Source organism: Cervus elaphus, chromosome 18, assembly GCF_910594005.1.
Source record: "Cervus elaphus chromosome 18, mCerEla1.1, whole genome shotgun sequence".
Lineage (NCBI taxonomy): Eukaryota > Metazoa > Chordata > Mammalia > Artiodactyla > Cervidae > Cervus > Cervus elaphus.
The window spans coordinates 5,319,172-5,463,350 of record NC_057832.1 but is presented as its reverse complement, the minus strand read 5'-3'; positions in this window follow the sequence as shown (position 1 = coordinate 5,463,350).

Here is a 144,179-nt window from a genome sequence, read left to right as displayed (position 1 = left end):
CAAGTGGAATGGACACCGCGATGCCCTGACGCGAAATAAGGCTGGATATCCCTGCAGTGACTTGAATGCAGGCTCGTCTTGCATCTCCCAAGATGAAAGGATGTCTGAATCCCCTGTGGAGACCACAGAGAAAGACCTAGTTCCCCACCTCATCGCGACCGGAGGCCTCACATCCTTTGGAAACTCCAGAGGTACGCGGAGATCAGTGCCTCCAAAGGAGACGATGCCTGACTCCTCGTGAAACTTGATAGGAGTCCCAGGATTCCTGTGGCACGTGGAAAGGGACCCTTGGTCTCCCGCCTCAGCTGGAGAGGCGTCCCAATTGCCTTGCCAAGCCTCGAGGAGAATCCCGAGTTGTGTCTCGCAACTAGGCAAGAGTCCTGACGTGGCTGAACAAACACGTGTGTGGAAGGGCCATCCCCGTCGTAACTCGAGAATATACCCCAGGTTCCCGCCGCAACTCGAGAAAAACCATGAGACTTCCCCCTCGCCGCGAGATGAGGCCCGATTCCCCTGCACTGCGTGCAGAGCAATTCCGTGTTGCACATGACACATGAAAGGAGCCTTGATTTCCTTTATGGCACTCCAGAGAAACCCCAAGAACACTGTTTCAAGGCTAGAGGGATCCTGAGGTCACTGTAGCAACACGAAAGAGCTCCGTGGACCAAAAATCAACTCGAGATGAGAGGTTAGTCCCTGGCTTCGACTCCAGAGGAATACCACCTTACCACAAGCACCTCAAGAGGAGGCTTCTCTCAGCTCTAGGTATGTGAGAGGGACCCTGGGTTTGCGGCCTCAAGTGGAATGGACACCGCGATACCCTGACTCGAAATAAGGCCGGATATCCCTGCAGTGACTGGAATGCAGGCTCGTCTTGCATCTCCCAAGACGAAAGGGTGTCTGAATCCCCTGTGGAGACCACAGAGAAAGACCTAGTTCCCCACCTCATCACGACAGGAGGCCTCAAATCCTTTGAAAACTCCAGAGGTATGCGGAGATCAGTGCCTCCAAAGGAGACGATGCCTGACTCCTCGTGAAACTTGATAGGAGACCCAGGATTCCTCTGGCACGTGGAAAGGGACCCTTGGTCTCCCGTCTCAGGTGGAGAGGCGTCCCAATTGCCCTGCAAAGCCTCGAGGAGAATCGCGAGTTGTCCCTCACAACTAGGCAGGAGTCCTGACATGGCTGAACACACACGTGTGTGGAAGGGCCATCCCCGTCGTAACTCGAGAATATACCCCAGGTTCCCGCCGCAACTCGAGAAAAACCATGAGACTTCCCCCTCGCCGCGAGATGAGGCCCGATTCCCCTGAACTGCGTGCAGAGCAATTCCGTGTTGCACATCACACATGAAAGGAGCCTTGATTTCCTTGATGGCACTCCAGAGAAACCCCAAGAACACTGTTTCAAGGCTAGAGGGATCCTGAGGTCACTGTAGCAACACGAAAAAGCTCCGTGGACCAAGAATCAACACGAGATGAGAGGTTAGTCCCTGGCTTCGACTCCTGAGGAATACCACCTTACCACAAGCACCTCAAGAGGAGGCTTCTCTCAGCTCTAGGTATGTGAGAGGGACCCTGAGTTTCCGGCCTCAAGTGGAATGGACACCGCGATGCCCTGACGCGAAATAAGGCTGGATATCCCTGCAGTGACTTGAATGCAGGCTCGTCTTGCATCTCCCAAGATGAAAGGATGTCTGAATCCCCTGTGGAGACCACAGAGAAAGACCTAGTTCCCCACCTCATCGCGACCGGAGGCCTCACATCCTTTGAAAACTCCAGAGGTACGCGGAGATCAGTGCCTCCAAAGGAGACGATGCCTGACTCCTCGTGAAACTTGATTGGAGTCCCAGGATTCCTGTGGCACGTGGAAAGGGACCCTTGGTCTCCCGCCTCAGCTGGAGAGGCGTCCCAATTGCCTTGCCAAGCCTCGAGGAGAATCCCGAGTTGTGTCTCGCAACTAGGCAAGAGTCCTGACGTGGCTGAACAAACACGTGTGTGGAAGGGCCATCCCCGTCGTAACTCGAGAATATACCCCAGGTTCCCGCTGCAACTCGAGAAAAACCATGAGACTTCCCCCTCGCCGCGAGACGAGGCCCGATTCCCCTGCACTGCGTGCAGAGCAATTCCGTGTTGCACATCACACATGAAAGGAGCCTTGATTTCCTTCATGGCACTCCAGAGAAACCCCAAGAACACTGTTTCAAGGCTAGAGGGATCCTGAGGTCACTGTAGCAACACGAAAGAGCTCCGTGGACCAAAAATCAACTCGAGATGAGAGGTTAGTCCCTGGCTTCGACTCCAGAGGAATACCACCTTACCACAAGCACCTCAAGAGGAGGCTTCTCTCAGCTCTAGGTATGTGAGAGGGACCCTGAGTTTGCGGCCTCAAGTGGAATGGACACCGCGATGCCCTGACTCGAAATAAGGCCGGATATCCCTGCAGTGACTGGAATGCAGGCTCGTCTTGCATCTCCCAAGACGAAAGAGTGTCTGAATCCCCTGTGGAGACCACAGAGAAAGACATAGTTCCCCACCTCATCGCGACAGGAGGCCTCAAATCTTTGAAAACTCCAGAGGTATGCGGAGATCAGTGCCTCCAAAGGAGACGATGCCTGACTCCTCGTGAAACTTGATAGGAGACCCAGGATTCCTCTGGCACGTGGAAAGGGACCCTTGGTCTCCCGTCTCAGCTGGAGAGGCGTCCCAATTGCCCTGCAAAGCCTCGAGGAGAATCCAGAGTTGTCCCTCACAACTAGGCAGGAGTCCTGACATGGCTGAACACACACGTGTGTGGAAGGGCCATCCCCGTCGTAACTCGAGAATATACCCCAGGTTCCCGCCGCAACTCGAGAAAAACCATGAGACTTCCCCCTCGCCGCGAGATGAGGCCCGATTCCCCTGAACTGCGTGCAGAGCAATTCCGTGTTGCACATCACACATGAAAGGAGCCTTGATTTCCTTGATGGCACTCAAGAGAAACCCCAAGAACACTGTTTCAAGGCTAGAGGGATCCTGAGGTCACTGTAGCAACACGAAAGAGCTCCGTGGACCAAGAATCAACACGAGATGAGAGGTTAGTCCCTGGCTTCGACTCCTGAGGAATACCACCTTACCACAAGCACCTCAAGAGGAGGCTTCTCTCAGCTCTAGGTATGTGAGAGGGACCCTGAGTTTGCGGCCTCAAGTGGAATGGACACCGCGATGCCCTGACTTGAAATAAGGCCGGATATCCCTGCAGTGACTGGAATGCAGGCTAGTCTTGCATCTCCCAAGACGAAAGGGTGTCTGAATCCCCTGTGGAGACCACAGAGAAAGACCTAGTTCCCCACCTCATCACGACAGGAGGCCTCAAATCCTTTGAAAACTCCAGAGGTATGCGGAGATCAGTGCCTCCAAAGGAGACGATGCCTGACTCCTCGTGAAACTTGATAGGAGACCCAGGATTCCTGTGGCACGTGGAAAGGGACCCTTGGTCTCCCGTCTCAGCTGGAGAGGCGTCCCAATTGCCCTGCAAAGCCTCGAGGAGAATCCCGAGTTGTCCCTCACAACTAGGCAGGAGTCCTGACATGGCTGAACACACACGTGTGTGGAAGGGCCATCCCCGTCGTAACTCGAGAATATACCCCAGGTTCCCGCCGCAACTCGAGAAAAACCATGAGACTTCCCCCTCGCCGCGAGATGAGGCCCGATTCCCCTGAACTGCGTGCAGAGAAATTCCGTGTTGCACATCACACATGAAAGGAGCCTTGATTTCCTTGACGGCACTCCAGAGAAACCCCAAGAACACTGTTTCAAGGCTAGAGGGATCCTGAGGTCACTGTAGCAACACGAAAGAGCTCCGTGGACCAAGAATCAACACGAGATGAGAGGTTAGTCCCTGGCTTCGACTCCTGAGGAATACCACCTTACCACAAGCACCTCAAGAGGAGGCTTCTCTCAGCTCTAGGTATGTGAGAGGGACCCTGAGTTTGCGGCCTCAAGTGGAATGGACACCGCGATGCCCTGACGCGAAATAAGGCTGGATATCCCTGCAGTGACTTGAATGCAGGCTCGTCTTTCATCTCCCAAGATGAAAGGATGTCTGAATCCCCTGTGGAGACCACAGAGAAAGACCTAGTTCCCCACCTCATCGCGACAGGAGGCCTCACATCCTTTGGAAACTCCAGAGGTACGCGGAGATCAGTGCCTCCAAAGGAGACGATGCCTGACTCCTCGTGAAACTTGATAGGAGTCCCAGGATTCCTGTGGCACGTGGAAAGGGACCCTTGGTCTCCCGCCTCAGCTGGAGAGGCGTCCCAATTGCCTTGCCAAGCCTCGAGGAGAATCCCGAGTTGTGTCTCGCAACTAGGCAAGAGTCCTGACGTGGCTGAACAAACACGTGTGTGGAAGGGCCATCCCCGTCGTAACTCGAGAATATACCCCAGGTTCCCGCCGCAACTCGAGAAAAACCATGAGACTTCCCCCTCGCCGCGATATGAGGCCCGATTCCCCTGCACTGCGTGCAGAGCAATTCCGTGTTGCACATGACACATGAAAGGAGCCTTGATTTCCTTCATGGCACTCCAGAGAAACCCCAAGAACACTGTTTCAAGGCTAGAGGGATCCTGAGGTCACTGTAGCAACACGAAAGAGCTCCGTGGACCAAAAATCAACTCGAGATGAGAGGTTAGTCCCTGGCTTCGACTCTAGAGGAATACCACCTTACCACAAGCACCTCAAGAGGAGGCTTCTCTCAGCTCTAGGTATGTGAGAGGGACCCTGAGTTTCCGGCCTCAAGTGGAATGGACACCGCGATGCCCTGACGCGAAATAAGGCTGGATATCCCTGCAGTGACTTGAATGCAGGCTCGTCTTGCATCTCCCAAGATGAAAGGATGTCTGAATCCCCTGTGGAGACCACAGAGAAAGACCTAGTTCCCCACCTCATCGCGACCGGAGGCCTCACATCCTTTGAAAACTCCAGAGGTACGCGGAGATCAGTGCCTCCAAAGGAGACGATGCCTGACTCCTCGTGAAACTTGATTGGAGTCCCAGGATTCCTGTGGCACGTGGAAAGGGACCCTTGGTCTCCCGCCTCAGCTGGAGAGGCGTCCCAATTGCCTTGCCAAGCCTCGAGGAGAATCCCGAGTTGTGTCTCGCAACTAGGCAAGAGTCCTGACGTGGCTGAACAAACACGTGTGTGGAAGGGCCATCCCCGTCTTAACTCGAGAATATACCCCAGGTTCCCGCTGCAACTCGAGAAAAACCATGAGACTTCCCCCTCGCCGCGAGATGAGGCCCGATTCCCCTGCACTGCGTGCAGAGCAATTCCGTGTTGCACATCACACATGAAAGGAGCCTTGATTTCCTTCATGGCACTCCAGAGAAACCCCAAGAACACTGTTTCAAGGATAGAGGGATCCTGAGGTCACTGTAGCAACACGAAAGAGCTCCGTGGACCAAAAATCAACTCGAGATGAGAGGTTAGTCCCTGGCTTCGACTCCAGAGGAATACCACCTTACCACAAGCACCTCAAGAGGAGGCTTCTCTCAGCTCTAGGTATGTGAGAGGGACCCTGAGTTTGCGGCCTCAAGTGGAATGGACACCGCGATGCCCTGACTCGAAATAAGGCCGGATATCCCTGCAGTGACTGGAATGCAGGCTCGTCTTGCATCTCCCAAGACGAAAGGGTGTCTGAATCCCCTGTGGAGACCACAGAGAAAGACATAGTTCCCCACCTCATCGCGACAGGAGGCCTCAAATCTTTGAAAACTCCAGAGGTATGCGGAGATCAGTGCCTCCAAAAGAGACGATGCCTGACTCCTCGTGAAACTTGATAGGAGTCCCAGGATTCCTGTGGCACGTGGAAAGGGACCCTTGGTCTCCCGTCTCAGCTGGAGAGGCGTCCCAATTGCCCTGCAAAGCCTCGAGGAGAATCCCGAGTTGTCCCTCACAACTAGGCAGGAGTCCTGACATGGCTGAACACACACGTGTGTGGAAGGGCCATCCCCGTCGTAACTCGAGAATATACCCCAGGTTCCCGCCGCAACTCGAGAAAAACCATGAGACTTCCCCCTCGCCGCGAGATGAGGCCCGATTCCCCTGAACTGCGTGCAGAGCAATTCCGTGTTGCACATCACACATGAAAGGAGCCTTGATTTCCTTGATGGCACTCCAGAGAAACCCCAAGAACACTGTTTCAAGGCTAGAGGGATCCTGAGGTCACTGTAGCAACACGAAAGAGCTCCGTGGACCAAGAATCAACACGAGATGAGAGGTTAGTCCCTGGCTTCGACTCCTGAGGAATACCACCTTACCACAAGCACCTCAAGAGGAGGCTTCTCTCAGCTCTAGGTATGTGAGAGGGACCCTGAGTTTGCGGCCTCAAGTGGAATGGACACCGCGATGCCCTGACGCGAAATAAGGCTGGATATCCCTGCAGTGACTTGAATGCAGGCTCGTCTTGCATCTCCCAAGATGAAAGGATGTCTGAATCCCCTGTGGAGACCACAGAGAAAGACCTAGTTCCCCACCTCATCGCGACCGGAGGCCTCACATCCTTTGAAAACTCCAGAGGTACGCGGAGATCAGTGCCTCCAAAGGAGACGATGCCTGACTCCTCGTGAAACTTGATAGGAGTCCCAGGATTCCTGTGGCACGTGGAAAGGGACCCTTGGTCTCCCGCCTCAGCTGGAGAGGCGTCCCAATTGCCTTGCCAAGCCTCGAGGAGAATCCCGAGTTGTGTCTCGCAACTAGGCAAGAGTCCTGACGTGGCTGAACAAACACGTGTGTGGAAGGGCCATCCCCGTCGTAACTCGAGAATATACCCCAGGTTCCCGCCGCAACTCGAGAAAAACCATGAGACTTCCCCCTCGCCGCGAGATGAGGCCCGATTCCCCTGAACTGCGTGCAGAGCAATTCCGTGTTGCACATCACACATGAAAGGAGCCTTGATTTCCTTGATGGCACTCCAGAGAAACCCCAAGAACACTGTTTCAAGGCTAGAGGGATCCTGCGGTCACTGTAGCAACACGAAAGAGCTCCGTGGACCAAAAATCAACTCGAGATGAGAGGTTAGTCCCTGGCTTTGACTCCAGAGGAATACCACCTTACCACAAGCACCTCAAGAGGAGGCTTCTCTCAGCTCTAGGTATGTGAGAGGGACCCTGAGTTTGCGGCCTCAAGTGGAATGGACACCGCGATGCCCTGACTCGAAATAAGGCCGGATATCCATGCAGTGACTGGAATGCAGGCTCGTCTTGCATCTCCCAAGACGAAAGGGTGTCTGAATCCCCTGTGGAGACCACAGAGAAAGACCTAGTTCCCCACCTCATCGCGACAAGATGCCTCAAATCCTTTGAAAACTCCAGAGGTATGCGGAGATCAGTGCCTCCAAAGGAGACGATGCCTGACTCCTCGTGAAACTTGATAGGAGTCCCAGGATTCTTGTGGCACGTGGAAAGGGACCCTTGGTCTCCCGCCTCAGCTGGAGAGGCGTTCCAATTGCCCTGCCAAGCCTCGAGGAGAATCCCGAGTTGCCCCTCGCAACTAGGCAGGAGTCCTGACGTGACTGAACAAACACGTGGGTGGAAGGGCCATCCCCGTTGTAACTCGAGAATATACCCCAGGTTCCCGCCGCAACTCGAGAAAAACCATGAGACTTCCCCCTCGATGCGAGATGAGGCCCGATTCCCCTGTACTGTGTGCAGAGCAATTCCGTCTAGCACATCACACATGAAAGGAGCCTTGATTTCCTTAATGGCACTCCAGAGAAACCCCAAGAACACTGTTTCAAGGATAGAGGGATCCTGAGGTCACTGTAGCAACACGAAAGAACTCTGTGGACAAAAAATCAACTCGAAAAGAGAGGTTAGTCCCTGGATTCGTCTCCAGAGGAATACCACCTTACCACAAGCACCTCAAGAGGAGGCTTCTCTCAGCTCTAGGTATGTGAGAGGGACCCTGAGTTTGCGGCCTCAAGTGGAATGGACACCGCGATGCCCTGACTCGAAATAAGGCCGGATATCCCTGCAGTGACTTCAATGCAGGCTCGTCTTGCATCTCCCAGGACGAAAGGATGTCTGAATCCCCTGTGGAAAGCACAGAGAAAGACTTAGTTCCCCACCTCATCGCGACCGATAGCCTCACATCCTTTGAAAACTCCAGAGGTATGCGGAGATCAGTGCCTCCAAAGGAGACGATGCTTGACTCCTCGTGAAACTTGATAGGAGTCCCAGGATTCCTGTGGCACTTGGAAAGGGACACTTGGTCTCCCGCCTCAGCTGGAGAGGCGTCCCAATTGCCCTGCCAAGCCTCGAGGAGAATCCAGAGTTGTCCCTCGCAACTAGGCAGGAGTCCTGACGTCGCTGAAGAAACACGTGGGTGGAAGGGCCATCCCCGTCGTAACTCGAGAATATACCCCAGGTTCCCGCCGCAACTCGAGAAAAACCATGAGACTTCCCCCTCGCCGCGAGATGAGGCCCGATTCCCCTGCACTGCGTGCAGAGCAATTCCGTGTTGCACATCACACATGAAAGGAGCCTTGATTTCCTTGATGGCACTCCAGAGAAACCCCAAGAACACTGTTTCAAGGCTAGAGGGATCCTGAGGTCACTGTAGCAACACGAAAGAGCTCCGTGGGCCAAAAATCAACTCGAGATGCGAGGTTAGTCCCTGGCTTCGACTCCAGAGGAATACCACCTTACCACAAGCACCTCAAGAGGAGGCTTCTCTCAGCTCTAGGTATGTGAGAGGGACCCTGAGTTTGCGGCCTCAAGTTGAATGGACACCGCGATGCCCTGACGCGAAATAAGGCTGGATATCCCTGCAGTGACTTGAATGCAGGCTCGTCTTGCATCTCCCAAGATGAAAGGATGTCTGAATCCCCTGTGGAGACCACAGAGAAAGACCTAGTTCCCCACCTCATCGCGACCGGAGGCCTCACATCCTTTGAAAACTCCAGAGGTACGCGGAGATCAGTGCCTCCAAAGGAGACGATGCCTGACTCCTCGTGAAACTTGATAGGAGTCCCAGGATACCTGTGGCACGTGTAAAGGGACCCTTGGTCTCCCGCCTCAGCTGGAGAGGCGTCCCAATTGCCCTGCAAAGCCTCGAGGAGAATCCCGAGTTGTCCCTCACAACTAGGCAGGAGTCCTCACATGGCTGAACAAACACGTGAGTGGAAGGGCCATCCCCGTCGTAACTCGAGAATATACCCCAGGTTCCCGCCGCAACTCGAGAAAAACCATGAGACTTCCCCCTCGCTGCGAGATGAGGCCCGATTCCCCTGCACTGCGTGCAGAGCAATTCCGTGTTGCACATCACACATGAAAGGAGCCTTGATTTCCTTGATGGCACTCCAGAGAAACCCCAAGAACACTGTTTCAAGGCTAGAGGGATCCTGAGGTCACTGTAGCAACACGAAAGAGCTCCGTGGACCAAAAATCAAATCGAGATGAGAGGTTAGTCCCTGGCTTCGACTCCAGAGGAATACCACCTTACCACAAACACCGCAAGAGGAGGCTTCTCTCAGCTCTAGGTATGTGAGAGGGACCCTGAGTTTGCGGCCTCAAGTGGAATGGACACCGCGATGCCCTGACTCGAAATAAGGCCGGATATCCCTGCAGTGACTTCAATGCAGGCTCGTCTTGCATCTCCCAAGACGAAAGGGTGTCTGAATCCCCTGTGGAGACAACAGAGAAAGACATAGTTCCCCACCTCATCGCGACCGGAGGCCTCATATCCTTTGAAAACTCCAGAGGTACGCGGAGATCAGTGCCTCCAAAGGAGACGATGCCTGACTCCTCGTGAAACTTGATAGGAGTCCCAGGATTCCTGTGGCACGTGGAAAGGGACCCTTGGTCTCCCGCCTCAGCTGGAGAGGCGTCCCAATTGCCTTGCCAAGCCTCGAGGAGAATCCCGAGTTGTGTCTCGCAACTAGGCAAGAGTCCTGCCGTGGCTGAACAAACACGTGTGTGGAAGGGCCATCCCCGTTGTAACTCGAGAATATACCCCAGGTTCCCGCCGCAACTCGAGAAAAACCATGAGACTTCCCCCTCGCCGCGAGGTGAGGCCCGATTCCCCTGCACTGCGTGCAGAGCAATTCCGTGTTGCACATCACACATGAAAGGAGCCTTGATTTCCTTGATGGCACTCCAGAGAAACCCCAAGAACACTGTTTCAAGGCTAGAGGGATCCTGAGGTCACTGTAGCAACACGAAAGAGCTCCGTGGACCAAAAATCAACTCGAGATGAGAGGTTAGTCCCTGGCTTCGACTCCAGAGGAATACCACCTTACCACAAGCACCTCAAGAGGAGGCTTCTCTCAGCTCTAGGTATGTGAGAGGGACCCTGAGTTTGCGGCCTCAAGTGGAATGGACACCGCGATGCCCTGACTCGAAATAAGGCCGGATATCCCTGCAGTGACTGGAATGCAGGCTCGTCTTGCATCTCCCAAGACGAAAGGGTGTCTGAATCCCCTGTGGAGACCACAGAGAAAGACCTAGTTCCCCACCTCATCGCGACAAGAGGCCTCAAATCCTTTGAAAACTCCAGAGGTATGCGGAGATCAGTGCCTCCAAAGGAGACGATGCCTGACTCCTCCTGAAACTTGATAGGAGACCCAGGATTCCTGTGGCACGTGGAAAGGGACCCTTGGTCTCCCGTCTCAGCTGGAGAGGCGTCCCAATTGCCCTGCAAAGCCTCGAGGAGAATCCCGAGTGGTCCCTCACAACTAGGCAGGAGTCCTGACATGGCTGAACACACACGTGTGTGGAAGGGCCATCCCCGTCGTAACTCGAGAATATACCCCAGGTTCCCGCCGCAACTCGAGAAAAACCATGAGACTTCCCCCTCGCCACGAGATGAAGCCCGATTCCCCTGCACTGCGTGCAGAGCAATTCCGTGTTGCACATCACACATGAAAGGAGCCTTGATTTCCTTGATGGCACCCCAGAGAAACCCCAAGAACACTGTTTCAAGGCTAGAGGGATCCTGAGGTCACTGTAGCAACACGAAAGAGCTCCGTGGACCAAGAATCAACACGAGATGAGAGGTTAGTCCCTGGCTTCGACTCCTGAGGAATACCACCTTACCAAGAGCACCTCAAAAGGAGGCTTCTCTCAGCTCTAGGTATGTGAGAGGGATCCTGATTTTGCGGCCTCAAGTGGAATGGACACCGTGATGCCCTGACTCGAAATAAGGCCGGATATCCCTGCAGTGACTGGAATGCAGGCTCGTCTTGCATCTCCCAAGAAGAAAGGATGTCTGAATCCCCTGTGGAGACCACAGAGAAACACCTAGTTCCCCACCTCATCGCGACCGGAGGCCTCACATCCTTTGAAAACTCCAGAGGTACGCGGAGATCAGTGCCTCCAAAGGAGACGATGCCTGACTCCTCGTGAAACTTGATAGGAGACCCAGGATTCCTGTGGCATGTGGAAAGGGACCCTTGGTCTCCCGTCTCAGCTGGAGAGGCGTCCCAATTGCCCTGCAAAGCCTCGAGGAGAATCCCGAGTTGTCCCTCACAACTAGGCAGGAGTCCTGACATGGCTGAACACACACGTGTGTGGAAGGGCCATCCCCGTCGTAACTCGAGAATATACCCCAGGTTCCCGCCGCAACTCGAGAAAAACCATGAGACTTCCCCCTCGCCGCGAGATGAGGCCCGATTCCCCTGCACTGCGTGCAGAGCAATTCCGTGTTGCACATCACACATGAAAGGAGCCTTGATTTCCTTGATGGCACTCCAGAGAAACCCCAAGAACACTGTTTCAAGGCTAGAGGGATCCTGAGGTCACTGTAGCAACACGAAAGAGCTCCGTGGACCAAGAATCAACACGAGATGAGAGGTTAGTCCCTGGGTTCGACTCCAGAGGAATACCACCTTACCACAAGCACCTCAAGAGGAGGCTTCTCTCAGCTCTAGGTATGTGAGAGGGACCCTGAGTTTGCGGCCTCAAGTGGAATGGACACCGCGATGCCCTGACGCGAAATAAGGCTGGATATCCCTGCAGTGACTTGAATGCAGGCTCGTCTTGCATCTCCCAAGATGAAAGGATGTCTGAATCCCCGGTGGAGACCACAGAGAAAGACCTAGTTCCCCACCTCATCGCGACAGGAGGCCTCACATCCTTTGAAAACTCCAGAGGTACGTGGAGATCAGTGCCTCCAAAGGAGACGATGCCTGACTCCTCGTGAAACTTGATAGGAGTCCCAGGATTCCTGTGGCACGTGGAAAGGGACCCTTGGTCTCCCGCCTCAGCTGGAGAGGCGTCCCAATTGCCCTGCAAAGCCTCGAGGAGAATCCCGAGTTGTCCCTCGCAAGTAGGCAGGAGTCCTGACGTCGCTGAAGAAACACGTGGGTGGAAGGGCCATCCCCGTCGGAACTCGAGAATATACCCCATGTTCCCGCCGCAACTCGAGAAAAACCATGAGACTTCCCCCTCGCCGCGAGATGAGGCCCGATTCCCCTGCACTGCGTGCAGAGCAATTCCGTGTTGCACATCACACATGAAAGGAGCCTTGATTTCCTTGATGGCACTCCAGAGAAACCCCAAGAACACTGTTTCAAGGCTTGAGGGATCCTGAGGTCACTGTAGCAACACGAAAGAGCTCCGTGGACCAAGAATCAACACGAGATGAGAGGTTAGTCCCTGGCGTCGACTCCTGAGGAATACGACCTTACCACAAGCACCTCAAGAGGAGGCTTCTCTCAGCTCTAGGTATGTGAGAGGGACCCTGAGTTTGCGGCCTCAAGTGGAATGGACACCGCGATGCCCTGACTCGAAATAAGGCCGGATATCCCTGCAGTGACTTGAATGCAGGCTCGTCTTGCATCTCCCAAGAAGAAAGGATGTCTGAATCCCCTGTGGAGACCACAGAGAAAGACCTAGTTCCCCACCTCATCGCGACCGGAGGCCTCACATCCTTTGAAAACTCCAGAGGTACGCGGAGATCAGTGCCTCCAAAGGAGACGATGCCTGACTCCTCGTGAAACTTGATAGGAGTCCCAGGATTCTTGTGGCACTTGGAAAGGGACCCTTGGTCTCCCGCCTCAGCTGGAGAGGCGTCCCAATTGCCCTGCCAAGCCTCGAGGAGAATCCCGAGTTGTCCCTCGCAACTAGGCAGGAGTCCTGACGTGGCTGAACAAACACGTGGGTGGAAGGGCCATCCCCGTCGTAACTCGAGAATATACCCCAGGTTCCCGCCGCAACTCGAGAAAAACCATGAGACTTCCCCCTCGATGCGAGATGAGGCCCGATTCCCCTGTACTGCGTGCAGAGCAATTCCGTCTTGCATATCACACATGAAAGGAGCTTTGATTTCCTTGATGGCACTCCAGAGAAACCCCAAGAACACTGTTTCAAAGATAGAGGGATCCTGAGGTCACTGTAGCAACACGAAAGAACTCTGTGGACCAAAAATCAACTCGAAAAGAGAGGTTAGTCCCTGGATTCGTCTCCAGAGGAATACCACCTTACCACAAGCACCTCAAGAGGAGGCTTCTCTCAGCTCTAGGTATGTGAGAGGGACCCTGAGTTTGCGGCCTCAAGTGGAATGGACACCGCGATGCACTGACTCGAAATAAGGCAGAATATCCCTGCAGTGACTTCAACGCAGGCTCGTCTTGCATCTCCCAAGACGAAAGGATGTCTGAATCCCCTGTGGAAAGCACAGAGAAAGACTTAGTTCCCCACCTCATCGCGACCGATAGCCTCACATCCTTTGAAAACTCCAGAGGTACGCGGAGATCAGTGCCTCCAAAGGAGACGATGCCTGACTCCTCGTGAAACTTGATAGGAGTCCCAGGATTCCTGTGGCACTTGGAAAGGGACACTTGGTCTCCCGCCTCAGCTGGAGAGGCGTCCCAATTGCCCTGCCAAGCCTCGAGGAGAATCCAGAGTTGTCCCTCGCAACTAGGCAGGAGTCCTGACGTGGCTGAAAAAACACGTGTGTGGAAGGGCCATCCCCGTCGTAACTCGAGAATATACCCCAGGTTCCCGCCGCAACTCGAGAAAAACCATGAGACTTCCCCCTCGCCGCGAGATGAGGCCCGATTCCCCTGCACTGCGTGCAGAGCAATTCTGTGTTGCACATCACACTTGAAAGGAGCCTTGATTTCCTTGATGGCACTCCAGAGAAACCCCAAGAACACTGTTTCAAGGATAGAGGGATCCTGAGGTCACTGTAGCAACACGAAAGAGCTCCGTGGGCTAAAAATCAACTCGAGATGAGAGGTTAGTCCCTGGCTTCGACTCCAGAGGAATACCACCTTACCACAAGCACCTCAAGAGGAGGCTTCTCTCAGCTCTAGGTATGTGAGAGGGACCCTGAGTTTGCGGCCTCAAGTGGAATGGACACCGCGATGCCCTGACTCGAAATAAGGCCGGATATCCCTGCAGTGACTGGAATGCAGGCTCGTCTTGCATCTCCCAAGACGAAAGGGTGTCTGAATCCCCTGTGGAGACCACAGAGAAAGACCTAGTTCCCCACCTCATCGCGACAGGAGGCCTCAAATCCTTTGAAAACTCCAGAGGTATGCGGAGATCAGTGCCTCCAAAGGAGACGATGCCTGTCTCCTCGTGAAACTTGATAGGAGACCCAGGATTCCTGTGGCACGTGGAAAGGGACCCTTGGTCTCCCGTCTCAGCTGGAGAGGCGTCCCAATTGCCCTGCCAAGCCTCGAGGAGAATCCCGAGTTGTCCCTCGCAACTAGGCAGGAGTCCTGACATGGCTGAACACACACGTGTGTGGAAGGGCCATCCCCGTCGTAACTCGAGAATATACCCCAGGTTCCCGCCGCAACTCGAGAAAAACCATGAGACTTCCCCCTCGCCACGAGATGAAGCCCGATTCCCCTGCACTGCGTGCAGAGCAATTCCGTGTTGCACATCACACATGAAAGGAGCCTTGATTTCCTTGATGGCACCCCAGAGAAACCCCAAGAACACTGTTTCAAGGCTAGAGGGATCCTGAGGTCACTGTAGCAACACGAAAGAGCTCCGTGGACCAAGAATCAACACGAGATGAGAGGTTAGTCCCTGGCTTCGACTCCTGAGGAATACCACCTTACCAAGAGCACCTCAAGAGGAGGCTTCTCTCAGCTCTAGGTATGTGAGAGGGATCCTGATTTTGCGGCCTCAAGTGGAATGGACACCGTGATGCCCTGACTCGAAATAAGGCCGGATATCCCTGCAGTGACTGGAATGCAGGCTCGTCTTGCATCTCCCAAGAAGAAAGGATGTCTGAATCCCCTGTGGAGACCACAGAGAAACACCTAGTTCCCCACCTCATCGCGACCGGAGGCCTCACATCCTTTGAAAACTCCAGAGGTACGCGGAGATCAGTGCCTCCAAAGGAGACGATGCCTGACTCCTCGTGAAACTTGATAGGAGACCCAGGATTCCTGTGGCATGTGGAAAGGGACCCTTGGTCTCCCGTCTCAGCTGGAGAGGCGTCCCAATTGCCCTGCAAAGCCTCGAGGAGAATCCCGAGTTGTCCCTCACAACTAGGCAGGAGTCCTGACATGGCTGAACACACACGTGTGTGGAAGGGCCATCCCCGTCGTAACTCGAGAATATACCCCAGGTTCCCGCCGCAACTCGAGAAAAACCATGAGACTTCCCCCTCGCCGCGAGATGAGGCCCGATTCCCCTGCACTGCGTGCAGAGCAATTCCGTGTTGCACATCACACATGAAAGGAGCCTTGATTTCCTTGATGGCACTCCAGAGAAACCCCAAGAACACTGTTTCAAGGCTAGAGGGATCCTGAGGTCACTGTAGCAACACGAAAGAGCTCCGTGGACCAAGAATCAACACGAGATGAGAGGTTAGTCCCTGGGTTCGACTCCAGAGGAATACCACCTTACCACAAGCACCTCAAGAGGAGGCTTCTCTCAGCTCTAGGTATGTGAGAGGGACCCTGAGTTTGCGGCCTCAAGTGGAATGGACACCGCGATGCCCTGACGCGAAATAAGGCTGGATATCCCTGCAGTGACTTGAATGCAGGCTCGTCTTGCATCTCCCAAGATGAAAGGATGTCTGAATCCCCGGTGGAGACCACAGAGAAAGACCTAGTTCCCCACCTCATCGCGACAGGAGGCCTCACATCCTTTGAAAACTCCAGAGGTACGTGGAGATCAGTGCCTCCAAAGGAGACGATGCCTGACTCCTCGTGAAACTTGATAGGAGTCCCAGGATTCCTGTGGCACGTGGAAAGGGACCCTTGGTCTCCCGCCTCAGCTGGAGAGGCGTCCCAATTGCCCTGCAAAGCCTCGAGGAGAATCCCGAGTTGTCCCTCGCAAGTAGGCAGGAGTCCTGACGTCGCTGAAGAAACACGTGGGTGGAAGGGCCATCCCCGTCGGAACTCGAGAATATACCCCATGTTCCCGCCGCAACTCGAGAAAAACCATGAGACTTCCCCCTCGCCGCGAGATGAGGCCCGATTCCCCTGCACTGCGTGCAGAGCAATTCCGTGTTGCACATCACACATGAAAGGAGCCTTGATTTCCTTGATGGCACTCCAGAGAAACCCCAAGAACACTGTTTCAAGGCTTGAGGGATCCTGAGGTCACTGTAGCAACACGAAAGAGCTCCGTGGACCAAGAATCAACACGAGATGAGAGGTTAGTCCCTGGCGTCGACTCCTGAGGAATACGACCTTACCACAAGCACCTCAAGAGGAGGCTTCTCTCAGCTCTAGGTATGTGAGAGGGACCCTGAGTTTGCGGCCTCAAGTGGAATGGACACCGCGATGCCCTGACTCGAAATAAGGCCGGATATCCCTGCAGTGACTTGAATGCAGGCTCGTCTTGCATCTCCCAAGAAGAAAGGATGTCTGAATCCCCTGTGGAGACCACAGAGAAAGACCTAGTTCCCCACCTCATCGCGACCGGAGGCCTCACATCCTTTGAAAACTCCAGAGGTACGCGGAGATCAGTGCCTCCAAAGGAGACGATGCCTGACTCCTCGTGAAACTTGATAGGAGTCCCAGGATTCTTGTGGCACTTGGAAAGGGACCCTTGGTCTCCCGCCTCAGCTGGAGAGGCGTCCCAATTGCCCTGCCAAGCCTCGAGGAGAATCCCGAGTTGTCCCTCGCAACTAGGCAGGAGTCCTGACGTGGCTGAACAAACACGTGGGTGGAAGGGCCATCCCCGTCGTAACTCGAGAATATACCCCAGGTTCCCGCCGCAACTCGAGAAAAACCATGAGACTTCCCCCTCGATGCGAGATGAGGCCCGATTCCCCTGTACTGCGTGCAGAGCAATTCCGTCTTGCATATCACACATGAAAGGAGCCTTGATTTCCTTGATGGCACTCCAGAGAAACCCCAAGAACACTGTTTCAAAGATAGAGGGATCCTGAGGTCACTGTAGCAACACGAAAGAACTCTGTGGACCAAAAATCAACTCGAAAAGAGAGGTTAGTCCCTGTATTCGTCTCCAGAGGAATACCACCTTACCACAAGCACCTCAAGAGGAGGCTTCTCTCAGCTCTAGGTATGTGAGAGGGACCCTGAGTTTGCGGCCTCAAGTGGAATGGACACCGCGATGCACTGACTCGAAATAAGGCTGGATATCCCTGCAGTGACTTCAACGCAGGCTCGTCTTGCATCTCCCAAGACGAAAGGATGTCTGAATCCCCTGTGGAAAGCACAGAGAAAGACTTAGTTCCCCACCTCATCGCGACCGATAGCCTCACATCCTTTGAAAACTCCAGAGGTACGCGGAGATCAGTGCCTCCAAAGGAGACGATGCCTGACTCCTCGTGAAACTTGATAGGAGTCCCAGGATTCCTGTGGCATTTGGAAAGGGACACTTGGTCTCCCGCCTCAGCTGGAGAGGCGTCCCAATTGCCCTGCCAAGCCTCGAGGAGAATCCCGAGTTGTCCCTCGCAACTAGGCAGGAGTCCTGACGTCGGTGAAGAAACACGTGGGTGGAAGGGCCATCCCCGTCGTAACTGGAGAATATACCCCAGGTTCCCGCCGCAACTCGAGAAAAACCATGAGACTTCCCCCTCGCTGCGAGATGAGGCCCGATTCCCCTGCACTGCGTGCAGAGCAATTCCGTGTTGCACATCACACATGAAAGGAGCCTTGATTTCCTTGATGGCACTCCAGAGAAACCCCAAGAACACTGTTTCAAGGCTAGAGGGATCCTGAGGTCACTGTAGCAACACGAAAGAGCTCCGTGGGCCAAAAATCAACTCGAGATGAGAGGTTAGTCCCTGGCTTCGACTCCTGAGGAATACCACCTTACTACAAGCACCTCAAGAGGAGGCTTCTCTCAGCTCTAGGTATGTGAGAGGGACCCTGAGTTTGCGGCCTCAAGTGGAATGGACACCGCGATGCCCTGACGCGAAATAAGGCTGGATATCCCTGCAGTGACTTCAATGCAGGCTCGTCTTGCATCTCCCAAGATGAAAGGATGTCTGAATCCCCTGTGGAGACCACAGAGAAAGACCTAGTTCCCCACCTCATCGCGACCGGAGGCCTCACATCCTTTGAAAACTCCAGAGGTACGCGGAGATCAGTGCCTCCAAAGGAGACGATGCCTGACTCCTCGTGAAACTTGATAGGAGACCCAGGATTCCTGTGGCACGTGGAAAGGGACCCTTGGTCTCCCGCCTCAGCTGGAGAGGCGTCCCAATTGCCTTGCCAAGCCTCGAGGAGAATCCCGAGTTGTGTCTCGCAACTAGGCAAGAGTCCTGACGTGGCTGAAAAAACACGTGTGTGGAAGGGCCATCCCCGTCGTAACTCGAGAATATACCCCAGGTTCCCGCCGCAACTCGAGAAAAACCATGAGACTTCCCCCTCGCCGCGAGATGAGGCCCGATTCCCCTGCACTGCGTGCAGAGCAATTCTGTGTTGCACATCACACATGAAAGGAGCCTTGATTTCCTTGATGGCACTCCAGAGAAACCCCAAGAACACTGTTTCAAGGCTAGAGGGATCCTGAGGTGACTGTAGCAACAGGAAAGAGCTCCGTGGACCAAAAATCAACTCGAGATGAGAGGTTAGTCCCTGGCTTCGACTCCAGAGGAATACCACCTTACCACAAGCACCTCAAGAGGAGGCTTCTCTCAGCTCTAGGTATGTGAGAGGGACCCTGAGTTTGTGGCCTCAAGTGGAATGGACACCGCGTTGCCCTGACTCGAAATAAGGCCGGATATCCCTGCAGTGACTGGAATGCAGGCTCGTCTTGCATCTCCCAAGACGAAAGGGTGTCTGAATCCCCTGTGGAGACCACAGAGAAAGACCTAGTTCACCACCTCATCGCGACAGGAGGCCTCAAATCCTTTGAAAACTCCAGAGGTATGCGGAGATCAGTGCCTCCAAAGGAGACGATGCCTGACTCCTCGTGAAACTTGATAGGAGTCCCAGGATTCTTGTGGCACGTGGAAAGGGACCCTTGGTCTCCCGCCTCAGCTGGAGAGGCGTTCCAATTGCCCTGCCAAGCCTCGAGGAGAATCCCGAGTTGTCCCTCGCAACTAGGCAGGAGTCCTGACGTGGCTGAACAAACACGTGGGTGGAAGGGCCATCCCCGTCGTAACTCGAGAATATACCCCAGGTTCCCGCCGCAACTCGCGAAAAACCATGAGACTTCCCCCTCGATGCGAGATGAGGCCCGATTCCCCTGTACTCCGGGCAGAGCAATTCCGTGTTGCACATCACACATGAAAGGAGCCTTGATTTCCATGATGGCACTCCAGAGAAACCCCAAGAACACTGTTTCAAGGATAGAGGGATCCTGAGGTCACTGTAGCAACACGAAAGAACTCTGTGGACCACAAATCAACTTGAAAAGAGAGGTTAGTCCCTGGATTCGTCTCCAGAGGAATACCACCTTACCACAAGCACCTCAAGAGGAGGCTTCTCTCAGCTCTAGGTATGTGAGAGGGACCCTGAGTTTGCGGCCTCAAGTGGAATGGACACCGCGATGCCCTGACGCGAAATAAGGCTGGATATCCCTGCAGTGACTTGAATGCAGGCTCGTCTTGCATCTCCCAAGATGAAAGGATGTCTGAATCCCCTGTGGAAAGCACAGAGAAAGACTTAGTTCCCCACCTCATCGCGACCGATAGCCTCACATCCTTTGAAAACTCCAGAGGTACGCGGAGATCAGTGCCTCCAAAGGAGACGATGCCTGACTTCTCGTGAAATTTGATAGGAGTCCCAGGATTCCTGTGGCACTTGGAAAGGGACACTTGGTCTCCCGCCTCAGCTGGAGAGGCGTCCCAATTGCCCTGCCAAGCCTCGAGGAGAATCCCGAGTTGTTCCTCGCAACTAGGCAGGAGTCCTGACGTGGCTGAAGAAACACGTGGGTGGAAGGGCCATCCCCGTCGTAACTCGAGAATATACCCCAGGTTCCCGCCGCAACTCGAGAAAAACCATGAGACTTCCCCCTCGCCGCGAGATGAGGCCCGATTCCCCTGTACTGCGTGCAGAGCAATTCCGTCTTGCACATCACACATGAAAGGAGCCTTGATTTCCTTGATGGCACTCCAGAGAAACCCCAAGAACACTGTTTCAAGGATAGAGGGATCCTGAGGTCACTGTAGCAACACGAAAGAACCCTGTGGACCAAAAATCAACTCGAAAAGAGAGGTTAGTCCCTGGATTCGTCTCCAGAGGAATACCACCTTACCACAAGCACCTCAAGAGGAGGCTTCTCTCAGCTCTAGGTATGTGAGAGGGATCCTGAGTTTGCGGCCTCAAGTGGAATGGACACCGCGATGCCCTGACTCGAAATAAGGCCGGATATCCCTGCAGTGACTGGAATGCAGGCTCGTCTTGCATCTCCCAGGACGAAAGGATGTCTGAATCCCCTGTGGAAAGCACAGAGAAAGACTTAGTTCACCACCTCATCGCGACCGATAGCCTCACATCCTTTGAAAACTCCAGAGGTACGCGGAGATCAGTGCCTCCAAAGGAGACGATGCCTGACTTCTCGTGAAACTTGATAGGAGTCCCAGGATTCCTGTGGCATTTGGAAAGGGACACTTGGTCTCCCGCCTCAGCTGGAGAGGCGTCCCAATTGCCCTGCCAAGCCTCGAGGAGAATCCCGAGTTGTCCCTCGCAACTAGGCAGGAGTCCTGACGTCGGTGAAGAAACACGTGGGTGGAAGGGCCATCCCCGTCGTAACTGGAGAATATACCCCAGGTTCCCGCCGCAACTCGAGAAAAACCATGAGACTTCCCCCTCGCTGCGAGATGAGGCCCGATTCCCCTGCACTGCGTGCAGAGCAATTCCGTGTTGCACATCACACATGAAAGGAGCCTTGATTTCCTTCATGGCACTCCAGAGAAACCCCAAGAACACTGTTTCAAGGCTAGAGGGATCCTGAGGTCACTGTAGCAACACGAAAGAGCTCCGTGGGCCAAAAATCAACTCGAGATGAGAGGTTAGTCCCTGGCTTCGACTCCTGAGGAATATCACCTTACCACAAGCACCTCAAGAGGAGGCTTCTCTCAGCTCTAGGTATGTGAGAGGGACCCTGAGTTTGCGGCCTCAAGTGGAATGGACACCACGATGCCCTGACGCGAAATAAGGCTGGATATCCCTGCAGTGACTTGAATGCAGGCTCGTCTTGCATCTCCCAAGATGAAAGGATGTTTGAATCCCCTGTGGAGACCACAGAGAAAGACCTAGTTCCCCACCTCATCGCGACCGGAGGCCTCACATCCTTTGAAAACTCCAGAGGTACGCGGAGATCAGTGCCTCCAAAGGAGACGATGCCTAACTCCTCGTGAAACTTGATAGGAGACCCAGGATTCCTGTGGCACGTGGAAAGGGACCCTTGGTCTCCCGCCTCAGCTGGAGAGGCGTCCCAATTGCCTTGCCAAGCCTCGAGGAGAATCCCGAGTTGTGTCTCGCAACTAGGCAAGAGTCCTGACGTGGCTGAACAAACACGTGTGTGGAAGGGCCATCCCCGTCGTAACTCGAGAATATACAGCAGGTTCCCGCCGCAACTCGAGAAAAACCATGAGACTTCCCCCTCGCCGCGAGATGAGGCCCGATTCCCCTGCACTGCGTGCAGAGCAATTCTGTGTTGCACATCACACATGAAAGGAGCCTTGATTTCCTTGATGGCACTCCAGAGAAACCCCAAGAACACTGTTTCAAGGCTAGAGGGATGCTGAGGTCACTGTAGCAACACGAAAGAGCTCTGTGGACCAAAAATCAACTCGAAAAGAGAGGTTAGTCCCTGGCTTCGACTCCAGAGGAATACCACCTTACCACAAGCACCTCAAGAGGAGGCTTCTCTCAGCTCTAGGTATGTGAGACGGACCCTGAGTTTGTGGCCTCAAGTGGAATGGACACCGCGATGCCCTGACTCGAAATAAGGCCGGATATCCCTGCAGTGACTGGAATGCAGGCTCGTCTTGCATCTCCCAAGACGAAAGGGTGTCTGAATCCCCTGTGGAGACCACAGAGAAAGACCTAGTTCCCCACCTCATCGCGACAGGAGACCTCAAATCCTTTGAAAGCTCCAGAGGTATGCGGAGATCAGTGCCTCCAAAGGAGACGATGCCTGACTCCTCGTGAAACTTGATAGGAGTCCCAGGATTCTTGTGGCACGTGGAAAGGGACCCTTGGTCTCCCGCCTCAGCTTTAGGGGCGTTCCAATTGCCCTGCCAAGCCTCGAGGAGAATCCCGAGTTGTCCCTCGCAACTAGGCAGGAGTCCTGACGTGGCTGAACAAACACGTGGGTGGAAGGGCCATCCCCGTCGTAACTCGAGAATATACCCCAGGTTCCCGCCGCAACTCGAGAAAAACCATGAGACTTCCCCCTCGATGCGAGATGAGGCCAGATTCCCCTGTACTCCGGGCAGAGCAATTCCGTGTTGCACATCACACATGAAAGGAGCCTTGATTTCCTTGATGGCACTCCAGAGAAACCCCAAGAACACTGTTTCAAGGATAGAGGGATCCTGAGGTCACTGTAGCAACACGAAAGAACTCTGTGGACCACAAATCAACTTGAAAAGAGAGGTTAGTCCCTGGATTCGTCTCCAGAGGAATACCACCTTACCACAAGCACCTCAAGAGGAGGCTCCTCTCAGCTCTAGGTATGTGAGAGGGACCCTGAGTTTGCGGCCTCAAGTGGAATGGACACCGCGATGCCCTGACGCGAAATAAGGCTGGATATCCCTGCAGTGACTTGAATGCAGGCTCTTCTTGCATCTCCCAAGATGAAAGGATGTCTGAATCCCCTGTGGAGACCACAGAGAAACACCTAGTTCCCCACCTAATCGCGACCGGAGGCCTCACATCCTTTGAAAACTCCAGAGGTACGGGGAGATCAGTGCCTCCAAAGGAGACGATGCCTGACTCCTCGTGAAACTTGATAGGAGTCCCAGGATTCCTGTGGCACGTGGAAAGGGACCCTTGGTCTCCCGCCTCAGCTGGAGAGGCGTTCCAATTGCCCTGCCAAGCCTCGAGGAGAATCCCGAGTTGTCCCTCACAACTAGGCAGCAGTCCTGACGTGGCTGAACAAACACGTGGGTGGAAGGGCCATCCCCGTCGTAACTCGAGAATATACCCCAGGTTCCCGCCGCAACTCGAGAAAAACCATGAGACTTCCCCCTCGATGCGAGATGAGGCCCGATTCCCCTGTACTGCGTGCAGAGCAATTCCGTCTTGCACATCACACATGAAAGGAGCCTTAATTTCCTTGATGGCACTCCAGAGAAACCCCAAGAACACTGTTTCAAGGATAGAGGGATCCTGAGGTCACTGTAGCAACACGAAAGAAATCTGTGGACCAAAAATCAACTCGAAAAGAGAGGTTAGTCCCTGGATTCGTCTCCAGAGGAATACCACCTTACCACAAGCACCTCAAGAGGAGGCTTCTCTCAGCTCTAGGTATGTGAGAGGGACCCTGAGTTTGCTGCCTCAAGTGGAATGGACACCGCGATGCCCTGACTCGAAATAAGGCCGGATATCCCTGCAGTGACTTCAATTCAGGCTCGTCTTGCATCTCCCAGGACGAAAGGATGTCTCAATCCCCTTTGGAAAGCACAGAGAAAGACTTAGTTCCCCACCTCATCGCGACCGATAGCCTCACATCCTTTGAAAACTCCAGAGGTACGCGGAGATCAGTGCCTCCAAAGGAGACGATGCCTGACTTCTCGTGAAACTTGATAGGAGTCCCAGGATTCCTGTGGCACTTGGAAAGGGACACTTGGTCTCCCGCCTCAGCTGGAGAGGCGTCCCAATTGCCCTGCCAAGCCTCGAGGAGAATCCAGAGTTGTCCCTCGCAACTAGGCAGGAGTCCTGACGTCGCTGAAGAAACACGTGGGTGGAAGGGCCATCCCCGTCGTAACTCGAGAATATACCCCAGGTTCCCGCCGCAACTCGAGAAAAACCATGAGACTTCCCCCTCGCCGCGAGATGAGGCCCGATTCCCCTGCACTGCGTGCAGAGCAATTCCGTGTTGCACATCACACATGAAAGGAGCCTTGATTTCCTTCATGGCACTCCAGAGAAACCCCAAGAACACTGTTTCAAGGCTAGAGGGATCCTGAGGTCACTGTAGCAACACGAAAGAGCTCCGTGGACCAAAAATCAACTCGAGATTAGAGGTTAGTCCCTGGCTTCGACTCCTGAGGAATACCACCTTACCACAAGCACCTCAAGAGGAGGCTTCTCTCAGCTCTAGGTATGTGAGAGGGACCCTGAGTTTGCGGCCTCAAGTGGAATGGACACCGCGATGACCTGACGCGAAATAAGGCTGGATATCCCTGCAGTGACTTGAATGCAGGCTCGTCTTGCATCTCCCAAGATGAAAGGATGTCTGAATCCCCTGTGGAGACCACAGAGAAAGACCTAGTTCCCCACCTCATCGCGACCGGAGGCCTCACATCCTTTGAAAACTCCAGAGGTATGCGGAGATCAGTGCCTCCAAAGGAGAAGATGCCTGACTCCTCGTGAAACTTGATAGGAGTCCCAGGATTCTTGTGGCACGTGGAAAGGGACCCTTGGTCTCCCGCCTCAGCTGGAGAGGCGTTCCAATTGCCCTGCCAAGCCTCGAGGAGAATCCCGAGTTGTCCCTCGCAACTAGGCAGGAGTCCTGACGTGGCTGAACAAACACTTGGGTGGAAGGGCCATCCCCGTCGTAACTCGAGAATATACCCCAGGTTCCCGCCGCAACTCGAGAAAAACCATGAGACTTCCCCCTCGATGCGAGATGAGGCCCGATTCCCCTGTACTCCGGGCAGAGCAATTCCGTGTTGCACATCACACATGAAAGGAGCCTTGATTTCCTTGATGGCACTCCAGAGAAACCCCAAGAACACTGTTTCAAGGATAGAGGGATCCTGAGGTCACTGTAGCAACACGAAAGAACTCTGTGGACCACAAATCAACTTGAAAAGAGAGGTTAGTCACTGGATTCGTCTCCAGAGGAATACCACCTTACCACAAGCACCTCAAGAGGAGGCTCCTCTCAGCTCTAGGTATGTGAGAGGGACCCTGAGTTTGCGGCCTCAAGTGGAATGGACACCGCGATGCCCTGACTCGAAATAAGGCCGGATATCCCTGCAGTGACTTCAATGCAGGCTCGTCTTGCATCTCCCAAGACGAAAGGATGTCTGAATCCCCGGTGGAAAGCACAGAGAAAGACTTAGTTCCCCACCTCATCGCGACCGATAGCCTCACATCCTTTGAAAACTCCAGAGGTACGCGGAGATCAGTGCCTCCAAAGGAGACGATGCCTGACTTCTCGTGAAACTTGATAGGAGTCCCAGGATTCCTGTGGCACTTGGAAAGGGACACTTGGTCTCCCGCCTCAGCTGGAGAGGCGTCCCAATTGCCCTGCCAAGCCTCGAGGAGAATCCAGAGTTGTCCCTCGCAGCTAGGCAGGAGTCCTGACGTCGCTGAAGAAACACGTGGGTGGAAGGGCCATCCCCGTCGTAACTCGAGAATATACCCCAGGTTCCCGCCGCAACTCGAGAAAAACCATGAGACTTCCCCCTCGCTGCGAGATGAGGCCCGATTCCCCTGCACTGCGTGCAGAGCAATTCCGTGTTGCACATCACACATGAAAGGAGCCTTGATTTCCTTGATGGCACTCCAGAGAAACCCCAAGAACACTGTTTCAAGGCTAGAGGGATCCTGAGGTCACTGTAGCAACACGAAAGAGCTCCGTGGGCCAAAAATCAACTCGAGATGAGAGGTTAGTCCCTGGCTTCGACTCCTGAGGAATACCACCTTACCACAAGCACCTCAAGAGGAGGCTTCTCTCAGCTCTAGGTATGTGAGAGGGACCCTGAGTTTGCGGCCTCAAGTGGAATGGACACCGCGATGCCCTGACGCGAAATAAGGCTGGATATCCCTGCAGTGACTTGAATGCAGGCTCGTCTTGCATCTCCCAAGATGAAAGGATGTCTGAATCCCCTGTGGAGACCACAGAGAAAGACCTAGTTCCCCACCTCATCGCGACCGGAGGCCTCACATCCTTTGAAAACTCCAGAGGTATGCGGAGATCAGTGCCTCCAAAGGAGACGATGCCTGACTCCTCGTGAAACTTGATAGGAGTCCCAGGATTCTTGTGGCACGTGGAAAGGGACCCTTGGTCTCCCGCCTCAGCTGGAGAGGCGTTCCAATTGCCCTGCCAAGCCTCGAGGAGAATCCCGAGTTGTCCCTCGCAACTAGGCAGGAGTCCTGACGTGGCTGAACAAACACGTGGGTGGAAGGGCCATCCCCGTCGTAACTCGAGAATATACCCCAGGTTCCCGCCGCAACTCGAGAAAAACCATGAGACTTCCCCCTCGATGCGAGATGAGGCCCGATTCCCCTGTACTCCGGGCAGAGCAATTCCGTGTTGCACATCACACATGAAAGGAGCCTTGATTTCCTTGATGGCACTCCAGAGAAACCCCAAGAACACTGTTTCAAGGATAGAGGGATCCTGAGGTCACTGTAGCAACACGAAAGAACTCTGTGGACCACAAATCAACTTGAAAAGAGAGGTTAGTCCCTGGATTCGTCTCCAGAGGAATACCACCTTACCACAAGCACCTCAAGAGGAGGCTTCTCTCAGCTCTAGGTATGTGAGAGGGACCCTGAGTTTGCGGCCTCAAGTGGAATGGACACCGCGATGCCCTGACTCGAAAAAAGGCCGGATATCCCTGCAGTGACTTCAATGCAGGCTCGTCTTGCATCTTCCAAGACGAAAGGATGTCTGAATCCCCTGTGGAAAGCACAGAGAAAGACTTAGTTCCCCACCTCATCGCGACCGATAGCCTCACATCCTTTGAAAACTCCAGAGGTACGCGGAGATCATAGCCTCCAAAGGAGACGATGCCTGACTTCTCGTGAAACTTGATAGGAGTCCCAGGATTCCTGTGGCACTTGGAAAGGGACACTTGGTCTCCCGCCTCAGCTGGAGAGGCGTCCCAATTGCCCTGCCAAGCCTCGAGGAGAATCCCGAGTTGTCCCTCGCAACTAGGCAGGAGTCCTGACGTCGCTGAAGAAACGCGTGGGTGGAAGGGCCATCCCCGTCGTAACTCGAGAATATACCCCAGGTTCCCGCCGCAACTCGAGAAAAACCATGAGACTTCCCCCTCGCTGCGAGATGAGGCCCGATTCCCCTGCACTGCGTGCAGAGCAATTCCGTGTTGCACATCACACATGAAAGGAGCCTTGATTTCCTTGATGGCACTCCAGAGAAACCCCAAGAACACTGTTTCAAGGCTAGAGGGATCCTGATGTCACTGTAGCAACACGAAAGAGCTCCGTGGGCCAAAAATCAACTCGAGATGAGAGGTTAGTCCCTGGCTTCGACTCCAGGGGAATACCACCTAACCACAAGCACCTCAAGAGGAGGCTTCTCTCAGCTCTAGGTATGTGAGAGGGACCCTGAGTTTGCTGCCTCAAGTGGAATGGACACCGCGATGCCCTGACTCGAAATAAGGCCGGATATCCCTGCAGTGACTTCAATGCAGGCTCGTCTTGCATCTCCCAGGACGAAAGGATGTCTCAATCCCCTTTGGAAAGCACAGAGAAAGACTTAGTTCCCCACCTCATCGCGACCGATAGCCTCACATCCTTTGAAAACTCCAGAGGTACGCGGAGATCAGTGCCTCCAAAGGAGACGATGCCTGACTTCTCGTGAAACTTGATAGGAGTCCCAGGATTCCTGTGGCACTTGGAAAGGGACACTTGGTCTCCCGCCTCAGCTGGAGAGGCGTCCCAATTGCCCTGCCAAGCCTCGAGGAGAATCCAGAGTTGTCCCTCGCAACTAGGCAGGAGTCCTGACGTTGCTGAAGAAACACGTGGGTGGAAGGGCCATCCCCGTCGTAACTCGAGAATATACCCCAGGTTCCCGCCGCAACTCGAGAAAAACCATGAGACTTCCCCCTCGCTGCGAGATGAGGCCCGATTCCCCTGCACTGCGTGCAGAGCAATTCCGTGTTGCACATCACACATGAAAGGAGCCTTGATTTCCTTCATGGCACTCCAGAGAAACGCCAAGAACACTGTTTCAAGGCTAGAGGGATCCTGAGGTCACTGTAGCAACACGAAAGAGCTCCGTGGGCCAAAAATCAACTCGAGATGAGAGGTTAGTCCCTGGCTTCGACTCCCGAGGAATACCACCTTACCACAAGCACCTCAAGAGGAGGCTTCTCTCAGCTCTAGGTATGTGAGAGGGACCCTGAGTTTGCGGCCTCAAGTGGAATGGACACCGCGATGACCTGACGCGAAATAAGGCTGGATATCCCTGCAGTGACTTGAATGCAGGCTCGTCTTGCATCTCCCAAGATGAAAGGATGTCTGAATCCCCTGTGGAGACCACAGAGAAAGACCTAGTTCCCCACCTCATCGCGACCGGAGGCCTCACATCCTTTGAAAACTCCAGAGGTACGCGGAGATCAGTGCCTCCAAAGGAGACGATGCCTGACTCCTCGTGAAACTTGATAGGAGTCCCAGGATTCCTGTGGCACGTGGAAAGGGACCCTTGGTCTCCCGCCTCAGCTGGAGAGGCGTCCCAATTGCCTTGCCAAGCCTCGAGGAGAATCCCGAGTTGTGTCTCGCATCTAGGCAAGAGTCCTGATGTGGCTAAACAAACACGTGTGTGGAAGGGCCATCCCCTTCGTAACTCGAGAATATACCCCAGGTTCCCCCCGCAATTCGAGAAAAACCATGAGACTTCCCCCTCGCCGCGAGATGAGGCTCGATTCCACTGCACTGCGTGCAGAGCAATTCTGTGTTGCACATCACACATGAAAGGAGCCTTGATTTCCTTCATGGCACTCCAGAGAATCCCCAAAAACACTGTTTCAAGGCTAGAGGGATCCTGAGGTCACTGTAGCAACACGAAAGAGCTCGGTGGACCAAAAATCAACTCGAGATGAGAGGTTAGTCCCTGGCTTCGACTCCAGAGGAATACCACCTTACCACAAGTACCTCAAGAGGAGGCTTCTCTCAGCTCTAGGTATGTGAGAGGGACCCTGAGTTTGCGGCCTCAAGTGGAATGGACACCGCGATGCCCTGACTCGAAATAAGGCCGGATATCCCTGCAGTGACTGGAATGCAGGCTCGTCTTGCATCTCCCAAGACGAAAGGGTGTCTGAATCCCCTGTGGAGACCACAGAGAAAGACCTAGTTCCCCACCTCATCGCGACAGGAGGCCTCAAATCCTTTGAAAACTCCAGAGGTATGCGGAGATCAGTGCCTCCAAAGGAGACGATGCCTGACTCCTCGTGAAACTTGATAGGAGACCCAGGATTCCTGTGGCACGTGGAAAGGGACCCTTGGTCTCCCGTCTCAGCGGGAGAGGCGTCCCAATTGCCCTGCAAAGCCTCGAGGAGAATCCCGAGTTGTCCCTCGCAACTAGGCAGGAGTCCTGACATGGCTGAACACACACGTGTGTGGAAGGGCCATCCCCGTCGTAACTCGAGAATATACCCCAGGTTCCCGCCGCACCTCGAGAAAAACCATGAGACTTCCCCCTCGATGCGAGATGAGGCCCGATTCCCCTGTACTCCGGGCAGAGCAATTCCTTGTTGCACATCACACATGAAAGGAGCCTTGATTTCCTTGATGGCATTCCAGAGAAACCCCAAGAACACTGTTTCAAGGATAGAGGGATCCTGAGGTCACTGTAGCAACACGAAAGAACTCTGTGGACCACAAATCAACTTGAAAAGAGAGGTTAGTCCCTGGATTCGTCTCCAGAGGAATACCACCTTACCACAAGCACCTCAAGAGGAGGCTTCTCTCAGCTCTAGGTATGTGAGAGGGACCCTGAGTTTGCGGCCTCAAGTGGAATGGACACCGCGATGCCCTGTCGCGAAATAAGGCCGGATATCCCTGCAGTGACTTCAATGCAGGCTCGTCTTGCATCTCCCAAGACGAAAGGATGTCTGAATCCCCTGTGGAAAGCACAGAGAAAGACTTAGTTCCCCACTTCATCGCGACCGATAGCCTCACATCCTTTGAAAACTCCAGAGGTACGCGGAGATCATAGCCTCCAAAGGAGACGATGCCTGACTTCTCGTGAAACTTGATAGGAGTCCCAGGATTCCTGTGGCACTTGGAAAGGGACACTTGGTCTCCCGCCTCAGCTGGAGAGGCGTCCCAATTGCCCTGCCAAGCCTCGAGGAGAATCCCGAGTTGTCCCTCGCAACTAGGCAGGAGTCCTGACGTCGCTGAAGAAACACGTGGGTGGAAGGGCCATCCCAGTCGTAACTCGAGAATATACCCCAGGTTCCCGCCGCAACTCGAGAAAAACCATGAGACTTCCCCCTCGCTGCGAGATGAGGCCCGATTCCCCTGCACTGCGTGCAGAGCAATTCCGTGTTGCACATCACACATGAAAGGAGCCTTGATTTCCTTGATGGCACTCCAGAGAAACCCCAAGAACACTGTTTCAAGGCTAGAGGGATCCTGAGGTCACTGTAGCAACACGAAAGAGCTCCGTGGGCCAAAAATCAACTCGAGATGAGAGGTTAGTCCCTGGCTTCGACTCCAGAGGAATACCACCTTACCACAAGCACCTCAAGAGGAGGCTTCTCTCAGCTCTAGTTATGTGAGAGGGACCCTGAGTTTGCGGCCTCAAGTGGAATGGACACCGCGATGCCCTGACTCGAAATAAGGCCGGATATCCCTGCAGTGACTGGAATGCAGGCTCGTCTTGCATCTCCCAAGACGAAAGGGTGTCTGAATCCCCTGTGGAGACCACAGAGAAAGACCTAGTTCCCCACCTCATCGCGACAGGAGGCCTCAAATCCTTTGAAAACTCCAGAGGTATGCGGAGATCAGTGCCTCCAAAGGAGACGATGCCTGACTCCTCGAGAAACTTGATAGGAGTCCCAGGATTCCTGTGGCACGTGGAAAGGGACCCTTGGTCTCCCGTCTCAGCTGGAGAGGCGTCCCAATTGCCCTGCAAAGCCTCGAGGAGAATCCCGAGTTTTCCCTCGCAACTAGGCAGGAGTCCTGACGTCGCTGAAGAAACACGTGGGTGGAAGGGCCATCCCCGTCGTAACTCGAGAATATACCCCAGGTTCCCGCCACACTCGAGAAAAACCATGAGACTTCCCCCTCGCTGCGAGATGAGGCCCGATTCCCCTGCACTGCGTGCAGAGCAATTCCGTGTTGCACATCACACATGAAAGGAGCCTTGATTTCCTTGATGGCACTCCAGAGAAACCCCAAGAACACTGTTTCAAGGCTAGAGGGATCCTGAGGTCACTGTAGCAACACGAAAGAGCTCCGCGGGCCAAAAATCAACTCGAGATGAGAGGTTAGTCCCTGGCTTCGACTCCAGGGGAATATCACCTAACCACAAACACCTCAAGAGGAGGCTTCTCTCAGCTCTAGGTATGTGAGAGGGACCCTGAGTTTGCGGCCTCAAGTGGAATGGACACCGCTATGCCCTGACGCGAAATAAGGCTGGATATCCCTGCAGTGACTTGAATGCAGGCTCGTCTTGCATCTCCCAAGATGAAAGGATGTCTGAATCCCCTGTGGAGACCACAGAGAAAGACCTAGTTCCCCACCTCCTCGCGACCGGAGGCCTCACATCCTTTGAAAACTCCAGAGGTACACGGAGATCAGTGCCTCCAAAGGAGACGATGCCTGATTCCTCGTGAAACTTGATAGGACACCCAGGATTCCTGTGGCACGTGGAAAGGGACACCTGGTCTCCCGTCTCAGCTGGAGAGGCGTTCCAATTGCCCTGCCAAGCCTCGAGGAGAATCCCGAGTTGTCCCTCGCAACTAGGCAGGAGTCCTGACGAGGCTGAACAAACACGTGGGTGGAAGGGCCATCCCCGTCGTAACTCGAGAATATACCCCAGGTTCCCGCCGCAACTCGAGAAAAACCATGAGACTTCCGCCTCGATGCGAGACGGGGCCCGATTCCCCTGTACTGCGTGCAGAGCAAATCCGTCTTGCACATCACACATGAAAGGAGCCTTGATTTCCTTGATGGCACTCCAGAGAAACCCCAAGAACACTGTTTCAAGGATAGAGGGATCCTGAGGTCACTGTAGCAACACGAAAGAACTCTGTGGACCAAAAATCAACTCGAAAAGAGAGGTTAGTCCCTGGATTCGTCTCCAGAGGAATACCACCTTACCACAAGCACCTCAAGAGGAGGCTTCTCTCAGCTCTAGGTATGTGAGAGGGACCCTGAGTTTGCGGCCTCAAGTGGAATGGACACCGCGATGCCCTGACTCGAAATAAGGCCGGATATCCCTGCAGTGACTTCAATGCAGGCTCGTCTTGCATCTCCCAGGACGAAAGGATGTCTGAATCCCCTGTGGAAAGCACAGAGAAAGACTTAGTTCCCCACCTCATCGCGACCGATAGCCTCACATCCTTTGAAAACTCCAGAGGTACGCGGAGATCAGTGCCTCCAAAGGAGACGATGCCTGACTTCTCGTGAAACTTGATAGGAGTCCCAGGATTCCTGTGGCACTTGGAAAGGGACACTTGGTCTTCCGTCTCAGCTGGAGAGGCGTCCCAATTGCCCTGCCAAGCCTCGAGGAGAATCCCGAGTTGTCCCTCGCAACTAGGCAAGAGTCCTGACGTCGCTGAAGAAACACGTGGGTGGAAGGGCCATCCCCGTCGTAACTCGAGAATATACCCCAGGTTCCCGCCGCAACTCGAGAAAAACCATGAGACTTCCCCCTCGCTGCGAGATGAGGCCCGATTCCCCTGCACTGCGTGCAGAGCAATTCCGTGTTGCACATCACACATGAAAGGAGCCTTGATTTCCTTGATGGCACTCCAGAGAAACCCCAAGAACACTGTTTCAAGGCTAGAGGGATCCTGAGGTCACTGTAGCAACACGAAAGAGCTCCGCGGGCCAAAAATCAACTCGAGATGAGAGGTTAGTCCCTGGCTTCGACTCCAGAGGAATACCACCTTACCACAAGCACCTCAAGAGGAGGCTTCTCTCAGCTCTAGGTATGTGAGAGGGACCCTGAGTTTGCGGCCTCAAGTGGAATGGACACCGCGATGCCCTGACGCGAAATAAGGCTGGATATCCCTGCAGTGACTTGAATGCAGGCTCGTCTTGCATCTCCCAAGATGAAAGGATGTCTGAATCCTCTGTGGAGACCACAGAGAAAGACCTAGTTCCCCACCTCATCGCGACCGGAGGCCTCACATCCTTTGAAAACTCCAGAGGTACGCGGAGATCAGTGCCTCCAAAGGAGACGATGCCTGACTCCTCGTGAAACTTGATAGGAGTCCCAGGATTCTTGTGGCACGTGGAAAGGGACCCTTGGTCTCCCGCCTCAGCTGGAGAGGCGTCCCAATTGCCTTGCCAAGCCTCGAAGAGAATCCCGAGTTGTGTCTCGCAACTAGGCAAGAGTCCTGACGTGGCTGAACAAACACGTGTGTGGAAGGGCCATCCCCGTCGTAACTCGAGAATATACCCCAGGTTCCCGCCGCAACTCGAGAAAAACCATGAGACTTCCCCCTCGCCGCGAGATGAGGCCCGATTCCCCTGCACTGCGTGCAGAGCAATTCCGTCTTGCACTTCACACATGAAAGGAGCCTTGATTTCCTTGATGGCACTCCAGAGAAACCCCAAGAACACTGTTTCAAGGATAGAGGGATCCTGAGGTCACTGTAGCAACACGAAAGAACTCTGTGGACCAAAAGTCAACTCGAATAGAGAGGTTAGTCCCTGGATTCGTCTCCAGAGGAATACCACCTTACCAAAAGCACCTCAAGAGGAGGCTTCTCTCAGCTCTAGGTATGTGAGAGGGACCCTGAGTTTGCGGCCTCAAGTGGAATGGACACCGCGATGCCCTGACTCGAAATAAGGCTGGATATCCCTGCAGTGACTTCAACGCAGGCTCGTCTTGCATCTCCCAAGACGAAAGGATGTCTGAATCCCCTGTGGAAAGCACAGAGAAAGACTTAGTTCCCCACCTCATCGCGACCGATAGCCTCACATCCTTTGAAAACTCCAGAGGTACGCGGAGATCAGTGCCTCCAAAGGAGACGATGCCTGACTTCTCGTGAAACTTGATAGGAGTCCCAGGATTCCTGTGGCACTTGGAAAGGGACACTTGGTCTCCCGTCTCAGCTGGAGAGGCGTCCCAATTGCCCTGCCAAGCCTCGAGGAGAATCCCGAGTTGTCCCTCGCAACTAGGCAAGAGTCCTGACGTCGCTGAAGAAACACGTGGGTGGAAGGGCCATCCCCGTCGTAACTCGAGAATATACCCCAGGTTCCCGCCGCAACTCGAGAAAAACCATGAGACTTCCCCCTCGCTGCGAGATGAGGCCCGATTCCCCTGCACTGCGTGCAGAGCAATTCCGTGTTGCACATCACACATGAAAGGAGCCTTGATTTCCTTGATGGCACTCCAGAGAAACCCCAAGAACACTGTTTCAAGGCTAGAGGGATCCTGAGGTCACTGTAGCAACACGAAAGAGCTCCGCGGGCCAAAAATCAACTCGAGATGAGAGGTTAGTCCCTGGCTTCGACTCCAGAGGAATACCACCTTACCACAAGCACCTCAAGAGGAGGCTTCTCTCAGCTCTAGGTATGTGAGAGGGACCCTGAGTTTGCGGCCTCAAGTGGAATGGACACCGCGATGCCCTGACGCGAAATAAGGCCGGATATCCCTGCAGTGACTTGAATGCAGGCTCGTCTTGCATCTCCCAAGATGAAAGGATGTCTGAATCCTCTGTGGAGACCACAGAGAAAGACCTAGTTCCCCACCTCATCGCGACCGGAGGCCTCACATCCTTTGAAAACTCCAGAGGTACGCGGAGATCAGTGCCTCCAAAGGAGACGATGCCTGACTCCTCGTGAAACTTGATAGGAGTCCCAGGATTCTTGTGGCACGTGGAAAGGGACCCTTGGTCTCCCGCCTCAGCTGGAGAGGCGTCCCAATTGCCTTGCCAAGCCTCGAGGAGAATCCCGAGTTGTGTCTCGCAACTAGGCAAGAGTCCTGACGTGGCTGAACAAACACGTGTGTGGAAGGGCCATCCCCGTCGTAACTCGAGAATATACCCCAGGTTCCCGCCGCAACTCGAGAAAAACCATGAGACTTCCCCCTCGCCGCGAGATGAGGCCCGATTCCCCTGCACTGCGTGCAGAGCAATTCTGTGTTGCACATCACACATGAAAGGAACCTTGATTTCCTTCATGGCACTCCAGAGAAACCCCAAGAACACTGTTTCAAGGCTAGAGGGATCCTGAGGTCACTGTAGCAACACGAAAGAACTCCGTGGACCAAGAATCAACTCGAGATGAGAGGTTAGTCCCTGGCTTCGACTCCAGAGGAATACCACCTTACCACAAGCACCTCAAGAGGAGGCTTCTCTCAGCTCTAGTTATGTGAGAGGGACCCTGAGTTTGCGGCCTCAAGTGGAATGGACACCGCGATGCCCTGACTCGAAATAAGGCCGGATATCCCTGCAGTGACTGGAATGCAGGCTCGTCTTGCATCTCCCAAGACGAAAGGGTGTCTGAATCCCCTGTGGAGACCACAGAGAAAGACCTAGTTCCCCACCTCATCGCGACAGGAGGCCTCAAATCCTTTGAAAACTCCAGAGGTATGCGGAGATCAGTGCCTCCAAAGGAGACGATGCCTGACTCCTCGAGAAACTTGATAGGAGACCCAGGATTCCTGTGGCACGTGGAAAGGGACCCTTGGTCTCCCGTCTCAGCTGGAGAGGCGTCCCAATTGCCCTGCAAAGCCTCGAGGAGAATCCCGAGTTGTCCCTCACAACTAGGCAGGAGTCCTGACGTCGCTGAAGAAACACGTGGGTGGAAGGGCCATCCCCGTCGTAACTCGAGAATATACCCCAGGTTCCCGCCGCACTCGAGAAAAACCATGAGACTTCCCCCTCGCTGCGAGATGAGGCCCGATTCCCCTGCACTGCGTGCAGAGCAATTCCGTGTTGCACATCACACATGAAAGGAGCCTTGATTTCCTTGATGGCACTCCAGAGAAACCCCAAGAACACTGTTTCAAGGCTAGAGGGATCCTGAGGTCACTGTAGCAACACGAAAGAGCTCCGTGGGCCAAAAATCAACTCGAGATGAGAGGTTAGTCCCTGGCTTCGACTCCAGGGGAATACCACCTAACCACAAACACCTCAAGAGGAGGCTTCTCTCAGCTCTAGGTATGTGAGAGGGACCCTGAGTTTGCGGCCTCAAGTGGAATGGACACCGCTATGCCCTGACGCGAAATAAGGCTGGATATCCCTGCAGTGACTTGAATGCAGGCTCGTCTTGCATCTCCCAAGATGAAACGATGTCTGAATCCCCTGTGGAGACCACAGAGAAAGACCTAGTTCCCCACCTCCTCGCGACCGGAGGCCTCACATCCTTTGAAAACTCCAGAGGTACACGGAGATCAGTGCCTCCAAAGGAGACGATGCCTGATTCCTCGTGAAACTTGATAGGAGACCCAGGATTCCTGTGGCACGTGGAAAGGGACACCTGGTCTCCCGTCTCAGCTGGAGAGGCATTCCAATTGCCCTGCCAAGCCTCGAGGAGAATCCCGAGTTGTCCCTCGCAACTAGGCACGAGTCCTGACGAGGCTGAACAAACACGTGGGTGGAAGGGCCATCCCCGTCGTAACTCGAGAATATACCCCAGGTTCCCGCCGCAACTCGAGAAAAACCATGAGACTTCCGCCTCGATGCGAGATGAGGCCCGATTCCCCTGTACTGCGTGCAGAGCAAATCCGTGTTGCACATCACACATGAAAGGAGCCTTGATTTCCTTGATGGCACTCCAGAGAAACCCCAAGAACACTGTTTCAAGGATAGAGGGATCCTGAGGTCACTGTAGCAACACGAAAGAACTCTGTGGACCAAAAATCAACTCGAAAAGAGAGGTTAGTCCCTGGATTCGTCTCCAGAGGAATACCACCTTACCACAAGCACCTCAAGAGGAGGCTTCTCTCAGCTCTAGGTATGTGAGAGGGACCCTGAGTTTGCGGCCTCAAGTGGAATGGACACCGCAATGCCCTGACTCGAAATAAGGCCGGATATCCCTGCAGTGACTTCAATGCAGGCTCGTCTTGCATCTCCCAGGACGAAAGGATGTCTGAATCCCCTGTGGAAAGCACAGAGAAAGACTTAGTTCCCCACCTCATCGCGACCGGAGGCCTCACATCCTTTGAAAACTCCAGAGGTACTCGGAGATCAGTGCCTCCAAAGGAGACGACGCCTGACTCCTCGTGAAACTTGATAGGAGTCCCAGGATTCCTGTGGCACTTGGAAAGGGACACTTGGTCTCCCGCCTCAGCTGGAGAGGCGTCCCAATTGCCCTGCCAAGCCTCGAGGAGAATCCAGAGTTGTCCCTCGCAAGTAGGCAGGAGTCCTGACGTCGCTGAAGAAACACGTGGGTGGAAGGGCCATCCCCGTCGTAACTCGAGAATATACCCCAGGTTCCCGCCGCAACTCGAGAAAAACCATGAGACTTCCCCCTCGCCGCGAGATGAGGCCCGATTCCCCTGCACTGCGTGCAGAGCAATTCCGTATTGCACATCACACATGAAAGGAGCCTTGATTTCCTTGATGGCACTCCAGAGAAAGCCCAAGAACACTGTTTCAAGGCTAGAGGGATCCTGAGGTCACTGTAGCAACACGAAAGAGCTCCGTGGGCCAAAAATCAACTCGAGATGAGAGGTTAGTCCCTGGCTTCGACTCCAGAGGAATACCACCTTACCACAAGCACCTCAAGAGGAGGCTTCTCTCAGCTTTAGGTATGTGAGAGGGACCCTGAGTTTGCGGCCTCAAGTGGAATGGAAACCACGATGCCCTGACTCGAAATAAGGCCGGATATCCCTGCAGTGACTTGAATGCAGGCTCGTCTTGCATCTCCCAAGACGAAAGGGTGTCTGAATCCCCTGTGGAGACCACAGAGAAAGACCTAGTTCCCCACCTCATCGCGACAGGAGGCCTCAAATCCTTTGAAAACTCCAGAGGTATGTGGAGATCAGTGCCTCCAAAGGAGACGATGCCTGACTCCTCGTGAAACTTGATAGGAGACCCAGGATTCCTGTGGCACGTGGAAAGGGACCCTTGGTTTCCCGCCTCAGCTGGAGAGGCGTCCCAATTGCCCTGCAAAGCCTCGAGGAGAATCCCGAGATGTCCCTCGCAACTAGGCAGGAGTCCTGACATGGCTGAACACACACGTGTGTGGAAGGGCCATCCCCGTCGTAACTCGAGAATATACCCCAGGTTCCCGCCGCAACTCGAGAAAAACCATGAGACTTCCCCCTCGCCGCGAGATGAGGCCCGATTCCCCTGCACTGCGTGCAGAGCAATTCCGTGTTGCACATCACACATGAAAGGAGCCTTGATTTCCTTGATGGCACTCCTGAGAAACCCCAAGAACACTGTTTCAAGGCTAGAGGGATCCTGAGGTCACTGTAGCAACACGAAAGAGCTCCGTGGACCAAGAATCAACACGAGATGAGAGGTTAGTCCCTGGCTTCGACCCCTGAGGAATACCCCTTACCACAAGCACCTCAAGAGAAGGCTTCTCTCAGCTCTAGGTATGTGAGAGGGATCCTGAGTTTGGGGCCTCAAGTGGAATGGACACCGCGATGCCCTGACTCGAAATAAGGCCGGATATCCCTGCAGTGACTTGAATGCAGGCTCGTCTTGCATCTCCAAAAAGAAAGGATGTCCGAATCCCCTGTGGAGACCACAGAGAAACACCTAGTTCCCCACCTCATCGCGACCGCAGGCCTCACATCCTTTGAAAACTCCAGAGGTACGCGGAGATCAGTGCCTCCAAAGGAGACGATGCCTGACTCCTCGTGAAACTTGATAGGAGTCCCAGGATTCTTGTGGCACGTGGAAAGGGACCCTTGGTCTCCCGCCTCAGCTGGAGAGGCGTTCCAATTGCCCTGCCAAGCCTCGAGGAGAATCCCGAGTTGTCCCTCGCAACTAGGGAGGAGTCCTGACGTGGCTGAACAAACACGTGGGTGGAAGGGCCATCCCCGTCGTAACTCGAGAATATACCCCAGGTTCCCGCCGCAACTCGAGAAAAACCATGAGACTTCCCCCTCGATGCGAGATGAGGCCCGATTCCCCTGTACTGCGTGCAGAGCAATTCCGTCTTGCACATCACACATGAAAGGAGCCTTGATTTCCTTGATGGCACTCCAGAGAAACCCCAAGAACACTGTTTCAAGCATAGAGGGATCCTGAGGTCACTGTAGCAACACGAAAGAACTCTGTGGACCAAAAATCAACTCGAAAAGAGAGGTTAGTCCCTGGATTCGTCTCCAGAGGAATACCACCTTACCACAAGCACCTCAAGAGGAGGCTTCTCTCAGCTCTAGGTATGTGAGAGGGACCCTGAGTTTGCGGCCTCAAGTGGAATGGACACCGCGATGCCCTGACTCGAAATAAGGCCGGATATCGCTGCAGTGACTTGAATGCAGGCTCGTCTTGCATCTCCCAAGACGAAAGGGTGTCTGAATCCCATGTGGAGACCACAGAGAAAGACCTAGTTCCCCACCTCATCGCGACAGGAGGCCTCAAATCCTTTGAAAACTCCAGAGTTATGCGGAGATCAGTGCCTCCAAAGGAAACGATGCCTGACTCCTCGTGAAACTTGATAGGAGACCCAGGATTCCTGTGGCACGTGGAAAGGGACACTTGGTCTCCCGTCTCAGCTGGAGAGGCGTCCCAATTGCCCTGCAAAGCCTCGAGCAGAATCCCGAGATGTCCCTCGCAACTAGGCAGGAGTCCTGACATGGCTGAACACACACGTGGGTGGAAGGGACATCCCCGTCGTAACTCGAGAATATACCCCAGGTTCCCGCCGCAACTCGAGAAAAACCATGAGACGGCCCCCTCGCCGCGAGATGAGGCCCGATTCCCCTGCACTGCGTGCAGAGCAATTCCGTGTTGCCCATCACACATGAAAGGAGCCTTGATTTCCTTGATGGCACTCCAGAGAAACCCCAAGAACACTGTTTCAAGGATAGAGGGATCCTGAGGTCACTGTAGCAACACGAAAGAACTCTGTGGACCAAAAATCAACTCGAAAAGAGAGGTTAGTCCCTGGATTCGTCTCCAGAGGAATACCACCTTACCACAAGCACCTCAAGAGGAGGCTTCTCTCAGCTCTAGGTATGTGAGAGGGACCCTGAGTTTGCGGCCTCAAGTGGAATGGACACCGCGATGCCCTGACTCGAAATAAGGCCGGATATCCCTGCAGTGACTTCAATGCAGGCTCGTCTTGCATCTCCCAGGACGAAAGGATGTCTGAATCCCCTGTGGAAAGCACAGAGAAAGACTTAGTTCCCCACCTCATCGCGACCGGAGGCCTCACATCCTTTGAAAACTCCAGAGGTACGCGGAGATCAGTGCCTCCAAAGGAGACGATGCCTGACTCCTCGTGAAACTTGATAGGAGTCCCAGGATTCCTGTGGCACTTGGAAAGGGACACTTGGTCTCCCGCCTCAGCTGGAGAGGCGTCCCAATTGCCCTGCCAAGCCTCGAGGAGAATCCAGAGTTGTCCCTCGCAACTAGGCAGGAGTCCTGACGTCACTGAAGAAACACGTGGGTGGAAGGGCCATCCCCGTCGTAACTCGAGAATATACCCCAGGTTCCCGCCGCAACTCGAGAAAAACCATGAGACTTCCCCCTCTCCGCGAGATGAGGCCCGATTCCCCTGCACTGCGTGCAGAGCAATTCCGAGTTGCACATCACACATGAAAGGAGCCTTGATTTCCTTGATGGCACTCCAGAGAAACCCCAAGAACACTGTTTCAAGGCTAGAGGGATCCTGAGGTCACTGTAGCAACACGAAAGAGCTCCGTGGACCAAGAATCAACACGAGATGAGAGGTTAGTCCCTGGCTTCGACTCCTGAGGAATACCACCTTACCACAAGCACCTCAAGAGGAGGCTTCTCTCAGCTCTAGGTATGTGAGAGGGATCCTGAGTTTGCGGCCTCAAGTGGAATGGACACCGCGATGCCCTGACTCGAAATAAGGCCGGATATCCCTGCAGTCACTTGAATGCAGGCTCGTCTTGCATCTCCCAAGATGAAAGGATGTCTGAATCCCCTGTGGAGACCACAGAGAAAGACCTAGTTCCCCACCTCATCGCGACCGCAGGCCTCACATCCTTTGAAAACTCCAGAGGTACGCGGAGATCAGTGCCTCCAAAGGAGACGATGCCTGACTCCTCGTGAAACTTGATAGGAGTCCCAGGATTCTTGTGGCACGTGGAAAGGGACCCTTGGTCTCCCGCCTCAGCTGGAGAGGCGTTCCAATTGCCCTGCCAAGCCTCGAGGAGAATCCCGAGTTGTCCCTCGCAACTAGGGAGGAGTCCTGACGTGGCTGAACAAACACGTGGGTGGAAGGGCCATCCCCGTCGTAACTCGAGAATATACCCCAGGTTCCCGCCGCAACTCGAGAAAAACAATGAGACGGCCCCCTCGCCGCGAGATGAGGCCCGATTCCCCTGCACTGCGTGCAGAGCAATTCCGTGTTGCGCATCACACATGAAAGGAGCCTTGATTTCCTTGATGGCACTCCAGAGAAACCCCAAGAACACTGTTTCAAGGATAGAGGGATCCTGAGGTCACTGTAGCAACACGAAAGAACTCTGTGGACCAAAAATCAACTCGAAAAGAGAGGTTAGTCCCTGGATTCGTCTCCAGAGGAATACCACCTTACCACAAGCACCTCAAGAGGAGGCTTCTCTCAGCTCTAGGTATGTGAGAGGGACCCTGAGTTTGCGGCCTCAAGTGGAATGGACACCGCGATGCCCTGACTCGAAATAAGGCCGGATATCCCTGCAGTGACTTCAATGCAGGCTCGTCTTGCATCTCCCAGGACGAAAGGATGTCTGAATCCCCTGTGGAAAGCACAGAGAAAGACTTAGTTCCCCACCTCATCGCGACCGGAGGCCTCACATCCTTTGAAAACTCCAGAGGTACGCGGAGATCAGTGCCTCCAAAGGAGACGATGCCTGACTCCTCGTGAAACTTGATAGGAGTCCCAGGATTCCTGTGGCATTTGGAAAGGGACACTTGGTCTCCCGCCTCAGCTGGAGAGGCGTCCCAATTGCCCTGCCAAGCCTCGAGGAGAATCCAGAGTTGTCCCTCGCAACTAGGCAGGAGTCCTGACGTCACTGAAGAAACACGTGGGTGGAAGGGCCATCCCCGTCGTAACTCGAGAATATACCCCAGGTTCCCGCCGCAACTCGAGAAAAACCATGAGACTTCCCCCTCGCCGCGAGATGAGGCCCGATTCCCCTGCACTGCGTGCAGAGCAATTCCGTGTTGCACATCACACATGAAAGGAGCCTTGATTTCCTTGATGGCACTCCAGAGAAACCCCAAGAACACTGTTTCAAGGCTAGAGGGATCCTGAGGTCACTGTAGCAACACGAAAGAGCTCCGTGGGCCAAAAATCAACTCGAGATGAGAGGTTAGTCCCTGGCTTCGACTCCAGAGGAATACCACCTTACCACAAGCACCTCAAGAGGAGGCTTCTCTCAGCTCTAGGTATGTGAGAGGGACCCTGAGTTTGCGGCCTCAAGTGGAATGGACACCGCGATGCCCTGACTCGAAATAAGGCCGGATATCCCTGCAGTGACTTGAATGCAGGCTCGTCTTGCATCTCCCAAGAAGAAACGGTGTCTGAATCCCCTGTGGAGACCACAGAGAAAGACCTAGTTCCCCACCTCATCGCGACAGGAGGCCTCAAATCCTTTGAAAACTCCAGAGGTATGCGGAGATCAGTGCCTCCAAAGGAGACGATGCCTGACTCCTCGTGAAACTTGATAGGAAACCCAGGATTCCTGTGGCACGTGGAAAGGGACCCTTGGTCTCCCGTCTCAGCTGGAGAGGCGTCCCAATTGCCCTGCAAAGCCTCGAGGAGAATCCCGAGTTGTCCCTCGCAACTAGGCAGGAGTCCTGACATGGCTGAACACACACGTTTGTGGAAGGGCCATCCCCGTCGTAACTCGAGAATATACCCCAGGTTCCCGCCGCAACTCGAGAAAAACCATGAGACTTCCCCCTCTCCGCGAGATGAGGCCCAATTCCCCTGCACTGCGTGCAGAGCAATTCCGTTTTGCCCATCACACATGAAAGGAGCCTTGATTTCCTTGATGGCACACCAGAGAAACCCCAAGAACACTGTTTCAAGGCTAGAGGGATCCTGAGGTCACTGTAGCAACATGAAAGAGCTCCGTGGACCAAGAATCAACACGAGATGAGAGGTTAGTCCCTGGCTTTGACTCCTGAGGAATACCACCTTACCACAAGCACCTCAAGAGGAGGCTTCTCTCAGCTCTAGGTATGTGAGAGGGATCCTGAGTTTGCGGCCTCAAGTGGAATGGACACCGCGATGCCCTGACTCGAAATAAGGCCGGATATCCCTGCAGTGACTTGAATGCAGGCTCGTCTTGCATCTCCCAAGAAGAAAGGATGTCTGAATCCCCTGTGGAGACCACAGAGAAAGACCTAGTTCCCCACCTCATCGCGACCGGAGGCCTCACATCCTTTGAAAACTCCAGAGGTACGCGGAGATCAGTGCCTCCAAAGGAGACGATGCCTGACTCCTCGTGAAACTTGATAGGAGTCCCAGGATTCTTGTGGCACGTGGAAAGGGACCCTTGGTCTCCCGCCTCAGCTGGAGAGGCGTCCCAATTGCCCTGCCAAGCCTCGAGGAAAATCCAGAGTTGTCCCTCGCAACTAAGCAGGAGTCCTGACGTGGCTGTACAAACACGTGGTTGGAAGTGCCATCCCCGTCGTAACTCGAGAATATACCCCAGGTTCCCGCCGCAACTCGAGAAAAACCATGAGACTTCCCCCTCGATGCGAGATGAGGCCCGATTCCCCTGTACTGCGTGCAGAGCAATTCCGTCTTGCACATCACACATGAAAGGAGCCTTGATTTCCTTGATGGCACTCCAGAGAAACCCCAAGAACACTGTTTCAAGGATAGAGGGATCCTGAGGTCACTGTAGCAACACGAAAGAACTCTGTGGACCAAAAATCAACTCGAAAAGAGAGGTTAGTCCCTGGATTCGTCTCCAGAGGAATACCACCTTACCACAAGCACCTCAAGAGAAGGCTTCTCTCAGCTCTAGGTATGTGAGAGGGACCCTGAGTTTGCGGCCTCAAGTGGAATGGACACCGCGATGCCCTGACTCGAAATAAGGCCGGATATCCCTGCAGTGACTTCAATGCAGGCTCGTCTTGCATCTCCCAGGACGAAAGGATGTCTGAATCCCCTGTGGAAAGCACAGAGAAAGACTTAGTTCCCCACCTCATCGCGACCGATAGCCTCACATCCTTTGAAAACTCCAGAGGTACGCGGAGATCAGTGCCTCCAAAGGAGACGACGCCTGACTCCTCGTGAAACTTGATAGGAGTCCCAGGATTCCTGTGGCACTTGGAAAGGGACACTTGGTTTCCGGCCTCAGCTGAAGAGGCGTCCCAATTGCCCTGCCAAGCCTCGAGGAGAATCCAGAGTTGTCCCTCGCAAGTAGGCAGGAGTCCTGACGTCGCTGAAGAAACACGTGGGTGGAAGGGCCATCCCGTCGTAACTCGAGAATATACCCCAGGTTCCCGCCGCAACTCGAGAAAAACCATGAGACTTCCCCCTCGCCGCGAGATGAGGCCCGATTCCCCTGCACTGCGTGCAGAGCAATTCCGTGTTGCACATCACACATGAAAGGAGCCTTGATTTCCTTGATGGCACTCCAGAGAAACCCCAAGAACACTGTTTCAAGGCTAGAGGGATCCTGAGGTCACTGTAGCAACACGAAAGAGCTCCGTGGGCCAAAAATCCACTCGAGATGAGAGGTTAGTCCCTGGCTTCGACTCCAGAGGAATACCACCTTACCACAAGCACCTCAAGAGGAGGCTTCTCTCAGCTCTAGGTATGTGAGAGGGACCCTGAGTTTGCGGCCTCAAGTGGAATGGACACCGCGATGCCCTGACTCGAAATAAGGCCGGACATGCCTGCAGTGACTTTAATGCAGGCTCGTCTTGCATCTCCCAAGAAGAAAGGATGTCTGAATCCCCTGTGGAGACCACAGAGAAAGAACTAGTTCCCCACCTCATCGCGACAGGAGGCCTCAAATCCTTTGAAAACTCCAGAGGTATGCGGAGATCAGTGCCTCCAAAGGAGACGATGCCTGACTCCTCGTGAAACTTGATAGGAGACCCAGGATTCCTGTGGCACGTGGAAAGGGACCCTTGGTCTCCCGTCTCAGCTGGAGAGGCGTCCCAATTGCCCTGCAAAGCCTAGAGGAGAATCCCGAGATGTCCCTCGCAACTAGGCAGGAGTCCTGACATGGCTGAACACACACGTGTGTGGAAGGGCCATCCCCGTCCTAACTCGAGAATATACCCCAGGTTCCCGCCGCAACTCGAGAAAAACCATGAGACTTCCCCCTCGCCGCGAGATGAGGCCCGATTCCCCTGCACTGCGTGCAGAGCAATTCCGTGTTGCACATCACACATGAAAGGAGCCTTGATTTCCTTGATGGCACTCCAGAGAAACCCCAAGAACACTGTTTCAAGGCTAGAGGGATCCTGAGGTCACTGTAGCAACCCGAAAAAGCTCCGTGGACCAAGAATCAACACGAGATGAGAGGTTAGTCCCTGGCTTCGACTCCAGAGGAATACCACCTTACCACAAGCACCTCAAGAGGAGGCTTCTCTCAGCTCTACGTATGTGAGAGGGATCCTGAGTTTGCGGCCTCAAGTGGAATGGACACCGCGATGCCCTGACTCAAAATAAGGCCGGATATCCCTGCAGTGACTTGAATGCAGGCTCGTCTTGCATCTCCCAGGACGAAAGGATGTCTGAATCCCCTGTGGAGACCACAGAGAAAGACCTAGTTCCCCACCTCATCGCGACCGGAGGCCTCACATCCTTTGAAAACTCCAGAGGTACGCGGAGATCTGTGCCTCCAAAGGAGACGATTCCTGACTCCTCGTGAAAAACTGATAGGAGTCCCAGGATTCTTGTGGCACGTGGAAAGGGACCCTTGGTCTCCCGCCTCAGCTGGAGAGGCGTTCCAATTGCCCTGCCAAGCCTCGAGGAGAATCCAGAGTTGTCCCTCGCAACTAGGCAGGAGTCCTGACGTCGCTGAAGAAACACGTGGGTGGAAGGGCCATCCCCGTCGTAACTCGAGAATATACCCCAGGTTCCCGCCGCAACTCGAGAAAAACCATGAGACTTCCCCCTCGCCGCGAGATGAGGCCCGATTCCCCTGCACTGCGTGCAGAGCAATTCCGTGTTGCACATCACACATGAAAGGAGCCTTGATTTCCTTCATGGCACTCCAGAGAAACCCCAAGAACACTGTTTCAAGGCTAGAGGGATCCTGAGGTCACTGTAGCAACACGAAAGAGCTCCGTGGACCAAGAATCAACACGAGATGAGAGGTTAGTCCCTGGCTTCGACTCCTGAGGAATACCACCTTACCACAAGCACCTCAAGAGGAGGCTTCTCTCAGCTCTAGGTATGTGAGAGGGATCCTGAGTTTGCGGCCTCAAGTGGAATGGACACTGCGATGCCCTGACTCGAAATAAGGCCGGATATCCCTGCAGTGACTTCAATGCAGGCTCGTCTTGCATCTCCCAGGACGAAAGGATGTCTGAATCCCCTGTGGAAAGCACAGAGAAAGACTTAGTTCCCCACCTCATCGCGACCGATAGCCTCACATCCTTTGAAAACTCCAGAGGTACGCGGAGATCAGTGCCTCCAAAGGAGACGATGCCTGACTCCTCGTGAAACTTGATAGGAGTCCCAGGATTCCTGTGGCACTTGGAAAGGGACACTTGGTCTCCCGCCTCAGCTGGAGAGGCGTTCCAATTGCCCTGCCAAGCCTCGAGGAGAATCCAGAGTTGTCCCTCGCAACTAGGCAGGAGTCCTGACGTCGCTGAAGAAACACGTGGGTGGAAGGGCCATCCCCGTCGTAACTCGAGAATATACCCCAGGTTCCCGCCGCAACTCGAGAAAAACCATGAGACTTCCCCCTCGCCGCGAGATGAGGCCCGATTCCCCTGCACTGCGTGCAGAGCAATTCCGTGTTGCACATCACACATGAAAGGAGCCTTGTTTTCCTTGATGGCACTCCAGAGAAACCCCAAGAACACTGTTTCAAGGCTAGAGGGATCCTGAGGTCACTGTAGCAACACGAAAGAGCTCCGTGGGCCAAAAATCAACTCGAGATGAGAGGTTAGTCCCTGGCTTCGACTCCAGAGGAATACCACCTTACCACAAGCACCTCAAGAGGAGGCTTCTCTCAGCTCTAGGTATGTGAGAGGGACCCTGAGTTTGCGGCCTCAAGTGGAATGGACACCGCGATGCCCTGACGCGAAATAAGGCTGGATATCCCTGCAGTGACTTGAATGCAGGCTCGTCTTGCATCTCCCAAGATGAAAGGATGTCTGAATCCCCTGTGGAGTCCACAGAGAAAGACCTAGTTCCCCACCTCATCGCGACCGGAGGCCTCACATCCTTTGAAAACTCCAGAGGTACGCGGAGATCAGTGCCTCCAAAGGAGACGATGCCTGACACCTCGTGAAACTTGATAGGAGTCCCAGGATTCCTGTGGCACGTGGAAAGGGACCCTTGGTCTCCCGCCTCAGCTGGAGAGGCGTCCCAATTGCCTTGCCAAGCCTCGAGGAGAATCCCGAGTTGTGTCTCGCAACTAGGCAAGAGTCCTGACATGGCTGAACAAATACGTGTGTGGAAGGGCCATCCCCGTCGTAACTCGAGAATATACCCCAGGTTCCCGCCGCAACTCGAGAAAAACCATGAGACTTCCCCCTCGCCGCGAGATGAGGCCCGATTCCCCTGCACTGCGTGCAGAGCAATTCTGTGTTGCACATCACACATGAAAGGAGCCTTGATTTCCTTGATGGCACTCCAGAGAAACCCCAAGAACACTGTTTCAAGGCTAGAGGGATCCTGAGGTCACTGTAGCAACACGAAACAGCTCCGTGGGCCAAAATCAACTTGAGATGAGAGGTTAGTCCCTGGCTTCGACTCCAGAGGAATACCACCTTACCACAAGCACCTCAAGAGGAGGCTTCTCTCAGCTCTAGGTATGTGAGAGGGACCCTGAGTTTGCGGCCTCAAGTGGAATGGACACCGCGATGCCCTGACTCGAAATCAGGCCGGATATCCCTGCAGTGACTGGAATGCAGGCTCGTCTTGCATCTCCCAAGACGAAAGGGTGTCTGAATCCCCTGTGGAGACCACAGAGAAAGACCTAGTTCCCCACCTCATCGCGACAGGAGGCCTCAAATCCTTTGAAAACTCCAGAGGTATGCGGAGATCAGTGCCTCCAAAGGAGACGATGCCTGACTCCTCGTGAAACTTGATAGGAGACCCAGGATTCCTGTGGCACGTGGAAAGGGACCCTTGGTCTCCCGTCTCAGCTGGAGAGGCGTCCCAATTGCCCTGCAAAGCCTCGAGGAAAATCCAGAGTTGTCCCTCGCACCTAGGCAGGAGTCCTGACATGGCTGAACACACACGTGTGTGGAAGTGCCATCCCCGTCGTAACTCGAGAATATACACCAGGTTCCCGCCGCAACTCGAGAAAAAGCATGAGACTTCCCCCTCGCCGCGAGATGAGGCCCGATTCCCCTGCACTGCGTGCAGAGCAATTCCGTGTTGCACATCACACATGAAAGGAGCCTTGATTTCCTTGATGGCACTCCAGAGAAACCCCAAGAACACTGTTTCAAGGCTAGAGGTATCCTGAGGTCACTGTAGCAACACGAAAGAGCTCCGGGGACCAAGAATCAACACGAAATGAGTGGTTAGTCCCTGGCTTCGACTCCTGAGGAATACCACCTTACCACAAGCACCTCAAGAGGAGGCTTCTCTCAGCTCTAGGTATGTGAGAGGGATCCTGAGTTTTCGGCCTCAATTGGAATGGACACCGCGATGCTCTGACTCGAAATAAGGCCGGATATCCCTGCAGTGACTGGAATGCAAGCTCGTCTTGCATCTCCCAAGAAGAAAGGATGTCTGAATCCCCTCTGGAGACCACAGAGAAAGACCTAGTTCCCCACCTCATCGCGACCGGAGGCCTCACATCCTTTGAAAACTCCAGAGGTACGCGGAGATCAGTGGCTCCAAAGGAGACGATGCCTGACGCCTCGTGAAACTTGATAGGAGTCCCAGGATTCTTGTGGCACGTGGAAAGGGACCCTTGGTCTCCCGCCTCAGCTGGAGAGGCGTTCCAATTGCCCTGCCAAGCCTCGAGGAGAATCCCGAGTTGTCCCTCGCATCTAAGCAGGAGTCCTGATGTCGCTGAAGAAACACGTGGGTGGAAGGGCCATCCCCGTCGTAACTCGAGAATATACCCCAGGTTACCGCCGCAACTCGAGAAAAACCATGAGACTTCCCCCTCGCCGCGAGATGAGGCCCGATTCCCCTGCACTGCGTGCAGAGCAATTCCGTGTTGCACATCACACATGAAAGGAGCCTTGATTTCCTTCATGGCACTCCAGAGAAACCCCAAGAACACTGTTTCAAGGCTAGAGGGATCCTGAGGTCACTGTAGCAACACGAAAGAGCTCCGTGGACCAAGAATCAACACGAGATGAGAGGTTAGTCCCTGGCTTCGACTCCTGAGGAATACCACCTTACCACAAGCACCTCAAGAGGAGGCTTCTCTCAGCTCTAGGTATGTGAGAGGGATCCTGAGTTTGCGGCCTCAAGTGGAATGGACACTACGATGCCCTGACTCGAAATAAGGCCGGATATCCCTGCAGTGACTTCAATGCAGGCTCGTCTTGCATCTCCCAGGACGAAAGGATGTCTGAATCCCCTGTGGAAAGCACAGAGAAAGACTTAGTTCCCCACCTCATCGCGACCGATAGCCTCACATCCTTTGAAAACTCCAGAGGTACGCGGAGATCAGTGCCTCCAAAGGAGACGATGCCTGACTCCTCGTGAAACTTGATAGGAGTCCCAGGATTCCTGTGGCACTTGGAAAGGGACACTTGGTCTCCCGCCTCAGCTGGAGAGGCGTTCCAATTGCCCTGCCAAGCCTCGAGGAGAATCCAGAGTTGTCCCTCGCACCTAGGCAGGAGTCCTGACATGGCTGAACACACACGTGTGTGGAAGTGCCATCCCCGTCGTAACTCGAGAATATACCCCAGGTTCCCGCCGCAACTCGAGAAAAACCATGAGACTTCCCCCTCGCCGCGAGATGAGGCCCGATTCCCCTGCACTGCGTGCAGAGCAATTCCGTGTTGCACATCACACATGAAAGGAGCCTTGTTTTCCTTGATGGCACTCCAGAGAAACCCCAAGAACACTGTTTCAAGGCTAGAGGGATCCTGAGGTCACTGTAGCAACACGAAAGAGCTCCGTGGGCCAAAAATCAACTCGAGATGAGAGGTTAGTCCCTGGCTTCGACTCCAGAGGAATACCACCTTACCACAAGCACCTCAAGAGGAGGCTTCTCTCAGCTCTAGGTATGTGAGAGGGACCCTGAGTTTGCGGCCTCAAGTGGAATGGACACCGCGATGCCCTGACGCGAAATAAGGCTGGATATCCCTGCAGTGACTTCAATGCAGGCTCGTCTTGCATCTCCCAAGATGAAAGGATGTCTGAATCCCCTGTGGAGTCCACAGAGAAAGACCTAGTTCCCCACCTCATCGCGACCGGAGGCCTCACATCCTTTGAAAACTCCAGAGGTACGCGGAGATCAGTGCCTCCAAAGGAGACGATGCCTGACACCTCGTGAAACTTGATAGGAGTCCCAGGATTCCTGTGGCACGTGGAAAGGGACCCTTGGTCTCCCGCCTCAGCTGGAGAGGCGTCCCAATTGCCTTGCCAAGCCTCGAGGAGAATCCCAAGTTGTGTCTCGCAACTAGGCAAGAGTCCTGACATGGCTGAACAAATACGTGTGTGGAAGGGCCATCCCCGTCGTAACTCGAGAGTATACCCCAGGTTCCCGCCGCAACTCGAGAAAAACCATGAGACTTCCCCCTCGCCGCGAGATGAGGCCCGATTCCCCTGCACTGCGTGCAGAGCAATTCTGTGTTGCACATCACACATGAAAGGAGCCTTGATTTCCTTGATGGCACTCCAGAGAAACCCCAAGAACACTGTTTCAAGGCTAGAGGGATCCTGAGGTCACTGTAGCAACACGAAACAGCTCCGTGGGCCAAAAATCAATTGAGATGAGAGGTTAGTCCCTGGCTTCGACTCCAGAGGAATACCACCTTACCACAAGCACCTCAAGAGGAGGCTTCTCTCAGCTCTAGGTATGTGAGAGGGACCCTGAGTTTGCGGCCTCAAGTGGAATGGACACCGCGATGCCCTGACTCGAAATAAGGCCGGATATCCCTGCAGTGACTGGAATGCAGGCTCGTCTTGCATCTCCCAAGACGAAAGGGTGTCTGAATCCCCTGTGGAGACCACAGAGAAAGACGTAGTTCCCCACCTCATCGCGACAGGAGGCCTCAAATCCTTTGAAAACTCCAGAGGTATGCGGAGATCAGTGCCTCCAAAGGAGACGATGCCTGACTCCTCGTGAAACTTGATAGGAGACCCAGGATTCCTGTGGCACGTGGAAAGGGACCCTTGGTCTCCCGTCTCAGCTGGAGAGGCGTCCCAATTGCCCTGCAAAGCCTCGAGGAGAATCCCGAGTTGTCCCTCGCAACTAGGCAGGAGTCCTGACATGGCTGAACACACACGTGTGTGGAAGGGCCATCCCCGTCGTAACTCGAGAATATACCCCAGGTTCCCGCCGCAACTCGAGAAAAAGCATGAGACTTCCCCCTCGCCGCGAGATGAGGCCCGATTCCCCTGCACTGCGTGCAGAGCAATTCCGTGTTGCACATCACACATGAAAGGAGCCTTGATTTCCTTGATGGCACTCCAGAGAAACCCCAAGAACACTGTTTCCAGGCTAGAGGGATCCTGAGGTCACTGTAGCAACACGAAAGCGCTCCGGGGACCAAGAATCAACACGAAATGAGTGGTTAGTCCCTGGCTTCGACTCCTGAGGAATACCACCTTACCACAAGCACCTCAAGAGGAGGCTTCTCTCAGCTCTAGGTATGTGAGAGGGATCCTGAGTTTTCGGCCTCAATTGGAATGGACACCGCGATGCTCTGACTCGAAATAAGGACGGATATCCCTACAGTGACTTGAATGCAGGCTCGTCTTGCATCTCCCAAGAAGAAAGGATGTCTGAATCCCCTCTGGAGACCACAGAGAAAGACCTAGTTCCCCACCTCATCGCGACCGGAGGCCTCACATCCTTTGAAAACTCCAGAGGTACGCGGAGATCAGTGGCTCCAAAGGAGACGATGCCTGACGCCTCGTGAAACTTGATAGGAGTCCCAGGATTCTTGTGGCACGTGGAAAGGGACCCTTGGTCTCCCGCCTCAGCTGGAGAGGCGTTTCAATTGCCCTGCCAAGCCTCGAGGAGAATCCCGAGTTGTTCCTCGCAACTAGGCAGGAGTCCTGACGTGGCTGAACAAACACGTGTGTGGAAGGGCCATCCCCGTCGTAACTCGAGAATATACCCCAGGTTTCCGCCGCAACTCGAGAAAAACCATGAGACTTCCCCCTCGATGCGAGATGAGGCCCGATTCCCCTGTACTGCGTGCAGAGCAATTCCGTCTTGCACATCACACATGAAAGGAGCCTTGATTTCCTTGATGGCACTCCAGAGAAACCCCAAGAACACTGTTTCAAGGCTAGAGGGATCCTGAGGTCACTGTAGAAACACGAAAGAACTCTGTGGACCAAAAATCAACTCGAAAAGAGAGGTTAGTCCCTGGATTCTTCTCCAGAGGAATACCACCTTACCACAAGCACCTCAAGAGGAGGCTTCTCTCAGCTCTAGGTATGTGAGAGGGACCCTGAGTTTGCGGCCTCAAGTGGAATGGACACCGCGATGCCCTGACTCGAAATAAGGCCGGATATCCCTGCAGTGACTTCAATGCAGGCTCGTCTTGCATCTCCCAGGACGAAAGGTTGTCTGAATCCCCTGTGGAAAGCACAGAGAAAGACTTAGTTCCCCACCTCATCGCGACCGATAGCCTCACATCCTTTGAAAACTCCAGAGGTACGCGGAGATCAGCGCCTCCAAAGGAGACGATGCCTGACTCCTCGTGAAACTTGATAGGAGTCCCAGGATTCCTGTGGCACTTGGAAAGGGACACTTGGTCTCCCGCCTCAGCTGGAGAGGCGTCCCAATTGCCCTGCCAAGCCTCGAGGAGAATCCAGAGTTGTCCCTCGCAACTAGGCAGGAGTCCTGACGTCGCTGAAGAAACACGTGGGTGGAAGGGCCATCCCCGTCGTAGCTCGAGAATATACCCCAGGTTCCCGCCGCAACTCGAGAAAAACCATGAGACTTCCCCCTCGCCACGAGATGAGGCCCGATTCCCCTGCACTGCGTGCAGAGCAATTCCGTGTTGCACATCACACATGAAAGGAGCCTTGATTTCCTTGATGGCACTCCAGAGAAACCCCAAGAACACTGTTTCAAGGCTAGAGGGATCCTGAGGTCACTGTAGCAACACGAAAGAGCTCCGTGGACCAAGAATCAACACGAGATGAGAGGTTAGTCCCTGGCTTCGACTCCTGAGGAATACCACCTTACCACAAGCACCTCAAGAGGAGGCTTCTCTCAGCTCTAGGTATGTGAGAGGGATCCTGAGTTTGCGGCCTCAAGTGGAATGGACACCGCGATGCCCTGACTCGAAATAAGGCCGGATATCCCTGCAGTGACTTGAATGCAGGCTCGTCTTGCATCTCCCAGGACGAAAGGATGTCTGAATCCCCTGTGGAGACCACAGAGAAAGACCTAGTTCCCCACCTCATCGCGACCAGAGGCCTCACATCCTTTGAAAACTCCAGAGGTACGCGGAGATCTGTGCCTCCAAAGGAGACGATGCCTGACTCCTCGTGAAAAACTGATAGGAGTCCCAGGATTCTTGTGGCACGTGGAAAGGGACACTTGGTCTCCCGCCTCAGCTGGAGAGGCGTTCCAATTGCCCTGCCAAGCCTCGAGGAGAATCCAGAGTTGTCCCTCGCAACTAGGCAGGAGTCCTGACGTGGCTGAAGAAACACGTGGGTAGAAGGGCCATCCCCGTCGTAACTCGAGAATATACCCCAGGTTCCCGCCGCAACTCGAGAAAAACCATGAGACTTCCCCCTCGATGCGAGATGAGGCCCGATTCCCCTGTACTGCGTGCAGAGCAATTCCGTCTTGCACATCACACATGAAAGGAGCCTTGATTTCCTTGATGGCACTCCAGAGAAACCCCAAGAACACTGTTTCAAGGATAGAGGGATCCTGAGGTCACTGTAGCAACACGAAAGAACTCTGTGGACCAAAAATCAACTCGAAAAGAGAGGTTAGTCCCTGGATTCGTCTCCAGAGGAATACCACCTTACCACAAGTACCTCAAGAGGAGGCTTCTCTCAGCTCTAGGTATGTGAGAGGGACCCTGAGTTTGCGGCCTCAAGTGGAATGGACACCGCGATGCCCTGACTCGAAATAAGGCCGGATATCCCTGCAGTGACTTCAATGCAGGCTCGTCTTGCATCTCCCAGGACGAAAGGATGTCTGAATCCCCTGTGGAAAGCACAGAGAAAGACTTAGTTCCCCACCTCATCGCGACCGATAGCCTCACATCCTTTGAAAACTCCAGAGGTACGCGGAGATCAGTGCCTCCAAAGGAGACGATGCCTGACTCCTCGTGAAACTTGATAGGAGTCCCAGGATTCCTGTGGCACTTGGAAAGGGACATTGGTCTCCCGCCTCAGCTGGAGAGGAGTCCCAATTGCCCTGCAAAGCCTCGAGGAGAATCCAGAGTTGTCCCTCGCAACTAGGCAGGAGTCCTGACGTCGGTGAAGAAACACGTGGGTGGAAGGGCCATCCCCATCATCACTCGAGAATATACCCCAGGTTCCCGCCGCAACTCGAGAAAAACCATGAGACTTCCCCCTCGCCACGAGATGAGGCCCGATTCCCCTGCACTGCGTGCAGAGCAATTCCGTGTTGCACATCACACATGAAAGGAGCCTTGATTTCCTTGATGGCACTCCAGAGAAACCCCAAGAACACTGTTTCAAGGTTAGAGGGATCCTGAGGTCACTGTAGCAACACGGAAGAGCTCCGTGGGCCAAAAATCAACTCGAGATGAGAGGTTAGTCCCTGGCTTCGACTCCAGAGGAATACCACCTTACCACAAGCACCTCAAGAGGAGGCTTCTCTCAGCTCTAGGTATGTGAGAGGGACCCTGAGTTTGCGGCCTCAAGTGGAATGGACACCGCGATGCCCTGACGCGAAATAAGGCTGGATATCCCTGCAGTGACTTGAATGCAGGCTCGTCTTGCATCTCCGAAGATGAAAGGATGTCTGAATCCCCTGTGGAGACCACAGAGAAAGACCTAGTTCCCCACCTCATCGCGACCCGAGGCCTCACATCCTTTGAAAACTCCAGAGGTACGCGGAGATCAGTGCCTCCAAAGGAGACGATGCCTGACTCCTCGTGAATCTTGATAGGAGTCCCAGGATTCCTGTGGCACGTGGAAAGGGACCCTTGGTCTCCCGCTTCAGCTGGAGAGGCGTCCCAATTGCCTTGCCAAGCCTTGAGGAGAATCCCGAGTTGTGTCTCGCAACTAGGCAAGAGTCCTGACGTGGCTGAACAAACACGTGTGTGGAAGGGCCATCCCCGTCGTAACTCGAGAATATACCCCAGGTTCCCGCCGCAACTCGAGAAAAACCATGAGCCTTCCCCCTCGCCGCGAGATGAGGCCCGATTCCCCTGCACTGCGTGCAGAGCAATTCTGTGTTGCACATCACACATGAAAGGAGCCTTGATTTCTTTCATGGCACTCCAGAGAAACCCCAAGAACACTGTTTCAAGGCTAGAGGGATCCTGAGGTCACTGTAGCAACACGAAAGAACTCTGTGGACCAAAAATCAACTCGAGATGAGAGGTTAGTCCCTGGCTTCGACTCCAGAGGAATACCACCTTACCAGAAGCACCTCAAGAGGAGGCTTCTCTCAGCTCTAGGTATGTGAGAGGGATCCTGAGTTTGCGGCCTCAAGTGGAATTGACACCGCGATGCCCTGACTTGAAATAAGGCCGGATATCAATGCAGTGACTGGAATGCAGGCTCGTCTTGCATCTCCCAAGACGAAAGGGTGTCTGAATCCCCTGTGGAGACCACAGAGAAAGACCTCGTTCCCCACCTCATTGCGACAGGAGGCCTCAAAATCTTTGAAAACTCCAGAGGTATGCGGAGATCAGTGCCTCCAAAGGAGACGATGCCTGACTCCTCGTGAAACTTGATAGGAGACCCAGGATTCCTGTGGCACGTGGAAAGGGACACTTGGTCTCCCGCCTCAGCTGGAGAGGCGTCCCAATTGCCCTGCAAAGCCTCAAGAAGAATCCCGAGTTGTCCCTCGCAACTATGCAGGAGTCCTGACATGGCTGAACACACACGTGTGTGGAAGGGCCATCCCCGTCGTAACTCGAGAATATACCCCAGGTTCCCGCCGCAACTCGAGAAAAACCATGAGACTTCCCCCTCGCCGCGAGATGAGGCCCGATTCCCCTGCACTGCGTGCAGAGCAATTCCGTGTTGCACATCACACATGAAAGGAGCCTTGATTTCCTTGATGGCACTCCAGAGAAACCCCAAGAACACTGTTTCAAGGATAGAGGGATCCTGAGGTCACTGTAGCAACACGAAAGAGTTCCGTGGACCAAAAATCAACACGAGATGAGAGGTTAGTCCCTGGCTTCGACTCCAGAGGAATACCACCTTACCACAAGCACCTCAAGAGGAGGCTTCTCTCAGCTCTAGGTATGTGAGAGGGACCCTGAGTTTGCGGCCTCAAGTGGAATGGACACCGCGATGCCCTGACTCGAAATAAGGCAGGATATCCCTGCAGTGACTTGAATGCAGGCTCGTCTTGCATCTCCCAAGAAGAAAGGATGTCTGAATCCCCTGTGGAGACCACAGAGAAAGACCTAGTTCCCCACCTCATCGCGACAGGAGGCCTCACATCCTTTGAAAACTCCAGAGGTACGCGGAGATCAGTGCCTCCAAAGGAGACGATGCCTGACTCCTCGTGAAACTTGATAGGAGTCCCAGGATTCTTGTGGCACGTGGAAAGGGACCCTTGGTCTCCCGCCTCAGCTGGAGAGGCGTTCCAATTGCCCTGCCAAGCCTCGAGGAGAATCCCGAGTTGTCCCTCGCAACTAGGCAGGAGTCCTGACGTGGCTGAACAAACACGTGGGTGGAAGGGCCATCCCCGTTGTAACTCGAGAATATACCCCAGGTTCCCGCCGCAACTCGAAAAAAACCATGAGACTTCCCCCTCGATGCGAGATGAGGCCCGATTCCCCTGCACTGCGTGCAGAGCAATTCCGTCTTGCACATCACACATGAAAGGAGCCTTGATTTCCTTGATGGCACTCCAGAGAAACCCCAAGAACACTGTTTCAAGGCTAGAGGGATCCTGAGGTCACTGTAGCAACACGAAAGAACTCTGTGGACCAAAAATCAACTCGAAAAGGGAGGTTAGTCCCTGGATTCGTCTCCAGAGGAATACCACCTTACCACAAGCACCTCAAGAGGAGGCTTCTCTCAGCTCTAGGTATGTGAGAGGGACCCTGAGTTTGCGGCCTCAAGTGGAATGGACACCGCGATGCCCTGACTCGAAATAAGGCCGGATATCCCTGCAGTGACTTCAATGCAGGCTCGTCTTGCATCTCCCAGGACGAAAGGATGTCTGAATCCCCTGTGGAAAGCACAGAGAAAGACTTAGTTCCCCACCTCATCGCGACCGATAGCCTCACATCCTTTGAAAACTCCAGAGGTACGCGGAGATCAGTGCCTCCAAAGGAGACGATGCCTGACTCCTCGTGAAACTTGATAGGAGTCCCAGGATTCCTGTGGCACTTGGAAAGGGACACTTGGTCTCCCGCCTCAGCTGGAGAGGCGTCCCAATTGCCCTGCCAAGCCTCGAGGAGAATCCAGAGTTGTCCCTCGCAACTAGGCAGGAGTCCTGACGTCGCTGAAGAAACACGTGGGTGGAAGGGCCATCCCCATCGTAACTCGAGAATATACCCCAGGTTCCCGCCACAACTCGAGAAAAACCATGAGACTTCCCCCTCGCCGCGAGATGAGGCCCGATTCCCCTGCACTGCGTGCAGAGCAATTCCGTGTTGCACATCACACATGAAAGGAGCCTTGATTTCCTTGATGGCACTCCAGAGAAACCCCAAGAACACTGTTTCAAGGCTAGAGGGATCCTGAGGTCACTGTAGCAACACGAAAGAGCTCCGTGGACCCAAAATCAACTCGAGATGAGAGGTTAGTCCCTGGCTTCGACTCCTGAGGAATACCACCTTACCCCAAGCACCTCAAGAGGAGGCTTCTCTCAGCTCTAGGTATGTGAGAGGGATCCTGAGTTTGCGGCCTCAAGTGGAATGGACACCGCGATGCCCTGACTCGAAATAAGGCAGGATATCCCTGCAGTGACTTGAATGCAGGCTCGTCTTGCATCTCCCAAGAAGAAAGGATGTCTGAATCCCCTGTGGAGACCACAGAGAAAGACCTAGTTCCCCACCTCATCGCGACAGGAGGCCTCACATCCTTTGAAAACACCAGAGGTACGCGGAGATCAGTGCCTCCAAAGGAGACGATGCCTGACTCCTCGTGAAACTTGATAGGAGTCCCAGGATTCTTGTGGCACGTGGAAAGGGACCCTTGGTCTCCCGCCTCAGCTGGAGAGGCGTTCCAATTGCCCTGCCAAGCCTCGAGGAGAATCCCGAGTTGTCCCTCGCAACTAGGCAGGAGTCCTGACGTGGCTGAACAAACACGTGGGTGGAAGGGCCATCCCCGTCGTAACTCGAGAATATACCACAGGTTCCCGCCGCAACTCGAGAAAAACCATGAGACTTCCCCCTCGATGCGAGATGAGGCCCGATTCCCCTGCACTGCGTGCAGAGCAATTCCGTGTTGCACATCACACATGAAAGGAGCCTTGATTTCCTTGATGGCACTCCAGAGAAACCCCAAGAACACTGTTTCAAGGCTAGAGGGATCCTGAGGTCACTGTAGCAACAGGAAACAACTCTGTGGACCAAAAATCAACTCGAAAAGGGAGGTTAGTCCCTGGATTCGTCTCCAGAGGAATACCACCTTACCACAAGCACCTCAAGAGGAGGCTTCTCTCAGCTCTAGGTATGTGAGAGGGACCCTGAGTTTGCGGCCTCAAGTGGAATGGACACCGCGATGCCCTGACTCGAAATAAGGCCGGATATCCCTGCAGTGACTTCAATGCAGGCTCGTCTTGCATCTCCCAGGACGAAAGGATGTCTGAATCCCCTGTGGAAAGCACAGAGAAAGACTTAGTTCCCCACCTCATCGCGACCGATAGCCTCACATCCTTTGAAAACTCCAGAGGTACGCGGAGATCAGTGCCTCCAAAGGAGACGATGCCTGACTCCTCGTGAAACTTGATAGGAGTCCCAGGATTCCTGTGGCACTTGGAAAGGGACACTTGGTCTCCCGCCTCAGCTGGAGAGGCGTCCCAATTGCCCTGCAAAGCCTCGAGGAGAATACCGAGTTGTTCCTCGCAACTAGGCAGGAGTCCTGACATGGCTGAACACACACGTGTGTGGAAGGGCCATCCCCGTCGTAAATCGAGAATATAACCCAGGTTCCCGCCGCAACTCGAGAAAAACCATGAGACTTCCCCCTCGCCGCGAGATGAGGCCCGATTCCCCTGCACTGCGTGCAGAGCAATTCCGTGCTGCACATCACACATGAAAGGAGCCTTGATTTCCTTGATGGCACTCCAGAGAAACCCCAAGAACACTGTTTCAAGGATAGAGGGATCCTGAGGTCACTGTAGCAACACGAAAGAGCTCCGTGGACCAAGAATCAACACGAGATGAGAGGTTAGTCCCTGGCTTCGACTCCTGAGGAATACCACCTTACCACAAGCACCTCAAGAGGAGGCTTCTCTCAGCTCTAGGTATGTGAGAGGGATCCTGAGTTTGCGGCCTCAAGTGGAATTGACACCGCGATGCCCTGACTTGAAATAAGGCCGGATATCCCTGCAGTGACTGGAATGCAGGCTCGTCTTGCATCTCCCAAGACGAAAGGGTGTCTGAATCCCCTGCGGAGACCACAGAGAAAGACCTCGTTCCCCACCTCATTGCGACAGGAGGCCTCAAATCCTTTGACAACTCCAGAGGAATGCGGAGATCAGTGCCTCCAAAGGAGACGATGCCTGACTCCTCGTGAAACTTGATAGGAGACCCAGGATTCCTGTGGCACGTGGAAAGGGACACTTGGTCTCCCGCCTCAGCTGGAGAGGCGTCCCAATTGCCCTGCAAAGCCTCAAGGAGAATCCCGAGTTGTCCCTCGCAACTAGGCAGGAGTCTTGACATGGCTGAACACACACGTGTGTGGAAGGGCCATCCCCGTCGTAACTCGAGAATATACCCCAGGTTCCCGCCGCAACTCGAGAAAAACCATGAGACTTCCCCCTCGCCGCGAGATGAGGCCCGATTCCCCTGCACTGCGTGCAGAGCAATTCCGTGTTGAACGTCACACATGAAAGGAGTCTTGATTTCCTTCATGGCACTCCAGAGAAACCCCAAGATCACTGTTTCAAGGATAGAGGGATCCTGAGGTCACTGTAGCAACACGAAAGAACTCTGTGGACCAAAAATCAACTCGAAAAGAGAGGTTAGTCCCTGGATTCGTCTCCAGAGGAATACCACCTTACCACAAGCACCTCAAGAGGAGGCTTCTCTCAGCTCTAGGTATGTGAGAGGGACCCTGAGTTTGCGGCCTCAAGTGGAATGGACACCGCGATGCCCTGACTCGAAATAAGGCCAGATATCCCTGCAGTGACTTCAATGCAGGCTCGTCTTGCATCTCCCAGGACGAAAGGATGTCTGAATCCCCTGTGGAAAGCACAGAGAAAGACGTAGTTCCCCACCTCCTCGCGACCGATAGCCTCACATCCTTTGAAAACTCCAGAGGTACGCGGAGATCAGTGCCTCCAAAGGAGACGATGCCTGACTCCTCGTGAAACTTGATAGGAGTCCCAGGATTCCTGTGGCACTTGGAAAGGGACACTTGGTCTCCCGCCTCAGCTGGAGAGGCGTCCCAATTGCCCTGCAAAGCCTCGAGGAGAATCCCGAGTTGTCCCTCGCAACTAGGCAGGAGTCCTGACGTCGCTGAAGAAACACGTGGGTGGAAGGGCCATCCCCGTCGTAACTCGAGAATATACCCCAGGTTCCCGCCGCAACTCGAGAAAAACCATGAGACTTCCCCCTCGCCGCGAGATGAGGCCCAATTCCCCTGTACTGCGTGCAGAGCAATTCCGTCTTGCACATCACACATGAAAGGAGTCTTGATTTCCTTGATGGCACTCCAGAGAAACCCCAAGAACACTGTTTCAAGGATAAAGGGATCCTGAGGTCACTGTAGCAACACGAAAGAACTCTGTGGACCAAAAATCAACTCGAAAAGAGAGGTTAGTCCCTGGATTCGTCTCCAGAGGAATACCACCTTACCACAAGCACCTCAAGAGGAGGCTTCTCTCAGCTCTAGGTATGTGAGAGGGACCCTGAGTTTGCGGCCTCAAGTGGAATGGACACCGCGATGCCCTGACACAAAATAAGGCCGGATATCCCTGCAGTGACTTGAATGCAGGCTCGTCTTGCATCTCCCAAGATGAAAGGATGTCTGAATCCCCTGTGGAGACCACAGAGAAAGACCTAGTTCCCCACCTCATCGCGACCAGAGGCCTCACATACTTTGAAAACTCCAGAGGTACGCAGAGATCAGTGCCTCCAAAGGAGACGATGCCTGACTCCTCGTGAAACTTGATAGGAGTCCCAGGATTCCTGTGGCACGTGGAAAGGGACCCTTGGTCTCCCGCCTCAGCTGGAGAGGCGTCCCAATTGCCTTGCCAAGCCTGGAGGAGACTCCCGAGTTGTGTCTCGCAACTAGGCAAGAGTCCTGACGTCGCTGAAGAAACACGTGTGTGGAAGGGCCATCCCCGTCGTAACTCGAGAATATACCCCAGGTTCCCGCCGCAACTCGAGAAAAACCATGAGACTTCCGCCTCGCCGCGAGATGAGGCCCGATTCCCCTGCAATGCGTGCAGAGCAATTCTGTGTTGCACATCACACATGAAAGGAGCCTTGATTTCCTTCATGGCACTCCAGAGAAACCCCAAGAACACTGTTTCAAGGCTAGAGGGATCCTGAGGTCACTGTAGCAACACCAAAGAGCTCCGTGGACCAAAAATCAACTCGAGATGAGAGGTTAGTCCCTGGCTTCGACTCCAGAGGAATACCACCTTTCCACAAGCACCTCAAGAGGAGGCTTCTCTCAGCTCTAGGTATGTGAGAGGGATCCTGAGTTTGCGGCCTCAAGTGGAATGGACACCGCGATGCCCTGACTCGAAATAAGGCTGGATATCCCTGCAGTGACTTGAATGCAGGCTCGTCTTGCATCTCCCAAGAAGAAAGGATGTCTGAATCCCCTTTGGAGACCACAGAGAAACACCTAGTTCCCCACCTCATCGCGACCGCATGCCTCACATCCTTGAAAACTACAGAGGTACGCGGAGATCAGTGCCTCCAAAGGAGACGATGCCTGACTCCTCGTGAACCTTGATAGGAGTCCCAGGATTCCTGTGGCACTTGGAAAGGGACCCTTGGTCTCCGGCCTCAGCTGGAGAGGCGTTCCAATTGCCCTGCCAAGCCTCGAGGAGAATCCCGAGTTGTCCCTCGCAACTAGGCAGGAGTCCTGACTTGACTGAACAAACACGTGTGTGGAAGGGCCATCCCCGTCGTAACTCGAGAATATACCCCAGGTTCCCGCCGCAACTCGAGAAAAACCATGAGACTTCCCCCTCGATGCGAGATGAGGCCCGATTCCCCTGTACTGCGTGCAGAGCAATTCCGTCTTGCACATCACACATGAAAGGAGCCTTGATTTCCTTGATGGCACTCCACAGAAACCCCAAGAACACTGTTTCAAGGATAGAGGGATCCTGAGGTCACTGTAGCAACACGAAAGAACTCTGTGGACCAAAAATCAACTCGAAAAGAGAGGTTAGTCCCTGGATTCGTCTCCAGAGGAATACCACCTTACCACAAGCACCTCAAGAGGAGGCTTCTCTCAGCTCTAGGTATGTGAGAGGGACCCTGAGTTTGCGGCCTCAAGTGGAATGGACACCGCGATGCCCTGACTCGAAATAAGGCCGGATATCCCTGCAGTGACTTCAATGCAGGCTCGTCTTGCATCTCCCAGGACGAAAGGATGTCTGAATCCCCTGTGGAAAGCACAGAGAAAGACTTAGTTCCCCACTCATCGCGACCGATAGCCTCACATCCTTTGAAAACTCCAGAGGTACGCGGAGATCAGTGCCTCCAAAGGAGACGATGCCTGACTCCTCGTGAAACTTGATAGGAGTCCCAGGATTCCTGTGGCACTTGGAAAGGGACCCTTGGTCTCCCGCCTCAGCTGGAGAGGCGTTCCAATTGCCCTGCCAAGCCTCGAGGAGAATCCCGAGTTGTCCCTTGCAACTAGGCAGGAGTCCTGACGTGGCTGAACAAACACGTGGGTGGAAGGGCCATCCCCTTCGTAACTCGAGAATATACCCCAGGTTCCCGCCGCAACTCGAGAAAAACCATGAGACTTCCCCCTCGATGCGAGATGAGGCCCGATTCCCCTGTACTGCGTGCAGAGCAATTCCGTCTTGCACATCACACATGAAAGGAGCCCTGATTTCCTTGATGGCACTCCAGAGAAACCCCAAGAACACTGTTTCAAGGATAGAGGGATCCTGAGGTCACTGTAGCAACACGAAAGAACTCTGTGGACCAAAAATCAACTCGAAAAGAGAGGTTAGTCCCTGGATTCGTCTCCAGAGGAATACCACCTTACCACAAGCACCTCAAGAGGAGGCTTCTCTCAGCTCTAGGTATGTGAGAGGGACCCTGAGTTTGCGGCCTCAAGTGGAATGGACACCGCGATGCCCTGACTCGAAATAAGGCCGGATATCCCTACAGTGACTTCAATGCAGGCTCGTCTTGCATCTCCCAGGACGAAAGGATGTCTGAATCCCCTGTGGAAAGCACAGAGAAAGACTTAGTTCCCCACCTCATCGCGACCGATAGCCTCACATCCTTTGAAAACTCCAGAGGTACGCGGAGATCAGTGCCTCCAAAGGAGACGATGCCTGACTCCTCGTGAAACTTGATAGGAGTCCCAGGATTCCTGTGGCACTTGGAAAGGGACACTTGGTCTCCCGCCTCAGCTGGAGAGGCGTCCCAATTGCCCTGCCAAGCCTCGAGGAGAATCCCGAGTTGTCCCTCGCAACTAGGCAGGAGTCCTGACGTCGCTGAAGAAACACGTGGGTGGAAGGGCCATCCCCGTCGTAACTCGAGAATATACCCCAGGTTCCCGCCGCAACTCGAGAAAAACCATGAGACTTCCCCCTCGCCACAAGATGAGGCCCGATTCCCCTCCACTGCGTGCAGAGCAATTCCGTGTTGCACATCACACATGAAAGGAGCCTTGATTTCCTTGATGGCACTCCAGAGAAACCCCAAGAACACTGTTTCAAGGCTAGAGGGATCCTGAGGTCACTGTAGCAACACGAAAGAGCTCCGTGGGCCGAAAATCAACTCGAGATGAGAGGTTAGTCCCTGGCTTCGACTCCAGAGGAATACCACCTTACCACAAGCACCTCAAGAGGAGGCTTCTCTCAGCTCTAGGTATGTGAGAGGGACCCTGAGTTTGCGGCCTCAAGTGGAATGGACACCGCGATGCCCTGACGCGAAATAAGGCTGGATATCCCTGCAGTGACTTGAATGCAGGCTCGTCTTGCATCTCCCAAGATGAAAGGATGTCTGAATCCCCTGTGGAGACCACAGAGAAAGACCTAGTTCCCCACCTCATCGCGACCGGAGGCCTCACATCCTTTGAAAACTCCAGAGGTACACGGAGATCAGTGCCTCCAAAGGAGACGATGCCTGACTCCTCGTGAAACTTGATAGGAGTCCCAGGATTCCTGTGGCACGTGGAAAGGGACCCTTGGTCTCCCGCCTCAGCTGGAGAGGCGTCCCAATTGCCTTGCCAAGCCTCGAGGAGAATCCCGAGTTGTGTCTCGCAACTAGGCAAGAGTCCTGACGTGGCTGAACAAACACGTGGGTGGAAGGGCCATCCCCGTCGTAACTGGAGAATATACCCCAGGTTCCCGCCGCAACTCGAGAAAAACCATGAGACTTCCCCCTCGCCGCGAGACGGGGCCCGATTCCCCTGCACTGCGTGCAGAGCAATTCTGTGTTGCACATCACACATGAAAGGAGCCTTCATTTCCTTCATGGCACTCCAGAGAAACCCCAAGAACACTGTTTCAAGTCTAAAGGGATCGTGAGGTCACTGTAGCAACACGAAAGAGCTCCGTGGACCAAAAATCAACTCGAGATGAGAGGTTAGTCCCTGGCTTCGACTCCAGAGGAATACCACCTTACCACAAGCACCTCAAGAGGAGGCTTCTCTCAGCTCTATGTATGTGAGAGGGATCCTGAGTTTGCGGCCTCAAGTGGAATGGACACCGCGATGCCCTGACTCGAAATAAGGCCGGATATCCCTGCAGTGACTTGAATGCAGGCTCGTCTTGCATCTCCCAAGACGAAAGGGTGTCTGAATCCCCTGTGGAGACCACAGAGAAACACCTAGTTCCCCACCTCATCGCGACCGGAGGCCTCACATCCTTTGAAAACTCCAGAGGTACGCGGAGATCAGTGCCTCCAAAGGAGACGATGCCTGACTCCTCGTGAAACTTGATAGGAGTCCCAGGATTCTTGTGGCACGTGGAAAGGGACCCTTGGTCTCCCGCCTCAGCTGGAGAGGCGTTCCAATTGCCCTGCCAATTCTCGAGGAGAATCCCGAGTTGTCCCTCGCAACTAGGCAGGAGTCCTGACGTGGCTGAACAAACACGTGGGTAGAAAGGCCATCCCCGTCGTAACTCGAGAATATACCCCAGGTTCCCGCCGCAACTCGAGAAAAACCATGAGACTTCCCCCTCGATGCGAGATGAGGCCCGATTCCCCTGTACTGCGTGCAGAGCAATTCCGTGTTGCACATCACACATGAAAGGAGCCTTGATTTCCTTGATGGCACTCCAGAGAAACCCCAAGAACACTGTTTCAAGGATAGAGGGATCCTGAGGTCACTGTAGCAACACGAAAGGACTCTGTGGACCAAAAATCAACTCGAAAAGAGAGGTTAGTCCCTGGATTCGTCTCCAGAGGAATACCACCTTACCACAAGCACCTCAAGAGGAGGCTTCTCTCAGCTCTAGGTATGTGAGAGGGACCCTGAGTTTGCGGCCTCAAGTGGAATGGACACCGCGATGCCCTGACTCGAAATAAGGACGGATATCCCTGCAGTGACTTCAATGCAGGCTCGTCTTGCATCTCCCGGGACGAAAGGATGTCTGAATCCCCTGTGGAAAGCACAGAGAAAGACTTAGTTCCCCACCTCATCGCGACCGATAGCCTCACATCCTTTGAAAACTCCAGAGGTACGCGGAGATCAGTGCCTCCAAAGGAGACGATGCCTGACTCCTCGTGAAACTTGATAGGAGTCCCAGGATTCCTGTGGCACTTGGAAAGGGACACTTGGTCTCCCGCCTCAGCTGCAGAGGCGTCCCAATTGCCCTGCCAAGCCTCGAGGAGAATCCAGAGTTGTCCCTCGCAACTAGGCAGGAGTCCTGCCGTCGCTGAAGAAACACGTGGGTGGAAGGGCCATCCCCGTCGTAACTCGAGAATATACCCCAGGTTCCCGCCGCAACTCGAGAAAAACCATGAGACTTCCCCCTCGCCGCGAGATGAGGCCCGATTCCCCTGCACTGCGTGCAGAGCAATTCCGTGTTGCACATCACACATGAAAGGAGCCTTGATTTCCTTGATGGCACTCCAGAGAAACCCCAAGAACACTGTTTCAAGGCTAGAGGGATCCTGAGGTCACTGTAGCAACACGAAAGAGCTCCGTGGGCCAAAAATCAACTCGAGATGAGAGGTTAGTCCCTGGCTTCGACTCCAGAGGAATACCACCTTACCACAAGCACCTCAAGAGGAGGCTTCTCTCAGCTCTAGGTATGTGAGAGGGATCCTGAGTTTGCGGCCTCAAGTGGAATGGACACCGCGATGCCCTGACTCGAAATAAGGCCGGATATCCCTGCAGTGACTTGAATGCAGGCTCGTCTTGCATCTCCCAAGAAGAAAGGATGTCTGAATCCCCTGTGGAGACCACAGAGAAAGACCTAGTTCCCCACCTCATCGCGACCGGAGGCCTCACATCCTTTGAAAACTCCAGAGGTACGCGGCGATCAGTGCCTTCAAAGGAGACGATGCCTGACTCCTCGTGAAACTTGATAGGAGTCCCAGGATTCTTGTGGCACGTGGAAAGGGACCCTTGGTCTCCCGCCTCAGCTGGAGAGGCGTTCCAATTGCCCTGCCAAGCCTCGAGGAGAATCCCGAGTTGTCCCTCGCAACTAGGCAGGAGTCCTGACGTGGCTGAAGAAACACGTGGGTGGAAGGGCCATCCCCGTCGTAACTCGAGAATATACCCCAGGTTCCCGCCGCAACTCGAGAAAAACCATGAGACTTCCCCCTCGCCGCGAGATGAGGCCCGATTCCCCTGCACTGCGTGCAGAGCAATTCCGTGTTGCACATCACACATGAAAGGAGCCTTGATTTCCTTGATGGCACTCCAGAGAAACCCCAAGGACACTGTTTCAAGGATAGAGGGATCCTGAGGTCACTGTAGCAACACGAAAGAGCTCCGTGGACCAAGAATCAACACGAGATGAGAGGTTAGTCCCTGGCTTCGACTCCTGAGGAATACCACCTTACCACAAGCACCTCAAGAGGAGGCTTCTCTCAGCTCTAGGTATGTGAGAGGGATCTTGAGTTTGCGGCCTCAAGTGGAATGGACACCGGGATGCCCTGACTCGAAATAAGGCCGGATATCCCTGCAGTGACTTGAATGCAGGCTCGTCTTGCATCTCCCAAGAAGAAAGGATGTCTGAATTCCCTCTGGAGACCACAGAGAAAGACCTAGTTCCCCACCTCATCGCGACCGGAGGCCTCACATCCTTTGAAAACTCCAGAGGTATGCGGAGATCAGTGCCTTCAAAGGAGACGATGCCTGACTCCTCGTGAAACTTGATAGGGGTCCCAGAATTCTTGTGGCACGTGGAAAGGGACCCTTGGTCTCCCGCCTCAGCTGGAGAGGCGTTCCAATTGCCCTGCCAAGCCTCGAGGAGAATCCCGAGTTGTCCCTCGCAACTAGGCAGGAGTCCTGACGTGGCTGAACAAACACGTGGGTGGAAGGGCCATCCCCGTCGTAACTCGAGAATATACCCCAGGTTCCCGCCGCAACTCGAGAAAAACCATGATACTTCCCCCTCGATGCGAGATGAGGCCCGATTCCCCTGTACTGCGTGCAGAGCAATTCCGTGTTGCACATCACACATGAAAGGAGCCTTGATTTCCTTGATGGCACTCCAGAGAAACCCCAAGAACACTGTTTCAAGGCTAGAGGGATCCTGAGGTCACTGTAGCAACACGAAAGAACTCTGTGGACCAAAAATCAACTCGAAAAGAGAGGTTAGTCCCTGGATTCGTCTCCAGAGGAATACCACCTTTCCACAAGCACCTCAAGAGGAGGCTTCTCTCACCTCTAGGTATGTGAGAGGGACCCTGAGTTTGCGTCCTCAAGTGGAATGGACACCGCGATGCCCTGACTCGAAATAAGGCCGGATATCCCTGCAGTGACTTCAATGCAGGCTCGTCTTGCATCTCCCAGGATGAAAGGATGTCTGAATCCCCTGTGGAAAGCACAGAGAAAGACTTAGTTCCCCACCTCATAGCGACCGATAGCCTCACATCCTTTGAAAACTCCAGAGGTACGCGGAGATCAGTGCCTCCAAAGGAGACGACGCCTGACTCCTCGTGAAACTTGATAGGAGTCCCAGGATTCCTGTGGCACTTGGAAAGGGACACTTGGTCTCCCGCCTCAGCTGGAGAGGCGTCCCAATTGCCCTGCCAAGCCTCGAGGAGAATCCAGAGTTGTCCCTCGCAACTAGGCAGGAGTCCTGACGTGGCTGAAGAAACACGTGGGTGGAAGGGCCATCCCCGTCGTAACTCGAGAATATACCCCAGGTTCCCGCCGCAACTCGAGAAAAACCATGAGACTTCCCCCTCGCCGCGAGATGAGGCCCGATTCCCCTGCACTGCGTGCAGAGCAATTCCGTGTTGCACATCACACATGAAAGGAGCCTTGATTTCCTTGATGGCACTCCAGAGAAACCCCAAGAACACTGTTTCAAGGCTAGAGGGATCCTGAGGTCACTGTAGCAACACGAAAGAGCTCCGTGGGCCAAAAATCAACTCGAGATGAGAGGTTAGTCCCTGGCTTCGACTCCAGAGGAAAACCACCTTACCACAAGCACCTCAAGAGGAGGCTTCTCTCAGCTCTAGGTATGTGAGAGGGACCCTGATTTTGCGGCCTCAAGTGGAATGGACACCGCGATGCCCTGACGCGAAATAAGGCCGGATATCCCTGCAGTGACTTGAATGCAGGCTCGTCTTGCATCTCCCAAGATGAAAGGATGTCTGAATCCCCTGTGGAGACCACAGAGAAAGACCTAGTTCCCCACCTCATCGCGACCGGAGGCCTCACATCCTTTGAAAACTCCAGAGGTACGCGGAGATCAGTGCCTCCAAAGGAGACGATGCCTGACTCCTCGTGAAACTTGATAGGAGTCCCAGGATTCCTGTGGCACGTGGAAAGGGACCCTTGGTCTCCCGCCTCAGCTGGAGAGGCGTCCCAATTGCCTTGCCAAGCCTCGAGGAGAATCCCGAGTTGTGTCTCGCAACTAGGCAAGAGTCCTGACGTGGCTGAACAAACACGTGTGTGGAAAGGCCATCCCCGTCGTAACTCGAGAATATACCCCAGGTTCCCGCCGCAACTCGAGAAAAACCATGAGACTTCCCCCTCGCCGCGAGATGAGGCCCGATTCCCCTGCACTGCGTGCAGAGCAATTCTGTGTTGCACATCACACATGAAAGGAGCCTTGATTTCCTTCATGGCACTCCAGAGAAACCCCAAGAAAACTGTTTCAAGGCTAGAGGGATCCTGAGGTCACTGTAGCAACACGAAAGAGCTCCGTGGACCCAAAATCAATTCGAGATGAGAGGTTAGTCCCTGGCTTCGACTCCAGAGGAATACCACCTTACCACAAGCACCTCAAGAGGAGGCTTCTCTCAGCTCTAGGTATGTGAGAGGGACCCTGAGTTTGCGGCCTCAAGTGGAATGGACACCGCGATGCCCTGACTCGAAATAAGGCCGGATATCCCTGCAGTGACTGGAATGCAGGCTCGTCTTGCATCTCCCAAGACGAAAGGGTGTCTGAATCCCATGTGGAGACCACAGAGAAAGACCTAGTTCCCCACCTCATCGCGACAGGAGGCCTCAAATCCTTTGAAAACTCCAGAGGTATGCGGAGATCTGTGCCTCCAAAGGAGACGATGCCTGACTCCTCGTGAAACTTGATAGGAGACCCAGGATTCCTGTGGCACGTGGAAAGGGACCCTTGGTCTCCCGTCTCAGCTGGAGAGGCGTCCCAATTGCCCTGCAAAGCCTCGAGGAGAATCCCGAGTTGTCCCTCGCAACTAGGCAGGAGTCCTGACATGGCTGAACACACACGTGTGTGGAAGGGCCATCCCCGTCGTAACTCGAGAATATATCCCAGGTTCCCGCCGCAACTCGAGAAAAACCATGAGACTTCCCCCTCGCTGCGAGATGAGGCCCGATTCCCCTGCACTGCGTGCAGAGCAATTCCGTGTTGCACATCACACATGAAAGGAGCCTTGATTTCCTTGATGGCACTCCAGAGAAACCCCAAGAACACTGTTTCAAGGCTAGAGGGATCCTGAGGTCACTGTAGCAACACGAAAGAGCTCCGTGGACCAAAAATCAACACGAGATGAGAGGTTAGTCCCTGGCTTCGACTCCTGAGGAATACCACCTTACCACAAGCACCTCAAGAGGAGGCTTCTCTCAGCTCTAGGTATGTGAGAGGGATCCTGAGTTTGCGGCCTCAAGTGGAATGGACACCGCGATGCCCTGACTCGAAATAAGGCCGGATATCCCTGCAGTGACTTGAATGCAGGCTCGTCTTGCATCTCCCAAGAAGAAAGGATGTATGAATTCCCTGTGGAGACCACAGAGAAACACCTAGTTCCCCACCTCATCGCGACCGGAGGCCTCACATCCTTTGAAAACTCCAGAGGTACGCGGAGATCAGTGCCTCCAAAGGAGACGATGCCTGACTCCTCGTGAAACTTGATAGGAGTCCCAGCATTCTTGTGGCACGTGGAAAGGGACCCTTGGTCTCCCGCCTCAGCTGGAGAGGCGTCCCAATTGCCCTGCCAAGCCTCGAGGAGAATCCAGAGTTGTCCCTCGCAACTAGGCAGGAGTCCTGACGTGGCTGAACAAACACGTGGGTGGAAGGGCCATCCCCGTCGTAACTCGAGAATATACCCCAGGTTCCCGCCGCAACTCGAGAAAAACCATGAGACTTCCCCCTCGCCGCGAGATGAGGCCCGATTCCCCTGCACTGCGTGCAGAGCAATTCCGTGTTGCACATCACACATGAAAGGAGCCTTGATTTCCTTCATGGCACTCCAGAGAAACCCCAAGAACACTGTTTCAAGGCTAGAGGGATCCTGAGGTCACTGTAGCAACACGAAAGAGCTCCGTGGGCCAAAAATCAACTCGAGATGAGAGGTTAGTCCCTGGCTTCGACTCCAGAGGAATACCACCTTACCACAAGCACCTCAAGAGGAGGCTTCTCTCAGCTCTAGGTATGTGAGAGGGACCCTGAGTTTGCGGCCTCAAGTGGAATGGACACCGCGATGCCCTGACGCGAAATAAGGCCAGATATCCCTGCAGTGACTTGAATGCAGGCTCGTCTTGCATCTCCCAAGAAGAAAGGATGTCTGAATCCCCTGTGGAGACCACAGAGAAACACCTAGTTCCCCACCTCATCGCGACCGGAGGCCTCACATCCTTTGAAAACTCCAGAGGTACGCGGAGATCAGTGCCTCCAAAGGAGACGATGCCTGACTCCTAGTGAAACTTGATAGGAGTCCCAGGATTCTTGTGGCACGTGGAAAGGGACCCTTGGTCTCCCGCCTCAGCTGGAGAGGCGTTCCAATTGCCCTGCCAAGCCTCGAGGAGAATCCCGAGTTGTCCCTCGCAACTAGGCAGGAGTCCTGACGTGGCTGAACAAACACGTGGGTGGAAGGGCCATCCCCGTCGTAACTCGAGAATATACCCCAGGTTCCCGCCGCAACTCGAGAAAAACCATGAGACTTCCCCCTCGATGCGAGATGAGGCCCGATTCCCCTGTACTGCGTGCAGAGCAATTCCGTCTTGCACATCACACATGAAAGGAGCCTTGATTTCCTTGATGGCACTCCAGAGAAACCCCAAGAACACTGTTTCAAGGATAGAGGGATCCTGAGGTCACTGTAGCAACACGAAAGAGCTCCGTGGGCCAAAAATCAACTCGAGATGAGAGGTTAGTCCCTGGCTTCGACTCCAGAGGAATACCACCTTACCACAAGCACCTCAAGAGGAGGCTTCTCTCAGCTCTAGGTATGTGAGAGGGACCCTGAGTTTGCGGCCTCAAGTGGAATGGACACCGCGATGCCCTGACTCGAAATAAGGCCGGATATCCCTGCAGTGACTTCAATGCAGGCTCGTCTTGCATCTCCCAGGACGAAAGGATGTCTGAATCCCCTGTGGAAAGCACAGAGAAAGACTTAGTTCCCCACCTCATCGCGACCGATAGCCTCACATCCTTTGAAAACTCCAGAGGTACGCGGAGATCAGTGCCTCCAAAGGAGACGACGCCTGACTCCTCGTGAAACTTGATAGGAGTCCCAGGATTCCTGTGGCACTTCGAAAGGGACACTTGGTCTCCCGCCTCAGCTGGAGAGGCGTCCCAATTGCCCTGCCAAGCCTCGAGGAGAATCCAGAGTTGTCCCTCGCAACTAGGCAGGAGTCCTGACGTCGCTGAAGAAACACGTGGGTGGAAGGGCCATCCCCGTCGTAATTCGAGAATAATCCCCAGGTTCCCGCCGCAACTCGAGAAAAACCATGAGACTTCCCCCTCGCCGCGAGATGAGGCCCGATTCCCCTGCACTGCGTGCAGAGCAATTCCGTGTTGCACATCACACATGAAAGGAGCCTTGATTTCCTTGATGGCACTCCAGAGAATCCCCAAGAACACTGTTTCAAGGCTAGAGGGATCCTGAGGTCACTGTAGCAACACGAAAGAGCTCCGTGGGCCAAAAATCAACTCGAGATGAGAGGTTAGTCCCTGGCTTCGACTCCAGAGGAATACCACCTTACCACAAGCACCTCAAGAGGAGGCTTCTCTCACCTCTAGGTATGTGAGAGGGACCCTGAGTTTGCGGCCTCAAGTGGAATGGACACCGCGATGCCCTGACGCGAAATAAGGCCGGATATCCCTGCAGTGACTTGAATGCAGGCTCGTCTTGCATCTCCCAAGATGAAAGGATGTCTGAATCCCCTGTGGAGACCACAGAGAAAGACCTAGTTCCCCACCTCATCGCGACCGGAGGCCTCACATCCTTTGAAAACTCCAGAGGGACGCGGAGATCAGTGCCTCCAAAGGAGACGATGCCTGACTCCTCGTGAAACTTGATAGGAGTCCCAGGATTCCTGTGGCACGTGGAAAGGGACCCTTGGTCTCCCGCCTCAGCTGGAGAGGCGTCCCAATTGCCTTGCCAAGCCTCGAGGAGAATCCCGAGTTGTGTCTCGCAACTAGGCAAGAGTCCTGACGTGGCTGAACAAACACGTGTGTGGAAGGGCCATCCCCGTCGTAACTCGAGAATATACCCCAGGTTCCCGCCGCAACTCGAGAAAAACCATGAGACTTCCCCCTCGCCGCGAGATGAGGCCCGATTCCCCTGCACTGCGTGCAGAGCAATTCCGTCTTGCACATCACACATGAAAGGAGCCTTGATTTCCTTCATGGCACTCCAGAGAAACACCAAGAACACTGTTTCAAGGCTAGAGGGATCCTGAGGTCACTGTAGCAACACGAAAGAGCTCCGTGGACCAAAAATCAACTCGAGATGAGAGTTTAGTCCCTGGTTTCGACTCCAGAGGAATACCACCTTACCACAAGCACCTCAAGAGGAGGCTTCTCTCAGCTCTAGGTATGTGAGAGGGATCCTGAGTTTGCGGCCTCAAGTGGAATGGACACCGCGATGCCCTGACTCGAAATAAGGCCGGATATCCCTGCAGTGACTTGAATGCAGGCTCGTCTTGCATCTCCCAAGAAGAAAGGATGTCTGAATCCCCTGTGGAGACCACAGAGAAACACCTAGTTCCCCACCTCATCGCGACCGGAGGCCTCACATCCTTTGAAAACTCCAGAGGTACGCGGAGATCAGTGCCTCCAAAGGAGACGATGCCTGACTCCTAGTGAAACTTGATAGGAGTCCCAGGATTCTTGTGGCACGTGGAAAGGGACCCTTGGTCTCCCGCCTCAGCTGGAGAGGCGTTCCAATTGCCCTGCCAAGCCTCGAGGAGAATCCCGAGTTGTCCCTCGCAACTAGGCAGGAGTGCTGACGTGGCTGAACAAACACGTGGGTGGAAGGGCCATCCCCGTCGTAACTCGAGAATATACCCCAGGTTCCCGCCGCAACTCGAGAAAAACCATGAGACTTCCCCCTCGATGCGAGATGAGGCCCGATTCCCCTGTACTGCGTGCAGAGCAATTCCGACTTGCACATCACACATGAAAGGAGCCTTGATTTCCTTGATGGCACTCCAGAGAAACCCCAAGAACACTGTTTCAAGGATAGAGGGATCCTGAGGTCACTGTAGCAACACGAAAGAACTCTGTGGACCAAAAATCAACTCGAAAAGAGAGGTTAGTCCCTGGATTCGTCTCCAGAGGAATACCACCTTACCACAAGCACCTCAAGAGGAGGCTTCTCTCACCTCTAGGTATGTGAGAGGGACCCTGAGTTTGCGGCCTCAAGTGGAATGGACACCGCGATGCCCTGACTCGAAATAAGGCCGGATATCCCTGCAGTGACTTCAATGCAGGCTCGTCTTGCATCTCCCAGGACGAAAGGATGTCTGAATCCCCTGTGGAAAGCACAGAGAAAGACTTAGTTCCCAACCTCATCGCGACCGATAGCCTCACATCCTTTGAAAACTCCAGAGGTACGCGGAGATCAGTGCCTCCAAAGGAGACGACGCCTGACTCCTCGTGAAACTTGATAGGAGTCCCAGGATTCCTGTGGCACTTGGAAAGGGACACTTGGTCTCCCGCCTCAGCTGGAGAGGCGTCCCAATTGCCCTGCCAAGCCTCGAGGAGAATCCAGAATTGTCCCTCGCAACTAGGCAGGAGTCCTGACGTCGCTGAAGAAACACGTGGGTGGAAGGGCCATCCCCGTCGTAACTCGAGAATATACCCCAGGTTCCCGCCGCAACTCGAGAAAAACCATGAGACTTCCCCCTCGCCGCGAGATGAGGCCCGATTCCCCTGCACTGCGTGCAGAGCAATTCCGTGTTGCACATCACACATGAAAGGAGCCTTGATTTCCTTGATGGCACTCCAGAGAAACCACAAGAACACTGTTTCAAGGCTAGAGGGATCCTGAGGTCACTGTAGCAACACGAAAGAGCTCCGTGGGCCAAAAATCAACTCGAGATGAGAGGTTAGTCCCTGGCTTCGACTCCAGAGGAATACCACCTTACCACAAGCACCTCAAGAGGAGGCTTCTCTCAGCTCTAGGTATGTGAGAGGGACCCTGAGTTTGCGGCCTCAAGTGGAATGGACACCGCGATGCCCTGATGCGAAATAAGGCCGGATATCCCTGCAGTGACTTGAATGCAGGCTCGTCTTGCATCTCCCAAGATGAAAGGATGTCTGAATCCCCTGTGGAGACCACAGAGAAAGACCTAGTTCCCCACCTCATCGCGACCGGAGGCCTCACATCCTTTGAAAACTCCAGAGGGACACGGAGATCAGTGCCTCCAAAGGAGACGATGCCTGACTCCTCGTGAAACTTGATAGGAGTCCCAGGATTCCTGTGGCACGTGGAAAGGGACCCTTGGTCTCCCGCCTCAGCTGGAGAGGCGTCCCAATTGCCTTGCCAAGCCTCGAGGAGAATCCCGAGTTGTGTCTCGCAACTAGGCAAGAGTCCTGACGTGGCTGAACAAACACGTGTGTGGAAGGGCCATCCCCGTCGTAACTCGAGAATATACCCCAGGTTCCCGCCGCAACTCGAGAAAAACCATGAGACTTCCCCCTCGCCGCGAGATGAGGCCCGATTCCCCTGCACTGCGTGCAGAGCAATTCTGTGTTGCACATCACACATGAAAGGAGCCTTGATTTCCTTCATGGCACTCCAGAGAAACCCCAAGAACACTGTTTCAAGGCTAGAGGGATCCTGAGGTCACTGTAGCAACACGAAAGAACTCTGTGGCCCAAAAATCAACTCGAGATGAGAGGTTAGTCCCTGGCTTCGACTCCAGAGGAATACCACCTTACCACAAGCACCTCAAGAGGAGGCTTCTCTCAGCTCTAGGTATGTGAGAGGGATCCTGAGTTTGCGGCCTCAAGTGGAATGGACACCGCGATGCCCTGACTCGAAATAAGGCCGGATATCCCTGCAGTGACTTGAATGCAGGCTCGTCTTGCATCTCCCAAGAAGAAAGGATGTCTGAATCCCCTGTGGAGACCACAGAGAAAGACCTAGTTCCCCACCTCATCGCGACCGGAGGCCTCACATCCTTTGAAAACTCCAGAGGTACGCGGAGATCAGTGCCTCCAAAGGAGACGATGCCTGACGCCTCGTGAAACTTGATAGGAGTCCCAGGATTCTTGTGGCACGTGGAAAGGGACCCTTGGTCTCCCGCCTCAGCTGGAGAGGCGTTCCAATTGCCCTGCCAAGCCTCGAGGAGAATCCCGAGTTGTCCCTCGCAACTAGGCAGGAGTCCTGACGTGGCTGAACACACACGTGTGTGGAAGGGCCATCCCCGTCGTAACTCGAGAATATACCCCAGGTTCCCGCCGCAACTCGAGAAAAACCATGAGACTTCCCCCTCGCCGCGAGATGAGGCCCGATTCCCCTGCACTGCGTGCAGAGCAATTCCGTGTTGCACATCACTCATTAAAGGAACCTTGATTTCCTTGATGGCACTCCAGAGAAACCCCAAGAACACTGTTTCAAGGCTAGAGGGATCCTGAGAACACTGTAGCAACACGAAAGAGCTCCGTGGACCAAGAATCAACACGAGATGAGAGGTTAGTCCCTGGCTTCGACTCCTGAGGAATACCACCTTACCACAAGCACCTCAAGAGGAGGCTTCTCTCAGCTCTAGGTATGTGAGAGGGACCCTGAGTTTGCGTCCTCAAGTGGAATGGACACCGCGATGCCCTGACGCGAAATAAGGCCGGATATCCCTGCAGTGACTTCAATGCAGGCTCGTCTTGCATCTCCCAAGAAGAAAGGATGTCTGAATCCACTGTGGAGACCACAGAGAAAGACCTAGTTCCCCACCTCATCGCGACCGATAGCCTCACATCCTTTGAAAACTCCAGAGGTACGCGGAGATCAGTGCCTCCAAAGGAGACGATGCCTGACGCCTCGTGAAACTTGATAGGAGTCCCAGGATTCCTGTGGCACGTGGAAAGGGACCCTTGGTCTCCCGCCTCAGCTGGAGAGGCGTCCCAATTGCCTTGCCAAGCCTCGAGGAGAATCCCGAGTTGTGTCTCGCAACTAGGCAAGAGTCCTGACGTGGATGAACAAACACGTGTGTGGAAGGGCCATCCCCGTCGTAACTCGAGAATATACCCCAGGTTCCCGCCGCAACTCGAGAAAAACCATGAGACTTCCCCCTCGCCGCGAGATGAGGCCCGATTCCCCTGCACTGCGTGCAGAGCAATTCCGTGTTGCACATCACACATGAAAGGAGCCTTGATTTCCTTGATGGCACTCCAGAGAAACCCCAAGAACACTGTTTCAAGGCTAGAGGGATCCTGAGGTCACTGTTGCAACACGAAAGAGCTCCGTGGACCCAAAATCAACTTGAGATGAGAGGTTAGTCCCTGGCTTCGACTCCAGAGGAATACCACCTTACCACAAGCACCTCAAGAGGAGGCTTCTCTCAGCTCTAGGTATGTGAGAGGGACCCTGAGTTTGCGTCCTCAAGTGGAATGGACACCGCGATGCCCTGACGCGAAATAAGGCCAGATATCCCTGCAGTGACTTGAATGCAGGCTCGTCTTGCATCTCCCAAGAAGAAAGGATGTCTGAATCCCCTGTGGAGACCACAGAGAAACACCTAGTTCCCCACCTCATCGCGACCGGAGGCCTCACATCCTTTGAAAACTCCAGAGGTACGCGGAGATCAGTGCCTCCAAAGGAGACGATGCCTGACTCCTAGTGAAACTTGATAGGAGTCCCAGGATTCTTGTGGCACGTGGAAAGGGACCCTTGGTCTCCCGCCTCAGCTGGAGAGGCGTTCCAATTGCCCTGCCAAGCCTCGAGGAGAATCCCGAGTTGTCCCTCGCAACTAGGCAGGAGTCCTGACGTGGCTGAACAAACACGTGGGTGGAAGGGCCATCCCCGTCGTAACTCGAGAATATACCCCAGGTTCCCGCCGCAACTCGAGAAAAACCATGACACTTCCCCCTCGATGCGAGATGAGGCCCGATTCCCCTGTACTGCGTGCAGAGCAATTCCGTCTTGCACATCACACATGAAAGGAGCCTTGATTTCCTTGATGGCACTCCAGAGAAACCCCAAGAACACTGTTTCAAGGATAGAGGGATCCTGAGGTCACTGTAGCAACACGAAAGAGCTCCGTGGGCCAAAAATCAACTCGAGATGAGAGGTTAGTCCCTGGCTTCGACTCCAGAGGAATACCACCTTACCACAAGCACCTCAAGAGGAGGCTTCTCTCAGCTCTAGGTATGTGAGAGGGACCCTGAGTTTGCGGCCTCAAGTGGAATGGACACCGCGATGCCCTGACTCGAAATAAGGCCGGATATCCCTGCAGTGACTTCAATGCAGGCTCGTCTTGCATCTCCCAGGACGAAAGGATGTCTGAATCCCCTGTGGAAAGCACAGAGAAAGACTTAGTTCCCCACCTATTCGCGACCGATAGCCTCACATCCTTTGAAAACTCCAGAGGTACGCGGAGATCAGTGCCTCCAAAGGAGACGACGCCTGACTCCTCGTGAAACTTGATAGGAGTCCCAGGATTCCTGTGGCACTTGGAAAGGGACACTTGGTCTCCCGCCTCAGCTGGAGAGGCGTCCCAATTGCCCTGCCAAGCCTCGAGGAGAATCCAGAATTGTCCCTCGCAACTAGGCAGGAGTCCTGACGTCGCTGAAGAAACACGTGGGTGGAAGGGCCATCCCCGTCGTAACTCGAGAATATACCCCAGGTTCCCGCCGCAACTCGAGAAAAACCATGAGACTTCCCCCTCGCCGCGAGATGAGGCCCGATTCCCCTGCACTGCGTGCAGAGCAATTCCGTGTTGCACATCACACATGAAAGGAGCCTTGATTTCCTTGATGGCACTCCAGAGAAACCACAAGAACACTGTTTCAAGGCTAGAGGGATCCTGAGGTCACTGTAGCAACACGAAAGAGCTCCGTGGGCCAAAAATCAACTCGAGATGAGAGGTTAGTCCCTGGCTTCGACTCCAGAGGAATACCACCTTACCACAAGCACCTCAAGAGGAGGCTTCTCTCACCTCTAGGTATGTGAGAGGGACCCTGAGTTTGCGGCCTCAAGTGGAATGGACACCGCGATGCCCTGATGCGAAATAAGGCCGGATATCCCTGCAGTGACTTGAATGCAGGCTCGTCTTGCATCTCCCAAGATGAAAGGATGTCTGAATCCCCTGTGGAGACCACAGAGAAAGACCTAGTTCCCCACCTCATCGCGACCGGAGGCCTCACATCCTTTGAAAACTCCAGAGGGACGCGGAGATCAGTGCCTCCAAAGGAGACGATGCCTGACTCCTCGTGAAACTTGATAGGAGTCCCAGGATTCCTGTGGCACGTGGAAAGGGACCCTTGGTCTCCCGCCTCAGCTGGAGAGGCGTCCCAATTGCCTTGCCAAGCCTCGAGGAGAATCCCGAGTTGTGTCTCGCAACTAGGCAAGAGTCCTGACGTGGCTGAACAAACACGTGTGTGGAAGGGCCATCCCCGTCGTAACTCGAGAATATACCCCAGGTTCCCGCCGCAACTCGAGAAAAACCATGAGACTTCCCCCTCGCCGCGAGATGAGGCCCGATTCCCCTGCACTGCGTGCAGAGCAATTCTGTGTTGCACATCACACATGAAAGGAGCCTTGATTTCCTTCATGGCACTCCAGAGAAACCCCAAGAACACTGTTTCAAGGCTAGAGGGATCCTGAGGTCACTGTAGCAACACGAAAGAACTCTGTGGCCCAAAAATCAACTCGAGATGAGAGGTTAGTCCCTGGCTTCGACTCCAGAGGAATACCACCTTACCACAAGCACCTCAAGAGGAGGCTTCTCTCAGCTCTAGGTATGTGAGAGGGATCCTGAGTTTGCGGCCTCAAGTGGAATGGACACCGCGATGCCCTGACTCGAAATAAGGCCGGATATCCCTGCAGTGACTTGAATGCAGGCTCGTCTTGCATCTCCCAAGAAGAAAGGATGTCTGAATCCCCTGTGGAGACCACAGAGAAAGACCTAGTTCCCCACCTCATCGCGACCGGAGGCCTCACATCCTTTGAAAACTCCAGAGGTACGCGGAGATCAGTGCCTCCAAAGGAGACGATGCCTGACTCCTCGTGAAACTTGATAGGAGTCCCAGGATTCTTGTGGCACGTGGAAAGGGACCCTTGGTCTCCCGCCTCAGCTGGAGAGGCGTTCCAATTGCCCTGCCAAGCCTCGAGGAGAATCCCGAGTTGTCCCTCGCAACTAGGCAGGAGTCCTGACTTGGCTGAACACACACGTGTGTGTAGGGCCATCCCCGTCGTAACTCGAGAATATACCCCAGGTTCCCGCCGCAACTCGAGAAAAACCATGAGACTTCCCCCTCGCCGCGAGATGAGGCCCGATTCCCCTGCACTGCGTGCAGAGCAATTCCGTGTTGCACATCACACATTAAAGGAACCTTGATTTCCTTGATGGCACTCCAGAGAAACCCCAAGAACACTGTTTCAAGGCTAGAGGGATCCTGAGAACACTGTAGCAACACGAAAGAGCTCCGTGGACCAAGAATCAACACGAGATGAGAGGTTAGTCCCTGGCTTCGACTCCTGAGGAATACCACCTTACCACAAGCACCTCAAGAGGAGGCTTCTCTCAGCTCTAGGTATGTGAGAGGGACCCTGAGTTTGCGTCCTCAAGTGGAATGGACACCGCGATGCCCTGACGCGAAATAAGGCCGGATATCCCTGCAGTGACTTCAATGCAGGCTCGTCTTGCATCTCCCAAGAAGAAAGGATGTCTGAATCCACTGTGGAGACCACAGAGAAAGACCTAGTTCCCCACCTCATCGCGACCGATAGCCTCACATCCTTTGAAAACTCCAAAGGTACGCGGAGATCAGTGCCTCCAAAGGAGACGATGCCTGACGCCTCGTGAAACTTGATAGGAGTCCCAGGATTCCTGTGGCACGTGGAAAGGGACCCTTGGTCTCCCGCCTCAGCTGGAGAGGCGTCCCAATTGCCTTGCCAAGCCTCGAGGAGAATCCCGAGTTGTGTCTCGCAACTAGGCAAGAGTCCTGACGTGGATGAACAAACACGTGTGTGGAAGGGCCATCCCCGTCGTAACTCGAGAATATACCCCAGGTTCCCGCCGCAACTCGAGAAAAACCATGAGACTTCCCCCTCGCCGCGAGATGAGGCCCGATTCCCCTGCACTGCGTGCAGAGCAATTCCGTGTTGCACATCACACATGAAAGGAGCCTTGATTTCCTTGATGGCACTCCAGAGAAACCCCAAGAACACTGTTTCAAGGCTAGAGGGATCCTGAGGTCACTGTTGCAACACGAAAGAGCTCCGTGGACCCAAAATCAACTTGAGATGAGAGGTTAGTCCCTGGCTTCGACTCCAGAGGAATACCACCTTACCACAAGCACCTCAAGAGGAGGCTTCTCTCAGCTCTAGGTATGTGAGAGGGACCCTGAATTTGCGGCCTCAAGTGGAATGGACACCGCGATGCCCTGACTCGAAATAAGGCCGGATATCCCTGAAGTGACTTGAATGCAGGCTCGTCTTGCATCTCCCAAGAAGAAAGGATGTCTGAATCCCCTGTGGAGACCACAGAGAAAGACATAGTTCCCCACCTCATCGCGACTGGAGGCCTCACATCCTTTGAAAACTCCAGAGGTACGCGGAGATCAGTGCCTCCAAAGGAGACGATGCCTGACTCCTCGTGAAACTTGATAGGAGTCCCAGGATTCTTGTGGCACGTGGAAAGGGACCCTTGGTCTCCCGCATCAGCTGGAGAGGCGTTCCAATTGCCCTGCCAAGCCTCGAGGAGAATCCCGAGTTGTCCCTCGCAACTAGGCAGGAGTCCTGACGTGGCTGAACAAACACGTGGGTGGAAGGGCCATCCCCGTCGTAACTCGAGAATATACCCCAGGTTCCCGCCGCAACTCGAGAAAAACCATGAGACTTCCCCCTCGATGCGAGATGAGGCCCGATTCCCCTGTACTGCGTGCAGAGCAATTCCGTCTTGCACATCACACATGAAAGGAACCTTGATTTCCTTGATGGCACTCCAGAGAAACCCCAAGAACACTGTTTCAAGGATAGAGGGATCCTGAGGTCACTGTAGCAACACGAAAGAACTCTGTGGACCAAAAATCAACTCGAAAAGAGAGGTTAGTCCCTGGATTCGTCTCCAGAGGAATACCACCTTACCACAAGCACCTCAAGAGGAGGCTTCTCTCAGCTCTAGGTATGTGAGAGGAACCCTGAGTTTGCGGCCTCAAGTGGAATGGACACCGCGATGCCCTGACTCGAAATAAGGCCGGATATCCCTGCAGTGACTTCAATGCAGGCTCGTCTTGCATCTCCCAGGACGAAAGGATGTCTGAATCCCCTGTGGAAAGCACAGAGAAAGACTTAGTTCCCCACCTCATCGCGACCGATAGCCTCACATCCTTTGAAAACTCCAGAGGTACGCGGAGATCAGTGCCTCCAAAGGAGACGATGCCTGACTCCTCGTGAAACTTGATAGGAGTCCCAGGATTCCTGTGGCACGTGGAAAGGGACACTTTGTCTCCCGCCTCAGCTGGAGAGGCGTCCCAATTGCCCTGCCAAGCCTCGAGGAGAATCCAGAGTTGTCCCTCGCAACTAGGCAGGAGTCCTGACGTGGCTGAACAAACACGTGGGTGGAAGGGCCATCCCCGTCGTAACTCGAGAATATACCCCAGGTTCCCGCCGCAACTCGAGAAAAACCATGAGACTTCCCCCTCGCCGCGAGATGAGGCCCGATTCCCGTGCACTGCGTGCAGAGCAATTCCATGTTGCACATCACACATGAAAGGAGCCTTGATTTCCTTGATGGCACTCCAGAGAAACCCCAAGAACACTGTTTCAAGGCTAGAGGGATCCTGAGGTCACTGTAGCAACACGAAAGAGCTCCGTGGGCCAAAAATCAACTCGAGATGAGAGGTTAGTCCCTGGCTTCGACTCCAGAGGAATACCACCTTACCACAAGCACCTCAAGAGGAGGCTTCTCTCAGCTCTAGGTATGTGAGAGGGACCCTGAGTTTGCGGCCTCAAGTGGAATGGACACCGCGATGCCCTGACTCGAAATAAGGCTGGATATCCCTGCAGTGACTTGAATGCAGGCTCGTCTTGCATCTCCCAAAATGAAAGGATGTCTGAATCCCCTGTGGAGACCACAGAGAAAGACCTAGTTCCCCACCTCATCGCGACCGGAGGCCTCACATCCTTTGAAAACTCCAGAGGTACGCGGAGATCAGTGCCTCCAAAGGAGACGATGCCTGACTCCTCGTGAAACTTGATAGGAGTCCCAGGATTCCTGTGGCACGTGGAAAGGGACCCTTGGTCTCCCGCCTCAGCTGGAGAGGCGTCCCAAATGCCTTGCCAAGCCTCGAGGAGAATCCCGAGTTGTGTCTCGCAAGTAGGCAGGAGTCCTGACGTGGCTGAACAAACACGTGTGTGGAAGGGCCATCCCCGTCGTAACTGGAGAATATACCCCAGGTTCCCACCGCAACACGAGAAAAGCCATGAGACTTCCCCCTCGCCGCGAGATGAGACCCGATTCCCCTGCACTGCGTGCAGAGCAATTCTGTGTTGCACATCACACATGAAAGGAGCCTTGATTTCCTTCATGGCACTCCAGAGAAACCCCAAGAACACTGTTTCAAGGCTAGAGGGATCCTGAGGTCACTGTAGCAACACGAAAGAACTCTGTGGACCAAAAATCAACTCGAGATGAGAGGTTAGTCCCTGGCTTCGACTCCAGAGGAATACCACCTTACCACAAGCACCTCAAGAGGAGGCTTCTCTCAGCTCTAGGTATGTGAGAGGGACCCTGAGTTTGCGGCCTCAAGTGGAATGGACACCGCGATGCCCTGACTCGAAATAAGGCCGGATATCCCTGCAGTGACTTGAATGCAGGCTCGTCTTGCATCTCCCAAGAAGAAAGGATGTCTGAATCCCCTGTGGAGACCACAGAGAAAGACCTAGTTCCCCACCTCATCGCGACCGGAGGCCTCACATCCTTTGAAAACTCCAGAGGTACGCGGAGATCAGTGCCTCCAAAGGAGACGATGCCTGACTCCTCGTGAAACTTGATAGGAGTCCCAGGATTCTTGTGGCACGTGGAAAGGGACCCTTGGTCTCCCGCCTCAGCTGGAGAGGCGTTCCAATTGCCCTGCCAAGCCTCGAGGAGAATCCCGAGTTGTCCCTCGCAACTAGGCAGGAGTCCTGACTTGGCTGAACACACACGTGTGTGGAAGGGCCATCCCCGTCGTAACTCGAGAATATACCCCAGGTTCCCGCCGCAACTCGAGAAAAACCATGAGACTTCCCCCTCGCCGCGAGATGAGGCCCGATTCCCCTGCACTGCGTGCAGAGCAATTCCGTGTTGCACATCACACATTAAAGGAACCTTGATTTCCTTGATGGCACTCCAGAGAAACCCCAAGAACACTGTTTCAAGGCTAGAGGGATCCTGAGAACACTGTAGCAACACGAAAGAGCTCCGTGGACCAAGAATCAACACGAGATGAGAGGTTAGTCCCTGGCTTCGACTCCTGAGGAATACCACCTTACCACAAGCACCTCAAGAGGAGGCTTCTCTCAGCTCTAGGTATGTGAGAGGGACCCTGAGTTTGCGTCCTCAAGTGGAATGGACACCGCGATGCCCTGACTTGAAATAAGGCCGGATATCCCTGCAGTGACTTGAATGCAGGCTCGTCTTGCATCTCCCAAGAAGAAAGGATGTCTGAATCCACTGTGGAGACCACAGAGAAAGACCTAGTTCCCCACCTCATCGCGACCGATAGCCTCACATCCTTTGAAAACTCCAGAGGTACGCGGAGATCAGTGCCTCCAAAGGAGACGATGCCTGACTCCTCGTGAAACTTGATAGGAGTCCCAGGATTCCTGTGGCACGTGGAAAGGGACCCTTGGTCTCCCGCCTCAGCTGGAGAGGCGTCCCAATTGCCTTGCCAAGCCTCGAGGAGAATCCCGAGTTGTGTCTCACAACTAGGCAAGAGTCCTGACGTGGCTGAACAAACACGTGTGTGGAAGGGCCATCCCCGTCGTAACTCGAGAATATACCCCAGGTTCCCGCCGCAACTCGAGAAAAACCATGAGACTTCCCCCTCGCCGCGAGATGAGGCCCGATTCCCCTGCACTGCGTGCAGAGCAATTCCGTGTTGCACATCACACATGAAAGGAGCCTTGATTTCCTTGATGGCACTCCAGAGAAACCCCAAGAACACTGTTTCAAGGCTAGAGGGATCCTGAGGTCACTGTTGCAACACGAAAGAGCTCCGTGGACCCAAAATCAACTTGAGATGAGAGGTTAGTCCCTGGCTTCGACTCCAGAGGAATACCACCTTACCACAAGCACCTCAAGAGGAGGCTTCTCTCAGCTCTAGGTATGTGAGAGGGACCCTGAATTTGCGGCCTCAAGTGGAATGGACACCGCGATGCCCTGACTCGAAATAAGGCCGGATATCCCTGAAGTGACTTGAATGCAGGCTCGTCTTGCATCTCCCAAGAAGAAAGGATGTCTGAATCCCCTGTGGAGACCACAGAGAAAGACCTAGTTCCCCACCTCATCGCGACTGGAGGCCTCACATCCTTTGAAAACTCCAGAGGTACGCGGAGATCAGTGCCTCCAAAGGAGACGATGCCTGACTCCTCGTGAAACTTGATAGGAGTCCCAGGATTCTTGTGGCACGTGGAAAGGGACCCTTGGTCTCCCGCATCAGCTGGAGAGGCGTTCCAATTGCCCTGCCAAGCCTCGAGGAGAATCCCGAGTTGTCCCTCGCAACTAGGCAGGAGTCCTGACGTGGCTGAACAAACACGTGGGTGGAAGGGCCATCCCCGTCGTAACTCGAGAATATACTCCAGGTTCCCGCCGCAACTCGAGAAAAACCATGAGACTTCCCCCTCGATGCGAGATGAGGCCCGATTCCCCTGTACTGCGTGCAGAGCAATTCCGTCTTGCACATCACACATGAAAGGAACCTTGATTTCCTTGATGGCACTCCAGAGAAACCCCAAGAACACTGTTTCAAGGATAGAGGGATCCTGAGGTCACTGTAGCAACACGAAAGAACTCTGTGGACCAAAAATCAACTCGAAAAGAGAGGTTAGTCCCTGGATTTGTCTCCAGAGGAATACCACCTTACCACAAGCACCTCAAGAGGAGGCTTCTCTCAGCTCTAGGTATGTGAGAGGAACCCTGAGTTTGCGGCCTCAAGTGGAATGGACACCGCGGTGCCCTGACTCGAAATAAGGCCGGATATCCCTGCAGTGACTTCAATGCAGGCTCGTCTTGCATCTCCCAGGACGAAAGGATGTCTGAATCCCCTGTGGAAAGCACAGAGAAAGACTTAGTTCCCCACCTCATCGCGACCGATAGCCTCACATCCTTTGAAAACTCCAGAGGTACGCGGAGATCAGTGCCTCCAAAGGAGACGATGCCTGACTCCTCGTGAAACTTGATAGGAGTCCCAGGATTCCTGTGGCACTTGGAAAGGGACACTTGGTCTCCCGCCTCAGCTGGAGAGGCGTCCCAATTGCCCTGCAAAGCCTCGAGGAGAATCCAGAGTTGTCCCTCGCAACTAGGCAGGAGTCCTGACGTCGCTGAAGAAACACGTGGGTGGAAGGGCCATCCCCATCGTAACTCGAGAATATACCCCAGGTTCCCGCCGCAACTCGAGAAAAACCATGAGACTTCCCCCTCGCCGCGAGATGAGGCCCGATTCCCCTGCACTGCGTGCAGAGCAATTCCGTGTTGCACATCACACATGAAAGGAGCCTTGATTTCCTTCATGGCACTCCAGAGAAACCCCAAGAACACTGTTTCAAGGCTAGAGGGATCCTGAGGTCACTGTAGCAACACGAAAAAGCTCCGTAGACCAAGAATCAACACGAGATGAGAGGTTAGTCCCTGGCTTTGACTCCTGAGGAATACCACCTTACCACAAGCACCTCAAGAGGAGGCTTCTCTCAGCTCTAGGTATGTGAGAGGGATCCTGAGTTTGCGGCCTCAAGTGGAATGGACACCGCGATGCCCTGACTCGAAATAAGGCCGAATATCCCTGCAGTGACTTGAATGCAGGCTCGTCTTGCATCTCCCAAGAAGAAAGGATGTTTGAATCCCCTGTGGAGACCATAGAGAAACACCTAGTTCCCCACCTCATGGCGACCGGAGGCCTCACATCCTTTGAAAACTCCAGAGGTACGCGGAGATCAGTGCCTCCAAAGGAGACGATGCCTGAATCCTCGTGAAACTTGATAGGAGTCCCAGGATTCTTGTGGCACGTGGAAAGGGACACTTGGTCTCCCGCCTCAGCTGGAGAGGCGTTCCAATTGCCCTGCCAAGCCTCGAGGAGAATCCCGAGTTGTCCCTCGCAACTAGGCAGGAGTCCTGACGTGGCTGAACAAACACGTGGGTGGAAGGGCCATCCCCGTCGTAACTCGAGAATATACCCCAGGTTCCCGCCGCAACTCGAGAAAAACCATGAGACTTCCCCCTCGCCGCGAGATGAGGCCCGATTCCCCTGCACTGCGTGCAGAGCAATTCCGTCTTGCACATCACACATGAAAGGAGCCTTGATTTCCTTGATGGCACTCCAGAGAAACCCCAAGAACACTGTTTCAAGGATAGAGGGATCCTGAGGTCACTGTAGCAACACGAAAGAACTCTGTGGACCAAAAATCAACTCGAAAAGAGAGGTTAGTCCCTGGATTCGTCTCCAGAGGAATACCACCTTACCACAAGCACCTCAAGAGGAGGCTTCTCTCAGCTCTAGGTATGTGAGAGGGACCCTGAGTTTGCGGCCTCAAGTGGAATGGACACTGCGATGCCCTGACTCGAAATAAGGCCGGATATCCCTGCAGTGACTTCAATGCAGGCTCATGTTACATCTCCCAGGACGAAAGGATGTCTGAATCCCCTGTGGAAAGCACAGAGAAAGACTTAGTTCCCCACCTCATCGCGACCGATAGCCTCACATCCTTTGAAAACTCCAGAGGTACGCGGAGATCAGTGCCTCCAAAGGAGATGATGCCTGACTCCTCGTGAAACTTGATAGGAGTCCCAGGATTCCTGTGGCACTTGGAAAGGGACACTTGGTCTCCCGCCTCAGCTGGAGAGGCGTCCCAATTGCCCTGCCAAGCCTCGAGGAGAATCCAGAGTTGTCCCTCGCAACTAGGCAGCAGTCCTGACGTCGCTGAAGAAACACGTGGGTGGAAGGGCCATCCCCGTCGTAACTCGAGAATATACCCCAGGTTCCCGCCGCAACTCGAGAAAAACCATGAGACTTCCCCCTCGCCGCGAGATGAGGCCCGATTCCCCTGCACTGCGTGCAGAGCAATTCCGTGTTGCACATCACACATGAAAGGAGCCTTGATTTCCTTGATGGCACTCCAGAGAAACCCCAAGAACACTGTTTCAAGGCTAGAGGGATCCTGAGGTCACTGTAGCAACACGAAAGAGCTCCGTGGGCCAAGAATCAACTCGAGATGAGAGGTTAGTCCCTGGCTTCGACTCCAGAGGAATACCACCTTACCACAAGCACCTCAAGAGGAGGCTTCTCTCAGCTCTAGGTATGTGAGAGGGACCCTGAGTTTGCGGCCTCAAGTGGAATGGACACCGCGATGCCCTGACGCGAAATAAGGCCGGATATCCCTGCAGTGACTTGAATGCGGGCTCGTCTTGCATCTCCCAAGATGAAAGGATGTCTGAATCCCCTGTGGAAACCACAGAGAAAGACCTAGTTCCCCACCTCATGGCGACCGGAGGCCTCACATCCTTTGAAAACTCCAGAGGTACGCGGAGATCAGTGCCTCCAAAGGAGACGATGCCTGACTCCTCGTGAAACTTGATAGGAGTCCCAGGATTCCTGTGGCACTTGGAAAGGGACACTTGGTCTCCCGCCTCAGCTGGAGAGGCGTCCCAATTGCCTTGCCAAGCCTCGAGGAGAATCCCGAGTTGTGTCTCGCAACTAGGCAGGAGTCCTGACGTGGCTGAACAAACACGTGTGTGGAAGGGCCATCCCCGTCGTAACTCGAGAATATACCCCAGGTTCCCGCCGCAACTCGAGAAAAACCATGAGACTTCCCCCTCGCCGCGAGATGAGGCCCGATTCCCCTGCACTGCGTGCAGAGCAATTCCGTGTTGCACATCACACATGAAAGGAGCCTTGATTTCCTTCATGGCACTCCAGAGAAACCCCAAGAACACTGTTTCAGGGCTAGAGGGATCCTGAGGTCACTGTAGCAACACGAAAGAGCTCCGTGGACCAAGAATCAACACGAGATGAGAGGTTAGTCCCTGACTTTGACTCCTGAGGAATACCACCTTACCACAAGCACCTCAAGAGGAGGCTTCTCTCAGCTCTAGGTATGTGAGAGGGATCCTGAGTTTGCGGCCTCAAGTGGAATGGACACCGCGATGCCCTGACTCAAAATAAGGCCGAATATCCCTGCAGTGACTTGAATGCAGGCTCGTCTTGCATCTCCGAAGAAGAAAGGATGTCTGAATCCCCTCTGGAGACCACAGAGAAACACCTAGTTCCCCACCTCATCGCGACCGGAGGCCTCACATCCTTTGAAAACTCCAGAGGTACGCGGAGATCAGTGCCTCCAAAGGAGACGATGCCTGACTCCTCGTGAAACTTGATAGGAGTCCCAGGATTCTTGTGGCACGTGGAAAGGGACCCTTGGTCTCCCGCCTCAGCTGGAGAGGCGTTCCAATTGCCCTGCCAAGCCTCGAGGAGAATCCCGAGTTGTCCCTCACAACTAGGCAGGAGTCCTGACGTGGCTGAACAAACACGTGGGTGGAAGGGCCATCCCCGTCGTAACTCGAGAATATACCGCAGGTTCCCGCCGCAACGCGAGAAAAACCATGAGACTTCCCCCTCGATGCGAGATGAGGCCCGATTCCCCTGTACTGCGTGCAGAGCAATTCCGTCTTGCACATCACACATGAAAGGAGCCTTGATTTCCTTGATGGCACTCCAGAGAAACCCCAAGAACACTGTTTCAAGGATAGAGGGATCCTGAGGTCACTGTAGCAACACGAAAGAACTCTGTGGACCAAAAATCAACTCGAAAAGAGAGGTTAGTCCCTGGATTCGTCTCCAGAGGAATACCACCTTACCACAAGCACCTCAAGAGGAGGCTTCTCTCAGCTCTAGGTATGTGAGAGGGACCCTGAGTTTGCGGCCTCAAGTGGAATGGACACCGCGATGCCCTGACTCGAAATAAGGCCGGATATCCCTGCAGTGACTTCAATGCAGGCTCCTCTTGCATCTCCCAGGACGAAAGGATGTCTGAATCCCCTGTGGAAAGCACAGAGAAAGACTTAGTTCCCCACCTCATCGCGACCGATAGCCTCACATCCTTTGAAAACTCCAGAGGTACGCGGAGATCAGTGCCTCCAAAGGAGACGATGCCTGACTCCTCGTGAAACTTGATAGGAGTCCCAGGATTCCTGTGGCACTTGGAAAGGGACACTTGGTCTTCCGCCTCAGCTGGAGAGGCGTCCCAATTGCCCTGCCAAGCCTCGAGGAGAATCCCGAGTTGTCCCTCGCAACTAGGCAGGAGTCCTGACGTCGCTGAAGAAACACGTGGGTGGAAGGGCCACCCCGTCGTAACTCGAGAATATACCCCAGGTTCCCGCCGCAACTCGAGAAAAACCATGAGACTTCCCCCTCGCCGCGAGATGAGGCCCGATTCCCCTGCACTGCGTGCAGAGCAATTCTGTGTTGCACATCACACATGAAAGGAGCCTTGATTTCCTTCATGGCACTCCAGAGAAACCCCAAGAACACTGTTTCAAGGCTAGAGGGATCCTGAGGTCACTGTAGCAACACGAAAGACCTCCGTGGACCAAAAGTCAACTCGAGATGAGAGGTTAGTCCCTGGCTTCGACTCCAGAGGTATACCACCTTACCACAAGCACCTCAAGAGGAGGTTTCTCTCAGCTCTAGGTATGTGAGAGGGACCCTGAGTTTGCGGCCTCAAGTGGAATGGACACCGCGATGCCCTGACTCGAAATAAGGCCGGATATTCCTGCAGTGACTGGAATGCAGGCTCGTCTTGCATCTCCCAATACGAAAGGATGTCTGAATCCCCTGTGGAGACCACAGAGAAAGACCTAGTTCCCCACCTCATCGCGACCGGAGGCCTCACATCCTTTGAAAACTCCAGAGGTACGCGGAGATCAGTGCCTCCAAAGGAGACGATGCCTGACTCCTCGTGAAACTTGATAGGAGACCCCGGATTCCTGTGGCACGTGGAAAGGGACCCTTGGTCTCGCGTCTCAGCTGGAGAGGCGTCCCAATTGCCCTGCCAAGCCTCGAGGAGAATCCCGAGTTGTCCCTCGCAACTAGGCAGGAGTCCTGACGTCGCTGAAGAAACACGTGGGTGGAAGGGCCATCCCCGTCGTAACTCGAGAATATACCCCAGGTTCCCGCCGCAACTCGAGAAAAACCATGAGACTTCCCCCTCGCCGCGAGATGAGGCCCGATTCCCCTGCACTGTGTGCAGAGCAATTCCGTCTTGCACATCACACATGAAAGGAGCCTTGATTTCCTTCATGGCACTCCAGAGAAACCCCAAGAACACTGTTTCAAGGCGAGAGGGATCCTGAGGTCACTGTAGGAACACGAAAGAGCTCCGTGGGCCAAAAATCAACTCGAGATGAGAGGTTAGTCCCTGGCTTCGACTCCAGAGGAATACCACCTTACCCCAAGCACCTCAAGAGGAGGCTTCTCTCAGCTCTAGGTATGTGAGAGGGACCCTGAGTTTGCGGCCTCAAGTGGAATGGACACCGCGATGCCCTGACTCGAAATAAGGCCGGATATCCCTGCAGTGACTTGAATGCAGGCTCGTCTTGCAGCTCCCAAGAAGAAAGGATGTCTGAATCCCCTGTGGAGACCACAGAGAAACACCTAGTTCCCCACATCATCGCGACCGGAGGCCTCACATCCTTTGAAAACTCCAAAGGTACGCAGAGATCAGTTCCTCCAAAGGAGACGATGCCTAACTCCTCGTGAAACTTGATAGGAGTCCCAGGATTCTTGTGGCACGTGGAAAGGGACCCTTGGTCTCCCGCCTCAGCTGGAGAGGCGTTCCAATTGCCCTGCCAAGCCTCGAGGAGAATCCCGAGTTGTCCCTCGCAACTAGGCAGGAGTCCTGACGTGGCTGAACAAACACGTGGGTGGAAGGGCCATCCACGTCGTAACTCGAGAATATACCCCAGGTTCCCGCCGCAACTCGAGAAAAACCATGAGACTTCCCCCTCGATGCGAGATGAGGCCCGATTCCCCTGTACTGCGTGCAGAGCAATTCTGTCTTGCACATCACACATGAAAGGAGCCTTGATTTCCTTGATGGCACTCCAGAGAAACCTCAAGAACACTGTTTCAAGGCTAGAGGGATCCTGAGGTCACTGTAGCAACACGAAAGAACTCTGTGGACCACAAATCAACTCGAAAAGAGAGGTTAGTCCCTGGATTCGTCTCCAGAGGAATACCACCTTACCACAAGCACCTCAAGAGGAGGCTTCTCTCAGCTCTAGGTATGTGAGAGGGACCCTGAGTTTGCGGCCTCAAGTGGAATGGACACCGCGATGCCCTGACTCGAAATAAGGCCGGATATCCCTGCAGTGACTTCAATGCAGGCTCGTCTTGCATCTCCCAGGACGAAAGGATGTCTGAATCCCCTGTGGAAAGCACAGAGAAAGACTTAGTTCCCCACCTCATCGCGACCGATAGCCTCACATCCTTTGAAAACTCCAGAGGTACGCGGAGATCAGTGCCTCCAAAGGAGACGATGCCTGACTCCTCGTGAAACTTGATAGGAGTCCCAGGATTCCTGTGGCACTTGGAAACGGACACTTGGTCTCCCGCCTCAGCTGGAGAGGCGTCCCAATTGCCCTGCCAAGCCTCGAGGAGAATCCAGAGTTGTCCCTCGCAACCAGGCAGGAGTCCTGACGTCGCTGAAGAAACACGTGTGTGGAAGGGCCATCCCTGTCGTAACTCGAGAATATACCCCAGGTTCCCGCCGCAACTCGAGAAAAACCATGAGACTTCCCCCTCGCCGCGAGATGAGGCCCGATTCCCCTGAACTGCGTGCAGAGCTATTCCGTGTTGCACATCACACATGAAAGGAGCCTTGATTTCCTTGATGGCACTCCAGAGAAACCCCAAGAACACTGTTTCAAGGCTAGAGGGATCCTGAGGTCACTGTAGCAACACGAAAGAGCTCCGTGGGCCAAAAATCAACTCGAGATGAGAGGTTAGTCCCTGGCTTCGACTCCAGAGGAATACCACCTTACCACAAGCACCTCAAGAGGAGGCTTCTCTCAGCTCTAGGTATGTGAGAGGGACCCTGAGTTTGCGGCCTCAAGTGGAATAGACACCGCGATGCCCTGACGCGAAATAAGGCTGGATATCCCTGCAGTGAATTGAATGCAGGCTCGTCTTGCATCTCCCAAGATGAAAGGATGTCTGAATCCCCTGTGGAGACCACAGAGAAAGACCTAGTTCCCCACCTCATCGCGACCGGAGGCCTCACATCCTTTGAAAACTCCAGAGGTACGCGGAGATCAGTGCCTCCAAAGGAGACGATGCCTGACTCCTCGTGAAACTTGATAGGAGTCCCAGGATTCCTGCGGCACGTGGAAAGGGACCCTTGGTCTCCCGCCTCAGCTGGAGAGGCGTCCCAATTGCCTTGCCAAGCCTCGAGGAGAATCCCGAGTTGTCCCTCGCACCTAGGCAGGAGTCCTGACGTGGCTGAACACACACGTGTGTGGAAGGGCCATCCCCGTCGTAACTCGAGAATATACCCCAGGTTCCCGCCGCAACTCGAGAAAAACCATGAGACTTCCCCGTCGCCGCGAGATGAGGCCCGATTCCCCTGCACTGCGTGCAGAGCAATTCCGTGTTGCACATCACACAAGAAAGGAGCCTTGATTTCCTTGATGGCACTCCAGAGAAACCCCAAGAACACTGTTTCAAGGATAGAGGGATCCTGAGGTCACTGTAGCAACACGAAAGAGCTCCGTGGGCCAAAAATCAACTCGAGATGAGAGGTTAGTCCCTGGCTTCGACTCCAGAGGAATACCACCTTACCACAAGCACCTCAAGAGGAGGCTTCTCTCAGCTCTAGGTATGTGAGAGGGACCCTGAGTTTGCGGCCTCAAGTGGAATGGACACCGCGATGCCCTGACGCGAAATAAGGCCGGATATCCCTGCAGTGACTGGAATGCAGGCTCGTCTTGCATCTCCCAAGAAGAAAGGATGTCTGAATCCCCTGTGGAGACCACAGAGAAACACCTAGTTCCCCACATCATCGCGACCGGAGGCCTCACATCCTTTGAAAACTCCAGAGGTACGCAGAGATCAGTTCCTCCAAAGGAGACGATGCCTAACTCCTCGTGAAACTTGATAGGAGTCCCAGGATTCTTGTGGCACGTGGAAAGGGACCCTTGGTCTCCCGCCTCAGCTGGAGAGGCGTTCCAATTGCCCTGCCAAGCCTCGAGGAGAATCCCGAGTTGTCCCTCACAACTAGGCAGGAGTCCTGACGTGGCTGAACAAACACGTGGGTGGAAGGGCCATCCCCGTCGTAACTCGAGAATATACCCCAGGTTCCCGCCGCAACTCGAGAAAAACCATGAGACTTCCCCCTCGATGCGAGATGAGGCCCGATTCCCCTGTACTGCGTGCAGAGCAATTCCGTCTTGCACATCACACATGAAAGGAGCCTTGATTTCCTTGATGGCACTCCAGAGAAACCTCAAGAACACTGTTTCAAGGCTAGAGGGATCCTGAGGTCACTGTAGCAACACGAAAGAACTCTGTGGACCACAAATCAACTCGAAAAGAGAGGTTAGTCCCTGGATTCGTCTCCAGAGGAATACCACCTTACCACAAGCACCTCAAGAGGAGGCTTCTCTCAGCTCTAGGTATGTGAGAGGGACCCTGAGTTTGCGGCCTCAAGTGGAATGGACACCGCGATGCCCTGACTCGAAATAAGGCCGGATATCCCTGTAGTGACTTCAATGCAGGCTCGTCATGCATCTCCCAGGAAGAAAGGATGTCTGAATCCCCTGTGGAAAGCACAGAGAAAGACTTAGTTCCCCACCTCATCGCAACCGATAGCCTCACATCCTTTGAAAACTCCAGAGGTACGCGGAGATCAGTGCCTCCAAAGGAGACGATGCCTGACTCCTCGTGAAACTTGATAGGAGTCCCAGGATTCCTGTGGCACTTGGAAAGGGACACTTGGTCTCCCGCCTCAGCTGGAGAGGGGTCCCAATTGCCCTGCCAAGCCTCGAGGAGAATCCAGAGTTGTCCCTCGCAACTAGGCAGGAGTCCTGACGTCGCTGAAGAAACACGTGGGTGGAAGGGCCATCCCCGTCGTAACTCGAGAATATACCCCAGGTTCCCGCCGCAACTCGAGAAAAACCACGAGACTTCCCCCTCGCCGCGAGATGAGGCCCGATTCCCCTGCACTGCGTGCAGAGCAATTCTGTGTTGCACATCACACATGAAAGGAGCCTTGATTTCCTTGATGGCACTCCAGAGAAACCCCAAGAACACTGTTTCAAGGCTAGAGGGATCCTGAGGTCACTGCAGCAACACAAAAGAGCTCCGTGGACCACAAATCTACTCGAAAAGAGAGGTTAGTCCCTGGCTTCGACTCCTGAGGAATACCACCTTACCACAAGCACCTCAAGAGGAGGCTTCTCTCAGCTCTAGGCATGTGAGAGGGACCCTGAGTTTGCGGCCTCAAGTGGAATGGACACCGCGATGCCCTGACTCGAAATAAGGCCGGATATCCCTGCAGTGACTGGAATGCAGGCTCGTCTTGCATCTCCCAAGAAGAAAGGATGTCTGAATCCCCTGTGGAGACCACAGAGAAACACCTAGTTCCCCACATCATCGCGACCGGAGGCCTCACATCCTTTGAAAACTCCAGAGGTACGCAGAGATCAGTTCCTCCAAAGGAGACGATGCCTAACTCCTCGTGAAACTTGATAGGAGTCCCAGGATTCTTGTGGCACGTGGAAAGGGACCCTTGGTCTCCCGCCTCAGCTGGAGAGGCGTTCCAATTGCCCTGCCAAGCCTCGAGGAGAATCCCGAGTTGTCCCTCGCAACTAGGCAGGAGTCCTGACGTGGCTGAACAAACACGTGGGTGGAAGGGCCATCCCCGTCGTAACTCGAGAATATACCCCAGGTTCCCGCCGCAACTCGAGAAAAACCATGACACTTCCCCCTCGATGCGAGATGAGGCCCGATTCCCCTGTACTGCGTGCAGAGCAATTCCGTCTTGCACATCACACATGAAAGGAGCCTTGATTTCCTTGATGGCACTCCAGAGAAACCCCAAGAACACTGTTTCAAGGCTAGAGGGATCCTGAGGTCACTGTAGCAACACGAAAGAACTCTGTGGACCACAAATCAACTCGAAAAGAGAGGTTAGTCCCTGGATTCGTCTCCAGAGGAATACCACCTTACCACAAGCACCTCAAGAGGAGGCTTCTCTCAGCTCTAGGTATGTGAGAGGGACCCTGAGTTTGCGGCCTCAAGTGGAATGGACACCGCGATGCCCTGACTCGAAATAAGGCCGGATATCCCTGCAGTGACTTGAATGCAGGCTCGTCTTGCATCTCCCAAGAAGAAAGGATGTCTGAATCCCCTGTGGAGACCACAGAGAAACACCTAATTCCCCACCTCATCACGACCGGAGGCCTCACATCCTTTGAAAACTCCAGAGGTACACGGAGATCAGTGCCTCCAAAGGAGACGATGCCTGACTCCTCGTGAAACTTGATAGGAGTCCCAGGATTCCTGTGGCACGTGGAAATGGACCCTTGGTCTCCCGCCTCAGCTGGAGAGGCGTCCAATTGCCTTGCCAAGCCTCGAGGAGAATCCCGAGTTGTGTCTCGCAACTAGGCCAGAGTCCTGACGTGGCTGAAGAAACACGTGGGTGGAAGGGCCATCCCCGTCGTAACTCGAGAATATACCCCAGGTTCCCGCCGCAACTCGAGAAAAACCATGAGACTTCCCCCTCGATGCGAGATGAGGCCCGATTCCACTGTACTGCGTGCAGAGCAATTCCGTCTTGCACATCACACATGAAAGAAGCCTTGATTTCCTTGATGGCACTCCAGAGAAACCCCAAGAACACTGTTTCAAGGATAGAGGGATCCTGAGGTCACTGTAGCAACACGAAAGAACTCTGTGGACCAAAAATCAACTCGAAAAGAGAGGTTAGTCCCTGGATTCGTCTCCAGAGGAATACCACCTTACCACAAGCACCTCAAGAGGAGGCTTCTCTCAGCTCTAGGTATGTGAGAGGGACCCTGAATTTGCGGCCTCAAGTGGAATGGACACCGCGATGCCCTGACTCGAAATAAGGCCGGATATCCCTGCAGTGACTTCAATGCAGGCTCCTCTTGCATCTCCCAGGACGAAAGGATGTCTGAATCCCCTGTGGAAAGCACAGAGAAAGACTTAGTTCCCCACCTCATCGCGACCGATAGCCTCACATCCTTTGAAAACTCCAGAGGTACGCGGAGATCAGTGCCTCCAAAGGAGACGATGCCTGACTCCTCGTGAAACTTGATAGGAGTCCCAGGATTCCTGTGGCACTTGGAAACGGACACTTGGTCTTCCGCCTCAGCTGGAGAGGCGTCCCAATTGCCCTGCCAAGCCTCGAGGAGAATCCAGAGTTGTCCCTCGCAACTAGGCAGGAGTCCTGACGTCGCTGAAGAAACACGTGGGTGGAAGGGCCACCCCGTCGTAACTCGAGAATATACCCCAGGTTCCCGCCGCAACTCGAGAAAAACCATGAGACTTCCCCCTCGCCGCGAGATGAGGCCCGATTCCCCTGCACTGCGTGCAGAGCAATTCTGTGTTGCACATCACACATGAAAGGAGCCTTGATTTCCTTCATGGCACTCCAGAGAAACCCCAAGAACACTGTTTCAAGGCTAGAGGGATCCTGAGGTCACTGTAGCAACACGAAAGACCTCCGTGGACCAAAAGTCAACTCGAGATGAGAGGTTAGTCCCTGGCTTCGACTCCAGAGGTATACCACCTTACCACAAGCACCTCAAGAGGAGGTTTCTCTCAGCTCTAGGTATGTGAGAGGGACCCTGAGTTTGCGGCCTCAAGTGGAATGGACACCGCGATGCCCTGACTCGAAATAAGGCCGGATATCCCTGCAGTGACTTGAATGCAGGCTCGTCTTGCAGCTCCCAAGAAGAAAGGATGTCTGAATCCCCTGTGGAGACCACAGAGAAACACCTAGTTCCCCACATCATCGCGACCGGAGGCCTCACATTCTTTGAAAACTCCAAAGGTACGCAGAGATCAGTTCCTCCAAAGGAGACGATGCCTAACTCCTCGTGAAACTTGATAGGAGTCCCAGGATTCTTGTGGCACGTGGAAAGGGACCCTTGGTCTCCCGCCTCAGCTGGAGAGGCGTTCCAATTGCCCTGCCAAGCCTCGAGGAGAATCCCGAGTTGTCCCTCGCAACTAGGCAGGAGTCCTGACGTGGCTGAACAAACACGTGGGTGGAAGGGCCATCCCCGTCGTAACTCGAGAATATACCCCAGGTTCCCGCCGCAACTCGAGAAAAACCATGAGACTTCCCCCTCGATGCGAGATGAGGCCCGATTCCCCTGTACTGCGTGCAGAGCAATTCTGTCTTGCACATCACACATGAAAGGAGCCTTGATTTCCTTGATGGCACTCCAGAGAAACCTCAAGAACACTGTTTCAAGGCTAGAGGGATCCTGAGGTCACTGTAGCAACACGAAAGAACTCTGTGGACCACAAATCAACTCGAAAAGAGAGGTTAGTCCCTGGATTCGTCTCCAGAGGAATACCACCTTACCACAAGCACCTCAAGAGGAGGCTTCTCTCAGCTCTAGGTATGTGAGAGGGACCCTGAGTTTGCGGCCTCAAGTGGAATGGACACCGCGATGCCCTGACTCGAAATAAGGCCGGATATCCCTGCAGTGACTTCAATGCAGGCTCGTCTTGCATCTCCCAGGACGAAAGGATGTCTGAATCCCCTGTGGAAAGCACAGAGAAAGACTTAGTTCCCCACCTCATCGCGACCGATAGCCTCACATCCTTTGAAAACTCCAGAGGTACGCGGAGATCAGTGCCTCCAAAGGAGACGATGCCTGACTCCTCGTGAAACTTGATAGGAGTCCCAGGATTCCTGTGGCACTTGGAAACGGACACTTGGTCTCCCGCCTCAGCTGGAGAGGCGTCCCAAATGCCCTGCCAAGCCTCGAGGAGAATCCAGAGTTGTCCCTCGCAACCAGGCAGGAGTCCTGACGTCGCTGAAGAAACACGTGTGTGGAAGGGCCATCCCTGTCGTAACTCGAGAATATACCCCAGGTTCCCGCCGCAACTCGAGAAAAACCATGAGACTTCCCCCTCGCCGCGAGATGAGGCCCGATTCCCCTGCACTGCGTGCAGAGCAATTCTGTGTTGCACATCACACATGAAAGGAGCCTTGATTTCCTTCATGGCACTCCAGAGAAACCCCAAGAACACTGTTTCAAGGCTAGAGGGATCCTGAGGTCACTGTAGCAACACGAAAGAACTCTGTGGCCCAAAAATCAACTCGAGATGAGAGGTTAGTCCCTGGCTTCGACTCCAGAGGAATACCACCTTACCACAAGCACCTCAAGAGGAGGCTTCTCTCAGCTCTAGGTATGTGAGAGGGATCCTGAGTTTGCGGCCTCAAGTGGAATGGACACCGCGATGCCCTGACTCGAAATAAGGCCGGATATCCCTGCAGTGACTTGAATGCAGGCTCGTCTTGCATCTCCCAAGAAGAAAGGATGTCTGAATCCCCTGTGGAGACCACAGAGAAAGACCTAGTTCCCCACCTCATCGCGACCGGAGGCCTCACATCCTTTGAAAACTCCAGAGGTACGCGGAGATCAGTGCCTCCAAAGGAGACGATGCCTGACGCCTCGTGAAACTTGATAGGAGTCCCAGGATTCTTGTGGCACGTGGAAAGGGACCCTTGGTCTCCCGCCTCAGCTGGAGAGGCGTTCCAATTGCCCTGCCAAGCCTCGAGGAGAATCCCGAGTTGTCCCTCGCAACTAGGCAGGAGTCCTGACGTGGCTGAACACACACGTGTGTGGAAGGGCCATCCCCGTCGTAACTCGAGAATATACCCCAGGTTCCCGCCGCAACTCGAGAAAAACCATGAGACTTCCCCCTCGCCGCGAGATGAGGCCCGATTCCCCTGCACTGCGTGCAGAGCAATTCCGTGTTGCACATCACTCATTAAAGGAACCTTGATTTCCTTGATGGCACTCCAGAGAAACCCCAAGAACACTGTTTCAAGGCTAGAGGGATCCTGAGAACACTGTAGCAACACGAAAGAGCTCCGTGGACCAAGAATCAACACGAGATGAGAGGTTAGTCCCTGGCTTCGACTCCTGAGGAATACCACCTTACCACAAGCACCTCAAGAGGAGGCTTCTCTCAGCTCTAGGTATGTGAGAGGGACCCTGAGTTTGCGTCCTCAAGTGGAATGGACACCGCGATGCCCTGACGCGAAATAAGGCCGGATATCCCTGCAGTGACTTCAATGCAGGCTCGTCTTGCATCTCCCAAGAAGAAAGGATGTCTGAATCCACTGTGGAGACCACAGAGAAAGACCTAGTTCCCCACCTCATCGCGACCGATAGCCTCACATCCTTTGAAAACTCCAGAGGTACGCGGAGATCAGTGCCTCCAAAGGAAACGATGCCTGACGCCTCGTGAAACTTGATAGGAGTCCCAGGATTCCTGTGGCACGTGGAAAGGGACCCTTGGTCTCCCGCCTCAGCTGGAGAGGCGTCCCAATTGCCTTGCCAAGCCTCGAGGAGAATCCCGAGTTGTGTCTCGCAACTAGGCAAGAGTCCTGACGTGGATGAACAAACACGTGTGTGGAAGGGCCATCCCCGTCGTAACTCGAGAATATACCCCAGGTTCCCGCCGCAACTCGAGAAAAACCATGAGACTTCCCCCTCGCCGCGAGATGAGGCCCGATTCCCCTGCACTGCGTGCAGAGCAATTCCGTGTTGCACATCACACATGAAAGGAGCCTTGATTTCCTTGATGGCACTCCAGAGAAACCCCAAGAACACTGTTTCAAGGCTAGAGGGATCCTGAGGTCACTGTTGCAACACGAAAGAGCTCCGTGGACCCAAAATCAACTTGAGATGAGAGGTTAGTCCCTGGCTTCGACTCCAGAGGAATACCACCTTACCACAAGCACCTCAAGAGGAGGCTTCTCTCAGCTCTAGGTATGTGAGAGGGACCCTGAGTTTGCGTCCTCAAGTGGAATGGACACCGCGATGCCCTGACGCGAAATAAGGCCAGATATCCCTGCAGTGACTTGAATGCAGGCTCGTCTTGCATCTCCCAAGAAGAAAGGATGTCTGAATCCCCTGTGGAGACCACAGAGAAACACCTAGTTCCCCACCTCATCGCGACCGGAGGCCTCACATCCTTTGAAAACTCCAGAGGTACGCGGAGATCAGTGCCTCCAAAGGAGACGATGCCTGACTCCTAGTGAAACTTGATAGGAGTCCCAGGATTCTTGTGGCACGTGGAAAGGGACCCTTGGTCTCCCGCCTCAGCTGGAGAGGCGTTCCAATTGCCCTGCCAAGCCTCGAGGAGAATCCCGAGTTGTCCCTCGCAACTAGGCAGGAGTCCTGACGTGGCTGAACAAACACGTGGGTGGAAGGGCCATCCCCGTCGTAACTCGAGAATATACCCCAGGTTCCCGCCGCAACTCGAGAAAAACCATGACACTTCCCCCTCGATGCGAGATGAGGCCCGATTCCCCTGTACTGCGTGCAGAGCAATTCCGTCTTGCACATCACACATGAAAGGAGCCTTGATTTCCTTGATGGCACTCCAGAGAAACCCCAAGAACACTGTTTCAAGGATAGAGGGATCCTGAGGTCACTGTAGCAACACGAAAGAGCTCCGTGGGCCAAAAATCAACTCGAGATGAGAGGTTAGTCCCTGGCTTCGACTCCAGAGGAATACCACCTTACCACAAGCACCTCAAGAGGAGGCTTCTCTCAGCTCTAGGTATGTGAGAGGGACCCTGAGTTTGCGGCCTCAAGTGGAATGGACACCGCGATGCCCTGACTCGAAATAAGGCCGGATATCCCTGCAGTGACTTCAATGCAGGCTCGTCTTGCATCTCCCAGGACGAAAGGATGTCTGAATCCCCTGTGGAAAGCACAGAGAAAGACTTAGTTCCCCACCTATTCGCGACCGATAGCCTCACATCCTTTGAAAACTCCAGAGGTACGCGGAGATCAGTGCCTCCAAAGGAGACGACGCCTGACTCCTCGTGAAACTTGATAGGAGTCCCAGGATTCCTGTGGCACTTGGAAAGGGACACTTGGTCTCCCGCCTCAGCTGGAGAGGCGTCCCAATTGCCCTGCCAAGCCTCGAGGAGAATCCAGAATTGTCCCTCGCAACTAGGCAGGAGTCCTGACGTCGCTGAAGAAACACGTGGGTGGAAGGGCCATCCCCGTCGTAACTCGAGAATATACCCCAGGTTCCCGCCGCAACTCGAGAAAAACCATGAGACTTCCCCCTCGCCGCGAGATGAGGCCCGATTCCCCTGCACTGCGTGCAGAGCAATTCCGTGTTGCACATCACACATGAAAGGAGCCTTGATTTCCTTGATGGCACTCCAGAGAAACCACAAGAACACTGTTTCAAGGCTAGAGGGATCCTGAGGTCACTGTAGCAACACGAAAGAGCTCCGTGGGCCAAAAATCAACTCGAGATGAGAGGTTAGTCCCTGGCTTCGACTCCAGAGGAATACCACCTTACCACAAGCACCTCAAGAGGAGGCTTCTCTCACCTCTAGGTATGTGAGAGGGACCCTGAGTTTGCGGCCTCAAGTGGAATGGACACCGCGATGCCCTGATGCGAAATAAGGCCGGATATCCCTGCAGTGACTTGAATGCAGGCTCGTCTTGCATCTCCCAAGATGAAAGGATGTCTGAATCCCCTGTGGAGACCACAGAGAAAGACCTAGTTCCCCACCTCATCGCGACCGGAGGCCTCACATCCTTTGAAAACTCCAGAGGGACGCGGAGATCAGTGCCTCCAAAGGAGACGATGCCTGACTCCTCGTGAAACTTGATAGGAGTCCCAGGATTCCTGTGGCACGTGGAAAGGGACCCTTGGTCTCCCGCCTCAGCTGGAGAGGCGTCCCAATTGCCTTGCCAAGCCTCGAGGAGAATCCCGAGTTGTGTCTCGCAACTAGGCAAGAGTCCTGACGTGGCTGAACAAACACGTGTGTGGAAGGGCCATCCCCGTCGTAACTCGAGAATATACCCCAGGTTCCCGCCGCAACTCGAGAAAAACCATGAGACTTCCCCCTAGCCGCGAGATGAGGCCCGATTCCCCTGCACTGCGTGCAGAGCAATTCTGTGTTGCACATCACACATGAAAGGAGCCTTGATTTCCTTCATGGCACTCCAGAGAAACCCCAAGAACACTGTTTCAAGGCTAGAGGGATCCTGAGGTCACTGTAGCAACACGAAAGAACTCTGTGGCCCAAAAATCAACTCGAGATGAGAGGTTAGTCCCTGGCTTCGACTCCAGAGGAATACCACCTTACCACAAGCACCTCAAGAGGAGGCTTCTCTCAGCTCTAGGTATGTGAGAGGGATCCTGAGTTTGCGGCCTCAAGTGGAATGGACACCGCGATGCCCTGACTCGAAATAAGGCCGGATATCCCTGCAGTGACTTGAATGCAGGCTCGTCTTGCATCTCCCAAGAAGAAAGGATGTCTGAATCCCCTGTGGAGACCACAGAGAAAGACCTAGTTCCCCACCTCATCGCGACCGGAGGCCTCACATCCTTTGAAAACTCCAGAGGTACGCGGAGATCAGTGCCTCCAAAGGAGACGATGCCTGACTCCTCGTGAAACTTGATAGGAGTCCCAGGATTCTTGTGGCACGTGGAAAGGGACCCTTGGTCTCCCGCCTCAGCTGGAGAGGCGTTCCAATTGCCCTGCCAAGCCTCGAGGAGAATCCCGAGTTGTCCCTCGCAACTAGGCAGGAGTCCTGACTTGGCTGAACACACACGTGTGTGGAAGGGCCATCCCCGTCGTAACTCGAGAATATACCCCAGGTTCCCGCCGCAACTCGAGAAAAACCATGAGACTTCCCCCTCGCCGCGAGATGAGGCCCGATTCCCCTGCACTGCGTGCAGAGCAATTCCGTGTTGCACATCACACATTAAAGGAACCTTGATTTCCTTGATGGCACTCCAGAGAAACCCCAAGAACACTGTTTCAAGGCTAGAGGGATCCTGAGAACACTGTAGCAACACGAAAGAGCTCCGTGGACCAAGAATCAACACGAGATGAGAGGTTAGTCCCTGGCTTCGACTCCTGAGGAATACCACCTTACCACAAGCACCTCAAGAGGAGGCTTCTCTCAGCTCTAGGTATGTGAGAGGGACCCTGAGTTTGCGTCCTCAAGTGGAATGGACACCGCGATGCCCTGACGCGAAATAAGGCCGGATATCCCTGCAGTGACTTCAATGCAGGCTCGTCTTGCATCTCCCAAGAAGAAAGGATGTCTGAATCCACTGTGGAGACCACAGAGAAAGACCTAGTTCCCCACCTCATCGCGACCGATAGCCTCACATCCTTTGAAAACTCCAAAGGTACGCGGAGATCAGTGCCTCCAAAGGAGACGATGCCTGACGCCTCGTGAAACTTGATAGGAGTCCCAGGATTCCTGTGGCACGTGGAAAGGGACCCTTGGTCTCCCGCCTCAGCTGGAGAGGCGTCCCAATTGCCTTGCCAAGCCTCGAGGAGAATCCCGAGTTGTGTCTCGCAACTAGGCAAGAGTCCTGACGTGGATGAACAAACACGTGTGTGGAAGGGCCATCCCCGTCGTAACTCGAGAATATACCCCAGGTTCCCGCCGCAACTCGAGAAAAACCATGAGACTTCCCCCTCGCCGCGAGATGAGGCCCGATTCCCCTGCACTGCGTGCAGAGCAATTCCGTGTTGCACATCACACATGAAAGGAGCCTTGATTTCCTTGATGGCACTCCAGAGAAACCCCAAGAACACTGTTTCAAGGCTAGAGGGATCCTGAGGTCACTGTTGCAACACGAAAGAGCTCCGTGGACCCAAAATCAACTTGAGATGAGAGGTTAGTCCCTGGCTTCGACTCCAGAGGAATACCACCTTACCACAAGCACCTCAAGAGGAGGCTTCTCTCAGCTCTAGGTATGTGAGAGGGACCCTGAATTTGCGGCCTCAAGTGGAATGGACACCGCGATGCCCTGACTCGAAATAAGGCCGGATATCCCTGAAGTGACTTGAATGCAGGCTCGTCTTGCATCTCCCAAGAAGAAAGGATGTCTGAATCCCCTGTGGAGACCACAGAGAAAGACATAGTTCCCCACCTCATCGCGACTGGAGGCCTCACATCCTTTGAAAACTCCAGAGGTACGCGGAGATCAGTGCCTCCAAAGGAGACGATGCCTGACTCCTCGTGAAACTTGATAGGAGTCCCAGGATTCTTGTGGCACGTGGAAAGGGACCCTTGGTCTCCCGCATCAGCTGGAGAGGCGTTCCAATTGCCCTGCCAAGCCTCGAGGAGAATCCCGAGTTGTCCCTCGCAACTAGGCAGGAGTCCTGACGTGGCTGAACAAACACGTGGGTGGAAGGGCCATCCCCGTCGTAACTCGAGAATATACCCCAGGTTCCCGCCGCAACTCGAGAAAAACCATGAGACTTCCCCCTCGATGCGAGATGAGGCCCGATTCCCCTGTACTGCGTGCAGAGCAATTCCGTCTTGCACATCACACATGAAAGGAACCTTGATTTCCTTGATGGCACTCCAGAGAAACCCCAAGAACACTGTTTCAAGGATAGAGGGATCCTGAGGTCACTGTAGCAACACGAAAGAACTCTGTGGACCAAAAATCAACTCGAAAAGAGAGGTTAGTCCCTGGATTCGTCTCCAGAGGAATACCACCTTACCACAAGCACCTCAAGAGGAGGCTTCTCTCAGCTCTAGGTATGTGAGAGGAACCCTGAGTTTGCGGCCTCAAGTGGAATGGACACCGCGATGCCCTGACTCGAAATAAGGCCGGATATCCCTGCAGTGACTTCAATGCAGGCTCGTCTTGCATCTCCCAGGACGAAAGGATGTCTGAATCCCCTGTGGAAAGCACAGAGAAAGACTTAGTTCCCCACCTCATCGCGACCGATAGCCTCACATCCTTTGAAAACTCCAGAGGTACGCGGAGATCAGTGCCTCCAAAGGAGACGATGCCTGACTCCTCGTGAAACTTGATAGGAGTCCCAGGATTCCTGTGGCACTTGGAAACGGACACTTGGTCTCCCGCCTCAGCTGGAGAGGCGTCCCAATTGCCCTGCCAAGCCTCGAGGAGAATCCAGAGTTGTCCCTCGCAACTAGGCAGGAGTCCTGACGTGGCTGAACAAACACGTGGGTGGAAGGGCCATCCCCGTCGTAACTCGAGAATATACCCCAGGTTCCCGCCGCAACTCGAGAAAAACCATGAGACTTCCCCCTCGCCGCGAGATGAGGCCCGATTCCCGTGCACTGCGTGCAGAGCAATTCCATGTTGCACATCACACATGAAAGGAGCCTTGATTTCCTTGATGGCACTCCAGAGAAACCCCAAGAACACTGTTTCAAGGCTAGAGGGATCCTGAGGTCACTGTAGCAACACGAAAGAGCTCCGTGGGCCAAAAATCAACTCGAGATGAGAGGTTAGTCCCTGGCTTCGACTCCAGAGGAATACCACCTTACCACAAGCACCTCAAGAGGAGGCTTCTCTCAGCTCTAGGTATGTGAGAGGGACCCTGAGTTTGCGGCCTCAAGTGGAATGGACACCGCGATGCCCTGACTCGAAATAAGGCTGGATATCCCTGCAGTGACTTGAATGCAGGCTCGTCTTGCATCTCCCAAAATGAAAGGATGTCTGAATCCCCTGTGGAGACCACAGAGAAAGACCTAGTTCCCCACCTCATCGCGACCGGAGGCCTCACATCCTTTGAAAACTCCAGAGGTACGCGGAGATCAGTGCCTCCAAAGGAGACGATGCCTGACTCCTCGTGAAACTTGATAGGAGTCCCAGGATTCCTGTGGCACGTGGAAAGGGACCCTTGGTCTCCCGCCTCAGCTGGAGAGGCGTCCCAAATGCCTTGCCAAGCCTCGAGGAGAATCCCGAGTTGTGTCTCGCAAGTAGGCAGGAGTCCTGACGTGGCTGAACAAACACGTGTGTGGAAGGGCCATCCCCGTCGTAACTGGAGAATATACCCCAGGTTCCCACCGCAACACGAGAAAAGCCATGAGACTTCCCCCTCGCCGCGAGATGAGACCCGATTCCCCTGCACTGCGTGCAGAGCAATTCTGTGTTGCACATCACACATGAAAGGAGCCTTGATTTCCTTCATGGCACTCCAGAGAAACCCCAAGAACACTGTTTCAAGGCTAGAGGGATCCTGAGGTCACTGTAGCAACACGAAAGAACTCTGTGGACCAAAAATCAACTCGAGATGAGAGGTTAGTCCCTGGCTTCGACTCCAGAGGAATACCACCTTACCACAAGCACCTCAAGAGGAGGCTTCTCTCAGCTCTAGGTATGTGAGAGGGATCCTGAGTTTGCGGCCTCAAGTGGAATGGACACCGCGATGCCCTGACTCGAAATAAGGCCGGATATCCCTGCAGTGACTTGAATGCAGGCTCGTCTTGCATCTCCCAAGAAGAAAGGATGTCTGAATCCCCTGTGGAGACCACAGAGAAAGACCTAGTTCCCCACCTCATCGCGACCGGAGGCCTCACATCCTTTGAAAACTCCAGAGGTACGCGGAGATCAGTGCCTCCAAAGGAGACGATGCCTGACTCCTCGTGAAACTTGATAGGAGTCCCAGGATTCTTGTGGCACGTGGAAAGGGACCCTTGGTCTCCCGCCTCAGCTGGAGAGGCGTTCCAATTGCCCTGCCAAGCCTCGAGGAGAATCCCGAGTTGTCCCTCGCAACTAGGCAGGAGTCCTGACTTGGCTGAACACACACGTGTGTGGAAGGGCCATCCCCGTCGTAACTCGAGAATATACCCCAGGTTCCCGCCGCAACTCGAGAAAAACCATGAGACTTCCCCCTCGCCGCGAGATGAGGCCCGATTCCCCTGCACTGCGTGCAGAGCAATTCCGTGTTGCACATCACACATTAAAGGAACCTTGATTTCCTTGATGGCACTCCAGAGAAACCCCAAGAACACTGTTTCAAGGCTAGAGGGATCCTGAGAACACTGTAGCAACACGAAAGAGCTCCGTGGACCAAGAATCAACACGAGATGAGAGGTTAGTCCCTGGCTTCGACTCCTGAGGAATACCACCTTACCACAAGCACCTCAAGAGGAGGCTTCTCTCAGCTCTAGGTATGTGAGAGGGACCCTGAGTTTGCGTCCTCAAGTGGAATGGACACCGCGATGCCCTGACTTGAAATAAGGCCGGATATCCCTGCAGTGACTTGAATGCAGGCTCGTCTTGCATCTCCCAAGAAGAAAGGATGTCTGAATCCACTGTGGAGACCACAGAGAAAGACCTAGTTCCCCACCTCATCGCGACCGATAGCCTCACATCCTTTGAAAACTCCAGAGGTACGCGGAGATCAGTGCCTCCAAAGGAGACGATGCCTGACTCCTCGTGAAACTTGATAGGAGTCCCAGGATTCCTGTGGCACGTGGAAAGGGACCCTTGGTCTCCCGCCTCAGCTGGAGAGGCGTCCCAATTGCCTTGCCAAGCCTCGAGGAGAATCCCGAGTTGTGTCTCACAACTAGGCAAGAGTCCTGACGTGGCTGAACAAACACGTGTGTGGAAGGGCCATCCCCGTCGTAACTCGAGAATATACCCCAGGTTCCCGCCGCAACTCGAGAAAAACCATGAGACTTCCCCCTCGCCGCGAGATGAGGCCCGATTCCCCTGCACTGCGTGCAGAGCAATTCCGTGTTGCACATCACACATGAAAGGAGCCTTGATTTCCTTGATGGCACTCCAGAGAAACCCCAAGAACACTGTTTCAAGGCTAGAGGGATCCTGAGGTCACTGTTGCAACACGAAAGAGCTCCGTGGACCCAAAATCAACTTGAGATGAGAGGTTAGTCCCTGGCTTCGACTCCAGAGGAATACCACCTTACCACAAGCACCTCAAGAGGAGGCTTCTCTCAGCTCTAGGTATGTGAGAGGGACCCTGAATTTGCGGCCTCAAGTGGAATGGACACCGCGATGCCCTGACTCGAAATAAGGCCGGATATCCCTGAAGTGACTTGAATGCAGGCTCGTCTTGCATCTCCCAAGAAGAAAGGATGTCTGAATCCCCTGTGGAGACCACAGAGAAAGACCTAGTTCCCCACCTCATCGCGACTGGAGGCCTCACATCCTTTGAAAACTCCAGAGGTACGCGGAGATCAGTGCCTCCAAAGGAGACGATGCCTGACTCCTCGTGAAACTTGATAGGAGTCCCAGGATTCTTGTGGCACGTGGAAAGGGACCCTTGGTCTCCCGCATCAGCTGGAGAGGCGTTCCAATTGCCCTGCCAAGCCTCGAGGAGAATCCCGAGTTGTCCCTCGCAACTAGGCAGGAGTCCTGACGTGGCTGAACAAACACGTGGGTGGAAGGGCCATCCCCGTCGTAACTCGAGAATATACTCCAGGTTCCCGCCGCAACTCGAGAAAAACCATGAGACTTCCCCCTCGATGCGAGATGAGGCCCGATTCCCCTGTACTGCGTGCAGAGCAATTCCGTCTTGCACATCACACATGAAAGGAACCTTGATTTCCTTGATGGCACTCCAGAGAAACCCCAAGAACACTGTTTCAAGGATAGAGGGATCCTGAGGTCACTGTAGCAACACGAAAGAACTCTGTGGACCAAAAATCAACTCGAAAAGAGAGGTTAGTCCCTGGATTTGTCTCCAGAGGAATACCACCTTACCACAAGCACCTCAAGAGGAGGCTTCTCTCAGCTCTAGGTATGTGAGAGGAACCCTGAGTTTGCGGCCTCAAGTGGAATGGACACCGCGGTGCCCTGACTCGAAATAAGGCCGGATATCCCTGCAGTGACTTCAATGCAGGCTCGTCTTGCATCTCCCAGGACGAAAGGATGTCTGAATCCCCTGTGGAAAGCACAGAGAAAGACTTAGTTCCCCACCTCATCGCGACCGATAGCCTCACATCCTTTGAAAACTCCAGAGGTACGCGGAGATCAGTGCCTCCAAAGGAGACGATGCCTGACTCCTCGTGAAACTTGATAGGAGTCCCAGGATTCCTGTGGCACTTGGAAAGGGACACTTGGTCTCCCGCCTCAGCTGGAGAGGCGTCCCAATTGCCCTGCAAAGCCTCGAGGAGAATCCAGAGTTGTCCCTCGCAACTAGGCAGGAGTCCTGACGTCGCTGAAGAAACACGTGGGTGGAAGGGCCATCCCCATCGTAACTCGAGAATATACCCCAGGTTCCCGCCGCAACTCGAGAAAAACCATGAGACTTCCCCCTCGCCGCGAGATGAGGCCCGATTCCCCTGCACTGCGTGCAGAGCAATTCCGTGTTGCACATCACACATGAAAGGAGCCTTGATTTCCTTCATGGCACTCCAGAGAAACCCCAAGAACACTGTTTCAAGGCTAGAGGGATCCTGAGGTCACTGTAGCAACACGAAAAAGCTCCGTAGACCAAGAATCAACACGAGATGAGAGGTTAGTCCCTGGCTTTGACTCCTGAGGAATACCACCTTACCACAAGCACCTCAAGAGGAGGCTTCTCTCAGCTCTAGGTATGTGAGAGGGATCCTGAGTTTGCGGCCTCAAGTGGAATGGACACCGCGATGCCCTGACTCGAAATAAGGCCGAATATCCCTGCAGTGACTTGAATGCAGGCTCGTCTTGCATCTCCCAAGAAGAAAGGATGTTTGAATCCCCTGTGGAGACCATAGAGAAACACCTAGTTCCCCACCTCATGGCGACCGGAGGCCTCACATCCTTTGAAAACTCCAGAGGTACGCGGAGATCAGTGCCTCCAAAGGAGACGATGCCTGAATCCTCGTGAAACTTGATAGGAGTCCCAGGATTCTTGTGGCACGTGGAAAGGGACACTTGGTCTCCCGCCTCAGCTGGAGAGGCGTTCCAATTGCCCTGCCAAGCCTCGAGGAGAATCCCGAGTTGTCCCTCGCAACTAGGCAGGAGTCCTGACGTGGCTGAACAAACACGTGGGTGGAAGGGCCATCCCCGTCGTAACTCGAGAATATACCCCAGGTTCCCGCCGCAACTCGAGAAAAACCATGAGACTTCCCCCTCGCCGCGAGATGAGGCCCGATTCCCCTGCACTGCGTGCAGAGCAATTCCGTCTTGCACATCACACATGAAAGGAGCCTTGATTTCCTTGATGGCACTCCAGAGAAACCCCAAGAACACTGTTTCAAGGATAGAGGGATCCTGAGGTCACTGTAGCAACACGAAAGAACTCTGTGGACCAAAAATCAACTCGAAAAGAGAGGTTAGTCCCTGGATTCGTCTCCAGAGGAATACCACCTTACCACAAGCACCTCAAGAGGAGGCTTCTCTCAGCTCTAGGTATGTGAGAGGGACCCTGAGTTTGCGGCCTCAAGTGGAATGGACACTGCGATGCCCTGACTCGAAATAAGGCCGGATATCCCTGCAGTGACTTCAATGCAGGCTCATGTTACATCTCCCAGGACGAAAGGATGTCTGAATCCCCTGTGGAAAGCACAGAGAAAGACTTAGTTCCCCACCTCATCGCGACCGATAGCCTCACATCCTTTGAAAACTCCAGAGGTACGCGGAGATCAGTGCCTCCAAAGGAGATGATGCCTGACTCCTCGTGAAACTTGATAGGAGTCCCAGGATTCCTGTGGCACTTGGAAAGGGACACTTGGTCTCCCGCCTCAGCTGGAGAGGCGTCCCAATTGCCCTGCCAAGCCTCGAGGAGAATCCAGAGTTGTCCCTCGCAACTAGGCAGCAGTCCTGACGTCGCTGAAGAAACACGTGGGTGGAAGGGCCATCCCCGTCGTAACTCGAGAATATACCCCAGGTTCCCGCCGCAACTCGAGAAAAACCATGAGACTTCCCCCTCGCCGCGAGATGAGGCCCGATTCCCCTGCACTGCGTGCAGAGCAATTCCGTGTTGCACATCACACATGAAAGGAGCCTTGATTTCCTTGATGGCACTCCAGAGAAACCCCAAGAACACTGTTTCAAGGCTAGAGGGATCCTGAGGTCACTGTAGCAACACGAAAGAGCTCCGTGGGCCAAGAATCAACTCGAGATGAGAGGTTAGTCCCTGGCTTCGACTCCAGAGGAATACCACCTTACCACAAGCACCTCAAGAGGAGGCTTCTCTCAGCTCTAGGTATGTGAGAGGGACCCTGAGTTTGCGGCCTCAAGTGGAATGGACACCGCGATGCCCTGACGCGAAATAAGGCCGGATATCCCTGCAGTGACTTGAATGCGGGCTCGTCTTGCATCTCCCAAGATGAAAGGATGTCTGAATCCCCTGTGGAAACCACAGAGAAAGACCTAGTTCCCCACCTCATGGCGACCGGAGGCCTCACATCCTTTGAAAACTCCAGAGGTACGCGGAGATCAGTGCCTCCAAAGGAGACGATGCCTGACTCCTCGTGAAACTTGATAGGAGTCCCAGGATTCCTGTGGCACTTGGAAAGGGACACTTGGTCTCCCGCCTCAGCTGGAGAGGCGTCCCAATTGCCTTGCCAAGCCTCGAGGAGAATCCCGAGTTGTGTCTCGCAACTAGGCAGGAGTCCTGACGTGGCTGAACAAACACGTGTGTGGAAGGGCCATCCCCGTCGTAACTCGAGAATATACCCCAGGTTCCCGCCGCAACTCGAGAAAAACCATGAGACTTCCCCCTCGCCGCGAGATGAGGCCCGATTCCCCTGCACTGCGTGCAGAGCAATTCCGTGTTGCACATCACACATGAAAGGAGCCTTGATTTCCTTCATGGCACTCCAGAGAAACCCCAAGAACACTGTTTCAGGGCTAGAGGGATCCTGAGGTCACTGTAGCAACACGAAAGAGCTCCGTGGACCAAGAATCAACACGAGATGAGAGGTTAGTCCCTGACTTTGACTCCTGAGGAATACCACCTTACCACAAGCACCTCAAGAGGAGGCTTCTCTCAGCTCTAGGTATGTGAGAGGGATCCTGAGTTTGCGGCCTCAAGTGGAATGGACACCGCGATGCCCTGACTCAAAATAAGGCCGAATATCCCTGCAGTGACTTGAATGCAGGCTCGTCTTGCATCTCCGAAGAAGAAAGGATGTCTGAATCCCCTCTGGAGACCACAGAGAAACACCTAGTTCCCCACCTCATCGCGACCGGAGGCCTCACATCCTTTGAAAACTCCAGAGGTACGCGGAGATCAGTGCCTCCAAAGGAGACGATGCCTGACTCCTCGTGAAACTTGATAGGAGTCCCAGGATTCTTGTGGCACGTGGAAAGGGACCCTTGGTCTCCCGCCTCAGCTGGAGAGGCGTTCCAATTGCCCTGCCAAGCCTCGAGGAGAATCCCGAGTTGTCCCTCACAACTAGGCAGGAGTCCTGACGTGGCTGAACAAACACGTGGGTGGAAGGGCCATCCCCGTCGTAACTCGAGAATATACCGCAGGTTCCCGCCGCAACTCGAGAAAAACCATGAGACTTCCCCCTCGATGCGAGATGAGGCCCGATTCCCCTGTACTGTGTGCAGAGCAATTCCGTCTTGCACATCACACATGAAAGGAGCCTTGATTTCCTTGATGGCACTCCAGAGAAACCCCAAGAACACTGTTTCAAGGATAGAGGGATCCTGAGGTCACTGTAGCAACACGAAAGAACTCTGTGGACCAAAAATCAACTCGAAAAGAGAGGTTAGTCCCTGGATTCGTCTCCAGAGGAATACCACCTTACCACAAGCACCTCAAGAGGAGGCTTCTCTCAGCTCTAGGTATGTGAGAGGGACCCTGAGTTTGCGGCCTCAAGTGGAATGGACACCGCGATGCCCTGACTCGAAATAAGGCCGGATATCCCTGCAGTGACTTCAATGCAGGCTCCTCTTGCATCTCCCAGGACGAAAGGATGTCTGAATCCCCTGTGGAAAGCACAGAGAAAGACTTAGTTCCCCACCTCATCGCGACCGATAGCCTCACATCCTTTGAAAACTCCAGAGGTACGCGGAGATCAGTGCCTCCAAAGGAGACGATGCCTGACTCCTCGTGAAACTTGATAGGAGTCCCAGGATTCCTGTGGCACTTGGAAAGGGACACTTGGTCTTCCGCCTCAGCTGGAGAGGCGTCCCAATTGCCCTGCCAAGCCTCGAGGAGAATCCCGAGTTGTCCCTCGCAACTAGGCAGGAGTCCTGACGTCGCTGAAGAAACACGTGGGTGGAAGGGCCACCCCGTCGTAACTCGAGAATATACCCCAGGTTCCCGCCGCAACTCGAGAAAAACCATGAGACTTCCCCCTCGCCGCGAGATGAGGCCCGATTCCCCTGCACTGCGTGCAGAGCAATTCTGTGTTGCACATCACACATGAAAGGAGCCTTGATTTCCTTCATGGCACTCCAGAGAAACCCCAAGAACACTGTTTCAAGGCTAGAGGGATCCTGAGGTCACTGTAGCAACACGAAAGACCTCCGTGGACCAAAAGTCAACTCGAGATGAGAGGTTAGTCCCTGGCTTCGACTCCAGAGGTATACCACCTTACCACAAGCACCTCAAGAGGAGGTTTCTCTCAGCTCTAGGTATGTGAGAGGGACCCTGAGTTTGCGGCCTCAAGTGGAATGGACACCGCGATGCCCTGACTCGAAATAAGGCCGGATATTCCTGCAGTGACTGGAATGCAGGCTCGTCTTGCATCTCCCAATACGAAAGGATGTCTGAATCCCCTGTGGAGACCACAGAGAAAGACCTAGTTCCCCACCTCATCGCGACCGGAGGCCTCACATCCTTTGAAAACTCCAGAGGTACGCGGAGATCAGTGCCTCCAAAGGAGACGATGCCTGACTCCTCGTGAAACTTGATAGGAGACCCCGGATTCCTGTGGCACGTGGAAAGGGACCCTTGGTCTCGCGTCTCAGCTGGAGAGGCGTCCCAATTGCCCTGCCAAGCCTCGAGGAGAATCCCGAGTTGTCCCTCGCAACTAGGCAGGAGTCCTGACGTCGCTGAAGAAACACGTGGGTGGAAGGGCCATCCCCGTCGTAACTCGAGAATATACCCCAGGTTCCCGCCGCAACTCGAGAAAAACCATGAGACTTCCCCCTCGCCGCGAGATGAGGCCCGATTCCCCTGCACTGTGTGCAGAGCAATTCCGTCTTGCACATCACACATGAAAGGAGCCTTGATTTCCTTCATGGCACTCCAGAGAAACCCCAAGAACACTGTTTCAAGGCGAGAGGGATCCTGAGGTCACTGTAGGAACACGAAAGAGCTCCGTGGGCCAAAAATCAACTCGAGATGAGAGGTTAGTCCCTGGCTTCGACTCCAGAGGAATACCACCTTACCCCAAGCACCTCAAGAGGAGGCTTCTCTCAGCTCTAGGTATGTGAGAGGGACCCTGAGTTTGCGGCCTCAAGTGGAATGGACACCGCGATGCCCTGACTCGAAATAAGGCCGGATATCCCTGCAGTGACTTGAATGCAGGCTCGTCTTGCAGCTCCCAAGAAGAAAGGATGTCTGAATCCCCTGTGGAGACCACAGAGAAACACCTAGTTCCCCACATCATCGCGACCGGAGGCCTCACATCCTTTGAAAACTCCAAAGGTACGCAGAGATCAGTTCCTCCAAAGGAGACGATGCCTAACTCCTCGTGAAACTTGATAGGAGTCCCAGGATTCTTGTGGCACGTGGAAAGGGACCCTTGGTCTCCCGCCTCAGCTGGAGAGGCGTTCCAATTGCCCTGCCAAGCCTCGAGGAGAATCCCGAGTTGTCCCTCGCAACTAGGCAGGAGTCCTGACGTGGCTGAACAAACACGTGGGTGGAAGGGCCATCCACGTCGTAACTCGAGAATATACCCCAGGTTCCCGCCGCAACTCGAGAAAAACCATGAGACTTCCCCCTCGATGCGAGATGAGGCCCGATTCCCCTGTACTGCGTGCAGAGCAATTCTGTCTTGCACATCACACATGAAAGGAGCCTTGATTTCCTTGATGGCACTCCAGAGAAACCTCAAGAACACTGTTTCAAGGCTAGAGGGATCCTGAGGTCACTGTAGCAACACGAAAGAACTCTGTGGACCACAAATCAACTCGAAAAGAGAGGTTAGTCCCTGGATTCGTCTCCAGAGGAATACCACCTTACCACAAGCACCTCAAGAGGAGGCTTCTCTCAGCTCTAGGTATGTGAGAGGGACCCTGAGTTTGCGGCCTCAAGTGGAATGGACACCGCGATGCCCTGACTCGAAATAAGGCCGGATATCCCTGCAGTGACTTCAATGCAGGCTCGTCTTGCATCTCCCAGGACGAAAGGATGTCTGAATCCCCTGTGGAAAGCACAGAGAAAGACTTAGTTCCCCACCTCATCGCGACCGATAGCCTCACATCCTTTGAAAACTCCAGAGGTACGCGGAGATCAGTGCCTCCAAAGGAGACGATGCCTGACTCCTCGTGAAACTTGATAGGAGTCCCAGGATTCCTGTGGCACTTGGAAACGGACACTTGGTCTCCCGCCTCAGCTGGAGAGGCGTCCCAATTGCCCTGCCAAGCCTCGAGGAGAATCCAGAGTTGTCCCTCGCAACCAGGCAGGAGTCCTGACGTCGCTGAAGAAACACGTGTGTGGAAGGGCCATCCCTGTCGTAACTCGAGAATATACCCCAGGTTCCCGCCGCAACTCGAGAAAAACCATGAGACTTCCCCCTCGCCGCGAGATGAGGCCCGATTCCCCTGAACTGCGTGCAGAGCTATTCCGTGTTGCACATCACACATGAAAGGAGCCTTGATTTCCTTGATGGCACTCCAGAGAAACCCCAAGAACACTGTTTCAAGGCTAGAGGGATCCTGAGGTCACTGTAGCAACACGAAAGAGCTCCGTGGGCCAAAAATCAACTCGAGATGAGAGGTTAGTCCCTGGCTTCGACTCCAGAGGAATACCACCTTACCACAAGCACCTCAAGAGGAGGCTTCTCTCAGCTCTAGGTATGTGAGAGGGACCCTGAGTTTGCGGCCTCAAGTGGAATAGACACCGCGATGCCCTGACGCGAAATAAGGCTGGATATCCCTGCAGTGAATTGAATGCAGGCTCGTCTTGCATCTCCCAAGATGAAAGGATGTCTGAATCCCCTGTGGAGACCACAGAGAAAGACCTAGTTCCCCACCTCATCGCGACCGGAGGCCTCACATCCTTTGAAAACTCCAGAGGTACGCGGAGATCAGTGCCTCCAAAGGAGACGATGCCTGACTCCTCGTGAAACTTGATAGGAGTCCCAGGATTCCTGCGGCACGTGGAAAGGGACCCTTGGTCTCCCGCCTCAGCTGGAGAGGCGTCCCAATTGCCTTGCCAAGCCTCGAGGAGAATCCCGAGTTGTCCCTCGCACCTAGGCAGGAGTCCTGACGTGGCTGAACACACACGTGTGTGGAAGGGCCATCCCCGTCGTAACTCGAGAATATACCCCAGGTTCCCGCCGCAACTCGAGAAAACCCATGAGACTTCCCCGTCGCCGCGAGATGAGGCCCGATTCCCCTGCACTGCGTGCAGAGCAATTCCGTGTTGCACATCACACAAGAAAGGAGCCTTGATTTCCTTGATGGCACTCCAGAGAAACCCCAAGAACACTGTTTCAAGGATAGAGGGATCCTGAGGTCACTGTAGCAACACGAAAGAGCTCCGTGGGCCAAAAATCAACTCGAGATGAGAGGTTAGTCCCTGGCTTCGACTCCAGAGGAATACCACCTTACCACAAGCACCTCAAGAGGAGGCTTCTCTCAGCTCTAGGTATGTGAGAGGGACCCTGAGTTTGCGGCCTCAAGTGGAATGGACACCGCGATGCCCTGACGCGAAATAAGGCCGGATATCCCTGCAGTGACTGGAATGCAGGCTCGTCTTGCATCTCCCAAGAAGAAAGGATGTCTGAATCCCCTGTGGAGACCACAGAGAAACACCTAGTTCCCCACATCATCGCGACCGGAGGCCTCACATCCTTTGAAAACTCCAGAGGTACGCAGAGATCAGTTCCTCCAAAGGAGACGATGCCTAACTCCTCGTGAAACTTGATAGGAGTCCCAGGATTCTTGTGGCACGTGGAAAGGGACCCTTGGTCTCCCGCCTCAGCTGGAGAGGCGTTCCAATTGCCCTGCCAAGCCTCGAGGAGAATCCCGAGTTGTCCCTCACAACTAGGCAGGAGTCCTGACGTGGCTGAACAAACACGTGGGTGGAAGGGCCATCCCCGTCGTAACTCGAGAATATACCCCAGGTTCCCGCCGCAACTCGAGAAAAACCATGAGACTTCCCCCTCGATGCGAGATGAGGCCCGATTCCCCTGTACTGCGTGCAGAGCAATTCCGTCTTGCACATCACACATGAAAGGAGCCTTGATTTCCTTGATGGCACTCCAGAGAAACCTCAAGAACACTGTTTCAAGGCTAGAGGGATCCTGAGGTCACTGTAGCAACACGAAAGAACTCTGTGGACCACAAATCAACTCGAAAAGAGAGGTTAGTCCCTGGATTCGTCTCCAGAGGAATACCACCTTACCACAAGCACCTCAAGAGGAGGCTTCTCTCAGCTCTAGGTATGTGAGAGGGACCCTGAGTTTGCGGCCTCAAGTGGAATGGACACCGCGATGCCCTGACTCGAAATAAGGCCGGATATCCCTGTAGTGACTTCAATGCAGGCTCGTCATGCATCTCCCAGGAAGAAAGGATGTCTGAATCCCCTGTGGAAAGCACAGAGAAAGACTTAGTTCCCCACCTCATCGCAACCGATAGCCTCACATCCTTTGAAAACTCCAGAGGTACGCGGAGATCAGTGCCTCCAAAGGAGACGATGCCTGACTCCTCGTGAAACTTGATAGGAGTCCCAGGATTCCTGTGGCACTTGGAAAGGGACACTTGGTCTCCCGCCTCAGCTGGAGAGGGGTCCCAATTGCCCTGCCAAGCCTCGAGGAGAATCCAGAGTTGTCCCTCGCAACTAGGCAGGAGTCCTGACGTCGCTGAAGAAACACGTGGGTGGAAGGGCCATCCCCGTCGTAACTCGAGAATATACCCCAGGTTCCCGCCGCAACTCGAGAAAAACCACGAGACTTCCCCCTCGCCGCGAGATGAGGCCCGATTCCCCTGCACTGCGTGCAGAGCAATTCTGTGTTGCACATCACACATGAAAGGAGCCTTGATTTCCTTGATGGCACTCCAGAGAAACCCCAAGAACACTGTTTCAAGGCTAGAGGGATCCTGAGGTCACTGCAGCAACACAAAAGAGCTCCGTGGACCACAAATCTACTCGAAAAGAGAGGTTAGTCCCTGGCTTCGACTCCTGAGGAATACCACCTTACCACAAGCACCTCAAGAGGAGGCTTCTCTCAGCTCTAGGCATGTGAGAGGGACCCTGAGTTTGCGGCCTCAAGTGGAATGGACACCGCGATGCCCTGACTCGAAATAAGGCCGGATATCCCTGCAGTGACTGGAATGCAGGCTCGTCTTGCATCTCCCAAGAAGAAAGGATGTCTGAATCCCCTGTGGAGACCACAGAGAAACACCTAGTTCCCCACATCATCGCGACCGGAGGCCTCACATCCTTTGAAAACTCCAGAGGTACGCAGAGATCAGTTCCTCCAAAGGAGACGATGCCTAACTCCTCGTGAAACTTGATAGGAGTCCCAGGATTCTTGTGGCACGTGGAAAGGGACCCTTGGTCTCCCGCCTCAGCTGGAGAGGCGTTCCAATTGCCCTGCCAAGCCTCGAGGAGAATCCCGAGTTGTCCCTCGCAACTAGGCAGGAGTCCTGACGTGGCTGAACAAACACGTGGGTGGAAGGGCCATCCCCGTCGTAACTCGAGAATATACCCCAGGTTCCCGCCGCAACTCGAGAAAAACCATGACACTTCCCCCTCGATGCGAGATGAGGCCCGATTCCCCTGTACTGCGTGCAGAGCAATTCCGTCTTGCACATCACACATGAAAGGAGCCTTGATTTCCTTGATGGCACTCCAGAGAAACCCCAAGAACACTGTTTCAAGGCTAGAGGGATCCTGAGGTCACTGTAGCAACACGAAAGAACTCTGTGGACCACAAATCAACTCGAAAAGAGAGGTTAGTCCCTGGATTCGTCTCCAGAGGAATACCACCTTACCACAAGCACCTCAAGAGGAGGCTTCTCTCAGCTCTAGGTATGTGAGAGGGACCCTGAGTTTGCGGCCTCAAGTGGAATGGACACCGCGATGCCCTGACTCGAAATAAGGCCGGATATCCCTGCAGTGACTTGAATGCAGGCTCGTCTTGCATCTCCCAAGAAGAAAGGATGTCTGAATCCCCTGTGGAGACCACAGAGAAACACCTAATTCCCCACCTCATCACGACCGGAGGCCTCACATCCTTTGAAAACTCCAGAGGTACACGGAGATCAGTGCCTCCAAAGGAGACGATGCCTGACTCCTCGTGAAACTTGATAGGAGTCCCAGGATTCCTGTGGCACGTGGAAATGGACCCTTGGTCTCCCGCCTCAGCTGGAGAGGCGTCCAATTGCCTTGCCAAGCCTCGAGGAGAATCCCGAGTTGTGTCTCGCAACTAGGCCAGAGTCCTGACGTGGCTGAAGAAACACGTGGGTGGAAGGGCCATCCCCGTCGTAACTCGAGAATATACCCCAGGTTCCCGCCGCAACTCGAGAAAAACCATGAGACTTCCCCCTCGATGCGAGATGAGGCCCGATTCCACTGTACTGCGTGCAGAGCAATTCCGTCTTGCACATCACACATGAAAGAAGCCTTGATTTCCTTGATGGCACTCCAGAGAAACCCCAAGAACACTGTTTCAAGGATAGAGGGATCCTGAGGTCACTGTAGCAACACGAAAGAACTCTGTGGACCAAAAATCAACTCGAAAAGAGAGGTTAGTCCCTGGATTCGTCTCCAGAGGAATACCACCTTACCACAAGCACCTCAAGAGGAGGCTTCTCTCAGCTCTAGGTATGTGAGAGGGACCCTGAATTTGCGGCCTCAAGTGGAATGGACACCGCGATGCCCTGACTCGAAATAAGGCCGGATATCCCTGCAGTGACTTCAATGCAGGCTCCTCTTGCATCTCCCAGGACGAAAGGATGTCTGAATCCCCTGTGGAAAGCACAGAGAAAGACTTAGTTCCCCACCTCATCGCGACCGATAGCCTCACATCCTTTGAAAACTCCAGAGGTACGCGGAGATCAGTGCCTCCAAAGGAGACGATGCCTGACTCCTCGTGAAACTTGATAGGAGTCCCAGGATTCCTGTGGCACTTGGAAACGGACACTTGGTCTTCCGCCTCAGCTGGAGAGGCGTCCCAATTGCCCTGCCAAGCCTCGAGGAGAATCCAGAGTTGTCCCTCGCAACTAGGCAGGAGTCCTGACGTCGCTGAAGAAACACGTGGGTGGAAGGGCCACCCCGTCGTAACTCGAGAATATACCCCAGGTTCCCGCCGCAACTCGAGAAAAACCATGAGACTTCCCCCTCGCCGCGAGATGAGGCCCGATTCCCCTGCACTGCGTGCAGAGCAATTCTGTGTTGCACATCACACATGAAAGGAGCCTTGATTTCCTTCATGGCACTCCAGAGAAACCCCAAGAACACTGTTTCAAGGCTAGAGGGATCCTGAGGTCACTGTAGCAACACGAAAGACCTCCGTGGACCAAAAGTCAACTCGAGATGAGAGGTTAGTCCCTGGCTTCGACTCCAGAGGTATACCACCTTACCACAAGCACCTCAAGAGGAGGTTTCTCTCAGCTCTAGGTATGTGAGAGGGACCCTGAGTTTGCGGCCTCAAGTGGAATGGACACCGCGATGCCCTGACTCGAAATAAGGCCGGATATCCCTGCAGTGACTTGAATGCAGGCTCGTCTTGCAGCTCCCAAGAAGAAAGGATGTCTGAATCCCCTGTGGAGACCACAGAGAAACACCTAGTTCCCCACATCATCGCGACCGGAGGCCTCACATTCTTTGAAAACTCCAAAGGTACGCAGAGATCAGTTCCTCCAAAGGAGACGATGCCTAACTCCTCGTGAAACTTGATAGGAGTCCCAGGATTCTTGTGGCACGTGGAAAGGGACCCTTGGTCTCCCGCCTCAGCTGGAGAGGCGTTCCAATTGCCCTGCCAAGCCTCGAGGAGAATCCCGAGTTGTCCCTCGCAACTAGGCAGGAGTCCTGACGTGGCTGAACAAACACGTGGGTGGAAGGGCCATCCCCGTCGTAACTCGAGAATATACCCCAGGTTCCCGCCGCAACTCGAGAAAAAACCATGAGACTTCCCCCTCGATGCGAGATGAGGCCCGATTCCCCTGTACTGCGTGCAGAGCAATTCTGTCTTGCACATCACACATGAAAGGAGCCTTGATTTCCTTGATGGCACTCCAGAGAAACCTCAAGAACACTGTTTCAAGGCTAGAGGGATCCTGAGGTCACTGTAGCAACACGAAAGAACTCTGTGGACCACAAATCAACTCGAAAAGAGAGGTTAGTCCCTGGATTCGTCTCCAGAGGAATACCACCTTACCACAAGCACCTCAAGAGGAGGCTTCTCTCAGCTCTAGGTATGTGAGAGGGACCCTGAGTTTGCGGCCTCAAGTGGAATGGACACCGCGATGCCCTGACTCGAAATAAGGCCGGATATCCCTGCAGTGACTTCAATGCAGGCTCGTCTTGCATCTCCCAGGACGAAAGGATGTCTGAATCCCCTGTGGAAAGCACAGAGAAAGACTTAGTTCCCCACCTCATCGCGACCGATAGCCTCACATCCTTTGAAAACTCCAGAGGTACGCGGAGATCAGTGCCTCCAAAGGAGACGATGCCTGACTCCTCGTGAAACTTGATAGGAGTCCCAGGATTCCTGTGGCACTTGGAAACGGACACTTGGTCTCCCGCCTCAGCTGGAGAGGCGTCCCAAATGCCCTGCCAAGCCTCGAGGAGAATCCAGAGTTGTCCCTCGCAACCAGGCAGGAGTCCTGACGTCGCTGAAGAAACACGTGTGTGGAAGGGCCATCCCTGTCGTAACTCGAGAATATACCCCAGGTTCCCGCCGCAACTCGAGAAAAACCATGAGACTTCCCCCTCGCCGCGAGATGAGGCCCGATTCCCCTGAACTGCGTGCAGAGCTATTCCGTGTTGCACATCACACATGAAAGGAGCCTTGATTTCCTTGATGGCACTCCAGAGAAACCCCAAGAACACTGTTTCAAGGCTAGAGGGATCCTGAGGTCACTGTAGCAACACGAAAGAGCTCCGTGGGCCAAAAATCAACTCGAGATGAGAGGTTAGTCCCTGGCTTCGACTCCAGAGGAATACCACCTTACCACAAGCACCTCAAGAGGAGGCTTCTCTCAGCTCTAGGTATGTGAGAGGGACCCTGAGTTTGCGGCCTCAAGTGGAATAGACACCGCGATGCCCTGACGCGAAATAAGGCTGGATATCCCTGCAGTGAATTGAATGCAGGCTCGTCTTGCATCTCCCAAGATGAAAGGATGTCTGAATCCCCTGTGGAGACCACAGAGAAAGACCTAGTTCCCCACCTCATCGCGACCGGAGGCCTTACATCCTTTGAAAACTCCAGAGGTACGCGGAGATCAGTGCCTCCAAAGGAGACGATGCCTGACTCCTCGTGAAACTTGATAGGAGTCCCAGGATTCCTGCGGCACGTGGAAAGGGACCCTTGGTCTCCCGCCTCAGCTGGAGAGGCGTCCCAATTGCCTTGCCAAGCCTCGAGGAGAATCCCGAGTTGTCCCTCGCACCTAGGCAGGAGTCCTGACGTGGCTGAACACACACGTGGGTGGAAGGGCCATCCCCGTCGTAACTCGAGAATATACCCCAGGTTCCCGCCGCAACTCGAGAAAAACCATGAGACTTCCCCGTCGCCGCGAGATGAGGCCCGATTCCCCTGCACTGCGTGCAGAGCAATTCCGTGTTGCACATCACACAAGAAAGGAGCCTTGATTTCCTTGATGGCACTCCAGAGAAACCCCAAGAACACTGTTTCAAGGATAGAGGGATCCTGAGGTCACTGTAGCAACACGAAAGAGCTCCGTGGGCCAAAAATCAACTCGAGATGAGAGGTTAGTCCCTGGCTTCGACTCCAGAGGAATACCACCTTACCACAAGCACCTCAAGAGGAGGCTTCTCTCAGCTCTAGGTATGTGAGAGGGACCCTGAGTTTGCGGTCTCAAGTGGAATGGACACCGCGATGCCCTGACGCGAAATAAGGCCGGATATCCCTGCAGTAACTGGAATGCAGGCTCGTCTTGCATCTCCCAAGAAGAAAGGATGTCTGAATCCCCTGTGGAGACCACAGAGAAACACCTAGTTCCCCACATCATCGCGACCGGAGGCCTCACATCCTTTGAAAACTCCAGAGGTACGCAGAGATCAGTTCCTCCAAAGGAGACGATGCCTAACTCCTCGTGAAACTTGATAGGAGTCCCAGGATTCTTGTGGCACGTGGAAAGGGACCCTTGGTCTCCCGCCTCAGCTGGAGAGGCGTTCCAATTGCCCTGCCAAGCCTCGAGGAGAATCCCGAGTTGTCCCTCACAACTAGGCAGGAGTCCTGACGTGGCTGAACAAACACGTGGGTGGAAGGGCCATCCCCGTCGTAACTCGAGAATATACCCCAGGTTCCCGCCGCAACTCGAGAAAAACCATGAGACTTCCCCCTCGATGCGAGATGAGGCCCGATTCCCCTGTACTGCGTGCAGAGCAATTCCGTCTTGCACATCACACATGAAAGGAGCCTTGATTTCCTTGATGGCACTCCAGAGAAACCTCAAGAACACTGTTTCAAGGCTAGAGGGATCCTGAGGTCACTGTAGCAACACGAAAGAACTCTGTGGACCACAAATCAACTCGAAAAGAGAGGTTAGTCCCTGGATTCGTCTCCAGAGGAATACCACCTTACCACAAGCACCTCAAGAGGAGGCTTCTCTCAGCTCTAGGTATGTGAGAGGGACCCTGAGTTTGCGGCCTCAAGTGGAATGGACACCGCGATGCCCTGACTCGAAATAAGGCCGGATATCCCTGTAGTGACTTCAATGCAGGCTCGTCATGCATCTCCCAGGAAGAAAGGATGTCTGAATCCCCTGTGGAAAGCACAGAGAAAGACTTAGTTCCCCACCTCATCGCAACCGATAGCCTCACATCCTTTGAAAACTCCAGAGGTACGCGGAGATCAGTGCCTCCAAAGGAGACGATGCCTGACTCCTCGTGAAACTTGATAGGAGTCCCAGGATTCCTGTGGCACTTGGAAAGGGACACTTGGTCTCCCGCCTCAGCTGGAGAGGGGTCCCAATTGCCCTGCCAAGCCTCGAGGAGAATCCAGAGTTGTCCCTCGCAACTAGGCAGGAGTCCTGACGTCGCTGAAGAAACACGTGGGTGGAAGGGCCATCCCCGTCGTAACTCGAGAATATACCCCAGGTTCCCGCCGCAACTCGAGAAAAACCACGAGACTTCCCCCTCGCCGCGAGATGAGGCCCGATTCCCCTGCACTGCGTGCAGAGCAATTCTGTGTTGCACATCACACATGAAAGGAGCCTTGATTTCCTTGATGGCACTCCAGAGAAACCCCAAGAACACTGTTTCAAGGCTAGAGGGATCCTGAGGTCACTGCAGCAACACAAAAGAGCTCCGTGGACCACAAATCTACTCGAAAAGAGAGGTTAGTCCCTGGCTTCGACTCCTGAGGAATACCACCTTACCACAAGCACCTCAAGAGGAGGCTTCTCTCAGCTCTAGGCATGTGAGAGGGACCCTGAGTTTGCGGCCTCAAGTGGAATGGACACCGCGATGCCCTGACTCGAAATAAGGCCGGATATCCCTGCAGTGACTGGAATGCAGGCTCGTCTTGCATCTCCCAAGAAGAAAGGATGTCTGAATCCCCTGTGGAGACCACAGAGAAACACCTAGTTCCCCACATCATCGCGACCGGAGGCCTCACATCCTTTGAAAACTCCAGAGGTACGCAGAGATCAGTTCCTCCAAAGGAGACGATGCCTAACTCCTCGTGAAACTTGATAGGAGTCCCAGGATTCTTGTGGCACGTGGAAAGGGACCCTTGGTCTCCCGCCTCAGCTGGAGAGGCGTTCCAATTGCCCTGCCAAGCCTCGAGGAGAATCCCGAGTTGTCCCTCGCAACTAGGCAGGAGTCCTGACGTGGCTGAACAAACACGTGGGTGGAAGGGCCATCCCCGTCGTAACTCGAGAATATACCCCAGGTTCCCGCCGCAACTCGAGAAAAACCATGACACTTCCCCCTCGATGCGAGATGAGGCCCGATTCCCCTGTACTGCGTGCAGAGCAATTCCGTCTTGCACATCACACATGAAAGGAGCCTTGATTTCCTTGATGGCACTCCAGAGAAACCCCAAGAACACTGTTTCAAGGCTAGAGGGATCCTGAGGTCACTGTAGCAACACGAAAGAACTCTGTGGACCACAAATCAACTCGAAAAGAGAGGTTAGTCCCTGGATTCGTCTCCAGAGGAATACCACCTTACCACAAGCACCTCAAGAGGAGGCTTCTCTCAGCTCTAGGTATGTGAGAGGGACCCTGAGTTTGCGGCCTCAAGTGGAATGGACACCGCGATGCCCTGACTCGAAATAAGGCCGGATATCCCTGCAGTGACTTCAATGCAGGCTCGTCATGCATCTCCCAGGAAGAAAGGATGTCTGAATCCCCTGTGGAAAGCACAGAGAAAGACTTAGTTCCCCACCTCATCGCGACCGATAGCCTCACATTCTTTGAAAACTCCAGAGGTATGCGGAGATCAGTGCCTCCAAAGGAGACGATGCCTGACTCCTCGTGAAACTTGATAGGAGTCCCAGGATTCTTGTGGCACGTGGAAAGGGACCCTTGGTCTCCCGTCTCAGATGGAGAGACGTCCCAATTGCCCTGCAAAGCCTCGAAGAGAATCCCGAGTTGTCCCTCGCAACTAGGCAGGAGTCCTGACGTCGCTGAAGAAACACGTGGGTGGAAGGGCCATCCCCGTCGTAACTCGAGAATATACCCCAGGTTCCCGCCGCAACTCGAGAAAAACCATGAGACTTCCCCCTCGCCGCGAGATGAGGCCCGATTCCCCTGCACTGCGTGCAGAGCAATTCCGTGTTGCACATCACACATGAAAGGAGCCTTGATTTCCTTGATGGCACTCCAGAGAAACCCCAAGAACACTGTTTCAAGGCTAGAGGGATCCTGAGGTCACTGTAGCAACACGAAAGAGCTCTGTGGGCCAAAAATCAACTCGAGATGAGAGGTTACTCCCTGGCTTCGACTCCAGAGGAATACCACCTTACCACAAGCATCTCAAGAGGAGGCTTCTCTCAGCTCTAGGTATGTGAGAGGGACCCTGAGTTTGCGGCCTCAAGTGGAATGGACACCGCGATGCCCGGACGCGAAATAAGGCTGGATATCCCTGCAGTGACTTGAATGCAGGCTCGTCTTGCATCTCCCAAGATGAAAGGATGTCTGAATCCCCTGTGGAGACCACAGAGAAAGACCAAGTTCCCCACCTCATCGCGACCGGAGGCCTCACATCCTTTGAAAACTCCAGAGGTACGCGGAGATCAGTGCCTCCAAAGGAGACGATGCCTGACTCCTCGTGAAACTTGATAGGAGTCCCAGGATTCTTGTGGCACGTGGAAAGGGACACTTGGTCTCCCGCCTCAGCTGGAGAGGCGTTCCAATTGCCCTGCCAAGCCTCGAGGAGAATCCCGAGTTGTCCCTCGCAACTAGGCAGGAGTCCTGACGTGGCTGAACAAACACGTGGGTGGAAGGGCCATCCCCATTGTAACTCGAGAATATACCCCAGGTTCCCGCCGCAACTCGAGAAAAACCATGAGACTTCCCCCTCGATGCGAGATGAGGCCCGATTCCCCTGTACTGCGTGCAGAGCAATTCCGTCTTGCACATCACACATGAAAGGAGCCTTGATTTCCTTCATGGCACTCCAGAGAAACTTCAAGAACACTGTTTCAAGGCTAGAGGGATCCTGAGGTCACTGTAGCAACACGAAAGAACTCTGTGGACCACAAATCAACTCGAAAAGAGAGGTTAGTCCCTGGATTCGTCTCCAGAGGAATACCACCTTACCACAAGCACCTCAAGAGGAGGCTTCTCTCAGCTCTAGGTATGTGAGAGGGACCCTGAGTTTGCGGCCTCAAGTGTAATGGACACCGCGATGCCCTGACTCGAAATAAGGCCGGATATCCCTGCAGTGACTTCAATGCAGGCTCGTCATGCATCTCCCAGGACGAAAGGATGTCTGAATCCCCTGTGGAAAGCACAGAGAAAGATTTAGTTCCCCACCTCATCGCGACCGATAGCCTCACATCCTTTGAAAACTCCAGAGGTATGCGGAGATCAGTGCCTCCAAAGGAGTCGATGCCTGACTCCTCGTGAAACTTGATAGGAGTCCCAGGATTCCTGTGGCACTTGGAAAGGGACACTTGGTCTCCCGCCTCAGCTGGAGAGGCGTCCCAATTGCCTTGCCAAGCCTCGAGGAGTATCCCGAGTTGTGTCTCGCAACTAGGCAAGAGTCCTGACGTGGCTGAAGAAACACGTGGGTGGAAGGGCCATCCCCGTCGTAACTCGAGAATATACCCCAGGTTCCCGCCGCAACTCGAGAAAAACCATGAGACTTCTTCCTCGCCGCGAGATTAGGCCCGATTCCCTTGCACTGCGTGCAGAGCTATTCTGTGTTGCACATCACACATGAAAGGAGCCTTGATTTCCTTGATGGCACTCCAGAGAAACCCCAAGAACACTGTTTCAAGGATAGAGGGATCCTGAGGTCACTGTATCAACACGAAAGAACTCTGTGGACCAAAAATCAACTCGAGATGAGAGGTTAGTCCCTGGCTTCGACTCCAGAGGAATACCACCTTACCACAAGCACCTCAAGAGGAGGCTTCTCTCAGCTCTAGGTATGTGAGAGGGACCCTGAGTTTGCGGCCTCAAGTGGAATGGACACCGCGATGCTCTGACTCGAAATAAGGCCGGATATCCCTGCAGTGACTGGAATGCAGGCTCGTCTTGCATCTCCCAAGACGAAAGGGTGTCTGAATCCCCTGTGGAGACCACAGAGAAAGACCTAGTTCCCCACCTCATCGCGACAGGAGGCCTCAAATCCTTTGAAAACTCCAGAGGTATGCGGAGATCAGTGCCTCCAAAGGAGACGATGCCTGACTCCTCGTGAAACTTCATAGGAGACCCAGGATTCCTGTGGCACGTGGAAAGGGACCCTTGGTCTCCCGTCTCAGCTGGAGAGGCGTCCCAATTGCCCTGCCAAGCCTCGAGGAGAATCCCGAGTTGTCCCTCGCAACTAGGCAGGAGTCCTGACGTGGCTGAAGAAACACGTGGGTGGAAGGGCCATCCCCGTCGTAACTCGAGAATATACCCCAGGTTCCCGCCGCAACTCGAGAGAAACCATGAGACTTCCCCCTCGCCGCGAGATGAGGCCCGATACCCCTGCACTGCGTGCAGAGCAATTCCGTGTTGCACATCACACATGAAAGGAGCCTTGATTTCCTTGATGGCACTCCAGAGAAACCCTAAGAACACTGTTTCAAGGCTAGAGGGATCCTGAGGTCACTGTAGCAACACGAAAGAGCTCCGTGGACCAAGAATCAACACGAAATGAGAGGTTAGTACCAGGCTTCGACTCCGGAGGAATACCACCTTACCACAAGCACCTCAAGAGGAGCCTTCTCGCAGCTCTAGGTATGTGAGAGGGATCCTGAGTTTGCGGCCTCAAGTGGAATGGACACCGCGATGCCCTGACTCGAAATAAGGCCGGATATCCCTGCAGTGACTTGAATGCAGGCTCGTCTTGCATCTCCCAAGAAGAAAGGATGTCTGAATCCCCTGTGGAGACCACAGAGAAAGACCTAGTTACCCACCTCATCGCGACCGGTGGCCTCACATCCTTTGAAAACTCCAGAGGTACGCGGAGATCAGTGCCTCCAAAGGAGACGATGCCTGACTCTTCGTGAAACTTGATAGGAGTCCCAGGATTCCTGTGGCACGTGGAAAGGGACCCTTGGTCTCCCGCCTCAGCTGGAGAGGCGTCCCAATTGCCTTGCCAAGCCTCGAGGAGAATCCCGAGTTGTCCCTCGCACCTAGGCAGGAGTCCTGACGTGGCTGAACACACACGTGGGTGGAAGGGCCATCCCCGTCGTAACTCGAGAATATACCCCAGGTTCCCGCCGCAACTCGAGAAAAACCATGAGACTTCCCCGTCGCCGCGAGATGAGGCCCGATTCCCCTGCACTGCGTGCAGAGCAATTCCGTGTTGCACATCACACAAGAAAGGAGCCTTGATTTCCTTGATGGCACTCCAGAGAAACCCCAAGAACACTGTTTCAAGGATAGAGGGATCCTGAGGTCACTGTAGCAACACGAAAGAGCTCCGTGGGCCAAAAATCAACTCGAGATGAGAGGTTAGTCCCTGGCTTCGACTCCAGAGGAATACCACCTTACCACAAGCACCTCAAGAGGAGGCTTCTCTCAGCTCTAGGTATGTGAGAGGGACCCTGAGTTTGCGGCCTCAAGTGGAATGGACACCGCGATGCCCTGACGCGAAATAAGGCCGGATATCCCTGCAGTGACTGGAATGCAGGCTCGTCTTGCATCTCCCAAGAAGAAAGGATGTCTGAATCCCCTGTGGAGACCACAGAGAAACACCTAGTTCCCCACATCATCGCGACCGGAGGCCTCACATCCTTTGAAAACTCCAGAGGTACGCAGAGATCAGTTCCTCCAAAGGAGACGATGCCTAACTCCTCGTGAAACTTGATAGGAGTCCCAGGATTCTTGTGGCACGTGGAAAGGGACCCTTGGTCTCCCGCCTCAGCTGGAGAGGCGTTCCAATTGCCCTGCCAAGCCTCGAGGAGAATCCCGAGTTGTCCCTCACAACTAGGCAGGAGTCCTGACGTGGCTGAACAAACACGTGGGTGGAAGGGCCATCCCCGTCGTAACTCGAGAATATACCCCAGGTTCCCGCCGCAACTCGAGAAAAACCATGAGACTTCCCCCTCGATGCGAGATGAGGCCCGATTCCCCTGTACTGCGTGCAGAGCAATTCCGTCTTGCACATCACACATGAAAGGAGCCTTGATTTCCTTGATGGCACTCCAGAGAAACCTCAAGAACACTGTTTCAAGGCTAGAGGGATCCTGAGGTCACTGTAGCAACACGAAAGAACTCTGTGGACCACAAATCAACTCGAAATGAGAGGTTAGTCCCTGGATTCGTCTCCAGAGGAATACCACCTTACCACAAGCACCTCAAGAGGAGGCTTCTCTCAGCTCTAGGTATGTGAGAGGGACCCTGAGTTTGCGGCCTCAAGTGGAATGGACACCGCGATGCCCTGACTCGAAATAAGGCCGGATATCCCTGTAGTGACTTCAATGCAGGCTCGTCATGCATCTCCCAGGAAGAAAGGATGTCTGAATCCCCTGTGGAAAGCACAGAGAAAGACTTAGTTCCCCACCTCATCGCAACCGATAGCCTCACATCCTTTGAAAACTCCAGAGGTACGCGGAGATCAGTGCCTCCAAAGGAGACGATGCCTGACTCCTCGTGAAACTTGATAGGAGTCCCAGGATTCCTGTGGCACTTGGAAAGGGACACTTGGTCTCCCGCCTCAGCTGGAGAGGGGTCCCAATTGCCCTGCCAAGCCTCGAGGAGAATCCAGAGTTGTCCCTCGCAACTAGGCAGGAGTCCTGACGTCGCTGAAGAAACACGTGGGTGGAAGGGCCATCCCCGTCGTAACTCGAGAATATACCCCAGGTTCCCGCCGCAACTCGAGAAAAACCACGAGACTTCCCCCTCGCCGCGAGATGAGGCCCGATTCCCCTGCACTGCGTGCAGAGCAATTCTGTGTTGCACATCACACATGAAAGGAGCCTTGATTTCCTTGATGGCACTCCAGAGAAACCCCAAGAACACTGTTTCAAGGCTAGAGGGATCCTGAGGTCACTGCAGCAACACAAAAGAGCTCCGTGGACCACAAATCTACTCGAAAAGAGAGGTTAGTCCCTGGCTTCGACTCCTGAGGAATACCACCTTACCACAAGCACCTCAAGAGGAGGCTTCTCTCAGCTCTAGGCATGTGAGAGGGACCCTGAGTTTGCGGCCTCAAGTGGAATGGACACCGCGATGCCCTGACTCGAAATAAGGCCGGATATCCCTGCAGTGACTGGAATGCAGGCTCGTCTTGCATCTCCCAAGAAGAAAGGATGTCTGAATCCCCTGTGGAGACCACAGAGAAACACCTAGTTCCCCACATCATCGCGACCGGAGGCCTCACATCCTTTGAAAACTCCAGAGGTACGCAGAGATCAGTTCCTCCAAAGGAGACGATGCCTAACTCCTCGTGAAACTTGATAGGAGTCCCAGGATTCTTGTGGCACGTGGAAAGGGACCCTTGGTCTCCCGCCTCAGCTGGAGAGGCGTTCCAATTGCCCTGCCAAGCCTCGAGGAGAATCCCGAGTTGTCCCTCGCAACTAGGCAGGAGTCCTGACGTGGCTGAACAAACACGTGGGTGGAAGGGCCATCCCCGTCGTAACTCGAGAATATACCCCAGGTTCCCGCCGCAACTCGAGAAAAACCATGACACTTCCCCCTCGATGCGAGATGAGGCCCGATTCCCCTGTACTGCGTGCAGAGCAATTCCGTCTTGCACATCACACATGAAAGGAGCCTTGATTTCCTTGATGGCACTCCAGAGAAACCCCAAGAACACTGTTTCAAGGCTAGAGGGATCCTGAGGTCACTGTAGCAACACGAAAGAACTCTGTGGACCACAAATCAACTCGAAAAGAGAGGTTAGTCCCTGGATTCGTCTCCAGAGGAATACCACCTTACCACAAGCACCTCAAGAGGAGGCTTCTCTCAGCTCTAGGTATGTGAGAGGGACCCTGAGTTTGCGGCCTCAAGTGGAATGGACACCGCGATGCCCTGACTCGAAATAAGGCCGGATATCCCTGCAGTGACTTCAATGCAGGCTCGTCATGCATCTCCCAGGAAGAAAGGATGTCTGAATCCCCTGTGGAAAGCACAGAGAAAGACTTAGTTCCCCACCTCATCGCGACCGATAGCCTCACATTCTTTGAAAACTCCAGAGGTATGCGGAGATCAGTGCCTCCAAAGGAGACGATGCCTGACTCCTCGTGAAACTTGATAGGAGACCCAGGATTCCTGTGGCACGTGGAAAGGGACCCTTGGTCTCCCGTCTCAGATGGAGAGACGTCCCAATTGCCCTGCAAAGCCTCGAAGAGAATCCCGAGTTGTCCCTCGCAACTAGGCAGGAGTCCTGACGTCGCTGAAGAAACACGTGGGTGGAAGGGCCATCCCCGTCGTAACTCGAGAATATACCCCAGGTTCCCGCCGCAACTCGAGAAAAACCATGAGACTTCCCCCTCGCCGCGAGATGAGGCCCGATTCCCCTGCACTGCGTGCAGAGCAATTCCGTGTTGCACATCACACATGAAAGGAGCCTTGATTTCCTTGATGGCACTCCAGAGAAACCCCAAGAACACTGTTTCAAGGCTAGAGGGATCCTGAGGTCACTGTAGCAACACGAAAGAGCTCTGTGGGCCAAAAATCAACTCGAGATGAGAGGTTACTCCCTGGCTTCGACTCCAGAGGAATACCACCTTACCACAAGCATCTCAAGAGGAGGCTTCTCTCAGCTCTAGGTATGTGAGAGGGACCCTGAGTTTGCGGCCTCAAGTGGAATGGACACCGCGATGCCCGGACGCGAAATAAGGCTGGATATCCCTGCAGTGACTTGAATGCAGGCTCGTCTTGCATCTCCCAAGATGAAAGGATGTCTGAATCCCCTGTGGAGACCACAGAGAAAGACCAAGTTCCCCACCTCATCGCGACCGGAGGCCTCACATCCTTTGAAAACTCCAGAGGTACGCGGAGATCAGTGCCTCCAAAGGAGACGATGCCTGACTCCTCGTGAAACTTGATAGGAGTCCCAGGATTCTTGTGGCACGTGGAAAGGGACACTTGGTCTCCCGCCTCAGCTGGAGAGGCGTCCCAATTGCCTTGCCAAGCCTCGAGGAGTATCCCGAGTTGTGTCTCGCAACTAGGCAAGAGTCCTGACGTGGCTGAAGAAACACGTGGGTGGAAGGGCCATCCCCGTCGTAACTCGAGAATATACCCCAGGTTCCCGCCGCAACTCGAGAAAAACCATGAGACTTCTTCCTCGCCGCGAGATTAGGCCCGATTCCCTTGCACTGCGTGCAGAGCTATTCTGTGTTGCACATCACACATGAAAGGAGCCTTGATTTCCTTGATGGCACTCCAGAGAAACCCCAAGAACACTGTTTCAAGGATAGAGGGATCCTGAGGTCACTGTATCAACACGAAAGAACTCTGTGGACCAAAAATCAACTCGAGATGAGAGGTTAGTCCCTGGCTTCGACTCCAGAGGAATACCACCTTACCACAAGCACCTCAAGAGGAGGCTTCTCTCAGCTCTAGGTATGTGAGAGGGACCCTGAGTTTGCGGCCTCAAGTGGAATGGACACCGCGATGCTCTGACTCGAAATAAGGCCGGATATCCCTGCAGTGACTGGAATGCAGGCTCGTCTTGCATCTCCCAAGACGAAAGGGTGTCTGAATCCCCTGTGGAGACCACAGAGAAAGACCTAGTTCCCCACCTCATCGCGACAGGAGGCCTCAAATCCTTTGAAAACTCCAGAGATATGCGGAGATCAGTGCCTCCAAAGGAGACGATGCCTGACTCCTCGTGAAACTTCATAGGAGACCCAGGATTCCTGTGGCACGTGGAAAGGGACCCTTGGTCTCCCGTCTCAGCTGGAGAGGCGTCCCAATTGCCCTGCCAAGCCTCGAGGAGAATCCCGAGTTGTCCCTCGCAACTAGGCAGGAGTCCTGACGTGGCTGAAGAAACACGTGGGTGGAAGGGCCATCCCCGTCGTAACTCGAGAATATACCCCAGGTTCCCGCCGCAACTCGAGAGAAACCATGAGACTTCCCCCTCGCCGCGAGATGAGGCCCGATACCCCTGCACTGCGTGCAGAGCAATTCCGTGTTGCACATCACACATGAAAGGAGCCTTGATTTCCTTGATGGCACTCCAGAGAAACCCCAAGAACACTGTTTCAAGGCTAGAGGAATCCTGAGGTCACTGTAGCAACACGAAAGAGCTCCGTGGACCAAGAATCAACACGAAATGAGAGGTTAGTACCAGGCTTCGACTCCGGAGGAATACCACCTTACCACAAGCACCTCAAGAGGAGCCTTCTCGCAGCTCTAGGTATGTGAGAGGGATCCTGAGTTTGCGGCCTCAAGTGGAATGGACACCGCGATGCCCTGACTCGAAATAAGGCCGGATATCCCTGCAGTGACTTGAATGCAGGCTCGTCTTGCATCTCCCAAGAAGAAAGGATGTCTGAATCCCCTGTGGAGACCACAGAGAAAGACCTAGTTACCCACCTCATCGCGACCGGTGGCCTCACATCCTTTGAAAACTCCAGAGGTACGCGGAGATCAGTGCCTCCAAAGGAGACGATGCCTGACTCTTCGTGAAACTTGATAGGAGTCCCAGGATTCTTGTGGCACGTGGAAAGGTACCCTTGGTCTACCGCCTCAGCTGGAGAGGCGTTCCAATTACCCTGCCAAGCCTCGAGGAGAATCCCGAGTTGTCCCTCGCAACTAGGCAGGAGTCCTGACGTGGCTGAACAAACACGTGGGTGGAAGGGCCATCCCCGTCGTAACTCGAGAATATACCCCAGGTTCCCGCCGCAACTCGAGAAAAACCATGAGACTTCCCCCTCGCCGCGAGATGAGGCCCGATTCCCCTGCACTGCGTGCAGAGCAATTCCGTGTTGCACATCACACATGAAAGGAGCCTTGATTTCCTTGATGGCACTCCAGAGAAACCCCAAGAACACTGTTTCAAGGCTAGAGGGATCCTGAGGTCACTGTAGCAACACGAAAGAGCTCTGTGGGCCAAAAATCAACTCGAGATGAGAGGTTACTCCCTGGCTTCGACTCCAGAGGAATACCACCTTACCACAAGCATCTCAAGAGGAGGCTTCTCTCAGCTCTAGGTATGTGAGAGGGACCCTGAGTTTGCGGCCTCAAGTGGAATGGACACCGCGATGCCCGGACGCGAAATAAGGCTGGATATCCCTGCAGTGACTTGAATGCAGGCTCGTCTTGCATCTCCCAAGATGAAAGGATGTCTGAATCCCCTGTGGAGACCACAGAGAAAGACCAAGTTCCCCACCTCATCGCGACCGGAGGCCTCACATCCTTTGAAAACTCCAGAGGTACGCGGAGATCAGTGCCTCCAAAGGAGACGATGCCTGACTCCTCGTGAAACTTGATAGGAGTCCCAGGATTCTTGTGGCACGTGGAAAGGGACACTTGGTCTCCCGCCTCAGCTGGAGAGGCGTCCCAATTGCCTTGCCAAGCCTCGAGGAGTATCCCGAGTTGTGTCTCGCAACTAGGCAAGAGTCCTGACGTGGCTGAAGAAACACGTGGGTGGAAGGGCCATCCCCGTCGTAACTCGAGAATATACCCCAGGTTCCCGCCGCAACTCGAGAAAAACCATGAGACTTCTTCCTCGCCGCGAGATTAGGCCCGATTCCCTTGCACTGCGTGCAGAGCTATTCTGTGTTGCACATCACACATGAAAGGAGCCTTGATTTCCTTGATGGCACTCCAGAGAAACCCCAAGAACACTGTTTCAAGGATAGAGGGATCCTGAGGTCACTGTATCAACACGAAAGAACTCTGTGGACCAAAAATCAACTCGAGATGAGAGGTTAGTCCCTGGCTTCGACTCCAGAGGAATACCACCTTACCACAAGCACCTCAAGAGGAGGCTTCTCTCAGCTCTAGGTATGTGAGAGGGACCCTGAGTTTGCGGCCTCAAGTGGAATGGACACCGCGATGCTCTGACTCGAAATAAGGCCGGATATCCCTGCAGTGACTGGAATGCAGGCTCGTCTTGCATCTCCCAAGACGAAAGGGTGTCTGAATCCCCTGTGGAGACCACAGAGAAAGACCTAGTTCCCCACCTCATCGCGACAGGAGGCCTCAAATCCTTTGAAAACTCCAGAGATATGCGGAGATCAGTGCCTCCAAAGGAGACGATGCCTGACTCCTCGTGAAACTTCATAGGAGACCCAGGATTCCTGTGGCACGTGGAAAGGGACCCTTGGTCTCCCGTCTCAGCTGGAGAGGCGTCCCAATTGCCCTGCCAAGCCTCGAGGAGAATCCCGAGTTGTCCCTCGCAACTAGGCAGGAGTCCTGACGTGGCTGAAGAAACACGTGGGTGGAAGGGCCATCCCCGTCGTAACTCGAGAATATACCCCAGGTTCCCGCCGCAACTCGAGAGAAACCATGAGACTTCCCCCTCGCCGCGAGATGAGGCCCGATACCCCTGCACTGCGTGCAGAGCAATTCCGTGTTGCACATCACACATGAAAGGAGCCTTGATTTCCTTGATGGCACTCCAGAGAAACCCCAAGAACACTGTTTCAAGGCTAGAGGAATCCTGAGGTCACTGTAGCAACACGAAAGAGCTCCGTGGACCAAGAATCAACACGAAATGAGAGGTTAGTACCAGGCTTCGACTCCGGAGGAATACCACCTTACCACAAGCACCTCAAGAGGAGCCTTCTCGCAGCTCTAGGTATGTGAGAGGGATCCTGAGTTTGCGGCCTCAAGTGGAATGGACACCGCGATGCCCTGACTCGAAATAAGGCCGGATATCCCTGCAGTGACTTGAATGCAGGCTCGTCTTGCATCTCCCAAGAAGAAAGGATGTCTGAATCCCCTGTGGAGACCACAGAGAAAGACCTAGTTACCCACCTCATCGCGACCGGTGGCCTCACATCCTTTGAAAACTCCAGAGGTACGCGGAGATCAGTGCCTCCAAAGGAGACGATGCCTGACTCTTCGTGAAACTTGATAGGAGTCCCAGGATTCTTGTGGCACGTGGAAAGGTACCCTTGGTCTACCGCCTCAGCTGGAGAGGCGTTCCAATTACCCTGCCAAGCCTCGAGGAGAATCCCGAGTTGTCCCTCGCAACTAGGCAGGAGTCCTGACGTGGCTGAACAAACACGTGGGTGGAAGGGCCATCCCCGTCGTAACTCGAGAATATACCCCAGGTTCCCGCCGCAACTCGAGAAAAACCATGAGACTTCCCCCTCGATGCGAGATGAGGCCCGATTCCCCTGTACTGCGTGCAGAGCAATTCCGTCTTGCACATCACACATGAAAGGAGCCTTGATTTCCTTGATGGCACTCCAGAGAAACCCCAAGAACACTGTTTCAAGGATAGAGGGGTCCTGAGGTCACTGTAGCAACACGAAAGAACTCTGTGGACCAAAAATCAACTCGAAAAGAGAGGTTAGTCCCTGGATTCGTCTTCAGAGGAATACCACCTTACCACAAGCACCTCAAGAGGAGGCTTCTCTCAGCTCTAGGTATGTGAGAGGGACCCTGAGTTTGCGGCCTCAAGTGGAATGGACACCGCGATGCCCTGACTCGAAATAAGGCCGGATATCCCTGCAGTGACTTCAATGCAGGCTCGTCTTGCATCTCCCAGGACGAAAGGATGTCTGAATCCCCTGTGGAAAGCACAGAGAAAGACTTAGTTCCCCACCTCATCGCGACCGATAGCCTCACATCCTTTGAAAACTCCAGAGGTACGCGGAGATCAGTGCCTCCAAAGGAGATGATGCCTGACTCCTCGTGAAACTTGATAGGAGTCCCAGGATTCCTGTGGTACTTGGAAACGGACACTTGGTCTCCCGCCTCAGCTGGAGAGGCGTCCCAATTGCCCTGCCAAGACTCGAGGAGAATCCAGAGTTTTCCCTCGCAACTAGGCAGGAGTCCTGACGTCGCTGAAGAAACACGTGGGTGGAAGGGCCATCCCCGTCGTAACTCGAGAATATACCCCAGGTTCCCGCCGCAACTCGAGAAAAAGCATGAGACTTCCCCCTCGCCGCGAGATGAGGCCCGATTCCCCTGCACTGCGTGCAGAGCAATTCCGTGTTGCACATCACACATGAAAGGAGCCTTGATTTCCTTGATGGCACTCCAGAGAAACCCCAAGAACACTGTTTCAAGGCTAGTGGGATCCTGAGGTCACTGTAGCAACACGAAAGAGCTCCGTGGGCCAAAAATCAACTCGAGATGAGAGGTTAGTCCCTGACTTCGACTCCAGAGGAACACCACCTTACCACAAGCACCTCAAGAGGAGGCTACACTCAGCTCTAGGTATGTGAGAGGGACCCTGAGTTTGCGGCCTCAAGTGGAATGGACACCGCGATGCCCTGACGCGAAATAAGGCTGGATATCGCTGCAGTGACTTGAATGCAGGCTCGTCTTGCATCTCCCAAGATGAAAGGATGTCTGAATCCCCTGTGGAGACCACAGAGAAAGACCTAGTTCCCCACCTCATCGCGACCGGAGGCCTCACATCCTTTGAAAACTCCAGAGGTACGCGGAGATCAGTGCCTCCAAAGGAGACGATGCCTGACTCCTCGTGAAACTTGATAGGAGTCCCAGGATTCCTGTGGCACGTGGAAAGGGACGCTTGGTCTCCCGCCTCAGCTGGAGAGGCGTCCCAATTGCCTTGCCAAGCCTCGAGGAGAATCCCGAGTTGTGTCTCGCAACTAGGCAAGAGTCCTGACGTGGCTGAACAAACATGTGTGTGGAAGGGCCATCCCCGTCGTAACTCGAGAATATACCCCAGGTTCCCGCCGCAACTCGAGAAAAACCATGAGACTTCCCCCTCGCCGCGAGATGAGGCCCGATTCCCCTGCACTGCGTGCAGAGCAATTCTGTGTTGCACATCACACATGAAAGGAGCCTTGATTTCCTTGATGGCACTCCAGAGAAACCCCAAGAACACTGTTTCAAGGATAGAGGGATCCTGAGGTCACTGTAGCAACACGAAAGAGCTCCGTGGGCCAAAAATCAACTCGAGATGAGAGGTTAGTCCCTGGCTTCGACTCCTGAGGAATACCACCTTACCACAAGCACCTCAAGAGGAGGCTTCTCTCAGCTCTATGTATGTGAGAGGGACCCTGAGTTTGCGGCCTCAAGTGGAATGGACACCGCGATGCCCTGACGCGAAATAAGGCTGGATATCCCTGCAGTGACTTGAATGCAGGCTCGTCTTGCATCTCCCAAGACGAAAGGATGTCTGAATCCCCTGTGGAGACCACAGAGAAAGACCTAGTTCCCCACCTCATCGCGACCGGAGGCCTCACATCCTTTGAAAACTCCAGAGGTACGCGGAGATCAGTGCCTCCAAAGGAGACGATGCCTGACTCCTCGTGAAACTTGATAGGAGTCCCTGGATTCCTGTGGCACGTGGAAAGGGACCCTTGGTCTCCCGCCTCAGCTGGAGAGGCGTTCCAATTGCCGTGCCAAGCCTCGAGGAGAATCCCGAGTTGTCCCTCGCAACTAGGCAGGAGTCCTGACGTGGCTGAACAAACACGTGGGTGGAAGGGCCATCCCCGTCGTAACTCGAGAATATACCCCAGGTTCCCGCCGCAACTCGAGAAAAACCATGAGACTTCCCCCTCGATGCGAGATGAGGCCCGATTCCACTGTACTGCGTGCAGAGCAATTCCGTCTTGCACATCACACATGAAAGGAGCCTTGATTTCCTTGATGGCACTCCAGAGAAACCCCAAGAACACTGTTTCAAGGATAGAGGGATCCTGAGGTCACTGTAGCAACACGAAAGAACTCTGTGGACCAAAAATCAACTCGAAAAGAGAGGTTAGTCCCTGGATTCGTCTCCAGAGGAATACCACCTTACCACAAGCACCTCAAGAGGAGGCTTCTCTCAGCTCTAGGTATGTGAGAGGGACCCTGAGTTTGCGGCCTCAAGTGGAATGGACACCGCGATGCCCTGACTCGAAATAAGGCCGGATATCCCTGCAGTGACTTCAATGCAGGCTCGTCTTGCATCTCCCAGGACGAAAGGATGTCTGAATTCCCTGTGGAAAGCACAGAGAAAGACTTAGTTCCCCACCTCATCGCGACCGATAGCCTCACATCCTTTGAAAACTCCAGAGGTACGCGGAGATCAGTTCCTCCAAAGGAGACGATGCCTGACTCCTCGTGAAACTTGATAGGAGTCCCAGGATTCCTGTGGCACTTGGAAAGGGACACTTGGTCTCCCGCCTCAGCTGGAGAGGCGTCCCAATTGCCCTGCCAAGCCTCGAGGAGAATCCCGAGTTGTCCCTCGCAACTAGGCAGGAGTCCTGACGTCGCTGAAGAAACACGTGGGTGGAAGGGCCATCCCCGTCGTAACTCGAGAATATACCCCAGGTTCCCGCCGCAACTCGAGAAAAACCATGAGACTTCCCCCTCGCCGCGAGATGAGGCCCGATTCCCCTGCACTGCGTGCAGAGCAATTCCGTGTTGCACATCACACATGAAAGGAGCCTTGATTTCCTTCATGGCACTCCAGAGAAACCCCAAGAACACTGTTTCAAGGATAGAGGGATCCTGAGGTCACTGTAGCAACACGAAAGAGCTCCGTGGGCCAAAAATCAACTCGAAATGAGAGGTTAGTCCCTGGCTTCGACTCCAGAGGAATACCACCTTACCACAAGCACCTCAAGAGGAGGCTTCTCTCAGCTCTAGGTATGTGAGAGGGACCCTGAGTTTGCGGCCTCAAGTGGAATGGACACCGCGATGCCGTGACTCGAAATAAGGCCGGATATCCCTGCAGTGACTGGAATGAAGGCTCGTCTTGCATCTCCCAAGACGAAAGGGTGTCTGAATCCCCTGTGGAGACCACAGAGAAAGACCTAGTTCCCCACCTCATCGCGACAGGAGGCCTCAAATCCTTTGAAAACTCCAGAGGTATGCGGAGATCAGTGCCTCCAAAGGAGACGATGCCTGACTCCTCGTGAAACTTGATAGGAGACCCAGGATTCCTGTGGAACGTGGAAAGGGACCCTTGGTCTCCCGTCTCAGCTGGAGAGGCGTCCCAATTGCCCTGCCAAGCCTCGAGGAGAATCCCGAGTTGTCCCTCGCAACTAGGCAGGAGTCCTGACGTCGCTGAAGAAACACGTGGGTGGAAGGGCCATCCCCGTCGTAACTCGAGAATATACCCCAGGTTCCCGCCGCAACTCGAGAAAAACCATGAGACTTCCCCCTCGCCGCGAGATGAGGCCCGATTCCCCTGCACTGCGTGCAAAGCAATTCCGTGTTGCACATCACACATGAAAGGAGCCTTGATTTCCTTGATGGCACTCCAGAGAAACCCCAAGAACACTGTTTCAAGGGTAGAGGGATCCTGAGGTCACTGTAGCAACATGAAAGAGCTCCGTGGACCAAGAATGAACACGAGATGAGAGGTTAGTCCCTGGCTTCGACTCCTGAGGAATACCACCTTACCACAAGCACCTCAAGAGGAGGCTTCTCTCAGCTCTAGGTATGTGAGAGGGATCCTGAGTTTGCGGCCTCAAGTGGAATGGACACCGCGATGCCCTGACTCGAAATAAGGCCGGATATCCCTGCAGTGACTTGAATGCAGGCTCGTCTTGCATCTCCCAAGAAGAAAGGATGTCTGAATCCCCTGTGG